The sequence below is a fragment of the Monodelphis domestica genome, chromosome 3, assembly GCF_027887165.1.
Source record: "Monodelphis domestica isolate mMonDom1 chromosome 3, mMonDom1.pri, whole genome shotgun sequence".
In the NCBI taxonomy this organism is placed as follows: Eukaryota; Metazoa; Chordata; class Mammalia; order Didelphimorphia; family Didelphidae; genus Monodelphis; species Monodelphis domestica.
This window is the reverse complement of record NC_077229.1, coordinates 146,891,780-147,013,675: the sequence shown is the minus strand read 5'-3', so window position 1 is coordinate 147,013,675 and position 121,896 is coordinate 146,891,780. Positions and strand designations below refer to the sequence as shown.

General features: G+C 40.0%; 2 protein-coding genes and 1 long non-coding RNA gene across 5 annotated transcripts; 2 read left to right on the top strand and 1 right to left on the bottom strand.

Moving 5' to 3' along the window:
• The first annotated feature begins 2,328 nt into the window (after nucleotides 1-2,328).
• Nucleotides 2,329-11,200, top strand: UTP23 (UTP23 small subunit processome component). The gene is made up of 3 exons (XM_001380891.4): nucleotides 2,329-2,736; nucleotides 7,337-7,511; nucleotides 9,025-11,200. Exons 1-3 carry the CDS (start codon nucleotides 2,549-2,551, stop codon nucleotides 9,433-9,435), a joined length of 774 nt encoding a protein of 257 aa, XP_001380928.1. The 5' UTR covers nucleotides 2,329-2,548; the 3' UTR covers nucleotides 9,436-11,200.
• Nucleotides 11,201-26,236: 15,036 nt separating this feature from the next.
• LOC103104384 (uncharacterized) lies at nucleotides 26,237-92,524 on the top strand. 2 transcript variants are annotated; one of them, XR_008917522.1, is made up of 4 exons: nucleotides 26,237-26,352; nucleotides 35,411-35,531; nucleotides 57,598-57,761; nucleotides 85,731-92,524. It is a non-coding gene; the product is annotated as an uncharacterized LOC103104384 (long non-coding RNA). The 2 variants fall into 2 exon arrangements; XR_008917523.1 differs by lacking the exon at nucleotides 26,237-26,352 and adding an exon at nucleotides 26,359-26,560.
• A 72-nt stretch (nucleotides 92,525-92,596) lies between these two features.
• Nucleotides 92,597-120,062, bottom strand: RAD21 (RAD21 cohesin complex component). 2 transcript variants are annotated; one of them, XM_007488242.3, is made up of 14 exons: nucleotides 119,588-120,062; nucleotides 114,707-114,871; nucleotides 107,454-107,583; nucleotides 106,328-106,427; nucleotides 103,948-104,054; nucleotides 102,915-103,121; nucleotides 102,342-102,467; nucleotides 101,871-101,993; nucleotides 100,724-100,947; nucleotides 99,528-99,693; nucleotides 98,955-99,106; nucleotides 96,988-97,137; nucleotides 95,366-95,449; nucleotides 92,597-94,349 (listed from the first exon to the last, which is right to left on the bottom strand). In XM_007488242.3, exons 2-14 carry the CDS (start codon nucleotides 114,848-114,850, stop codon nucleotides 94,158-94,160), a joined length of 1,905 nt encoding a protein of 634 aa, XP_007488304.1. In that variant the 5' UTR covers nucleotides 114,851-114,871; nucleotides 119,588-120,062; the 3' UTR covers nucleotides 92,597-94,157. The 2 variants fall into 2 exon arrangements, with proteins under 2 accessions (XP_007488304.1, XP_001370002.1); XM_001369965.5 differs by having other exon boundaries at nucleotides 118,888-119,917.
• Between the last annotated feature and the right edge of the window lie 1,834 nt (nucleotides 120,063-121,896).

The following is a 121,896-nucleotide window of genomic DNA, read 5'->3' as shown; positions in this document are numbered from 1 at the left end:
AGTGTTTTTTAGATCCCTGCAAATTGTTCAGGGACCCTGTCACCTTTCTTAATACTCTTGTTCATGCATTTCATGCCTGAAACCCAAGCAAGGTTTCTGCTAACTATGTATAAGAAACAGGAAGAAATGGTTACTGTAATAATTCAGTGGGAGCTAGATCATGAGCAGGAGGTAGAAGAGAAGCGGAAGGTAAAACAGGAGTATAGTGATGTGGACCATGGAATTTAGTTGGCAAGTTTGAAAAACTCAGTTGCTTACAAGCCATTTATCATCAATATGTTGCTGATGGATTTTCAGTAGTTCTCAGGGATCCACGCAATGTTTTATATAGAGGCCATTTTTAAAGGAACCAACTTTAAGGACAGTAGCTTTGTCTCAGAGATCCTATAGGTCATTGATGGTGACCTATAGGATCTCTGAGACACTCTTTAGAGACCACATGCCATGCCATGCTCAATCTAGACTGCATGCCATCCCCTGACTCCCCTCAGAGACCAAGTGCTGTGTGTGCTGTCCCCTCTCCCCTAGCCACCTTACCCCAGACAGGGGAGGGAGATAGGGTGAGGAATGGCCTGGATGCTCTGCCTAGGGGAGTGAGAGGTGCTTCCATTGGGCTACTGGGCAAAGGGGCAGGGAGGTGTGGTAGAAAGAGGGAAGCAGGAGTTCTGCTGGAGTCTCTTTGTCTTTCTAGTAAATAACTCTAGTGGGTGATGGTGCGCATGCCCTAGCTGCATGGACAGAACTGGCTGGAAACTAGTCTGTTGCTGTGAGAAGTTATTATGGCTCTCAATTCCATGATGCTTGCTGTCAACTTTAAAATTAATACTCATAATCTTAACAACTCGTACATCTTTGCCTCTTCACATACTTGAACCTAGAGTCTATAGGAGTCAATTCTGGATTGCTGTGGTCAAGGTGTTTAACACGGGATTCTTCTCATAAGTTTTGTTTATTTTCCCCTTAGATCCCATTCCTAACTTCTTATCACCATCATAATTGTCCCTATGACCTAGGCTTACAGCTTAAGTGTCATCCTTGATTCCACATTCTCATTCACTCCATAGAGCCAATCATTTGCCAAATCCTGTTGTCTATATCTTCAGAGCTTTCCTATACATACCCTTCTCAGGTAACTACTGCCTTGGAACAGACTTTACTCACCTCATGTCTGGATTATTACAATAGATTTCTATATTTATTCCCTGTCTCAAGACTCCCTCACTTCAGGCTATTCTCCATTTATCTATCAAATTGATCTTTGAAAGAGATCTGAGCATGTCACCTTCCTACTATATTTACTCCACTGGCACCCTCAGGATCAAATATTAAATATTCTATTTGGCATTTAAAACTTCCCTACACTTTCAATCTTCTTTCACTTCACTCTCTTCCATCAGTGAAACTATCCCTTCTTTCTGTTCTTCAAACAGAGCATTTCTGATTCTGTGCATTCTCACTGCATGGCTTCCATGCCTATAATTCCCTTCTCATCTCATTTCTGTCTGCTAGCTTTCCTGGCTTCCTGTAAGTCCCAGCTAAAAATCCAATGTCTGCAAGAATTGTTCCCTGGTCTTCCTTTATGTTAAATTTGAAATTATCTCCAATTTATCTAGATATAAGTAGATAGATGGATAGATAGATTGTACAGTGGCTAAAATGTCTGTTTTTTTCAGTTCTTTAAAACTGCCTGGCAGAGCCAGGCCTAGAGACGGGAGGTCTTTGGTTCAAATCTGGCCTCAGACACTTCCCAGCTGTGTGACCCTGGGCAAATCACTTGACCCCCATTGCCTAGCCCTTATCACTCTTCTGCCTTGGAGCCAATACACAGTATTGACTCCAAGAAGGAAGGTAAGGGTTTAAAAAAAAAAAACTGCCTGGCAGAGAGGGGTCAAATTCTGGTCTTTCTGACTTCAAATCTAACCCTTTATGCACTGCTCCATCTACCTGCCTTTAAATGGCTTATTTTTCTTAGAATCACCTTGCTTAGGTGCAAAGAGACATATTCACCCCAAGTTTGACCATCAGTCAGTTGATCAACAGTATTTAAGTCTTTACCAACAAGCAACAATTACTTGACCTGACTCTTAATTTTCTTTCCAGGTCTAGACCTAAGATCTTATGATCGCTGCCTAATCGTAATGTTCGTTTGCACATGTGTGGACGTAGTTTGATGGTGGAAGCAGAGACATCGCACAGAATAGCTACTGATACTCCCTAATTCCCCAGGACCGGAGCCAAGGCCAGGACCAAAGACGCTCCGCCCCCTCAGGAAGTAAGACAGAATGTAAAAAGACTGCGCTTGCGCAATCAGCACGCGGGCCTCAAGACTCAAGAAGCTCGGCCCTTCTATCTGCCCGCCCTCCTATCCACCCCTCAGCCACCCCCACTTTGAGGTGACGCGCAATCTCTCCCGGGGCTTCCGGCGGGCGGAAAAGCGAGTTAAGAGCTTCACTTCCGGCCGAAGCTAGTGCCGGTAGTTTTGAGGCTCGCCGCTCCATAGCTGAGGGGAAACTGGTTCTCTTATTTGCATGCGCGTGGCCGACCGGCCATGAAGATCACGCGGCAGAAGCACGCGAAGAAGCACCTCAGTTTCTTCCGCTACAACTTCGGCGTCCGGGAGCCGTACCAACTGTTGCTGGATGGCACCTTCTGTCAGGCGGCGTTGCGGGGCCGCATCCAGCTCCGCGAGCAGCTGCCCCGCTACCTCATGGGGGAAACTCAGCTCTGCACTACTAGGTCGGCCGCGGTGGCGGGCGCAGGTGGAGGCGGGCGGGGCCGGGATTGGACCGAGAGGGAAGGCTGCCCCCGCCTAGCAGGACGTACCTGGGGTCAGGTCCCTGGGGTTTCGACCTGGCTGTGTGCGCGAGTCGCCCAACCTCTCCGAGCCTCAATTTCCCCATTTCTAGGATTGTGATAACTGTTATGGGGAGGTGTGAAAAAGGGGTTTTGTCAACCATAAAAACATACAAATGGAAAACATTTAGTGTTATCTACTCTACCGAGGAAAGAGCTTGACCCTCTAAATGGTCTAAAGTGGTGGTGGTGTATTTTTAATTTACCAACATCCTTCTCCTGTACAAAGATCAATCTCTCTGGTATGGTCCGGGCATCCACTAAAGTTCTCTGGTATCTCATTTTTCCTCAAAGTTCACATGGAATTCTGTAAGACTGCCAGAGAAACCCAAGCTCTACTCGGTCCTGCCTAGCAGTGTTTTTATTTTTGCGAAGTGGGATGTTAAATCTTTTGTCCCTCACTACCACCTAGTGAGATATCTTATTTGCATTTTACAAATTAGTAAACGGAAGCTGAAGCATTTAAATTCCTCAGCAACCCCCGTAATGATATTGTTTGCACTTTACTGATGAGAACGCTTGAGGCCAAAAGAAGTTAAAGGATTTGCCTGGTGTAACATATCTTCTACTTGAGGAAGGATTTGAACTCAGATCTTTCGGACTTCAAATCTAGAACTCCTTGCACTGCGACATGTAGCTGCCTTTAAAAGGCTTCTTTTTTTCCCCCCTTAGGATCAGCTTTTATTGTTTAGTTTCATGGGACTCTTCATGATCTTATTTGGGGTTTTGTTGGCATAAATACTGTAGTGGCTTGCCATTTCCTTCTCCAGCTCATTTTATAGATGAGGAAACTGAATCATAGGGTTAAGTGACTTGCTCAGGCTCTACCAGCCAGTGTCTGAGGCCAAATTTGAACTCACAAAAATGAATCTTCCCTGATTCTAGGACCTGCACTTTGCCACCTACCTGCCCAAGATCCTATTATTTTAATGCAAAGAGTCACATCCCAGAAGTTTTGCATTGTTTGTTGATCAACAAGCATTTGTTAAGAGTTCACCAAGTATCTTGCACTGTGATAGGTGTTAAGGATAAAATATGAAAATGAGATAGTCTCTTAAGAGTATTTTTGTCACAGAAATAGCTTACTAAGGCATATAGATGGCAGTTTTGAGAAAAGTGGTCCAGCTGAAGTCACAGGTCTTTTGGACTATTCTGTAATATTTATAGCATGGGAGATTAAATTGTTTGTGAATAAGGATAAAACCCTTTCTTACTTCATGCCCAGTTGTTAGGCACTTTCTGAGAACTATGCTAGCCTATTGGAGATAAATAGTTTAGATAAGAGGTTTCTGCCCTTCCTGGGCCTTATTCCTGGAATGTCTATCCTCCAGTTAGCTTTTCTACCTATTCTTAAAAGCTCAACTCAAATGGCCTTTCTTCATGAAGCCTTTACATAAATTTCTTGGTAATGATGATGTTTTTTTCCTTCTTGTTTCTCACAAAGCACTTTATTTTCCATCTCTCAAATGCTCTTACCATGTTATTTAAGTTTTATTATTAGTTATCTGTATAGGAGGGCAGACTGTCTTATCTGAGCTTTTTATCTCCTTCATTTCTTAGCACAGTGCTCTGCATGTAGTTAGCCTTTAGTTGTTTGCATTGAATTGAAAATTCAATTTTTCTGCAATATCTTTGACTAACAGATTTCATATAGAAGCTTTTTACAGTTGGAATGGAACTAATTCCATTCCAGAGAGTGTTATCTAACCACTTCTTTTTAAAGAGGAAAATTAACCCAGTGAGATTAAGTGATTTAAAGTTATTTTTCAGTATAAGTTATCCATCACTTGCCTCTGCCTCTCCATTGCCTTCTATATGATAATCATTTATAATTCTTTAGAATGTAATGTTACTTCCCAGCTGTGTGACCCTGGGCAAGTCACTTGACCCCCATTGCCTAGCCCTTACCACTCTTCTGCCTTGGAGCCAATACATAGTATTGACTCCAAGAGGGAAGGTAAGGGTTTAAAAAAAAAAAGAATGTAATGTTACTCATTGGATTGTTTTTTTGGTAGAATATCTTTATTTTAAAAGAGGAAATTAAAAGATCATTAAGAAGCTTTGTAATTTCCCAAAGGCTGTTCAGGCTGTTTTTCTCCTGTTTAGTTCTGGACCCAATTCATTTTCCTTTTGAACTTTTTAACCTATACATCTATACATACATTCATATTAGAGCAAAGACAAAAACAATACCAAATTTGAAAGAGAAAATATGTTCAAGGAGGATGACATTATACAATGTCTCCCCAAAACAAAAATATGTGGAGAACCAAAAGAATCTTTTCTTCAGTTGAACTCTGCACACAGACTCTTCTCCACACAATATTTTTAGCAAGCAAAAAAGTCCCTGTTGTATGTCTTGCCTTAGTTGAGTCGTTGAATAAAGGTTATATTTTCTAAGGAATAGTCAATGATCATCATCCCTTGATGGGTAAGACCTTGTATAAAAACCTCTAAAGGCAGTGGTTGTTAATCAATTCAGATACAAATAATGGGTTTTATATTCCCTACATCTTTGACTTAATTGTGAAGTAGTAAAGACTTGTGATCCATTCATTGTTGAATATGGCTTTTGAAAACTGCTTGTTCCTCTTGTCCTCATGCTCATATATATCTTTATATGTATTTATAACATATGCATAATATGTAGGCATTTTATTTTAACCAATTTGTAACTGATTTTCAACTTTCTTTTTGGTTTATGCCTTTTCTCCCATGCATTCTGGTTTCCAACCCTATCACTCATTTAAAACTATGCCCAAATTACCAGTTACCTAGAAGCGAAATCCAAGAGCATTTTCTCATTTCTCATCTTTTCTGATACCTCTTCAGCATTTGAAACTATTCACTTTTACCTCCTAGACAATCTCTCTTCTCTGTGTTTTTCATAACACTCTTTGCTCTCTTATCTATTTGACACTCTTATCTCAGTAACTAACCAGTTCATTATCCTCTTAATCCACTAACTGTAGATGTGCCACAAGGTACTATCTTGGACCCCCTTTTTTTGTATTTCTTTACTCTTTCTTAGTGACTAATCAATTCACATGGTTTCAAGGATAATGTATTTGCCAGTGAGTCTCAGTCCTGACTCTAGGCCCTCTGCCTAATGGATATCTCATAGACATCTCAAATTCAATTTATTCAGAACAACACACAAATATTTCTTCTCATATTCACTGCTCTTATAAACTAATTTCCTTATTTTTGGCTAAAGATATTGCTGTCCTGTCATCCACATTCACAAACTTGTCATCCTTGACTCCATATTGTCATATATTATACATATCTAATCATTTGTCAGATCTTAACATTTCTAATTCAGTAACATCTTTTACCATCACCTACTTCTCTTCCTGTCTGCCCCCCTCTCTTTCCTATCTACCTACCTTACTTTTTATACCATCTCCACTTTTATTTTATTTTTTATTTGTTTTTAGGCCCTTACCTTCCTTCTGTCTTGGAACCAATACAAGGCAGAAGAATATTCGGTAAGGGCTAGGCAATGTGGGTCAAGTGACTTGCTCAGGGCCACACAGCTAGGGAGTGTCTGAGGTCAAATTTGAACCCAGGACCTCTGGACTCTAGGCCACACAGCTGCCTCCACCATCTCCACTTTAATTCAAGCTCCAGTCATCTCTCCTGGACTATTACAGTAGCCTACTAGTTAATAAACTCTGGACAGCTTTTGGCAGCTAGCACAATGCCTTGCATAAAGTAGGTGCTTAACAAATGCTTAAGGCTAAGCTCCTTTAATTCATCCTATCATAAATCCACCAAAGTAATTTTTATGGAATGTTGATTTGGCCATGTCATTCCCCCACTCCACAAACTCCAGGACTTTCCTCTTATCTCTGGGATCAACCATAAACTCTTTTATTTGACATAGAAACTTTACAGCCTACCTCCTTTTTCCCTTCTGTCTCTATACATTGTTCCCCTCCCTGCCCTCTGGGTATAGTCATTATCAGCCTGCATATTGTTCCTTACATATAGTGCCTTGTCCTCTTGTTTCTTGTGATCCTAGGCTTCTCATTTCAAGCCCCATGCTCCAAGAGAGGCGTCTTCTGGATCCCCTTAGCTGCTAATGCATTCCTATCCAAGGTTATCTTGTGACTGCATTAATGTTCTTGTCATTTCCCTTGATAAGAATGGATTTTGAGATGGCTTTCATTTTTGTCTTTGTGTATCCTCCTTGCCTAGCTTAGTGCCTGGCACATCGTAAGTTTTTAATAAATCCTTGTTGATTTTTTTTTTTAAATCAGGGTTTTCTCTTGAATGAAGGTGGTGGAAATTAACATTCTAAGTCCATTATTAGTTTTGGTTTGCCATGTGGTATTTATGACTAATTGTATAATTTTAACACCATATTTGGAAGCCAAAAAAATGCATTCTAAATATGACTTGTTTTTACTGTCATGTCAAAAAGAGCTATTTCTCTTATAAATGCTTACCAGTTTTTAAAGTTTCAATTTTTTTTCAGATGTGTGTTAAAGGAATTAGAATCATTGGGGAAGGAGTTATATGGTGCAAAACTAATTGCACAAAGATGTCAAGTTCGAAGTTGTTCCCACTTCAAGGATGCAGTCAGTGGTGCTGAATGTCTATTATCCATGATTGAAGATGGAAATCCTCACCATTTTTTTGTTGCAACACAGGTAATATTACCTATGAAAATTAATGATGCTTTGGTTTTTAATAGTACAGTAACTTCCCAATACGTACCTTCCCACTGAACCTTCCCTTAAAACAGTTAAGTAAGACTAACTGTAGTGCAGAAGACTTTGGATAAAGAGCAGCAAAAGTACAAAGGACTTTGTTGTTGTTGACTCGTTTTTTTCAGTCATCTGACTCTTCCAGACGGAATTTCCTTGGCAAAGATAGAGTGGTTTACCATTGCCTTTTTCAGCTCATGTTATAGACAAGGAAACTGAGGCAAACAAACTTAAATGATTTCTCCTGGATCACAAAGCTAGTGTCTAAGGCCAAATTTGAAATCAGGAAAATGAGTCTGCCTGACTCCAAACTCCTGATTCTAACTCCCTCAACATGGGGTGGTCTCAGTGTGTAGTGCCCTCTGCCCTCAACTGAGGGCAGCACACAGCAGGATGGCTTTTGGGTTTAGTCTTTTGTACTCTTGTCAAAGGCCCAGAGCCCTTAGGGCTCCAACTAGGTGGAGTTTTAGACCAATAGTCAGCATGTCACAAATAGGAGACTTCCCTATCATCCTTAGGGCAAAAGAATCAGATACTCTGTACTGATGAAGGGATTGCCTAAATTGGTTGATAAGGTGTAAGGAATGAAATGAACTTGTACTATCCAATAAGAAATGAGGGGTGGTGGATGTGGAAGGAAGAATGGTAATAATGCCTAGGCTCTGGGTTGATTAGCCTTAGTGTATGTGTATCCTAGGGAGGAAGCAGAAACAGATCCACTCAGACCGGTTTTAACACTATCCTTACCAGCAGGCAATATCTGACCCATCTGACAGCAAGTGCAATAATCCATTCTTAAACATCCAAGTATATAGTTCCTAGGGCTGGAGTTGCATCAGTGTGACCCTGCATAGTGCCCCTCCACCCCTATCCACCTTCAGCTAGAGCCACTGCCAGTGCTTTGCCTGCCAGGAGACCCTGACCTGGAACCCTAGCTATTTAAGATCTTGGTGCCTCTTCAGGAGTAGAATTTGCATACAAAAAATGTAAATTTTTGTAAAGCAAGAACTTTCTTCCACCTATGTCCTGAGAGGAAGGAAATTTATTCTTTGGAACCAGGATTGATCCTTGAAATCAGCCATCTGAATCCTTCAATAATATTTCATTTAAGATATTCTTTAACATTGTTTCATACTGCTTTTGTTGCAGTTTTGCTTTTAAATAGCTTCAGCAATTCATCTGACTGAATTGAAGTATTTATCCACTGTCCATCATTTAGTTCCATCAATTTTTCCCAAACTTAGAGCATCTAATAATCTCAATGTTCTCATCTTTGTTTTAGATGTTTGTAATGTCTCATACTCTGGCACATAAGAATTTAAGAAATGAAACAAAAACTCTCAGTTACTAAAGATTTTAAGTTTTTAGAAAGAGTTCTCTTTGAGAGCACTTTCCTGTCATTGGCAGGCTGTGATGTGCTCCTGAATAATACCAGATTAATGTTTGTTTTTCATAGGACCAGAATTTGTCTCTACAAGTAAAGAAAAAACCTGGCATTCCTCTCTTATTTATCATTCAGAACACTGTAGTTTTGGATAAACCTTCTCCCAAAACAATTGCCTTTGTCAAAGCAACAGAGTCAGGGCATCTTGTCTCTGTTCACCAAAAACAGAGCATCAAGAAACTCAAAGAAGAACAAGGTCTAGTGAAAAACCCTGAACAGAAAAAGAAGAGGAAACGAAAAGGCGTGAGTGGTCCCAATCCCCTTAGTTGTCTGAAGAAAAAGAAGAAGGTGCAAGATTTAAACCAGTCTTCTGAACCTGAAAAGAAAAAAAGGAAAAGAATTCGCATCAGAAATAGAACAAAAGCACTTTCAGTGCTGTCAGTGAAACAGAATACAGAAATACAGTGCAGCTCTATTGTTTAATTGAACTGGAAAGTTTTTGATTTGTTAGTATTTGTGATGAAAGTTTAAAGATATCTTTGTAAATTTGCATAAGTCTGTTGGTCATCACTTGAAAAAGAAAATAAAAATGTGGACAAGAATTGAATATAATTCAAAATATGACAATTCTTTACCCTTTCTGTCCCCTCCCATCTTTTACCTCTGTGACTCCTGGACATTCTTGTTAATTTATTCATGTTTCCTTTTTCATTGTTGATGTGGAATTAGCAACCCTAAACCAATCTATTGAAAGTTTATTATGAGCTAAAAGTTTAAAACACTAATATGACTTAAAAATTAGTAAGTTTTAAAGGTTTTCCATTCTTGGTACACCAGATTGGTGCCAATATTATCTGTTAATTCATTGTTCACCTTCCTTCCCCCTTGGTTTTGGAACTTCGAAAAAACTTTGGAAAAAATGAACTGTCAAATTTAATATATGCATATATAGAGAATTATTTTGTATTGTTTCAATTGCTTTATTCTAGAAATAGTATTTTTTAAAATTTCCTTACCCTCCTGTCTTAGAATTGATACAAAATATTGGTTCCAAGGCAGAAGAGTGACAAAAGCTAGGCAGTTGGGGTGGGTAGTATGAGCCCAGATTTGTGCCCAGGACCTCCCATCTCCAGGCCTGGCTCAATCCACTAAGCCATTCAGCTGCCCCTCGACATAATCTTAACATTTAATAATATGAAAATCTTTCACAATGGCTTTATACATAATAGCACTAAATTTCAATGATGGTTTTGTTTTTCTTTAAAAAGAAGTTTTAATGATATCTTTTCATTTTACATCACTGTCTCTGAATTTTCCCCTAACATCAACCTATCTACCCCAAATTAAATATTTCTTGATGGCAAAAAAGAAAAAGTTTAAGTGGTTGTATCAGATGCAGCATTCTGCCCTTGTGGGCTTCCTTCTCTCTGTTAAGTGGAGGGGCGTATTTCATTATATGTTCGTGGTCCTATTAACTTGTTTCTGAATTACTTAGATCTTTGACTTCCTTTTAGTAATCTATTCATTTACATTGTTATAGTCTTCTGTGTGGTACTGGCTCTGCTTTTCTCTTATCAGTTTATATATATCCATATTTCACTGAATTCATTTGTCACTTCTTCATTATGATCATTTTTAATATATATTTTTATGCCACAGTTTTTTAACCATTTCCTAATTAACAAATGTCCCATTTTGTTGCTATGGATTTTTTGATATGCATGTTGCTCTTTTTTTTTTTTAATCTCTTATGGGTGGAATTGCAAGGCCAAAGCATATATGAGCCCCTTAATCACATTTTTCTACATTTCCATTTTTTTTTCCAGAATAGCTGGACTAATTCAAAGCTGCATCAATAATGTATTAGCATGCCTCTTCTCACACTCTCAAGAACATTAACCATTATCATTTGTCTCATTTATAAGTTTCCAGGATGTGAATTGAAACCTCTGTTATTTTGATTTGTATTTTTTCAGTTATTGCATACTAATGTTTAGGAAGATTGGTAATCATTTTCAGTTTGAAAATTTTTCATATTCTCTGATCACTTACATAATAGGGAATGGCTTTTGTTTTTATATATTTGCATCAGTTTCCTATATATTCTGAATTCCTATATATTCTGGATTTTGATTATCAGAGGTATCCAATGCAAAGGTCTTACCCCCTTGACAATTTGACTTTGTTTACTCTGCATTAATTTTGTGCAATTTCTTTTTATTTTATGTGAATAAACAAGTTTATTTTGTTTTGTTTTGTTTTGTTTTTTATGATCACTATTCCTTATTTGACTGGTAAAAAAACCCAGCTCACATCTATTTAGAACTATAATTCTAATTTCTGCCAAAATGCTTTCCAATTTTCTGAACTATTCTTTTCAGATGAAGAATCCTTCCCCCAATTTGTTCTCTATGTGTTTAATAGTCCGATCATAATTTTATTTACTTCCATTTTTTTTGCCACTCTTTACTTACTTTTTCAAAGCTGAAAAATGCCTCCCTCCTTTTAAATTTTTTGATAATATAAACAATTAGGGAGTGGAGAGGAGATGGTATAATGATTCTCTTCATCAAGAACTATTTAAGTGCCTTAATCTGCCATAAATGTTGGAAAATTTGTGTTAATGTTTGTTTCATAACATCTCAATCACAATTTGTCAACCTTAAATTAAAATGCAACTGTGGAAAAGCTATATTATGTTGGCTATATCCCCCATTTTTATCACAGATACTTAATACATGTTTATTGAATGAATAAATCAATTTTAAAGGAATGCTCATGGATAGTCAGGTCTGTAGGTACTTGGTTCAAATTTGATCTTGGACACTTCCCAGCTGTGTGACCTTGAACAAATCACTTAATTTCCAATTCCTAGCCCTTACCACTCTTCTGCCTTGGAACCAATTATTCTAAGACAGAAGATAAGTTTTTTTTGTTTTTTTTTGTTTTTTTTAATAAAGATTTGTTCAATGTGATAGGTTTGACTCATGGGGACTTTTAATAGTAAATTGGTCTGTTTTGTCTCCACTAGTGAGAAAAGACTGGAATCTTCTATTTGCTCAGTTGTTCATTGTAAAAACAGACCCAAAGACTAGCACCAAAAAAATGAAATATTTAGGAAAGTAAAACAGTATGGCCATAAATGCAGTTTCAGCACACATTCCCAAATGAGTAGAGTACCCTTCCTCAGAAGATATTTTGAGACAGGCTCCTTCAAATTCATGATTACTGTAGTGAAAGGATGATGGGCTTAGTAGATCAAATAGCCATCTTTTTCTGTGTCTGTATTCAAAACTAGCATGTAACCAGCTTTTTCTCTCCATGGATCTAGGTTGTATCACCTCCCTATCACATGCAACTTGCCTTGCCTTAGGCACTCTTGCCCTTGCCCAGTATCTGCCTCCTGATGCTGGGGGGGGTGGGGAGGCGACTTGAAGGCAGAACAACTTCCCACTTTCTGTATGAACTGAGCACAGGAAAAAAAGGAATAGTTATCAGTTACATGAATAAATGCTTTTAAAACTTTGAAGGGCTATATTAATGAGTCGTCATGGTTCTTATGTAAAAACCCAGAAGATAAATCCTGTCATAATCACTTCTTGTGTCATCATTGGCAAGTCATTTAACTCGGTTTCCTCATCTGTAAAATGAGTATCATAATGGCATCTGTTTTCTAGAGGCATGAGGATTAAATGAAATGTTTAAAGTGCTTTGTAAACTTTAAAAGTGCTAGGTAAAAATTAGCTATTAATATCTCCCTTCAGATTCTTGAAAAGCAAATAGGAAAGGGAAGGGAATAAGCATTTATAAGCACCTGCTATGTGCCAGGCAGCATCTTGGATGTTAAAGGAAGACTAGTACCACTGGTATGGGGACTTGCTGAGCCCTTTTCAGAGCTGCTTGTCTCCTTTCGGGTCCACCTGCCACTTAACTCTCACCTATGGCTCCAAGAAGCTGTGGCATGTGCAGCAGCCACACTGGTAAAACCTACAACTTAGTAAACAGGCTAACCTAGGTTGAGGGTAACCAACAAGAGTCAAACCTAACTGTAAATTGGGGGATGCCTACCTACATGTGAAAACTTCCCTAGGTGGAATGAGCAGATGACAACAATTTGTTCCAAAGGCCATGAAGTGGGCACTGTGGAGTACTTAGAGTTTGGTTAGACATGGAAGAAACCAAGGTCATCCGTTGCAACCTAAGTCATCACCTTGACTTATTATCTTGACTTATCATCATCTTGACTTGTCTTGCCATTGGACTTTAGTGACTGGAAGAGACAATGAGGCTGATAACTGCAATTCTGCCTCAAATACAATTTATAATGGAGGCAAAAGACTACCATTCAAATCTGGCCTCAGACACTTCCTAGCTGTATGACCCTGGGCAAGTCCTTTAACCCCCATTGCCTAGCTCTTTTGCCTTGGAACCATTCCAAGATGGAAGATAAAGGTTTTTTAAAAAATCACTAGTAATGTCATTTTTGTACAACAAACCATATTCCAGATTAAGCACTTAACGAATATCTCATTTGAGTCTCCCAACAACCCTGTGAGGTAGGTACCATTATCATCCCTACTTTACAGTTGAGGACATTGTTAGAGACAAGGAAAATGAATTGCTGAGCATCACACAACTTAGTGTCTGAAGCTAAATTCAAAAGCAAGTCTTCCTCTTCTATGTCCAATGCTCTATCATCCATTGTCACCTAGTTGTTTCAATAAGGATTATTTATGTTGCTTCAAAAGAGGAAAGAGAAATGGGATTAATGGTTAGAAGTGACAAGGAGGCAAATTACAGCTCAATGTATGGAGGAACTTCCCAACAATTAGTTCTATCCAAAATTATTATAGGTGGACTCATAAGATACTGAATTCTCCATCATTGGATGAATTAGCTGGTTAACCAATCCCTTTTGGAGTTTCTGTAGAGATCCATGTATTGGGCAGGAGGGTAAACTAGTTAATCTAACTTTTAAGATTCCATGATTGCAATAGCTTATTCAGTTCATCCAAAGTTCATTAGTTTACTCTAGAGAGAAAGCCCTGAATGAAGCTTATCTCAGCTCCCTGAGTTTCATAATCATCCTAGCCAAAGCAACCTACATAGGGAATGGATACAAGCATAATATATGAGATCATGCTTTGCTTTTAATTTCTAGTTGTCTATACTTTGAGGTTCATAAGCCTTCAATAATCCCTAGCAAGTGTATGTGCCAGCTGACACATATAATACTTTAAATACTGCTCATTTCCAGTGACTACCAGAATTCCTTTGACCTTTTCCTCTGGCCTTTTTTGAAGGTGATGATTCTCTTTTCCCTTCCCGTTGGCAACATAACAATATTCAGCAGAATTCTCTTATCGCTTCTCTTATGGTGTTATATACTTAGTGTCCTCTGCCAACTGACATCCCATCTCTGTTTTCTTCTACCTTTATAAGGCAGTTGAGAAATAAATTTGATCCAACTACTTAGGATGTAGTTGTGGTTAACGCTTTACCCACAGGGGCAATAGTACATTTCAATGTATAGAAATGTCATAAAACCAAAAGTATAATTTCCCTAGGCAGCTACATACCAAATTTTTAAAAGTTTTGGAATGCTGGCTTTGACTGATTGGACAAATTACTTCTTAGGTATAAGGAACCATGGTTATAATTATTATTGTTTTACCCTTTGTTGGATTTCTGATTCCTGAGCTATTTTTCTACTTTTGTTGTTGTTCTTATGCTGGGGAGTGCTCAGATCTTTTGGCAATTGATTTGGACCAGGCATATGTAGTGTCACAACTGTGAACAATCTGTGTCTCAGACACATTTTTTTTAATAGACAATTGTGCTAGATTCTAGAGGTCATATTTATTTTCTTCTGTATGTTTCTTACCTACTCAAATGCCTTCAATTCACCAAATCAACTGACAAGTTATTCTGCATTTATAAACATCACTTGAGCCTAGTTCAGAAAGCCACACAATTGCAACACATAATAAAAGGTTGAGTCTTCTAATCTTTCAACATAAGCACTAGCAGAATGAAAAAGTTTTGAAAGACTAGTAAGGGAAACTTGTGGAAAGAATTTAAAAGATATACTTACTTTTTTTCTCAAAATGTTTTGAGTGAATCATAATCAAATTATAGTGGTCCCTGATTAGCTCATCTACTTAATGCAGATATTCAGGGAATGATTTATATTATAAACAAAACCTACCAATATTATCTCTTGTCTGAACTATTGCGATAGCCTCCTAGTTGGTACCCTTTATTCCTGTCTCTTCATTTTCTAATAGTACATCCTTGGCGCAGCTGCCAAATTGATCATTCTAAAACAAATCTGACTTTGTCAGCCAGGTCATTCAAAAATTTTCACTGACTTCCTATTGCCTTTTGAATAAAATGCAAAATGTTCAGCTTGTTATTTAAAGCCGTTCATCATATCCACCTATATTTAGAACCTTGTTTTAAATTGTCTTTGCCGTTGTCATTTTTTTCAGTTGTGTCCAACTCTTCATGACCCTATTTGGGGTTTTCTTGGCAAAGGCACTGGTTTGCCATTTCCTTTTCCAGTTCATTTTACAGATGAAAAAATTCTCCCAACACATTTTACAGATGAGAAAACTGAGGCAAACAGGGTTAAATGACTTGTCCAAAGGCTGTTCACCTTAGAAATCTGCTGTGGATATGGGTATGGTCTGGGAGACTTATACAATTTACACTTTAAATTTCCCTTCCTTTTCTGACATTCTATTACTCTTTGACAGCAACAAGTACTGACTAGTTTTAAGGTGGGAAGGCAAGGTTTCCTTAATTGCTGTCAACCATCTTCACATCCCAGGAGCTATTCCTTTGTGGCACCAAACAAAGGTTTGTACTCAAAAGATACAGGAAGGAGAATTCAGGAACTGACCTCCCAGTCCCAATGGAAAAGTCCAACTGAAAAGTGATTCATTACCATTTTTATTTATACATGCCTACAGCAACTGGAACATCATGGGACTAGAAGCTGAACTACTCTGTGCTGGCTGAGGGCTAGCACACTAGTGACTCTTCTAACTCATCTGGCCACTCTGTGGAGAACAGGTGGATTTCCCCTGTTGCTTCCTCAGAATTGGGATCAGCAAGATCACTGCTTTGAGGATCTCTGAGGTGCCTGAATCAGGAGGCAATGAGGTTTTCACTGAGTAATTAAATTGAACACTCCAGGATACAGGTATAGAGGGAAGGGGAGGAGAAAACAAATTTCCTTGCCCCTACATTTATTCCCAGTGGTATCCATTTGACACTTCCTTGGAAACCAGAAGAACAAAAGCTGATGACAGCTTTCCAGTTCTGAACTCATTATACTTGCAGGAATCCAAGTAGCAAGGTCCTTTGCCTGTCTTTCACACTCTACTGAGTCATAAAATCACAGAATTTCAAAATTAGAAGAGAACTCAGTGTCCAAGTAGACAAACCCATACCTGAAAATAATTCCCTCTTACAACATAACCTTAAAAAGTGGTCATGCAGCATTTGCTTGATGACCTCCAATGAGGGAGAACCAACTATCTCCTGAAGCAGCCCATTTCACTTCAGAATAGTTCTCATTGTTTTTCATTAAGTCTAAATTTGCCTCTTAGAAACGTAGCAACTTAGCAACTTCTACCCATTTCTCCTGATTCTGTTCTTTGAGACCAAGAAGGATAGGTTTTATCCATCTTCCAGCTAAGTCAATAAAGTCAACAAACACTTATTAAGCACCTACTATGTGCCAGGCACTGTGCTAAATTCCGGTGTTAGAAAGGAAAGAAAAGATCCCTGTCCTCAAGGACTTGACAGTCTAATGAGAGAGTTCACAATATAATGTCTCATTTAAAATCTATTGTCCGGATCACATCCATTTCCTTCAACCAGTCCCCAAATGCCAGGACCTCAAAACCACTCACTGGTTGGTGAACCCAGCTCCTCTGGATCACTCTTAAGCTTTTCCATGGCCTTCCAAGGATATGTTACCCAATACAATATTTAATCTAGTTGTTTCTGAACAAAGCAAAATATAGGAAAGTTAACATCTTTTTATTTCTGGAAACTATATTGATTAGTACAGTGGTTTGATCAGAACACTAATTAGCTAGTTAGAGGTAGTTTAATGCCTGAAATTAATGCTTGAAGAAAAAAGCTTTATATTTTGAATGAAACTTTAGGAAATAAGACTAATATTTTACTGATAAGCAGTTTGGGTACCAATATCTTGTTTTATTTTTCCCCATGAAGTAAATGCCAGTATATCTCAGCTAGTTTGCTAATGCTAACTGTCCACTCCTTGATATTGTTAGAAAGATGCCATCTGTCATCGCCTACCTACCAATCTATTACACTATGAGTCTTTCTACTATGTGGCACCCATTTAGAATATTAACTTGCTTTACTTAATAACTATTTTTAAAGCAACATTTTGTAGCCATTGCTATCTCTGTTTGCTATTGCAGTCATCATTGTTATAAAACACCTCAGTCTCTAAAGAATGGACTACAGAATTGTCATCCTCGGTTACCAAGAGAGACTACTACTACTACTACTACAGGGGCAGCTAGGTGACTCAGTAGATTGAAAGCCATATAGATGGGAGGTCCTGGGTTCAAATTTGACCTCAAGCACTTCCTAATGTGTGGCCCTGGACAAGTCATTTAACCCCCATTGCCTGGCCCTTATAGCTCTTCTGCCTTGGAACCAATACACAGTATTGATTCTAAGATGGAAAGTAAGTTAAAAAAAAAAAAGGAATGCACTAGGATGTCTCTAAGATGCCTTCTAGCTTTAAATCTATGATCCTTATATATTTGTTGTTGTTGAATCATTTTAGTTGCATCTGACTCTAAATGACCCTGTTTCAGATTTTCTTGGCAAAGATATTAGAGTGGTTTGATATTTGTTTCTCCAATGTATTTTTACAGATGAGGAAACTGAGGAAAACAGGATTAAGTGACTTGCTTAGGGTCACATCACACTGTTAGTAAGTATCTGAGGCCAGATTTGAACTCTGGGAGATGAACTTCCAGACTCCAGGCTCAGGACTCTATTTACTATGCCGCCTGGCTGCCCTTCTATATTAGGTAAATTCAGATATTGGAAATTGGATAAATGCTGGGTTCATTAGAAAATGCATGAACTCAAGCTGCTCTGGCACTGTGTATTTTGCTGAAGTAGTAATATTCAAAATAATACTTTAATTCTCATCTTTTATAAATTAAATTAATGTATCTGTAATTATTAGCAGAGAAGTAAATAAAACTTAGAAACAGATTACACAGTTCACAGATTTAGAACAAGTATCTTAGAGGTCAGACAATCTAACCTACTAATAGAGATGAGGAAAATGAATCTTCTTTAATGCTAGTGTCTTCTCTCTGTTTATTTCTAATTCATTCTGTATGTAGCTTATTTATAACTAGTTCCTTATATATTGTTTCCCTCATTGTGAGCTCTTCCAGAACAGAAACTTTTAGTCTTTCTTTGTGTCTCTGGCACTTAGCATAGTACTGGGCACATAATGGGCCTTTAATAAATGTTTATTGACTGACTGAAAGTACTGAAATCAAAGACATTTGAGCTTGGATTTTCTCACTCTAAAGCCAATGCTCTTTCCACTCTACTATGGTGTCCCAATTGTGACTTCTTCGAATCTCAGGTTCTAGAATGTGTATATTTTAGTGTAAGGGAATTAGTCCTTGAATGCTCAGTACCCAATCCCGGAAAAGGGACCTTATGATGAGGTGTTCAACTAGCCAGGAAAGTTTGATCCACTTATGAGGTGTGAACAAATCCCCTGAGTGATTTAGAAAGGACAAAAAGCCATAGGAGGAACAATGATTGGCCACTGACATTTAAAAATCAATTTGGTAAGTTCAGAAGCAGTCAAAGTATAAAAGGAACCCACCTTCTGATGATACATGCAAAATATATAGGGAGCTAGAGAAGGGAAGGTCATGAAAAATCATAGGAAAAATAATTTCTATTCCAGGAATGAAGCTGTTTGGTGGCAGTCAGGCAGAAGGGGTGTCAGTCATAGGGTCCAGACCCCTTTCTTTGGGGTACCTGTCTCCTTACCTGTGTTTCTGATCTCCCCAGAGGCCATGCTCTGGGCATTCCTTTCCATGAAACTTCTGAAGATTTGGGTGGGAACTGGGAATTTCTTTAAGGGTAGCTGACACTTGAAATTGCTGACTTGACTTTGCTTCCATTTAAATTCACTCAAGATTTGTTTACTCCACATAAGTGGCTCATTTGACCAACTTCTTGCAGCTAGCTTATCTCCTTGTTTTAGGCCCCTTTTCTGTGATTAAGTCCTAGACTTTCAAGGACCAACTCTTTCACAATTATATGGTATTTTGGTTAGTATTTATTCTTAGTGTGGCAGATAAAGCTTTTCGTGCTATTTTTGTGAAAGAGATAAATATACGTGAGCAGGACAATAGAACAATTAGATAAATTTGGAACTGGTTAAAGGGATTGACGCAAAGGATAGTCATCATTAATGGTCCCGTGGCAACTTGGAAAGTCTCCTTTGGAGTGCTCCAGAGATATATCTTGACCTTGAACTTGTTAAGTTTTCATGGTGACCTGAATAATAACACAAACAGCATACTTATCAAACCTGCAGGTTCTACAAAGCTGAGAGGGGAAGTAAATTCACTGGAGAACAACCTCAGGATCCAAGACTATCAAGTCCTTCTCACAGAGCCTTCTGGAAGAAATCTGTAACTACTTAAAAGAGTCTGGTTTAAAAGAAGAGAAAGTCAATGTATGTATCAGTGATTAGGACCTAGACCAGTTGAGGACAGGAGGGACTGAGGTAGGGGATCACTTTCATTTCAAATGACTAGTATTGATCACATTAATGTTTTTTTCCTTTCCTTTCTTTTTTTAAAAAGAGATTTAAGAGCAAGGAGAAGAAGCAAAATATAAGAGGATATAATGAAGGGAAAAAAATACAATCCATAATCAGATGAGGAGAATAGGAATGGGAAGAATTTAACTAAAGAAGAAAAGAGGATAGGAAAATGGATAAGAAATGAGAATCAAACACACATTGTTGATAAGAAACACTTTTGAAATATAAAAGATTCAGTCAGATTTCTAGGTTTTGGGGACATAGCTCTTTCCTGGCTCTCCTCCTACTTATCCTACTTATCTCCTCTTCTTCTCAGTTTCTTTGCTGGAAGCTCTAACCATAAGGGTTCTGGCCTGGTTCCCTCTTCTCTTCTCCCTCTATACTACTTCATTTGATGATCTCATCAACTTGCTTGGATTTAATTACCATCTCTATGCTAATGATTCTCAAATCTACCTATCTGGCCCCAAACCCTTATCTTCCATCTCCAACTGCTTTTCAGATACCCCAAATTGTATGTGTAGTAAACATCTTAAGCTCAGAAGATACAAAATAGAACTCACTATCTTTTTCTCCGAAATTCTCTCTACCACCACCCCCAATCCCTGTTCCCTCATCCTCGCAAAGGGCACCATGTTCTCACTCAGCTTCACAACCTAGAAGTAAATTGCTATAACACTGCTCTGCCTCACCACCCAGATCCAAGATCTATTGCTTTCACCTGTGTAATATCTCTTGCATATGCCCCCTTCTTTCCTCTGATCCTGCCACCCCTCTGCTGCCGGCTTTCATCACCTCCTGCCTGGATCACTGCAATAGTCTGCCCAAGGCTCTCCTCCATATAGTCTGTCCTGCAGGCAACCATTAGAGTGATTTTCCTAAGGTGCCAGTCTGGCATGCCACCCCTCTCCTCAACCAACTCCAGTGGCCCCCAGGCTCCTACAGGACCAAATAGGAAATGCTTTCAGGGGCATTCAAAGGCCTTCATAACCTAGTCCTACCTTTCCATTCTTTTTTATGCCCCACCACATACTCTTGGATCCAGGGACATTGGCCTCCTGACTGTTCCTTGAATGAGACACTGCCCTTTCTCCACTCTGGGCATTTGCTATCTCCCTTACCTGGAACGGCTCCCATCTCTGTTCCAAGTACTGACCGCCAGGCTTCTATAAAGTGTCACTTAAAATCCCGCCTTCTATATGAAGCCTTCCCCAACCTCTCTTAATTCTAGAGCAGTTATGGGTAACCTTTTGGCCTTGGTGTGTCAAAATTTGCCAAAAAATTGAACATAATGCCGGTAGTGTGTCACTTCAATAAAAAACCATAATTTCACCATATTTATAGTTTAAATAACAAAAATGGCGATAGAGCAAAGCACTGTGGAGTGCTTAGGGCGTGTTGGAGCACAAAGGACGGTCACCCAATGCAGCTGAGGAAGTCTCCAGACATAACAATTTTTTCATGCCACTGGATCCAGGCTTCCAATGCCCAGAGAGTGGGACTGTCTCTGTGCATCGACTTTTCCACTTAAATCTCTTTCACACACAAGCATCTTTGTTCACACTCATCTATTCCAACCCCGCCCACCCTTTTCAAGACCTGCAGCAAGGGGGGAGTGGCGATGCAACAGGTGGAGGTGACCACTGGCAGTTGTAGTCACAATCCTGCACGTAGGCGGCCCACGGACCAGTGGTCGCTCGGCCTTGTGGGCAGCAGGGATGTTCGGCAGCATCCTGGGCGACTGAGCAGCCCTCTCTAGGACAGCACTGCTCACTCTAATCAAGGGAGGAGACTAGAAAAGGTGTCCCAGACATGGCCTGCCCTACAAACACCCAGTCAGCACACCGCGGCTGGTGGGTCATCCCTTTAAGCGGTCGAAACCAAAGAAAACAAAACACAAAGAAACTCCTACTAGGAGCATAGAACATCAGGACATTACTTGATAGAGAGAATACCCCAAGACCTGAGAGAAGAACAGCTCTAATTGGTAAAGAACTGGTGCGATATAACATCGACATTGCAGCCTTAAGTGAAACACGCTTACCAGAAGAGGGATCACTCAGCGAACCCACCACTGGATACACCTTCTTCTGGAAAGGTAGAGCCACAAATGAAGACAGGATCCAAGGTGTTGGCCTGGCTGTCAAGACCAGCTTGCTTAAACAGCTGCCAGACTTGCCTGTGGGCATCAGCGAGAGGCTCATGAAGATCCATTTGCCTCTCAGCAAAGACCGGTATGCCACAATCATCAGCGCATATGCCCATACACTGACCAGCACAGAGGAGACCATTGAGCAGTTCTACTCTGACCTGAGTGCCGTCCTGCACTCAGTGCCCACAAATGACAAGCTGATACTACTGGGAGACTTCAACCCCCACGTTGGCCAGGACCATGAAAGATGGAAAGGAGAGTGCTTGGCAAACACAGCATGGGCAAAATGAACAACAACGGCCTACTGCTACTCAGCAAATGCTCAGAGTTTGAACTCACCATCACGAACACTGTGTTCAGAATGGCAAACAAATATAAAACAACGTGGATGCACCCACGATCAAAACAGTGGCATCTCATTGACTATATCATTGTACGCCGGTGAGACATCCAGGATGTACAGATCACCATAGCCATGAGAGGAGCTGAATGCTGGACAGACCACCGATTGGTTAGAGCGACTCTTCAAATGCGCATTGCGCCTCGCCATCCAAAACGCGCCCAGACAGTTCGCGCATCTTGCAACGTGAGTTGTCTCAGAGATCCATTTTATCTGCAAACATTCCAGTCCTGTCTGGATGACAAACTGTCTGCCAAGGGACCACTCACTGGAAGCCCAACCAAGAAATGGAACCAGTTCAAAGACGTGGTGACGGAAACATCAAAGGCAGTCCTAGCCCCCAAACAACGCAACCACCAGGACTGGTTCGAGGAGAACAACACTGCTATTGACAACCTGTTGAACAAAAAGAACAAAGCCTTTATGGAGTGGCAAAATAACCCAAACTCTGATCCTAAAAAGGACAGATTCAAGTCCTTCCAAGCCACGGCACAGTGAGAGATCAGGAAAATGCAAGACCAATGGTGGGGAAAAAAGGCAAAAGAAATCCAGCACTTTGCTGACACGAAAAACTATAAACAATTTTTCAGTGCCCTCAAGACTGTCTATGGGCCATTAAAATCCGCCCCCACCCCCTTACTATCCTCTGACAGTGACAATCTCATAAAAGATAAAAAAGGCATCAGCAACAGGTGGAAAGAACATTTCAGCCAGCTCTTCAACCTACCCTCCTCAGTCGACCAAAGGGCCCTTGACCAGATCCCCCAAAATTTCATCATCGAGCAACTTGACATCCCTCCTTCATTAGAAGAAGTCCAAAAAGCCATTAAACAAATGAGTGCAGGCAAGGCACCTGGTAAAGACGGGATCCCAACCGAGGTGTATAAGGCCTTAAAGGGAAAGGCGCTTCAGGCATTCCACATAGTGCTGACCAGCATATGGGAAGAGGAAGACATGCCCTCAGAACTCAGAGATGCCTCTATCATAGTCCTATACAAGAACAAAGGCACACAAGCAGCCTGTGACAACTACAGAGGCATCTCACTACTCTCCACTGCTGGAAAGATCCTTGCCCGTGTTATACTCAACAGACTCTTGTCATCTGTTTCAGAGCAGAACCTGCCTGAATCACAATGTGGCTTCCGACCAGATCGCAGCACCATTGAAATGGTCTTCACGGTGAAGCAAATGCAGGAAAAATGTCTTGAGCAGAACCTGAGTCTCTACATTGTCTTCATAGACATGACAAAGGCGTTCGACACAGTGAACAGGGATGCACTGTGGGTGATCCTTATCAAGCTCTGTTGCCCAGCAAAATTCGTCAAACTGATCCAGCTCTTTCATGTTGATATGACAGGGGAAGTCCTATCTGGTGGAGAGACTTCGGATCGCTTCAACATCTCCAATGGCGTGAAACAAGGCTGTGTCCTTGCTCCGGTACTATTCAACCTATACTTCACTCAAGTATTATGACATGCTGTGATGGATCTAGACCTGGGCATCTACATCAAATACCGACTGGATGGCTCACTATTTGACCTTCGCCACCTGATTGCAAAAACAAAGACAACAGAGAGACTCATCCTGGAAGCTCTCTTCGCAGATGACTGTGCTCTCATGGCCCACCAAGAAAATCATCTTCAAACCATTGTGGACAGGTTCTCCACCTCAACAAAACTGTTTGGCCTGACTATCAGCCTCAGCAAAACAGAGATGCTGTTCCAACCCGCACCAGGGAGGCCAACGAACCAGCTATGCATTACAATCGATGGCACGCAGCTTTCTAACGTCAACACTTTCAAGTACCTGGGCAGCACCATTGCCAACGATGGGTCCCCAGACCACGAGATTAATGCCAGGATCCAAAAGGCCAGCCAGGCACTTGGGCGGCTGCGCTCCAAAGTCCTCCAACACAGCGGTGTAAGCACTGCGATGAAGCTCAAAGTGTACAACGCAGTGGTCCTCAGCTCGCTCCTGTACGGTTGCAAGACATGGCACTGTACCAGAAGCACATGAAACAGCTGGAGCAATTCCACCAACGCTCCCTCCGGTCAATCATGAGGATCCGATGGCAGGACCGAATCACCAATCAGGAAGTCCTCGACAGAGCCAACTCCACCAGCATCGAAGTCATGGTCCTCAAAGCCCAGCTACGATGGTCTGGACACGTCATCCACATGGACCCACAGCGAATACCAAGACAGGTATTCTATGGTGAACTGTCAGCTGGACTCAGGAAACAAGGCCGACCAAAGAAAAGATTCATGGATCAGCTAAAGTCAAACTTGAAGTGGGCTGGCATTACACCAAAGCAACTAGAACTTGCTGCCTCTGTCAGAAGCAGCTGGCGAACCCACATTCACCATGCCGCCGCCTTTGAAGATGAGCGACGTCGATGTCTTGCCGCTGCGCGTGAACGCCGACACCAGGCCACAACCGCACCTCCCGTAACAACTGGCGTCCCAGGCCCCATGTGCCACAAACTCTGCGCCTCAGCCTTTGGACTCCAGAGCCACATGAGGGTACATCAATAGATGATAATGCACAAAGACAATCGTCATTCTCGGCTCCCGAGAGACTACTACTACTATATATTTGCATGTTGTTTCCTCCATTAGATTTTTTTAAAACCCTTACTTTGTCTTCATAATGTGGAGTAGAAGTTGAGGAGACCTTGGAAATCTCAAAGTTCATCCTCTTTCACCACTTATTAAAAAATATGACTGTGGAAATCAATCATTTAAAATATAATGCTCTATTGAGAGAGAGAGAGAGATGGGGAAAGGGGTACTGTCTCAAGTCATGGACCCAAGACAGATGCCCCTAAGGAATTACAGAGAAAATATGAGGCATTGCCTCAAGTTGTGACCCAAGACAAAATGCCCAAAAAATTCACAGAAAAATCCCCAATTTATAGGAGAATCCTAATGTAACCAAGTCTTCAGAAGGGATTATAATGTTTTATAGCAGTTGGAGACAGTGTTGAATAGTTGGCTTTACAATGAAGGCATTCAAATCAATTAACATCTTTAAGAAATTGGAGAATAGCTTCACAATGAATACATCAAAGCAAATCAATATTTTAAAGAAATGACCAGGAAGTTGGAGACAAATACAAGGAGGGGAGTAATTCAGGACTGGATTATCTAGGAGGGGCTGATAAGAGGATCAGTCAATACAAAGATATAATAGGAATCTTCTAAGACAAAAGGGTACTCAAGATTGATACTTAAGGAATTAAGAGCCAGGTCTATAGATGGGAGGTCCTAGTTTCAAATGTGACCTCAGACACTACCCAGCTGTGTGACCCTGGACAAGTCACTGCCTTGGAACCAATGTTGGTAAGGGTTTAAAAAAGAAAATTGATATTTAAGATTTGGTCATGAGTACCTAAGGCCATCAGCCTGGAACTCTTGCTTAAGGTAATTCTCAGACTGACTTATGACTCACTTAAAGCTGTAAAGCTTTCGTAAGGATTTGTGGCAGGAGACACCAACTTTTAGATATTAATAAATATTAATAACATGAGAATAACACACCAATTTCTCACTCCACATAATAATAATAATAACTCTTAAGACAGAAGGGCAAGGGCTAGGCAAACAGGGTAAGTGACTTGCCAAGGGTCACTCAGTCTGGAAGTGTGTTTTGAACCCCAAATCCACTGTGCCACTTGGCTGCCACTTTAAACTCTGAGTAAAGTATTATCTTTTGTCTCTCTTTGTATCCCCAACTTGGTTAAAACCATGCCTGGAACACAGTAGAACCTAAATATTGATTGATTAAGTTATAGCACCTCCTTCTAAAGCTTGGTCTGTAAAAGCAAAAGTAACCGTTACTACTTCTTTAAGATTGTAGAAACCAGGAATTACCAAAGTAACTGTCATTCTATGGAATGACTCCCTATGGAGATAGGGATATATGGGGGAATGTGGGCTTAAATTTGATCTTTACGGATCTACAAGAAAACAACAAAAGAAGGTGAGGAGAAACTCATCTATTTTTAGAGTTTTCCTAATGGTTGTTTTCTAAAGAAATACTATAGAAACAATTTTATAGAGAGGGAGGAGACCACTGAGAGCTAGGGATTGAGAGAAGCCATTTTCCATCATGTCTGCCAAGACAGCAGAGAAAGAAGTTGACTGTCTTCTTCCTTTATAAAAACTACTGTCATTTCAATCTCTGGAAGGTAATAAAGGGGAATAGAATGAAGATAGTATATTGGTTATCCTGGGTAAAATGAAATGATATTTACTAAATGTGTTTTCACAAGTAAAAAGAAATCTACTATATTGATAATGAAGGTTTGAAGTGATTTGGGCTGTGGTTATTTTCACAGGTAAAATACTGTAAGTAATATATATTTTATTGTTTTAACCATTAATAAATTATATATACAGTAATTTTGATAATTATTTTAAATCCTAATATGTATTCAATCCTTAAAAATTAAAGGATTTAGTATCTAAAAGATGTGAATATATATCTCTAGCAATATAATTATATATAAAGTTTTTTTATATTTATATATTATGTTCTCATAATTATTCTAGATTATGTAAGTATTTTATAAACATATACTATATTTCCACATATCTGGAATGGATACAGAGACTAGGACAGTTAGAGACAGAAGATTGAGGCAAAAAGACTATAGCAAAACAGAGATGAAGATAGAGCTGGAGTGATGAAAAGATGAGTTGAAAACAGACAGATTGAAAGGACAGAGAGAAGAGAGAAACAGACAAAAGTTAGACAATTAAGAAAGAGATAGAGAAAAAAGAGAAAGAGGACAGACAGAAAAAGACCAAGACAGAGGAGTCAGAGAAAGAGGATGGTCGGAGTCAAAGAGAAAATAGAAATTTTGAATTAAATGTAATAATCTCCATAATCATAGCTTTCTGATTCCTATATAAAAATACAGATTTCATGAAACCTAGTTATAGCATTGACAAAACAGTTTCTACTTATTTTTTAAATTGTAGTCTGATAGTGAGGAGGTTAGACTAGAAGACTTCTAAGATCCTTTTTAGATGTAAATCTCTGATTAGTTTTTTTATTTTAAAAAATGCTCTCTTGATGATTTTTCAGGATCACTGCAGTTTCTTAGTAATCCTCTCCCCCATAGAATCTTCTCCTTCAATGAAGGGATACAGTTAAACTTTTACCCTGAGGAACTTCTCCTAGGTCTACTTCCTATTCAACATTTCCTATTCTAGGAGCATGACATCCGGACTGAGGTCATTTGAGGGGAACCTGACTCTATCTAATAAGAGGGTCTTCATCCTCCCTGCAGCCTTTGACACTGTTGATCATGCTCCCTTCTTGGTTCCTCTTTTCTCTAGGTTTTCATGACACTGCTCTGTCCTGGTTCTCCTCCTACCTTTCTGACTGCTACTTCTCAGCCTCCTTGGCTGGATCTTCAAGTCATGCAGTGAGGTCTGGAGTCAGGAATACCTACCTGAGTTCAAATCTGGCCCCAGACACTTACCAGTTGTGTGACTCTGAATGAGTAATTTAACCTCTCTCTCAGTTCGTCATCTGTAAAATAGGGATAATAACGGCATCTACCTCAAAAAAGATTATTGTGAGAATGAAATGAAGAAAGCTCTTAACACAGTGCCTAGAACATAGTCGACCCTATATATGCTTGTACCCTTCCCTTCTTCCCCCCCAAACTTATTCCAACATTCTCTGAATTTATTAACATAAACTTTTGTAAGTCTGAGTTACTATCTAAGTTCGGGAGAGCTAGGATTTCTCCAGAGTAGATTGCTGGCTTAACTTCTATTATTCTTTGTGTTTTCTGTCATATTAAAGAAAATCTGTTCTGTATTTTATGTTTTGTTTTCTATTTGAATACTTGCATGGGAGCTAAGGGCCCTCTCTTGGAAGTATATGCCCCAGCAGCTAATGTTCCCAAGGGAAACTTTGGGGACATGAGCCTAAGAAATCTGTAAGAGATACCCCCAAGGGGAAACCTGGTCTCTACTGACAAGGTCTGGGGTCTGACAGACCCAATAATTATAATATGGAGTTTGTATAAAAAAAATTTTAAATAGAGTTTGTTAGCTATCATAAGAAAATTTTCTAAAAGTTAATATTTAATAAGCATGTGTGAGCAGAATAGTAGATTAGAGGATAGTAACACCTTACCACTGAAACATTAGGAGAGAAAATGACAATGGGATTTAGCCAAATTAGTTGGAAATGAGTTTAAAATAGTAAATACTGTTTTCATAATCCAGTTGGAAATAAATCGTGTGTTTCCTGGCTATGCCTTGACTATTTTACCTTTAATTTTTTCAAAGATCCTTTGTTATTATTTAAGTGTCCACAGTTTTTATGTCCCTAGGGGTCCAGGAATAGTCCTCTAGTACTTTTAGTATCCCCCAGCGCACTTGGCATTCTGCCTTATGTACAGGAGGAACTCAGCAAATATTTACCGATTTGATTGAAAAGAATAGAAAAAAGCTCATTAATTCAAATTGTCACATTACTGACAAACTCTTTATTCCTGCACCTGGAGGTCCAGAACTGAGTCAGTGCTTCTGAACTGAATCAAAGAGTTAAATGTAATCAAAATTCTGTTTAGATGGGGTTGTATGGGGAGAAGAGATTATGTTTTAAATGAGTACTTACAAAGTTTAGCCAAGAAAAAGAGAAGTCAATTATTTTGGTCACCAAAGACTCACTTATAAAGCAAGATCAAGTCTAGACCTGAAGAATTAATTGCATTTATATTCTATATTTTAGTGCAATTCATACAATCATGCAATATGGAAGAGATAAATCTATTTTGGGGAAATGTCTATCTCTCAACATTATGAGACTAGCTCAGACAGGTTACAGTCCATTGAGAACTGAAATGCTAAATGAAACAGCATTTATAATGCAGAATGACTAATCCTGCAGTCAGAGTGATAATCTAAGAAAATTCTCTCTAGAGTATTTGCTCTATCTTGGGGGGAAATAGATTCATAAGCCTTCCAGTGACTTTAAGACATGGTCCATTTATTAATTACCATCCAGGCTACAGATACCAAGGCTATTACTGAGTTCCCAGCAGATATAATGAGGTGAAGAAGCAGAAGAGAGCTTGTAAGTGCTGGGAAGCTTCCTAACTCTTGGCGACAATGTTAGGCTAAAAGAGCCTACCAGAACCCTACACGTGGATGCCTGGATGGAGACTGAGAAGGCAGGTCTTAAATGAAGAAGAGGGCAAAGTAGGAGAGGCTGCCAAGCCGGGAAGGTGCTTGGAAGAAACTTGAATGCCTGCAGAGTTGGCCAACTTTGGGGGTAACATCTGTATATATAAGCTCCCTCTACCAAAGCAAGCAACTCGTCTAGAATTCCACCTTAGTTGCGTAGTTGTACTTGTCCCTGGTCACACAGCCAGCGTGTGCCAGAGGCAAGATTAGAACCTAGGGCTTTCTGATTCCAAGGCTGGTCTTCTACCTTCCCTGCCTCTCATATTTTAGTGATGTTAAACAACTATATATTCATATAGTCCTCTGTCATTAGCAGAAGCTCTCAACGGAGACTATTAGGGACCATCTTATCTACTAATTAATGTGAAACGGGACAGTAGAGCACCTTTACAGTACCAGAGGGGACAACTCTTAAGAAAGCTTAAACTTCTGGAGTCATTAAAAACTTCAGAGAGAATTTGGGGAGCTCAATATTGCTATTTTGAGTGAAACGTGGGTAAGCTACCTGATTCTGAGAGGGAAGGCTCTTTGCTTTCATGTCTGTGAACCCCTCCAATAGAGATTTTCACTCTGCAATTTTATCCCCTGGAATCCTTTCCAGCTTCTGAAAAATGCTGAGGAGGATTCTGCGTGCCAAAGCCATGTCGCCTAGGAGTTTGGCTGAGGGCTAGAGTCTCCTAAACAGATTTGATCCTGCTTACTTTATCGACTAAGGATTTATTTGCTCATGTGTTATATATATTTATTATATATATATTACATATATACATAAATATGACACAAATGCAATAAACAAATGATAAATAAAGCAAGAATTTATATATCATATATTCATATATGTATAAATTAGATATATATATATAAATATATAAAAATAAACATATGTATACACATGGGTAAACAAATCCTTAGTTGATAAAGTAAGCAGGATCAAATCTGTTTATATATATAAAACACATGAGTAAATAAATCCACATATATGTGTGGGTGGGTATATATATTTCACAAACATATATTTATATATATATGTAAAACACATGAGTATATATAGTCCAGGGTCACACAGCTTAGGACATGTTTAAGGTCAGATTTGAACCTAGAGTCTCTGACTTCATATCTGGTATTCTATCTATTGTGCTACCTAGCTGCCCACCATGTTATATCTTTATACATCTTCATGAGTTTATCTCCCTAGTTGCTCTAGCTCTGCATTTAAGTGAATACCTCTGGATCTGTGACAGTGCTTAAATACAGAGAGACCTCTGAGAAGAATCAGAGGAGAGAAAATGGGCAAGAGAGGCATGTATCCAAACTTTAAAATAGATAACAGGATTTCCCAGTACCACAGACAAGTGGGGAAAGCCAGCACCTTCACATGCCCCTTTATTCTCAGCATTTGCACCCCTCCAGATGGCTAGGAGCAGACTTCTTTGGTGAGATTGTTTTCTCCTTGATTCTCTCTTTGATGAGATTTTAACTGAGTCCTGAGCTGAAGATTCCTTTGTCTGTTATTCAATTAATCTGTATACCCTCCCTTGTTTCTGTTTTACTATTTCCTTGGATAAATGTTTGCTCACTCTTCGTGATTTTCTTTTGTGTAACAAGTGTTCTGAGAGATCCAAACTGGCTGAGGGTAAGCTAACTATTATCCTCCCAGTGTGAAATGGGGCCACTTCCCATCTAAAGTGAACAACAGGGGGTGCAGCTGGATAACTCAGTGGATTGAGAGCCAGGCCTAGAGATGGGAGGTCCTAAGTTCAAATCTAGCCTCAGACACTTCCCAGCTGTGTGATCCTGGGCAAGTCACTTGACTCCCATTGCCTAGCCCTTACTACTCTTCTGCCTTGGAACCAATACATAGTATTGACTCCAAGAGGGAAGGTAAAGGTTTAAATAAACAAAATAAATAAATAAATAAATGAAATGAAGTGAACAGCAGGGATGGCTTTTATCCTCAACCTCTTAAAGAGTGGCCAACACCTAAATTGCAAATATCTGATGGCCAGTACATAGATACAGTTCTCACCCAGAACTTCTCTTAGAGAGATAGAACGAAGGAATGAGAACCCAGTCAAAGCCCTCTTCAAAGATGGAAAGCAGATTTCCTTGGAAATATGGAGTAGAATGCTCAAGATCTTTTTCTACTTAAAACTATCTTGAGTTTCCCTGGATGTCTGTGCCTGGGGTAAAAAACCCTTCTACACAAAATACCAACGAGAACAAAAAGTTAAATAAAACATGAAATCAGATCCTATTATTATTTTTACACTCTCCTAGTAAGGCGAAGACAGCTTTGCAGGATTTCTTAATAATATTTCAAATTGACCTTGGATAGACTCTGTATCATCAACTCATGGATCAATCAAGCATGTTGTTTCGACTCAGGAACCTGCTGGAGGAGGTGCCTTTCTGAGATAATTCCTCCTGTTGGGTAACCATCTCAGACTTCTCAAATTCATGAGGTCACCCATGGGACTGGAAACATCTGTTTCTCAGGAACATTGTTTATGGACTTCAAGGAAAGAAATGTAGAACAATAAGTACCCAGGGCCTTGAGGTGTAGTCTCAGGCTCCCCTGATACTCATCATTATAACAGGTAGCATTGATATTGCATGCTATTACTATAATTATAGCACAGTGGCATAAGGAGCCAGGAGGTGCCACAGAAGACTTCAAAGCTGGCCTCAGAAACTATCTCTGGGACTCTGGGCAACTCTGTTTTCCTGAGTTTTGTCACCCATAAAATGGAGATAATAATAACACCTACCTTCCAAGGCTCAAATGAGAAAACATTTGTAAAGCGCTTGGCCTAGGAGAGGTGCTCCATAAATGCTAGCTATTATGTTGGTGATGATGTTCAGGCTTTCACAGTACTTTACACATGCTTTCTCAAGCAGGTGTCCTTGCTTTCTTGTGCATGACAATGTCACCAGTTGGGGTTCATATCCCAAAAAGCTTATGGGCACGCTTTGGTGGGGGGGGGTAAGTTCAAAATTTTAAAACAAACAAACAACAGTACAAAGTCCTTTGGAAATATAGAGAAGGGTGAGATCACATCCCTTCCTCTCACAGTGGTAGGCTTGGCAATTTCATGAAGTCATTTTGGAGGTGATATTTATTGAGGCACCATAAATCAGTACATGATGCCATACTGTAGTAGAGGACAGCACTTAGAAAAAGGACCAGGAATAAGCTTGAAAGGCCCAAATCCCTTCTTAACTATTTACTTTTGTGACTCTGGGAGAGTGTAAGTTTGAATCATAGAAGACCAGTTCAGCAAGAACTATGATATGTATAGGTCAGGGCTGACACATGAAATGAGGTACTTGTAGTCAGAGGTGTGCTGGTCAACGCTTAACAACTAAATAGCCAAAAGAAAAAGTGCACATGATATTTTTTTGCCTTTTTTTTTTAATTTTGAAAATTTTGGAAAATTTTATTTAATTAATTAATTTTAAATAATTTTCCATGGTTACAAGATTCTTGTTCTTTCCCTCCCCCTACCTCCACCTCCCTCCCATTGCTGACGCACAATTCCACTGGGTTTTACGTGTGCCATTGATCAAGAACTATTTCCATATTATTGATATTACATGACATTTTTCAGTTAAATCTTTACTACTAGCATTTTCTCTATCGCTATCAGTCTAGACAATCAAACAACAATCTAGTGCTAATTTGTAATATTGATTTCTGAGGCTTATGTCTCTGAATATTTAACAATCAGCTCTCTTGAACTATTTTCAAGCTGGCTTCAGCACACTTCTGCTTTTAGCCCTTCTGTCAGTTAATAAAAGATTTACTTAGAGAGAAGCTCAAGTTTCCAACAGTAAGGGGAAAACCTAGAAAAGACCCTACAAAATGGCTATGGAAACCTTCCAGCCTCCCTGCTCATGTGCATGGCTGCTTCAAGGAGGTAAATTTGGGTGATGCCTTTTATTCAGACCACCCATCTAGATGAAATTCATCAAGTTCTCTAGGCAGTTACAGATGAAGGAGGTCATCTGGCCAGATTCAAACCATCATCTGGTTAAAGAAGTGTAACATAATTCCACTGGCCAAGGTCAGACATTAGTCACTCCTGTAGTTGGATCCCTGAGAGACCCTTTAGGCCTTCTTTCTTTTGTATAAAATCTTGTGCTAATTCCTTGTCTCCAACAACTTTCTATGAGATTATTACACTTTCCTGTCTCAGGTGTTCCTTTTCTGTTTAAATTTCTCTTTTTCCAAGAATAAGCTTTTCTCAGATCTTGGTTTCCCAGTCAAGCTAGAGAAGGCCATATAGCTTACTTCTGGGCTCCTGGCCCTCCCTAACTTTCACTTTGTATGTGGCCAGCTAGGAAGGGCTTCATCTGAAGCCTCAAGTCATAGGTTTGGCAGTACTCCCCTCACCCTTTGGGAACAAGTCTTATTAGAAAACAAGAAAACCCATCAAACTCTTTTCTTCCTCACACTTTTCTATGTAGACTCTGGGTAGCATAAAAACCCTGCCCATAATGTTGGAGTCACTCCATGTTTGTCCTGCTTGCAATCCCAGTTGTTCATTGACCAGATCCATCATGTTTCTAGAAGTTGGGCATCTGGGATCCAGGATCTTGGGTGATACATGGACTGCCATTTCAAGGTTTTCATGGAACTGCACTCACTTCATTGTAAAGTAATGATTAACAATTGTTGCTATTTAATACCTGCAATAAATCACCTGTCACTCCACAATTATAAGTCTTTCATGTAGGGTCACTCCAAGCATTGCTTGATTTGAACTGAAGTTCTGATTGGCTTGTCTGTCAGACAATCATGGCCTCAAGACAAGAGTTTCTGGTCTTAAGAAAATCTACATCCTAAGGCTACATGAAGGACACACAGAAACATTTGTTTTCTTGATCTATTCTGTTTTTTTTTTTTAACTAATATTGCATGTAGACATGAGTTGATTATAAGTTGTTTGGAGGAAGTTGGGTCTACGGTGAAGCCATAAGAAATGGAAGGAGGCTACTTGACATATACAAAAATAGTTTATTTCTTCACTTAAGAATAAGATGGAAGGACTAGAGTAGAAATTCTTAACCTGGGGTTGGTGAGTTTTAAAAAAATATATTTTGATAGCTGTATTTTAACACAATTTGTTTCCTCTGTAATAATGTATTTTATTTTGTATATGTAAAAATATTTCTGAGAGGCACTCTGTAGTCTTTGCTAAATTGACAAAAGGATCCATGACACAAAGAAGGTTAAGAACTCTTGGCTAGTGTTCAGTATGGGGGAGGAAATCTGACAAAAGGCTCCTCTATCAGAGACATTCTAAGTAATAATATTCAATAGGTATTTGAAATCTTATCAGGAAACTGAGTTTATGGAATGAGGATAACATACAGGGTATTGAATTGTACTGAACATAGACTTATGTATAGTTCCTTCTCAGTGATAGAATCATCTTAAATAAGTGGCATACCCTAGAGAGCCTGGAACTTCTATCCATCTAAGATAAATTTTACAACATAAAAGTCCAGCCATTCAAGAACCTCATTTATATTTGGTTTTGAAAAAGCTGCAAGAGATGAGAAAAAATAAACTATTTGGGGTATTTGTGTTACTCTGACACTTTTGATGATTTGTGTTATTTAACTCACTGATAAAGACAAACTGAAGGATGAATCGAGTAGAGAACCTATCTAAAACCATTTGTTGCCTCAAAATGGATTCAGCTGCAGCCTGAGATGCATTGTTTGACCATAACAGTATTTAATCCCTAGCTGTCATCTGCAACCATATTGATGGATAGGTGCTGTCACACTAACCTTGACAAGCTTGCTGTATTTATTTTCAGGGGTGTGTAGCTTCCAAGGAGCAATGGATCCAAAATGAGCTCAGCTTAGCTCCATCAATCAACTTCACAACTCAAACCCTGGACACATCAGACATTCCTGTAGCAACTGCTCCAATAGCAGGTCAGTGACAAGTTGGCCCAAGTTTGCAGCTGATGTAAACCTTGACTATTCCAAGTCACTCCCATCTGTTTTTTTTTAAGTTAACAAGCCTTCATTAAGCACCTGCTATGTGACAGGCACCATGCTAAGTGCTAAGAACATAAATACAAGCAGAAAGAAAGATGATCTGTCCTCTCAAGGACCTTACGTCCTAATGGGTGAAGACAGCACCCAGAAGGAAGCTGATTGGGGTAGGGAGTGGAGGATGCCAAAGAAGATACCTCTTCTGGGGCACAGTAGAGAAAGCCTAGACAGTCAGGAGAGGAGCCCAGAGATGAAAGAGGATATGAGCATCAGTCAGCAGAGGGGTCTTCAGGGGTGGCGTGTACTTCCAGTGTGACAAGTCCAGGGGGAGAGTGAACTTCCAAAGGGAGAAAGCTGCTGCGTTTGCCAGCGAGGGGAAGGCAAGGCAAGGGTCTTGGCAACTTCCAGCACCAGGGCAGGCCGTCCTGACATTTCAGAACTTGAAAGGCTATGAGTGATCAACTAGTCCAACCCCCTCCTTTGACAGTGAGGCAGTTGAAGCCCAGAGTACGGTTGCCACTCCACTCTACCATGGTTAGAACTTACCTGGAGTATTATGTTCAGTTTTGGTTACCACCATTTAAGGACTTTAATAAGCTGGAGTATTTGGAGAAAGGCAACCAGAACGAATAAGTGCTCTGAGTCCATATCAGAGGACTTGTTGAAGGACATGGGGAAAAGAACACTCAGTCGGATGTGGCCATCCTCTTCAAATAACTGAAGGGCTATTATGTAGGGAAGGGATTAGACTACATTCATTTGGCCCAAGAGAGCAGAACATGCAAAGGTCTCACTGGCCAGGCCCCTGGTACAAGAAAAACTGCAGGTATGAGATAACAGTTGATATTTTCTAGCACTTTGCAGCCTCAGAACACCTTATTTGATTTTTTTTTTTAATCTTGCCTTCTTTCTTAGAACTGACTCTGAGACAGAAGAGCAATAAAGGCTAGGCAATTGGGGTCAAGTGACATTCCCAGGGTCACATAGGAAGTCTCTGAAGCCACATTTGAATCCATGTCCTTCTGATTCTAGGCCTGGCACTCTATCTATCCACTGTGCTACCTACCTGCCCCTACCTTGTCTGATCTTATCAACCTTATCTTATCCCCATAGGGAGAAATAGTGCAAAAATCACTATTTCTAGTCAACATATAAAGAAAGGAAAATTCAAAAAAATTTTGGTAACAAGTCTGAGGGTTATAGGACCCTACATTTAGGGGATATTAGAGATCATTAGTCTAGTCCCCTCATTTTTCTGATAAAGATGCTGAGAGACCCAGAGAGAAGTGCTTTCACCAAGATGGCCAATAAGGAGTAGGAAAGCTGTTGTGTGAGACCAGACCTTGCCAACAGAAGAGTCACACTGTGACCTTGGCTCTTCTGCTCTGGGTATAGCCAATGCTCAGATGACCTATGTAAGTTTTTCAGTTTCTCCAGCAACCGCTCCATGCTTAGATTTTCTGTTAAAGCTTTGTGCACTTTCATAGATTGGATCTTCCAATAGTTTATCCAGAGGACACAGCTTTCAGCTGGCTCTTTGTTTTTCTTCTCTGTGGCTTATACGGCACTGTTGAACTTATCATTAAATATCATTATGATCAATACATCATTTCCTTTCTCTCATCTGGGGCAGAGGGCAGGGATAAGTTTATTTTGTTCCTTTATTTCTAATGCCTGGCACAGTGGAAGAAGTTTAAGCCCACTGCTCAGTCTCATGGACCCTTCTAGATTCCACTGTCGCTCATTATTTTCCTTCTTCCGATCTATGTTTCAGTCCCCAGGGAAGAATTATTGGGTAGCACAGCTGAATGGCACAGAAGTGCCTTGGCATATGTATTTCCCTTTATAACAGGATTAAAAGGGAGGGGAAAATCCGGGGTGTCTTAGAAAATAAATTGCTGAGGGGCAGCTAGGTGGGTCAGTGGATAGAGAATCAGACCTAGAAGCAGGAGGTCCTGGGCTCAAATCTGTCAAAATATTTGTTTTTTAAAACTCCTGGCCCCCAAGTTAAAAATCCCTGCCCTGGGCTAATAGAAGACATATTTCTATGAGCCAAATTCAAGAGGAAGTAAGGAGAGAGAAATGCTTGCCAACATAGATCATACAGGTGCTAGTGGATCCTTTATAGGAATATATCTGAGCCTTCCCTCTTACCTATTTAAACTTTGAGTAGTTTATTTTGAAAACTCATCATTCATAATTGATATTACATGTAAGAGTTGGAATCTTGGATTTTTCTGCTTTCTTTTCTCTAATGTGTAGTGATTTGGAACATTTTTTTTAAACCCTTACCTTCCTTCTTAGAATCAATACTATGTATTGGTTCCAAGGCAGAAGAGTGGTAAGGACTAGGCAATGGGGGTTAAGTGACTTACCCAGGGTCACACAGCTGGGAAGTGTCTGAAGCCAGATTTGAACCTAGGACCTCTCATCTCTAGGCCTGGCTCTCAATCCACTGAGCTACCCAGCTGACCCCTGGAGCATTTTTTTTATATGGCTATAGTCTAGTTTTCTTCCCTAAAGAAATTCTGTTCATATCTGTAGATCATTTATTAATTGGGGCATGGCTCTTTTTTCTCAGAATCAAATCAAATATTAGATATTTGATATCTATATCAAGATATCAAATATCAATATATCAAATATTAGAATCAATTTCTCATATCTTGGAAATGAGACCTTTATCAGAGAAACTTTGCTGCAAAAAAAAATTCCCCCTTGTTTCCCTTGTAATCTTAGCTTTATTTGATTTCTTTGTTCAAAACCTTTTAAAATTTTATGCAAACAAAATTGTTTCTTTTATCTTCTGGGACCCTCTGTATTCCTTGTTTGATCATGAACTTTTCTCCCATTCATAGATCTGATATGTTGAATATTTTTTAATGTTTCTCTAATTTGTTTATGATGTGATCTTTTGTCATGCCCATGTGGAGCTTATATTTGTATAAGATGTGAAGTTTTGGAGGCATCTAGATGGATCAGTTGATGGAGGTCCTGGCTCAAAATTTGGTCTCAGACACTTCTTAGCTGTGTGACCCTGGTCAAGTCACAATCCCAATTTCCTAGCCCTTACTGCTCTTTTGCCTTGGAACTGATACTTAGTAAGGTAAGGGTTTATTTAAACAAACAAACAAAAAAAAAACCCAAGATGTGAAGTATTGTCTCTATTTAATTTCTTCTATACTATTGGCTAATTTTCTGAGCAATTTTGTGAGTCCCTCTCTCAATAGTCTTGGTATTTATCAAATACTAAGGTACTAAATACTTTTGTCTACCATCTATCTAATCTGCTCCTTGTAAATCTTGAAATTTTTCAGACTTGTGAATGTTAAAAATTTCCACATTGGGGAATTCTCCATTGGAACAATTCCCAACTGGGAACATTCCCCATTTTGACAGTGAGAACTCTACTTGGATCAGAAATGGGAGGACCTCTGCTCCACCCATACTTGGGACTGCTTTGGGGGAGAGAACTCCTTGCTAAACAATGAAAGTACTTTAACCCATACTTATAATGAGGCAAAAAGTTCTTTAAGCCATGCCTATTTTTAGAATTAATACAAAGGGATGCTAAGTACCTATTAAAGGTCAGGCAACTTGTAAACTTGCCAGGAGCAAAGAGGTGAAAACTTATTCAGAAGTTTTTTCTGGTTCAAACTTACTAAAGGGATTAGTTGACCCAGCAGTGTTTTTTTTGATACAAATTTACTAAAGGGATCGGTAGACCCAGCAGTGTTTTTAGAATGGGTTGTCCTTTGGAAAACGTCTACTGTGATTGGTAGATGTAAAGACTTAGGGGAGGTGACATAGGAGAAAACCCCCTATATAAGAAAAAGCAGAATCCTTTTGAAGATATCTCTTGAGAGAGGTCTCTGGAGAAGGGAAGCTCTTGGAGGACAATCTCTAAGGAGGTCTCACTGGAGTTCCTCTGAGGGGACTCTGTCCCTCTGGAGGCTCTGGAGAGAGGCCCTTTGAAACAGTCTCTGGCTGGAAGGCTCTTTGAGGAGGACTCTGGCTGGAACTCTCCCTGAGGAGACTCTGTCACTAGAATCCTTGCTTAGACAGACCTTGTGGTGAGTGATAAAAGACTGACTGACTGATCTCTCTCTCTTAAGACTCAGGTCTAGGCCATGTTGGCTTAAGGCCCTTCATACTTATTTCCTTTTTCTCTCTTTTCTTTAATTCCTCATTGTATTATTAATTAAATTCTCTATAAAACCCAGTTGACTTGGGTATATTCATAATTGGGAATATTTCCCTGGCGACCACCTTATATTTGATTTAAAACCAAGACACTGTAGTGAAACATATTTTCTGCAGTCACAATTTACTCACCCACTCTTATATCTATCTTCACTAATTTTAATCACTACAGTTTAAGGTCTTCAACCATTTTAATTATTACAGTTTATGGCTCCCACTCTTTTAAATGCCACATCCTCTGCTAATTGACCTCTGCCAAATTTTTTAATAATTATTGTTTTGTAACATAGTTTAAAATCTGACACTGCTAGGCTCCCTTCTTCTCTAATTTTAAAATTATTTCCCTTGAGATATTTCAACCTTTCTCCCTTTATATTTATGCTATCTCTTATCCGGGCCTGCCAGATAGCAATGATGGGGTCCAGGAAGCAGCCACCTAAAAAGAGACCATAGGGGGAGAGAGGGGGAGACCAAGCACGTAATAGAGAGACAGAGTCAATCTGGTAGTGTCAAGGCTCCGTTTATTGCAGGTGCAAGGCAGAATATATATGCTTGAGGTAAAAGGGGGGTGGTGGTGGTGATTAAAGACTGCTTGTACCAGGAGGGAACATGAAGAATGGTTACTGTTATGTTTTGTGGCTGTTGGTCTTGGCGACGCCTGGGAGGTAACTTGTTTGTTCAGTTTCCCTAAGATCTTAAATCTTGTTTCAGGTCAAGTTGTCCCCGAATATGGTCTCTGACAGCTATCCATTACAGAAATAGGACAAATTGAGGGTACAAATAAGACATGTATAGATACACATACATATATGCATGTATATGTACCAGTATATATATCCATTGAGGAATTTGTTTTGCTTGACAATGTCTTTTAGCTATAAGAAAAAAAAATTTTACAGTGAGTTGAGCATGAGAGGGAAATAAAATTAATTTTTTTTTTTAAATAGAGAGGTGCTAACATGATAGCAAAGGAGGGTAATGAATGCTGGAGGGGATGTGGCAAAGTAAGGACATTGATTCATTGCTAGTGGAGTTGTGAACTGATCCAGCCATTCTGGAGGGCAATTTGGAACTATGCCCAAAGGGCGATAAAAGAATGTCTGCCCTTTGATCCAGCCATGGCACTGCTGGGTTTGTACCCCAAAGAGATAATGGACAAAAAGACTTGTACAGGAATATTCATAGCTGCACTCTTTGTGGTGGCCAGGGATTGGAAAACGAGGGGATGCCCTTCAGTTGGGGAATGGCTAAACAAGTTGTGGTATATGTTGGTGATGGAATACTATTGTGCAAAAGGGACTGATAAAGTGGAGGAATTCCATGGAGACTGGAACGACCTCCAGGAAGTGATGCAGAGCGAGAGGAGCAGAACCAGGAGAACATTGTACACAGAGACTAGTGCACTGTGGTATAATCGAACGTAATGGACTTTTCCATTAGTAGCGGTGTAATGTCCCTGAACAATCTGCAGGGATCTAGGAGAAAAAACACTATTCATAAGCAGAGGACAAACTGTGGGAGTAGAAACACCGAGGAAAAGCAACTGCCCAACTACAGTGGTTGAGGGGACATGACAGAGGAGAGACTCTAAACGAACACTCTAATGCAAATACTAACAACATAACAATGGGTTTGGATCGGGAACACATGTGATGCCCAGTGGAATTGTGCGTCAACTATGGTGGGTGGGGGCGGAGGAAAAGAAAATGATCTTTGTCTTTAATGAATAATGCTTGGAAATGATCAAATAAAATATTATTTAAAAAAAATAAAAAAATTTTTTAAAAAATAGAGAGGTGGTTGATGGGTACTATTGATATGGAATTTTCCACACTCTTTCAGTTAAGGGCATTGAATTATGATTTTTACTTAACTATTTTGCTTTGTTACAAGAGGCCTCTCAGGGAGTGGGAGCAGTCTGTAAATGTTTACAATGTAAAAACAAAACAAATCAATATTTTTTTTAATTAGAAAGAACATTAAATCTGAAAGTTGGGAGTTATTTTCCTGACTCTGCAATTATCTAACTCACTTTAATATATATCTACTAAATGCCTCCAATGTTCAAGGTTCTATGTTAGGTTGTAGAGATACAAATATGAAAAACAACTCAATTCTTTCCCCTAGTAAATTTATAATTTAATATGGGGGACCTGACCATTACATGGATAAATGTGATGCAAGAAAGAATGAATAAAAGTAAAGGAAAGCATCAAAGTACTCTACATTCTGTTTAAACATATGTCCTGATACTCCCTCAAAACCTTAAATTTGCCAATTTCCTATGGCCTGCTTTGACTTTGTCATCATCCACAAGTAATTCCATGTTCATGAACTCTAAAATTCCTTTATCTAATCATTGTCATTCTACCTCTCCCTCTGCTTTGCAGTCCTAACCTTATTATTCTTATTCATCCCAACCTGCAATTCCAGCACCCTTCAGTTCTTTTCCAGACCATCACCCCTGAACTGACTATATATTCACTTCTCTTCTCCATCTTTGGTTCCTTTGGTGACACTCAAATCTATTGCTTCCTTATCCTATTGTATGACTTGCCCTGACAAGCCTTAACCTTGAATTACTACTACTTTCTGCTTCTTTTACTCATGTCTGCTAGTGAATGAAAATCATGGAGAAAATCATGAAACCATGATTGCTGACTAGACCCATTACAAATTCATACCACATAATTTCAAACGGACTTTTACTGCAGAAGGGCAATCTTTTTACAACTCCTTAATCAATTCACTATCCCACTCACCACAATGGCGCATCTAAACCTTTTCATACCTCCTTAAGTCTCATATCTCCCTGTCCTCTGCTCAGAACCTTGTTCTGTATTTTACCAAAAACTTTGAGGCCATTCCCCTCTTCTCCCTTTCTCGTCATCTTCTATCCCTAAGGTGCTTTCCACCACTATCTCCTTCTTTACCTTCTCTTGCATGTAGAATTGATTCTTTGCCTCCCTAAATAAATTTCATTATATGTACAAGTGATCCTAGGTCACTGTTGGCAAAGATTTTCAAGTTCAGGTGTCCAAATTGCAACTTCAAGCTACCTGTGAGCCTCCCCATTACCCCAGAGAGGGGAGGGAGTGCTCACTTTGGGCAGCTGGACAGAGGGGTGAGGTATGAAAGAAATGTCCTTGGATGCTGGGAAGAGGAGAAACAGAGTAGCTCTTGTGCCAGCCCGGCACACGTGTCAATACTTCACCAATGCAGTCCTAGGTCATTCTTTCTGTTCTGACAGATTGCCCCCATATCATCCCTACTATCTGACTAGTATTGTCTCTGCTGTAACCTCATTGTTTCTTTTGCCTACAAACATGTTCATGTTTTCCATGTCTTCAAAATACTCTTACTTGATCTGTCCATCCTTAGGGAGATGCTTTCTTCCCTTTTGTGGCTAAATTTCTTGAGAAGGTCCCCATGATTGATGCTAGCTCTTCCTTTCCTCTCTAAGTATATATTTTTTTATTTTTTCAGTTACATGTAAAAGCCAGTTTTGACAACTGGTTTTTGAAATTTTAAAGTTCAGATTTTTTCCCTCCCTCCCTTCTCTGCCTCCCCAGGTAATAAATAAACTGATATCCATTACTTTCATGTAATGCATATTTCCATATTGCTTATTGCTCATGTCATGACAGAAGACATATCACACATACAATAGATATCTCATGAGGAAATATAGGCTTTCCTCTCTTTTTTAAAGCAGTCTAGCTCTGATCTTATTATTCAACTGAAATTGTTTTCTCCAAAGTTACCAGTGATCTCTTAATTGCTAAATCTAATGGCCTTTTCTCAATCCTCATCCTTTTTCATCTCTCTGCTGCCTTTGATACTATCAATCCCTTTATTTTCCTTGATATTCTCTTTTATTTGGTGCTGCTCTCCAGGTTCTCCTCCTACCTATTGCACCATTCCTTCTCAGACACCTTTGCTCAATCTTCATCTAGGTCATGGCCACTAATAATCATGGGCATTTCCCAAAACTCCGTCCTGGGCCCTCTGTTCTCTCTGTACTCTTTCACTCATCAACATTCATGGAATTGATTATTTCTCTATGTAGATGATTCTCAAATCTAATTATCTAGCCCTAAACTCTCTTCTAACCTCCAGTCTTGCATCTCCAACTACGTATTGGATGTCCCATAGGCATGTTAAACTCACTGTACCTCATTATCTTTCCCTAACTTCCCTACTACTGTTAGGAGTACCACCTCCCCCCGGTTCCCAGGATTACAACCTCAACTCTCTAGTCACCCTCCCCCAACCAATTTCTAATCTGTTGCCAAGTCCAGTAGACTATAGCTTTGTAACATCTCTTAAATGCATCCCCTTCTCTCCTCTGGCACCACCACCCTAGTGTAGACCCTGGCCACCTCACCTCGCTATCTCACTTGGACTATCCCAGTAGCCTTCCAGTTGATCTCTTGGCCTTAAGTCACCTTCTATTCCAGTCCATTCTCCACTCAGCTGTCAAATTGATATTCATAAAGTACAGTTATGACCACATCCTCCCTCTGTTCAATAGACTCTAATGGCCCCCATCATTGCCAGAATCAAATATAAGATCCTCTATTTGGAATCCAAGGCCTGTCTTAACTGGGCCCTTTCCTACCTTTCCAGCCTTTTTATACTTTACTTTTCCTTGACACTCTCTGCAATCCAGTGACACTGGCCTCTTGCCGTTCCTTATACACGATACTCCTGACCGAACACTTGCCCTGCCGGTCCCTTGTGCCTGGAATTCTCTTTCCCCTCATTCCTGTCGCCTTGCTTTTCTGGCTTCCTTCAAGTCCCACTTAAAATCCCTTCTCACATAAGAAATCTTTGCCAATCTTCTGTTAAATGTTAATGCTTTCCCTCTGTTGTATCCAGTTTATTTTGTATACAAATATACATATGTGTACCTGTTGTTTGTACATAGTTATTTGCATATTATATCCCCATTAGACTGGGAGTTCCTTGAGAGCAAGGGCATTTTTTTGTCTCTTTTTGTATCCCTAGAGCTTAACATAGTGCCTATAAGCTTTTTTTTTTTTCAAACCCTTACCTTCTGACTTAGAATCTATACTCAAGTATTGGCTCCAAGGCAGAAGAGTGGTAAGGGCTAGGCAATGAGGGGTTAAGTGACTTGCCCAGGGTCACACAGCTGGGAAGTGTCTGAGGCCAGATTTGAACCAGGACCTCCCAATTCCAGGTCTGGCTTTCTATCCACTGAGCCACCCAGCTGCCCTTCACATGGGGAGCTCCTAATAAATGTTGATAGATTTATTGATTGGTATGAAGTCCCATCACTTCTGTACTATTGACCTTGCAAAGCCTCGCAAAGGCCTAAAGGAAAGCTGATAGAAACAGAAGGAAATTCAGCCTAGATTGAGGCTCCATTAAAATGTGAATGCTTCTAAATGACTTAGCTACACATATGCTTTTGCTCAAATGGTCATTAACGTACTAAGGCTCTTTGTAGTAACAACCATAATGTATGTAAACATGAAGTAAGGATGTTCCTCTGGTCCAGAGTTTTCTTCTTCACTTCCATGGCTGCATCACAGCCTGTACTTATCTGCACAGTCCATCAGGGTCACAGCTGTGAGAGGGAACAGGTGAGGATGGCCAGATGAAGAGGAACAAAACATGTGGCTGCTTTTCAGAGATCTCAGAGATAATACCGGCAGGATTATTACCTCCCCATTTTAGCCTCTTTCCCCATGGGTTGGCTGAGCCAGAATAGCCAAGAGCTACAGCCATTTCATCTGAAACAGTTTAGAGAACTCCGGGAAGATGTGGCTTTGCCAAGTGACCCTGGGATCCCTCTGCATTAAGTCTGGGCCCTCCTCCACCGACCCCAGGAAGCTTCCAGCTTGTGTCTCCATGTGTTTGCAATTAAAACAGTACTGTGGTAGATGATCTCCTCGCCAAGGTAAAATGGCAGCCTTTTATTTCTTGCTCATGAGTTTTTTCCCATCATACAGAGAGGCAGCAACACGCCTTTATGGGCATCTAGATCGATTGGACTACCTTTCTTTGTTCAAACATTTAGTTTTAATCCTACCATTATAGAGAGAAAGAATTAACCTTCAAATTCATGTAGGAGGGAAAGCAAAGGAACTTGGAGAACCCTGAGTGGTAAAGAAATGACTGAGAGGTTAGCACACTTATTAGGACAAAAGTCTCCTTTTGTCTCAGCAGCAGCCAATAACAATTTTTTAAGACCAGGTGACTTATAGACTGGAAGTATTAGAGGCTCCAGTGATCTCCTTTGATAATAATTGGGTACCTGGTCCCTTCTAGATGCTCTGAGGCTTTGAATACCTCTTTATTTATTAAGATTGCCTGTCAAGGCCCTCAATGGTTATACATCTTTCATGGATTATTATAGGACTTGGCTGAATAGAAACACCAATCAATGAAGCATATTATAGTAGAAAGAGAGACTGAATTTGGAGTCAGGAGACTTGGGTTAAAGAGTTTGACTCTTTTGCCATTCATTATGTGACCAACTTAACTGCATTAAATTTTAATTTCCTTATTTTAAAAGGGGGAAATAATACTTCCTTCACCAACCTCACAGGATACTATAAGGAAATTGCTTTGGAAACCTTGAAGTCCTTTATGGATCAGTTATCAATAACATTCATTTTTTTTTATTTTATTTTTAAATTTTCAAGCATTTTCCCCCTCTCTCACTTCTGCCTCCACTGGAAAATAAAATAAATAAATAAATAAAAGCACAATCCTTGTAACATTCTTTTAGTATCAGTATCTCAGGAATAGCCTGGGCAAGGATATACGTCAATTTGTTCCTCCCTGAGTCAGGGTAGAGACCACCAGCGTTTCCTATGCCCCCAGAGTAGCTCTACCCTGAGCACAGGATGAGCCGGGAGTTTATGTTGCAAGGGCAGGAACAGACACATCGTTGAAGAGATAGAAACAAGCAGAATCCTAGAGAGAACTGCTCTGCAGGTGTGGAATTGTGTAGTGGGACAATTAGATATACAATCAGGGGTATTCAGGTAAATGTTTAACAACCTGGCCCTCTGAGTTAAAAACCAAACCAAACCCATGTACACATACTTTCTGTTTATTCTACATTATTAACACTTGTCTAAGATCATCCAAACAACATTAAATCAAACCTTGATTTGTAGTGGTTTTTGAGGTGTAAATGGCCACCCTGAAAATGTAATCCTCTGCTCCTCTCAGATGCAGGTCAGACTGGCCCTGCACACCCTCACATGTGATGCTTTGGCCAGCTGCAACGCAAGCATGGGGTTCCCCAGATCTGCCTCTGCTTCACAGGGCTCAGGTGAGGCTGAGATTCTTGGGGGAACACCCAGCTCCTAGGGTTCTCCTTCCACCTGGAGAGCTTGGGCAAGTGTCCCCAGAGAGGGAGAGTGTGGCCAGTTTGTCTATTTATGAGATCGCACAAGTCAAGGAAATCCATTGCCAGTTTCAGCTATCATGGCGGACATCACATCAAGCCACCACTGCTCTAAGTTGAAAGTGTGGATGGTGGAGGATTTGACCCTGGATCTGCTACTTTTACTACTCACAATATCTTGGGCCAAGTTATTTCACTTCTCTGTGCCTTACTTTGCTCATCTGTTTTTAGTCAGCATAGAATGAGGCAGCTAAGTGGCATAGTGGAGAGAGTGTCTGGCCTTGAGTGAGAGTGAACTCATTTCCCTGGGTTCAAATCTGGCCTCAGATGCTTTTTAGCTGTGTGACATTCAGTGGGCAAGTCACTTAGCCCTGTTGGCTTCAGTTTCTTCATCTGTAAAATGAGCTGAAGAAGGAAATGGTAAACTACTCCAGGATCTCTGCCAAGAAAACCCCAAATAGAGTCATGAAGAGTTGCACACAACTAGAAATGAGTGAACAACAAGAAAGGGTGAGCCACATGGCATGGCACCCATGTTCTCATTTTGGACTGGCTCAGTCATCCCAATCTGTAGTCTTTCTGGCAGGTCTGGAGGTTTTCTGTGGGTGTTAGGAAGAGGAACAGGTGGTTATGCTGTTACAATTCAACCTCAGGGCCCTAGAGGTAATTCTGATGTGAGATAAATCTATGCCTACATGAATGACTATAGCTAATGATCCCCTTGTGGTGAGCAACATTTTTTTTTGCAACTTTAAACTTTATTAAAACTTCAAATTCTTCTATATAACCAGGGAAAAAACAACCATTTATACAATATTTACACGAAAACCATCATTTACACAAATCAGTAACAATGATGTTATTAATTTTTAAGCATTAAACATTTACTAAAAGAGAAGACAAAAGGAAGAATGATTATAACATGGGGGGGTAGAGATTGGTGGCTCAGTGGGTTGAGAGCCAGGTTTAGAGATGGGAGGTCCTGAGTTCAAATTTGACGTAGACATATCCTAGCTCTGTGACCCTGTACAGGTTACTTAACCCCCATTGCCTAGGACTTGCCTTTCTTCTGCCTTGGAACCAAAACACAATATTGATTCTAAGATGGAAAATAAGGGTTTAAATAAATAATTTATTAGAGTTGTGGAAGAGAGAGATACTGAAGGAAATACAAGGACTGGATTTTGCAGTGTTTTCTCTCTTCCACAGAGGGCAGCTTGGTGGTTCAATAGATTGGGAGCCAGGCCTAGAGACAGGAGATCCTGGGTTCAAATTTGATCTTAGACACTTCCTAGTCATGTAACTCTGGGCAAGTCACTTAACCCCATTGCCTAGTCCTTATGGCTCTTTTGCCTTGGAACCATTATACAGGATTGATTCTAAAATGGAAAGTAAGGATTGTTTTTAAAAAAGAATAATCATAACAATATTTACCAAGTAGAATAATTAGAATATTAAATAGAAAGTCAAAGTGGTAATAATCAAAACAACAATCCACCCATATATCTGATCATACTCTTCCACTGACATATGGTGTTCTTGGGGGCATGTGTGAGTATAAGGAAGGGAAGGTGGAACTGGTCCAAACTTATAGAAACTTAGTGAGGATAAAGATGGCCAGAGGAACCCAAGCACTTGACCCAACTGGTGACTCCATATGTGTGGATGTCTGTAGTCTCCTTAGGGAATAGTCCCAATCATGTGTCACCCACTTAGTGAGAGCGCTTCTCTAGGGAATCTCTGCTCTTTTTTTAGCCAACAGCAGCCTTAAGCCTGGAGTTTGTAGAGCTTCCAGGTTTGCCCCGTTGGCCAGACACTGAGCCTGTATCAAACTTAATTAAAAGCAATTCTCTTTAGTTTTGAGATCTGCAAGACTAGTCAGATCTTACTCTCACTAGACTTTGAATAGTTTCTAGGGATCTGCCTTGGCTTGTGATGCCATTTGTCTTTTCAATGTGAGGATTTACACCTTGAAAATTGGCAGTTTGACTTGTTATTTATTGACTGTCTAGACCTGAGAAGATGATGGAGAAAATGTTAATAATGAAGAAGACATTTTGAAGTGTTTTGTGGGTATCTTTTACCTATCCTGAGAGCCAGCTGTTAACCACTGACCAAAACACCACTAGTGGTTTCCCCTTCTTAAGCCACTGGGGAGGAGGTGCTAGGGGCCATCAGACCACGGTGCCTTGACAGAGTCATGCGTGGTAGCTGGGGAGACCACAGAGTGGTCCTTGGTGAGATGTGACTGCCCACTCTATCCCCTTTACATGACCTTTCATCAATGCCCCTTACCTATGAATTGACATGATTATTATTCCCCCTAGTCTCAAAAGAAATAATGCAAGAGCAAAACACCTGTACCCTAATTCTCCAAAACATCACCAAAAGATCAGACCCTCAAACCCAGTCCCAAAAGACTATCTTGGGTTAACTTTTACTTAGGTACATAATTTCCAGCAAAACTGCAGCTACAGGCCAAGTCCAAAACTTTCTCATGAAGCCAGCACACAAATCAATCATAGAGGCCCATACAATATGTACAGGTATAGTACAGGTACACTAAACTTCAATGTACCTCAGTGACTCAATTACACAAATCAGTAACTCAAACTTCCTAGTAAACCACCTTTGATGAAATCATTTGTATTCTGTCTGTAATCACAATACAAAAATATAGAATGTTAATCAAGTGATTTGTTAAAAGTTAATGTATCACTTTTCCAATTATCTCTCTTTGAACATGTGTGTTAGGTAATGTAATCTGCCTGCCAAGAAAATGGGTATAAAAATAAATCCCAGGCCTGTCAGAATGTCAGAGCAGCTCTGAGATGCAAAGCAGTCTCATGGCCTTAATGATTAAACTGTCTTCTGTTTGTTATTTATTTTATTTTATTTATTTTGACTGATCGTTCACCACCTGTCAGGAACCCTGGAGTCGCAAGTAGGGCTGGACCCTGACCGTGGCATTCTGGCACCCGAACAGGGAGGATGCAGTAAAAGCAGTGTGGGCCAGGCCATTCAAAGGGTCTCCACTCTCTTGAGATAAAGATGGCACCTGAAAGCACAGAAGCCTTTCTCTAGGGAGCTCTTCCCCAACCAAAAAGGATTGTGCTTTGCTCCATCCTCCTCTTGTGAGCAGCAGAGCCTCTGATCAGATTAGCTCCTGCATCCATGGCAGAGCCTTTTGGTCTTGGGTTCAGCAACCTCTCCACTCACCAGCCTCTTGAGGTTGTTTCTGCCCTATCCATTACCTTCTTTGATATTTCTTCTGCATTGAGCTTCTTCAGTCCTTGATTCCTAATCTGACCCATCACCTAATACATAAAGTCAAGGTCATGCGTAGCCCAGAAAATTCTCAATTTCTTATTTAGGTTGAAAAATTAAAAATTCACATTTTTGTTCAATAGGATGCAAATAGTAAATGTGTAATTTTCCCACAGCCTCCCAACAATTCTTTTATCAGATGTGCCAGGAGTAAACTTCAAAGTTCTGAAAAGTCACACTAAAATTAGCTACTACACTGAGGCCATGCCTACAATCATTCAGTATTGGATTTGGAGTCAGGAAAAAACAGGTTCAAATCTGGCCTCGGACACCAGCTGTGGGGCCCTGGACAAATCAATTAACCCTGTTTGCCTCTGTTTTGTCATCTGAAAGATGAGCTGGAAAATGAAATGGCAAAGCCACTCCAGTATCTCTGCCAAGAATGGAGCAACACCTTAACACCACCTTAACAGATTGATGTGAAGATCAAAAGATAAAATTGGTAAAGCATTTTGCAAAAGTTGAAGCAATATCTAAATGACAGCTTCCTAAACCACAATAATTATTGTCATCACTGTTATCATTGTCATCAGCATTATTACTGTTCCCTTTGAAGAGCTGTTTGTTCCCTCAAGTCCTTGAGAGTCTTTATTTGAAGCATCACTTTTATCCATCTTCTCCCACCACAGTCTGTGTTTCTGTCTAAGCTGCTGACTTTCTCTGTGTTTCACATAAAATGTTCCTTTTCTGCCTTTCCTAGCAGATAAAATGCCTGTACACCGAAGGAGGTAGTTAAAAAGAGGCTGGTCCCATGGATCTCCCTTATTCTGTGAGCCCGTGGTCTGCTCCTTTCCTTGGATAAGAAGGCCACCTTTGGGCTGGAACAATCTGGGCAGGTGATGTCTTTATAGTCACATTCCTTTTGGGGATGTAAGGATTATTCCTGGATTTTCTACTCTAAGCACAACAAAGGCAGCTAGATGGGTCAGTGGGGACAGCAGTAGGCCTGAGGTCATGAGGACCTAGGTTCAAATCCTGTCTCAGTCATTTATTAGCTGTGTGACCCAGGGTAATTCACTTCACACCTCTGCCTCAGTTTCCTCAATTGTAAAATGAAGACAATAATGGCACCTACCTTTCAGGGTTGTTATAAAAATCATATGAGATATTTGCATTGGGCCTGGCATGGGGTAGGCATTATATAAATGCTAGTCAACATTTTTTGGGGGGCAAATCTTCCTTGCTTCCTTTTGAATTTAGTCCTCTTATCCTAGGAGCCCCTCTTTTTGGAATGGTTGCACTAGGAATGTAACTGAGAGGTCCAAAAGCGTGCCCCAGGATCTACAGGGAGAAGCCTAGAGTGTCTGTTTGGGAGTCTTCCCTGGGGCCAGTGTGGCAGAGAGGCAAGCTGTTGCCTTGGCTCCCCACATCCCCTTTGTCCCTTAAGGGCCTCGGGCTTCCCTAGCCTCGACTACTGACTCGTGAAGCCTTCACTTCTCCATGCACCCCAGAGCCTAGACCTTTCCGCTTCTGCCCTTGAGCTCTCCCAACCACCTTTCTGGAGCTTCTGTCTAGACAGCCAGAGAGAGCTTAGCAAATAGGGTCGAACCACTAGGAAGCATCTGAGACCAGATTTGAACTCCTATCCTCCGGCCTCTAGACCCTGCTCTCTACCCATTGAGCCACCTCGATGCTCCCAGACATCCCTTTTTGAGGCCACGCTGTTCAGTTTCTTCTCGGCTGCTACAGACCCCAAACTAAAAATGTCTAACTTCTCCCATGCCCGTCCCAGAGAATTTGCTCATTAAGAGAGTTCCATCTTTCCCTAACCTCTCACCCTCTCTGCACAGAGCTTCTCCTTCAAAGCTGCCTCCCCGAGCTTCACCCCCAAAACCAGGCTGTCCATTTCATCGTTAGCTGCAAGGTTGGGGAGGGTGGGGAGAGCAGGGGTAGCAGGGTCTCCCTGAGCCCCGAGGGCTGAGCCTACAGCACCCTCCTTCATCATCTTACAGCAGCCGGAGGATTTCAAGGGAAAGGCAGGAACCCTCATTAACCTCCTGGAGAGAATAAGGCCTGTGAGGCCCAAAGAAATGGAGACGTGGTTCAAGAAACAAAGCCCACAGAGAAATGATTGGAGGAGACTCCTTGGAGGGGCTTCCAGGCGTACAAAGCCTCTGCCACGTCTGCTTTACTCCCCCTGTTGCTTTTCATTTGTCTTGGAAGAGGAAAAATTTTGGGGATTCGCCAGTGCTGGGTTTGGAAGGAATTTCTTCATTTAGATGGTAATGGTTGTAGCTGGTAAAATGATCCTGAAAAGTAATATTGCCTTTGGAGCCGGGGGGCCCTCGCCCTGTTTGTCCAGGTGCAGACCCCTCCCCTCGCGCCCTTTCCCTGCCTGCACGGCCCAGAAGCCCCGGCGTGCCCATGGGCTGCAGCGCTCTGCCCATGTGCAGGGAGCTCTTAAGTGACCCAGCAGACCGAATACTGGGTTCTGAGCTGAAAGATCCCATCAGCTTTGCCCCCTAACCTTTGTTGGCTGTGTAATCCTGGGCTCACAGCGCATTCTGCTTCTCTGTGAAATGGGGATGATAAAATCATCAGCCCATAAGCTTGAAAGGCCTCATCCTGGGTGCTCTGGAGACACTGAATGGACGGCGGTTGACCTCCTAAAGCTTCCCTCCAGTATTCTTCTGACAAAAAGCTACGGGAGGAGACGTCAAGGTGGCCAACAGCCAGGGCCCCACAAGCTGAAATGATTTGCAAACGGACAGCCGAGTTAAACTAATGATGCACAATAATTATTGGGAAAATGTCAAACTGGCACCCAAAGTGGGCGAGCATTCATATTAGAGAGGTTTAGGAGCTCATGGGAAGGCAGAGCTTTGCTTTAGTGGTGGCGCAGTGGACAGAGCTCGGGGTCAGGAAGAGCCATCTTCCCAGTTCAGATCTGGCCTCCCTGGGCAAGTGGCCTAACCCTCAGTTTCCTCAGCTGTAAACTGAGCCTGAGAAGGAAATGGCAGACTACTCCAGGATCTTTGCCAAGAGAGCCCTGAATGGGGTGATGAACTGTTGAGCAGTGTGAAAAGAGGGCTAAACATCAAGTGAAGGCTTCAAGCTTTTGGTTCATAAAGCTAAATAAATGTTTTCTGCATTTCCTTTTAGCTGGATTAATGTTAATTCCAGAATCCAACAAGCATTTATAGTGTTTTCTATTTATGTAAAGAGCTATGCTAAGAAGCTTGGGCTTCAAAGAATATACAGTCCAACTTTCTGTGCTTTATCAGGCTAATAGGAAAAAGAGGTGGAAAGAGGTGAGGAAACTGAGGGCTAAGTGACTTGCCCACGGAGGCCAGATTGGAACTGGGGAAGATGGGTCTTCCTGACTCCAAGCAGCAGGTGGCAGCAGAGCCAAAGGGCTCTTCCCAGACAGGACGGAGGCCTCCAGGGCTACCAAATTTCAGCTCTGCTACAGGTCCAAATCAGGCAATCTTCAGTGAGAAGATTCACTTCTATCTCATGGCAATAAACCAAAATATTTATTGTTTGCCACCTCCCCCACAACTAATCCACATGCAATTGTTCTATAGTCACCCAACTGTTGCACTTTTTACCTTCAAAATCTTTGAAGGTGGGGAGGGGTGTAGCTGGGTAGCTCAGTGGATTGAGAGTCAGGCCTAGAGATGGGAGGTCCTGGGTTAAAATCTGGCCTCAGACATTTCCCAGCTGTGTGACCCTGGGCAAGTCACTTAATCCCCATTGCCTAGCCCTTACCATTGTTCTGTCTTGGAACCAATACTCAGTATTGATTCCAAGATAAGGTAAGGGCTTAAAAAAAAAAATCTTTCTGCTGGTCATATGCAAACCAGATGCTGAGAGACCCTGAGTGCCCTCTCTCTGGGGGGGCAAAGCTTTCCCTAATGTTTCACCCTTTCACTGGCAAAACTGTCTGCCCTTGAAAGGGAGCATCTGAGACACTAAAACATAAAGATAAAAGTAATTGTGGGGAGTGGGGAGGCCTCTGACAACTGGAGAAACCCAGAGGCAGCAGTGATGCTGAGCCTTGAAAGAAGGAATCTAAGGCACAAAGGAGAGGAAGGATACAGCATTTCAGCTACAAAGGACAGCTTGTTCAAAATTGTAAAGATAGGAGACTGAATTTTAGGTGTAGGAAATAGCACGCAGCCAAGTTTGGCTGAGACCCTGAATGTTGGAAGGCTAATGTAATGGTGGAAATTTAGGGGAGATGGGAGAGGTTATAATATTGTGATGGTTAAAGTGTGGCTACAGGATTTATATAATATTAAACAATGGCCGCCAAGGAATTTACTTATGAAATTCCTAAAATGAAACACTCAAGTCAGAATGGAGTTTATGGAGGTTTAATCACACTGGGAGTAGGGAAAAGGATAGGGAGAGAAGGAGAGAAGAGAAAAGGGAAAGGGGCTACTCAACCTCTGACCAAGGCAGAGGGAGTTTTAGGCCCAAAGGCCCAGGTGGAAAGAATCAGTCCTTAACTCACGTGACCGATCTGAAGGAAAGCTGTCTGCAGGCGTCCTCTCTGTCCAAGCTCCTAACACCAACTCCCCTCTAGCTCTCTCCACAGGAAGTGAGCGAATTTCCAGAGGCTGTTCCCTACCTCACTTCCTGTGTCTCACAAATCCAATGGTTGGCTCTAGCTTGGCTTAGGACAGCCCAGGTGGGCAGTTAGTTATTTCTGATTTGTCATTGACTAGCACATGCCCGTGTAGTGTGGGTGTGCACAATTTTGGGTGCTAGACCAAGATGGAGACTTTTTTAAATTCACACTAAGAAGATTATTATGAGCTTTAATCTCAGCCAGAAGGACTGGTGTTATATCTAGAAACAACAGGGACTCACTGAGGCCTTTGGTGCAGGAGAGGGAACTCTTCAGGAGCCATCTGGAGAATGTTGTTGTTCATCCTTCATTTCAAAGAGGACCAAGGACATTGCAGTGTGATGTCTTGACTCCCCCGTCAATTGGGTTGAAGTGAGGCAGAGCTGCCCAGAGTCATGAGCCTCACTCTCTCTTCCATAGTTGTCAGAGACTGGCCCGGGATGCAGGGGATGACCGTAGCATCTCAGATATCCAGCCTGCTTCTACCACCTTCATGGCTATCGAAACAGTGTTCTCATCTGTCCATTCCACCCAGAGGATGACTTCCCTTGCTAGGAGTCGGCCTCCCCCTGAACTCACCAACTTACTTAGCCTGGGTTGGCCCTTCTGCTGGGATGCTTTTACACATCCATGGCTGCAGTGCAAGTGACAGCTTCTTGGAGCCACAGGATCCTGACTGACTCCTCTGGAGGATAGATGGAAGAGGGAAGAGCCAAGGCAGAAAGGCCAACTGGGAGGCAAGAACCTGAGCTAGCGTGCAGACAGAGTGGAGAGAAGAGGATCAGTACTAGAGAGATGAAAGACTTAATAAGATTTGATAACTGCCTAGATTGGGGGTGGCAGGGGGTGGGGGTGGTGGGAAGAAGTGTGGGAGCAAATAATCAAGCATTGATTGATCAAGGTTGACCTGACAGACTGGAAGGATGATGAGGCCTTCAACAGAAAGAGGAAAATTCCAAAGAGGGAAGAGTATTGAAAAATAATGAGTTTTGTTTTGGACGTGATGAGTTTCAGAAGCCTATGGGACATCCAGGTGAAAATGTCCATAAGGTAGTTGGTGATAGAACCTGGAGCTCAAGAATAAGATCAAGATCAGTTTTATAGATTGGGGTGATGTCTGTTTAGAGACGATAGTTGAACTGATGAACACTAATGTTATCACCAAAAAAGGAGCATAGAGAGAAGATTTAAGAGATTTGATAACTTAGACTGATTTGAGCTCCCTATTCAGCCTGAAGTAATTGGTTTTATTCTGTATCACACTTTCTAATACATTGCTGACAAATTGTCATCCAACCTCCAACTGAGCACCCCCAAAAGCAGGAGATGCAATATTCCTTGAAGAAGCTTGTTCCATTTTGGGACAGTTCTCCTTGTAAGGAAAAGCTTCACATTTCAGCATTAGGAGGGTCAGGATGTTGAATGAGGTTCTGTTAAGTACGTACCTCAGAATGGTTCATGGTGACAGAGAAGTCTAAGCATAAAAGGAGTATGGTCCTCAGACAACTGGAGAAAATATTGAGGGGGCGGAGGGCTTATTTATACTGGTCCTCACAGCTCATCTTTGAAAACTCAACTGTATTTTATTTATCCTGTATCCCCCATGCCTCCCTCAGAAGTGTGAGCAAAATGGGTGCTTAGTAAATGTTCATTTGCTAGAGGAATAAAAGAGTTTTCGGATGAAAATTCATCAATGGTATCCTGAGAATCTGGTTTCATTGCAGTCCCTAAGACCTCTTCCAGTTCTATTATGCTATGGCCCTACATCCTCACACTATCTATCCCATACCTACCTTGTAGCCCCCCTGCTCAGGAAAGATAATTTTGTTGCCTTTTCCCCCCATGACATCCAAGTGCAAGATAAGTTCAGCAATGTGCTGGATCTTTTCCAAGGCAAAGTGGTCCAGAAAATTTGGGAACTGTGACGGAGAAGATTGTTGACACTTACTGGGTTAGAGGATTGTGATGTTTAGAGCTTGAAGGAACCTTAGACATCATCCATTCCAACCCTCTCATTTTGTAGATGTAGAAACCGATCTCCAGAGATGTTAAGCAAGAGCCTAATTTTTATGCTTCACCATTATCAGGTCCTGGATGAGCATAAAGGTCAGCAATATACTTGCAGATGAGAAAACTGCTGCCCAGAAAGGTTAATCACTTTCCCAAGGTCACACAGTTCTTCAAAACAAGATCTGGCTTTAAATCATTTCCTTGCACTGATCTGCACCAGGAACAGCTTGAAAGCTAGGGAGAGAATCCAGAAGGTGTCTTTTGAGCTGTAGTCAATATTTGCTGGTTGCCTTCAGAGTGCATGATACCAGTGAACTCTTAACCGAGAAGAGGAGAAAACTGAAACATTTTCCCTCCACCTAAGTGTAGACTTTTGATTTTCCTAGTGGAACAATAACATTAGTTTTCTATGTTTAGCTCACCATCATCCTCACCTCCCCATGAACCTGGGTTGTTGGAAGACAGCATTTGAGTTCATTTTTTCCCCACTGATTTGGCAGGCTCTGAACCAGATACCTAGGCATAATCCCAGGAGAACAGGGTAACTTGGTTGCTGTGACGTACCAAGAGTATTACCCAAACTGCAGATGGAAAAAAAAAAAGATCTGATTAATTTTAGAAGAATATTTCAAATGAAGACAGAAAGGCCAAGGGATGTCTTTTGGTGAGTAGATGGGATGTTTCCTACTATGCTTTTATTGAAATGTGGTTGATTTAGAACACTGGGTATGGATCAATGCAACAATTTTTCACTTTTTCAATGGAAGAGGGAAAGGGGGCAGAGTCATTTGAGGTAGCAGAAATGGTTAAGTAGTCTAAGATGCGGCTTCTTAGTCCAGTACCTTATGGACCTCTACACTGAGGTTGCATTAGTAAAGAGATGGTTTAACCTAGGGTCAAGAAGAGTCCACCTCAAATCCCACCAGTGATGCTTCCTAGCTTGGTGACCATAGATGAATCATTAGACCTTTCTGGTTCTCAGTTTTCTTGTCTGCAAAATGATATGCTATATACCTCCCTTCCACTTCCTTAGCGACAGTGTCAGAGGAAAAGAGGAAGGAGGCAAAGGACATAAAGAATTTCACAGTTATCAGAGCATCTCCAAACATTAATCTGTTGCTCTAAGAATAAATAAATAAATAAAATGTCATGGTGCATCATCATTTCCAAATCTAGCCACTAAGGGAATGTAGTTGGGGAGAAAGAAATGACAGCCTTGTGATGAGCATCAATGTCTAAAGACAAAAGGGAAGTCCTGAGCTGTGCTCAAGGAGAGAAAGTGGGGAGCAGAAGCTGGCACTGTTTCCAGTTAGCTCCAGTTCTAAAAGTGGGGAAATAAAGGACTAAGGAAGACAGGGATCAGTTGAGAGAATTTGTAGACATTTACTGGTAAAAAGAGACTGTGATGAGCTGCAAGAACTTAACTAAATGTCCATCGGTGTGAAATGGCAGAAGTACTCAAGATAAGATTGGACAATTCTATAGGAGGGAAGCATCCTAGCTAAGAGGGTGTGCAGTGGCCATAAATCTATGGTTGATATGAGATGAGAATGATAAAGATCTCAGCAGTCCAAATAGGAATATGGTTACCTCAAGATTTACTTCCCTTTCTATGTACCAGAGGCAGAATTTTTCCCTTGAATCCTTCTTTGTTTACTGAAGAAGTCGGCCCAGATTGGGGTGGCTACATTTTCAGCATAAGCATTTATTTACGCCTTGGCAATGGGCAAACCCTACAAATCATGGCTTCATTTATTGTTCTGTTGATTGTCTAGACTTAAGAAAGTGATGGAGAAAATGTTAATACTGCAGATCAAAATTAAAAGTATGTCTTTTTTATATCCCTCCCTGAGAGCTGATTGTTTAAACCTTTACCAGATTACCACTGGGGCGGTGAGACTTGGAGTCTTTTTTGACCCAAGGTGAAATCTGTGGTAGCTCTTAGAGTGAAGAAACCTGGGAGAATCCAGGGAATCTGCCTCATTTCCTTGCCTAAATCCACACTAAGTTGGCCACAAAGGATTTAGAGCTGGAAATGACCTTAGAAATCATCTAGTTCAATCCTCTCATTTTATAGGAGAGATACCTGCAGCAAAGTAGCAAAGGCTTCTCTTCTATGAAAAAAAAAGGTTTCTTTCTTTTCTTTTTTCTTTTTTTTGGGGGGGGAGACTAGACCTAGGATTTTATTGTTATAGAGAATTCCTAGAGAGGAATCTTCTCCTGCAGGAGCAGATTTCCTATCTGCCCTGGAAGTTGCAGCCCTAGAATGTTGTGATGAGTCCCCGAGAGGGTTAGTGATCTGTCCAATTCACACAAGAAGAAAAGGGACAAGATTAAAAAACATTCGTGTCCAGAGTAGATACCAGGCACTAGGAAAGGACAATGTAAAGGGGGGCAAGAGGCATTTAAATGATCCTTTCAGCCATTTTACAGGTACATCTGCCTCATGAAAGACCAAAGGACCTAAGCTTCCTCAGAAACCTGGAAGATGGGTTTTGGCTCAATATGAAGAGCCTTCCAGAATGAGAACTCCATCCACCCCAACAGTTCCTCTGTAACTTAATGGCCTCAGGTCTCTCATACAGACATTACTTGCCAGAGCTGGCACTGACTGCCTGTGGAACTGGGCAAGTTATTACATCTTTCCTCATCTGTAAAAATGGTGCTTGCTAATAAAACACTAATATCATCAGTAGGAGAGAAGCAATGTGATGGATAGAAAGTTAGATTTAGTGTCAAGAAGAGCTGGGCTCAGGTCCTGCTCCTGATGCATCCTGGGTGTATCGCCCAAGGCAGATCACCTCATTTCCCATGCCTAGCCCTTGCCCTTCTGTCCTAGAGTCATTACTAGAACAGAAAGCAAGGGCTTAAACCCCGAATGGATGTGGAATGAGAGAAGAGAAGACTGGCCCAGGGAGGAGTAGGGCAAAGGAAGCCAGAAGGGGAAGGGGAGAGCAGGAGGCCAGAAGGGGGTCCTGGAGATCATGAGACCCTGACCCCAGGAATGAAAGATGCTCTACTGAGTAGGGAGACAAACCCCAGAGCTGATGTGAATGCCAGTTTGAAGGGCAGCTGGGTGATACGGTGGATAGAGTGCCAGGCCAGAAATCAGGGAAGACTTACCTCCCTGAGTTCAAATATGGCCTTGGACACTTATTAGCTGTGTGACCCTGGGCAAGTCACTTAACACTGTTTGCCTCAGTTTCCTCATCTGTAAAATGACCTGAAGAAGGAAATGGCAAATCACCCCAGTATTTTTGCCAAGAAAACCCCAAATGGAGTCACGAAGCATTAGATACAACTGAAACAACAATGTAGTTTAAAACTCATTTCCTGATCTACCTCCTTCGTGCCTGCCCATAGAATTCAGTGGAAAGAAAACATCCTGACCTGCTCAGAAGAAAGAGAAGCTGGCTGCCCTTCTCTCCTGGGCCCAGGAGTCCATACTTTAACCAAGGAACCAGGGAGAGAGAAGTGGTTCTCAGCTGCTGGGTTGTGTGTACATCAGTTTTGCAAATGCAGCAGCCAGAGGACCTCTCCTCTTACATATGCTGCCCCCACCAAATAAATTAAATCCAGCCACTCAGGGCTCAAAATCAGGCTCTCCAGCTGCTTGGTTGTGCTTTCTTTTACCAATTAGTCAGAAGACACAATGAGCTTGCAACAAAGGTTTTAATGAAAAATAAGAAAAGTGGAAAGAGAATATTCCTCTTGTGGAGTTGGGGCTCACTCCCACCAATAGCCCTGCCATCTGTAGAGTCACTGGACTCTACAGTCACTGGACATGTATTTAATGCACATATATGGACAGTCAATTCAGTCCTTTGGTTCTGCCACTCCAGATCTCTCTGCCTCTGGCTTTAGCTGGACTTTTCAGCTCAAGTACTACATCCTCTGTCTAAGTGATGAGTAAGACCTGAGGAGTATACATGTGCCCCACCATGCCCAAGAGCAGAGCATCCTCAGCTTTCTGTATACAACAACCACAAATGGCAGAAGCCATGCCATGGAAACCCAATGAATGACGATGAATCATGACCTGATTGGTGTCCTTCAGTCTGTAAGAAAGGATCTGTGCCTTTATCTCTTTTCCCTGGTACCCTTCCCACTACAATAGACCTCCCCCCACCACCACCACCATTGGGGATTTAGATCTACTTATTGAAGCCTTGAGACAGAAGATCCAATTTAGCAGGTTGAAAACACTGTAGCAATTATGATCCCAAAGAGATTATTTTAAATAATAATTTCCTTGTCTGTATTTAACTGAACCATAAAACCACTTAGGAGAGAATATGATTTGAGTACACATAGCCTGTGTACTCAGCCTATGAATTTCTGCATCACATTCATGTCTTGCTGAAACTTGGTAAACTTGTGGCTTCATCATTTCTTTTTTGCCTTTCAGTTAGGTTCTTGCAAATGCAGCTTTTTTTCAGTTATTCATTTTTTCTGTGCTGAACACAGACGGCCCTATTTCATTAAACTTTTGCTGTTGCACAGAGATTCTGGGATAGAAGAAGGCTAGATTAAAGGATGAAATATTATGAATCCTAGAGCCCCTTTCAATGGCAAGCTAAGCTGGTTAGGATTTAGAGGTGCCTTATTTATGTGGGTTATTTTGCAGGCCTAGGAAATTGGAGACCCTCGCCATCTCTCATGTCATTGTTTGTAATCTCCGGGCAATTGGTTTATATTTCTTAGGACCTGGTTCAACAACAACAAAAATCTACCATTGACAATTTTCTCAAGACTGCCAAAGTTTAATTTTTTAATTTGCCTGTTTCTGAAAGCAAGTGTCTCTCCTCCTCAACCGCAGCTCCCTCACTACCTTTAGTAGAGCGGTTTTCTCAGCCTGGATAGATTCAGTAAAATCATGTGGGTCTTCCTTCACTCTTCTGTTTTCTCCCTCACCTTCCTTACCCAGCCCCTATGAAAAAGAAAAAAGGAAAAACAAAACCCTTGTAACATATATGCATAATTAAGTAAAATAAACCTATCCTCCCATCCTCCAATTGGCCACATCCAAAAATATATGCCTCATTCTGCATCTTGAGTCTATCACCTATCTTGGGAGATGGGTAGCACAAGTACCATGATCAGCTTTTTGGAATCATAGTTTCTCATTTTATTGACCAGAGTTCTTAAAGTTTTCAAAGCTGTTTGTCTTCACACTATTGTTAAAGTATGTTTTACTCCTGGCTCTGCTTACTTCACTCTGTGTTAGTTTACACTAGTTTTCCTAAGTTTCTCTGAAATCATCCCTTTCATAATTTCAATAATATTTATTACATCATGTAACATAATTTATTTGGTTATTTCAAATTGATTAAACTTTCTTTACCTTCACAAAAAAAGATTTATTATAAATATTTTTGTATATATGGGCCCTTAGGGTATAGACCTAGTAGTAGTATCAAAAGGATATAGGCAATTTAGAAATTTGGGGGGCATAGTTCATAATAGTTTTTCAGAATAGTTCACAGCTCAACCAAGAGAACATGTATATATTCAATTTTCCTTGAATTCCTTCTCAAATTTTCCTTTTCCTTTTTATTCCCATCATCTTTGCTGATCTGATGGGTATGAAGAGCCTCAAAATTGTTTTAATTTGTATTTTTCTAATTATTAGTAATTTGGAGCATTTAAAATGCATGGCTGTTGATAGCTTAAATTTCTTTCTTTGAAAATTACTTATTAATATTCTTTGATTCCTTATCCAATTAGAGAATGGCTCTTATTCTTATAAATTTTCATCAGTTTTTTTATATACCTTAAAAATTATCTCTTTATCAGAGAAACAGACTATAGATATCTCTCCCCACTTAACTTTTCTAATTTTAGCTGTATTGATTTAGTTTTTGCAAAATCTTTTAAATATTATCTCATCAAAAATGTCCATTTTATCTTCTATATTATTCCATGTCCTTTAGTTAGGTTGATAATTCTCAAATCTACTCATCCAGCCCTATCCTCTCTGTCGACCTTCAGTTTCACATCTCCATTTGCTTATAGAAAATCCTAAACTGGGTATCTCATGTACATCTCAAACTCAACATGCCCAACATAGAACTAATTATCTTTTCCTTAAAGCCTTCCTCTCTTCCTAATTCTCCTTTAACCATTGGTAAGTGCACGCATCAGAAAGGGCGACCTTGACCCTACTGACCTCATGTTAGAGCAAGGCGTGGGACATCTCAGGAAACCCACCACTGGTAGAGCCTTTGATTGATCAGATATCAAGACATCAATCACAACAAGTGATCTTGTCACTCCTCTTCTTGCTCTCCCCCCATCACTTTTCCCTGTTGATGTTTATTTATTTACTGCCTCAGAGTGGGCATTTCTGCACTCTCCCATGTTGTGTGATGACCCTGAACTATAGTTCCTCTGCCACTTTGCTCTTCCTCTTTATTTTCAGGTTGACCCCTTTGAAGACATGATCACACTCTAAGTTACTAAGGCCCATGTGTTAATGGCATCCTTGACACTTCGCATGTACTCACCCCATTTCATCCAGTCTGGCCAGATCTTGATAGTTCTGCCTTGACAACATTTTTGGTATAAGCCCCTTTTGCTCCATGTGGATCATACCAGGTGAAACCTTTATTACTTCTCACCTGGTCTGTTAAAGCAGCTTTTTAATTGTTTCCTCTATCCCAGTATCTCCCCATTCCATTCTGTCCTCTGCTCAGCGGAGTGGATTGCTCTTCTGCCTTAGAACCAATATTGGTTTTAAGATAGAAAGTAAAGGTTTAAAAAAAATGCCACTCAGATATAAGTCCCCTGGCATTCAAAGCCTTTAATACCCTGGCATGTTCCTACCTTTTCAATTTTCTTAAGCTTTACTCTAGCCCATGTGCTCAGTGATCCAGATACCTCAGTTTTCTTATTGCTCCTCCCAGATAACACTCCATCTCTGAAATCCCTGCCTTTCATTGGTTGTTCCCATATCTAGGCTGCTCTCCCTCTCACCTCTAGTTCTTATCCCTGGCATCATTCTAGATTCAGAAAATTAAAATTAAAAAAAAGACCAAAAAAGCAACAGTTCCTTCCCTTTAAGGAGCTCAGATTTTAATGGGGGAGATAACATGCAAACAACTCTACTTACAACTGTCTAAATGAGAAGTAGTCCGGAGGGAAGATTCTATGTGTAAGGGATTAGGGTGAACCTATTGGGAAAGGCCACTTGCAGACATGTAATAGGTTTTGAACTGAATAATGGGGAGCCACTAGAGTTTATTTAGTAGGAGTGTGTGTGTGTGAGAGAGTGAGAGAGAGAAAGGGGGGGGGGAGGGAAGGACGGAGGGAGGGAGGAAGAGATAGGCAGATTTGTATTTTAGTCTTTTTAGTGGGGAGGAACCAAGGCAATGTATCAAATATGAGTCTTTTTACCTTAATTTCTTCACCTATAAAAGTGATTTGGTTTAACTAGATTATTCCCAAGATCTCTTTGAGCTCTAGGGCCTAGAACTTTACACCACACATCCTTTTCTTCCATGGTATTAGAAAAGAAAATTTCCCGGCCCCCTGAGTGGTTGAAGTAGTAAGTGACCCAAGCAGCAATGGAACCTTGTCAGGGAACACTTCTCAGTGGCTGTCCTGGGTCATCATTTCCTCCCGCCAACCTTTCAGTTTATATGTGATTATTGAAATGAGAACAATAATAGGGTATAGTGAAAGAGAAACTGATTATTGCTAAATTCTTGCCAACAAGAGCTCCTGCAGATAATTCTGCTGTCCACAAATACTGTCACAGACTGGGAAATGGCAGTTTGCTGCTGTCATACAGCTCTTTGCTTTCTCCCAAGTTTGCCCTTTTTTTTGCAGGCAATCAGTAAAAGTGACAGGAGGGCCAAGTTGGACCCTAATTAGTGTGTAATTGCTATCTTCGAGACCATGAATAAAAACAAGACTGTGGGTAGAAAAGGAACACTGACAGGGACCATTTTTAGGGAGCATGATTTGAGCAGAGATATAGAGAGATTAGTTAAAGCCTTAGTATTTTTCAAATTATTTTCCAAAGATTCAGTTGGCAGAAACTTTTTTTCCTCAAAGCAAGGGCATAGCGGTACCCATTTTCCACAAAGGCATAGAAATAGACCTTCAAGGCCTTCTAACCCAATTTAGTCTCTTCAGAGATGAAGGAAATGGGACTCATATTTGAAGGGATTTGCCAAGTTGAGATAGGATGATGTGACCTCATGACTCCTCTCCTGGTTGAGATAAGGAAAGAGCCTTATAAGTGAAGTGAGGTAAACAGTTAGGTATGTATTAATAATAAATAATATTGGTTCCATTAATTGAACTTCTGGGTGTCTGGACTCACTTTATGAAGTGCCCCACTTCATAGATACAGAGGAGGAGGAGGAGGACATAATTTGATGTCAGAATATTGCCTGTCTCGTCATCAGAGCCCTCCAGATCATGCCTCTCAGTGGGACAGAGAACAAGCTCCCTTTGGGTACTAGGAGAAGAGCCAAAGAAGGTAAAGACAACATCAAGACCAGCATTCCCTGGTTGTTGACTGCTTTGCACGAGCTGGAATGCTGGCAGGATAATACAAAGAAAACTGGACAGGCCCATTTGACAGTTAGAAATAGAGCTATCAGCTTTCAGGGACCAGAGAGGCATCCAGTGGAGCTGGTGACTGTGTAGGTAAAGTGTAATCTCTTGATAAAGGTGGAGACTGCAGGATCCCATCTTGAACCCACCTTTTAAGGTAATGCAAATTTGCCCCTGGACTTAAAAAGGGAGAGAGGCAGCTCCTGTGTCAGGGACACAGAAGGGAGAATAGGAGAAGAACACCGTGGCAGGGCCAGTCACATGAGGGGCTGGCAGAAGCCAGAGAAGGAAGAATGGGGAGGGGAGTGTTGGCAGACACTTGGGGGTCAAATGGACCAAGTTAGGAGAGGATACCAGGTGGCATTCATATGGGGGGTGGCAGACACAGAGAGAGAAAGAGAAGGAGGGGGGGGTGGAGAGAGGGGAGGGAGAAATCTATACAGCTATCTATAAGTTCGCATAGAGGTTTTATTGGAAATGGAAATTTCTTTCAGAATTCTTTACTAGAGTAGAATTTGCATAAAGCAAGAACTGTCTCTGAACATAAATGTCTCTTGCATAAAGCAAGTCTCTGAACTAGAGATTTAAATTCAAAATGAGATGGGAGCTAAGAGATAAGAGAAGATTGGGGAACTCCTCATCAGGGGAAGAAAGCTTCAAATTTACCCTCACACTATTCTCTAGTGGACAAGAAGGGAGATTCTTTACCCTGAAGGAGCAGGGAGGGGGAGGGCAAGTTGGTTCTTTCCCCCTAGAAGCTGGGTGGTTGCAAAAGTTCAAACAAAAGAGACCCTGAAGGAATGGTTCTTCAGGCGTGATCTAATGGAGCTCTCAGTCCCCGAATTCTCTGAATAAAAGTATGTTCTACTTTTACAGTCAACCAAAATTTTTCAGTCTGTTCAATTTATTAGATCCTCCTCCAGAGGGGGAATGTTCTTTGTCCCTCTTTAGGTGATTGAGATGGGGAATTATTCTCCCCTGGCTTTGTAAAAATTAATTTCTCTTTGTAGGCAGCTTTCTAGCTCTCATATAGGGATGAAGTTCTTAAAAGAAATGAATTTGATAAATTGGATTTCTGCAGCTCCTCCCTTCTCGGCCCCTTGAGGGATGGGCCAGAGAACATTATCCATTTTAGTCCCTGGATAGTGGCCATGAGTCTGGCCAATTGGACAAAGGCCTGAAGAACACAGGGTTAGAAAATCAAAGACTCTCCCCTTTGGGGTCAGGACCAGTGGAAGAATTTTGTGGACACTTCCCACAGCATACAGTTGGTTGTGGAGCCATGCCAGCACCCATCAGAGACATTGTATGCTGAATGACCAGGTTGGAGCAATTAAAGTAATGACGAATGTTGGGAAATGATTCCAGCGTTAATTTGGACATTCAGGTGATGATGCTATGCTGTACAGGATTGCATGATCCTTTTCATGAAGGACAAGGCAGATAGCGCTATTCCCAGTGGCTCTCAAACTACTCCCGATTGGAAAAATGTCACTCTTCCATCTCTGGGCAAGGAATTTGCCACTACCAATCAACAGCTGTCATTTAGCATCTGACTCTCCGGGTCAGGCGTCTAACCTCCCAGAAGTGCCGTCTGCAACAAATCAGTGTTAACGTGAAAAACAGACGGGCTCTTTGGTTCAGTGGCTTCCTAGATCCAGTCTCTAAGAAGACTGATCTGATAAGAATGGACTGTTTTTTAAGGTGGTTCTAGCTGATTCTCTCCAGCCTTTCTTTTCCCTTCTCAGTGAGGCCTCTAAGTCCTCATTTCCTCAGGAGGTCCTATGCAGCCTGGAGAAGTAGATCATGTCCCTTTCAAATGTCAGGCTCACTAACCTCTAGGAGAATTAGGGCTAACGAAGGACTCTCATCCATGTGCAGTGCCACTATGTCATTTGGGATCTCCCTGGATCATTACAAACCCATGCCAGTTAATATAGCGAGGCTTGGGTCGGGAGGGGACCAAAAGATAGTGTTGTGGGGTGGCACCTCATTTTCTAACTCTGATGGGTTTGTATTGACCCAAGGAGACCCCTTAGTTGGCTTAGTGGTAATTCTGAGGCCTTGCACTCAGGTGGTCGAGGACAGGGGCCTCTAAGGAGGTAAAGCTTGTATATCCTTGCCCTGATGTGGATTTTGGGAAGGGGGAGGCTTTGCCAGGCAGTCTGGGGATACTGACAGGTTGTGGGCAAGAGGCCAATGACCTCATGTTCATTTTCCTATGGATGATCCTGATGCCTGAAATTAACTAGGAGAGTCCCAGCCGTGGCACTGGTACCGCCAGAGCTGCTGCTGCTCGGGCTACAACTTCATCAGAGCAAGAAGGAGCCGTGACTCTCCTGGAGGGCTAGTTATCTGTGCGGGGCTCCGCAGTTCTTGGTGCCCTTCTGCTTTACCACCTTACATGGGAGGCCCACTGGGAGCTGCAAGATTTAACCTCCCTCCCTGCCATATTCATCTTTCCTAGAAAAGGAATTACGGTAGATTTCTCCTTTTCAGCCTACAGCATGGCACCTAGGTGACGCAGTGGATGGAGCGTTGGGCCTGCAATCAGGAGGACTCATCTTCCCGAGGTCAAATGTGACAATCACTAGCTGTGTGACACTTAACCCTGTTTGCCTCAGTTTCCTCATCTGTAACATGAGCCGGAGAAGGAAATGACAAACCACTTTGATATTTTTGCCTAGAAATTCCCAAATGGGGTCATGAAGAATGTGACACGACTGAAAACAGCTCAACAATAACAATAATCCCACAGCATAGAGAAATGTAGAGACAGTGCTATAACTAGGCTAGAGGGGCCAGCGCTTTGTCCTATAGACCCGATCATAAAAGGGTTCTGACTGTACTTGTGACCTTGTTTCAGACACTTAACAGTAAAAATAATAATAAAATAATAATAGCACTTACTATGTGCCAGGTACTGGCTAAGTGTTTGATAATGATTATCTCAGCTGATCCTCACAACAACCCTAGGAGGAGGGTGCTATGATGGTCCCCATTTTACTGGTGAGGAAACTCAGGCAAACAGAAGGGAAGCGATTGCCCAGAGACACACAGTGTCTGAGGCTCTACTTGAACTCAGCTCCTCTGGACTCTGGGCTTGGCGCCCAGACCATTGCACTACCTAGATAACCCTGGGGAAGTCACTTAATCCATCTGGACCTCAGTCTTTCCATATGTCAAGTGGGGATTCAAATAGCACCTCCCTCTCGGTGCAGAAGGGAGAATCAGATGGGGCATGCTTCCTTCTCATCTTTCAGGACCTCCTCCTGCCTGGCCAGGCCCTTCCCTGTTATGGGCTGCTTCTTGAGGACTTGTGCCGGGGCACTGATGGTGGGACAAGCATGTAGTTGACTGCACATCCACACTTTGTGCCTTCATAGGCTCTTCTGGTTGTACAATCACTGGCATGCGGGGCCAAGGGAAGGGGAGTCAGACAATAGTTTCTTCGCACCCGTCCCATCCCGTGAAAGTCTCTGTCATGATCACAGGGAGGCGAGAAGCTTCAGATCCTTTGGAGAAGAGAGCAAATGCCTCTGCTCAACAGGACTGGATCACCAGAGACATCGGACCTTCATTTTGGGCTGTCAAAAACTCTGCAGTTTCTTTCTGATTCGATAGCTCTCACCAGGGACAAATGTGACTGCACCATGGGGACAAAACTTGTCTTTTCCAGGCTTGGCTGAGGATAGATTCATTATCCACCCTCTCTGAGAAGCTGCCTCTAAGATGACTCTGCACCTCCATTAAATAGCTTTAAGTCTGACCACCTTGCTTGTTGGAGTGACTTTGCATTTTGGCAGTGTTGGCCTGACCCCCTGCCTCTGCATCTGTCTTCTAGGCTTCAGAAATAGAATTTGTATTGTTTTAGCCCTCCCTCGTAGTCTTTCTGGCTTTTTCTAGCCACAGCAGGTGGAAGTGTTGCATGATTAGAGAATTTTAGCATCCAATTCTTATCATTTCTCCTGTTGTGGCCCTCTATCAACATTTACCATTTTATAAAAAAGAAAAGTTGTAAGCACAAAGATCATGTTGGGCTAAGAGTTATCTTGCCCGCAAGTCTCCTTTCCTCAAACTCTTTTTTGTTTCGCCACCAATTACAGGTAGGAAACTCTTTCTTTCAAGATGATCCAAGAATAAAACGAAAATAGGAAGGGGTTTGGTGAGTGATGGGCTTCCTTTCCCCCACAGAGCACACAAATGTATTCTTTGACTGTTTCTTGTTGGCTTAAGAGTAGGACGGTGATCATCAACCTTTTCATCTATTGTGGAGCCAGAACTTAGTGTGCACGCAAGATCGAACGGATCAATTATCCTTCTTCTCCCTGGCAACTTTTGAGTAAAAAAGGAAGAAATTGGGGGCAGCTGGGTAGCTCAGTGAATTAAGAGCCAGTCCTAGAGACGGAAGGTCCTAGGTTCAAATCTGGCCTCAGCCACTTCCTAGCTGTGTGACCCTGGGCAAGTCACTTGACCCCCATTGCCTAGCCCTTACCACTCTTCTGCCTTGGAGCCAATACACAGTATTGACTCCAAGACGGAAGGTAAGGGTTATTTAAAAAAAAAAGGAAGAAATTCTGGGGCCCTTTGAGTAGATATAGAGGGAGTGAGAGAAGGAAGGGCAACAGTCCCCCAAGTCTCCTGGCTACCATGTGGCAGAGCTTTCTCCGCAACTCTATTTTGTTCTTTCTTTAGCTTGGATGCATAAGTGTTGGAGATAAGTAGAAACTACGTTAAAGTCCTTACTAAAGCTACTAACGAAATTTTGAAAAAAGACATTCCTACTTATATCCTAATACCCACACAAGTGGCCAGGCTGTGGGAGAAAAGGAGAAAAGCCCTAAGAGCATGGAGTGGAGCTGGAATTGAGATGGACCAGGTTGTCCTATGAACTTTGCCAAAGGTGTCCTCAGAAACCAGAGCCAGTAGCCATGGTAGTCTGATCAGGAACCACTGACTTTACCTGAGATACCTTAGGCAAAGGATCAACTTGTGGCTGTACCATATCCAGAAGTGGACTTGGCAGGGACACCTTGAAGAGAGAAAAAGGCTCCCAATGCTAGGAAACATCTCCTTTTCTAGAGTAGTGGAGGGGTGGGGGAGCAAGAGGAGAGATGTTTTAGAGTAAACATTTAAGTTTAAGTCTTACTCTTTCCAAGGACTGAATGGATTTATCGAGGGGAGAATTTACCTCCTTTTAAAGAGGGATGTTTTTATATATTTTGGTCCTTTCTATACTTTCTCAGTAAATGATCTTTTGTAAAGACTAATTGATGTCAATTTGTTCATTGATAATGGAGAGCTACTGACTGGCTAAGTGATATTTGAGAGGCTCATGAATGACAGTATTAGGGAAAAGAACATGCACAAACCTTCCAACAGTTACCCTAAAACCCTAAAGGCAGAGGTAGCCAGTCTCACTCAGCACCTAGTCTGTCAATAACAGTAGGAGTTGGGAGAATGAGTCCCAGAGTCTGAGCTACATTTATGAATCTTTTGCTCTGTTTGGATCCCAATTTGATCAGTTCAAAAATGCAAAGAAATAGATTGTAAATAAATTTCTTGGCAATGGAAACTTAAGTTTTAGATGGCCTACATATATCTCATGGGTATCTGAAGAATGTTCTATATGGAAAATGTTTAATACAGTTTATATGTAGTATGGAAATTAAGTAGAGTTGAATCTGTAGAATCTGAATGTTGGAATAGTTGGAAGCCTTATCTGGAACTTCAGACAAAGTAAACAAAGTGTTCTCCTCCAACAGTCCTTTTTAGACTTCTACCAAGGAACACAAGGCAAGCTGTTAAGGATAATTTTAGCGTTGTGACTTTAAAAAGTCAGCTGGAAATGATGGTGATTTTAATTAATATAGAGAAAAGGAATTAAGGAGAAGAGAGAGAGAGAGGAAAGAGTCAATTTAAACTGCTACGGCTCAGGCCGAGCCAGGCAGTAGTTAAAGGCTTTGGCCAAAGTGGCCTCCCTGAGCGTAAGGGGAAAGGAAGTCAGTCTTACCCAAATCACCAAGACTGTTTCAAGGAAGCTGTCGGAGGGAGCTCTTCTAGGCTGAGTGCCTGGATCGAACTGCCCGTATGTCCGAATCTCAAATGTCCCCTTCTGGTCTTTACATCCTCTTTTTAAAGATCTTTTCTCTTGTGTCACCTCCCCTAAATTTTCACATCTACCAATCACAGCAGATGCTTTTCTCCAGGACTGCCCATTCTTTAGTTCTCATCTTCTTTGGTTAGATTTTCTCCAAGACTGTCCACTCCTTTAGTTCTCACCTTCTCTGGTTAGATTATATCTTTTGAGTTACTTAATACTTCTTTGTTAAGTTCACCTTTGGGGTGTATGGGGTGCTCAGGGAGGGGTAGTATCTCTGGTATGGAGGGCTTGTCCTGCCCTCCTAGGGCAGCTCTCCAGCCTCTGATCCCCACCTGACACCCAGCTCTCACTTGTGGCTCCCAGTAGCTGCTAGCATGTGGCAGCGGCCACAGCATGTGGCAGTGGCCACACCCTGGGCAACGGCTTCGACAGGACGGCCAAACCTTGTGAGGGTAGCCATTGGGTCGTCGACCCATGGTGAACCAGGGCTTTGATCACCCAGCATGTGAAGACTGCTTCGGCTGAACAGACGAAAGAAACCAATAAGAAGGTTCAAAGGCTGAGAGGGCGACGCAGCAAAGCACGGTGGAGTGCGTAAGGCATGTTGGAGCACAAAGGACAACACGGCCATCCAATGCAGCTGTGGAAGTCTCCAGGTGTAACGACTTTTCATACCACTGGACCCAGGCTTCCAACGCCAGAGAGTGGGACGGTCTCTATGCACCGGCTTTTCCACTTAAATCTCTTTCACGCACAAGTATCTTTGTGCACACTCATCTATCCTAACCCCGTCCATCGTCTTCAAGACCTGCGGCGATGGGGGAGTGATGACGCAACAGGTGGAGGTGACCACAGGCAATTGTAGTCATGATCCTGCACGTAGGTGGCCCATGGACCAGTGGTCGCTTGGCCCTGTGGGCAGCAGGGACATTCGGTAGCATCCTGGGCGACTGAGCAGCCCTCTCTAGGACAGCACTGCTCACCCTAATCAAGGGAGGGGACTAGAAAAGGTGTCCCAAACATTGCCTGCCCTACAAGCACCAGGTCAGCATACCGCGGCTGGTGGGTCATCCCCTTTAAGCGGTCGAAATCAAAGAAAAAATACAAAGAAACTCCTACTAGGATCATGGAACATTGGGCATTACTTGATAGAGAAAATACCCCAAGACCTGAGAGAAGAACAGCTCTAATCAGTAAAGAACTGGCGCGATATAACATCGACATCGCAGCCTTAAGCAAAACACGCTTACCAGGAGAGGGATCACTCAGCGAACCCACCACTGGATACACCTTCTTCTGGAAAGGTAGAGCCACAAATGAAGACAGGATCCAAGGTGTTGGCCTGGCTGTCAAGACCAGCTTGCTCAAACGGCTGCCAGACTTACCTGTGGGCATCAGCGAGAGGCTCATGAAGATCCATTTGCCTCTCAGCAAAGACCGGTATGCCACAATCATCAGTGCATATGCCCATACACTGACCAGCACAGAGGAGACCATTGAGCAGTTCTACTCTGACCTGAGTGCCGTCCTGCACTCAGTGCCCACAAATGACAAGCTGATACTACTGGGAGACTTCAACCCCCACGTTGGCCAGGACCATGAAAGATGGAAAGGAGTACTCGGCAAACACTGCGTGGGCAAAATGAACAACGGCCTACTGCTACTCAGAAAATGCTCAGAGTTCGAACTCACCATCATGGACACTGTGTTCAGAATGGCAAACAAATACAAAACAACATGGATGCACCCATGATCAAAACAGTGGCATCTCATTGACTACATCATTGTACACCGGCGAGACATCCAGGATGTACAGATCACCAGAGCCATGAGAGGAGCTGAATGCTGGACAGACCACCGATTGGTTAGAGCGACTCTTCAAATATGCATTGCGCCTCGCCATCCAAAACGCGCCCAGACAGTTCGCGCATCTTGCAACGTGAGTCGTCTCAGAGATCCATTTTATCTGCAAACATTCCAGTCCTGTCTGGATGACAAACTGTCTGCCAAGGGACCACTCACTGGAAGCCCAACCGAGAAATGGAACCAGTTCAGAGACGCGGTGACGGAAACATCAAAGGCAGTCCTAGGCCCCAAACAACACAACCACCAGAACTGGTTCGATGAGAACAACACTGCTATTGAAGACCTATTGAGCAAAAAGAACAAAGCCTTTATGGAGTGGCAAAATAACCCAAACTCTGATCCTAAAAAGGACAGATTCAAGTCCCTCCAAGCGACGGCGCAGTGTGAGATCAGGAAAATGCAAGACCAATGGTGGGGAAAAAAGGCAGAAGAAATCCAGCACTTTGCTGACACGAAAAACTATAAACAATTTTTCAGTGCCCTCAAGACTGTCTATGGGCCATTAAAATCTGCCCCAGCCCCCTTACTATCCTCTGACGGTGACAATCTCATAAAAGATAAAAAAGGCATCAGCAACAGGTGAAAAGAACATTTCAGCTAGCTCTTCAACCTACCCTCCTCAGTAGACCAAAGGGCACTTGACCAGATTCCCCAAAACCGCATTATCGAGCAACTTGACACCCCTCCTTCATTAGAAGAAGTCCAAAAACCCATTAAACAAATGAATGCAGGCAAGGCACCCGGTAAAGACAGGATCCCAACTGAGGTGTACAAGGCCTTAAAGAGAAAGGTGCTTCAGACATTCCATATAGTGCTGACCAGCATATGGGAAGAGGAAGACATGCCCTCAGAACTCAGAGATGCCTCTATCATAGTCCTATACAAGAACAAAGGCACACAAGCAGCCTGTGACAACTACAGAGGCATCTCACTACTCTCCACTGCTGGAAAGATCCTTGCCCGTGTTATACTCAACAGACTCTTGTCATCTGTTTCAGAGCAGAACCTGCCTGAATCACAATGTGGCTTCCGACCAGATCGCAGCACCATTGAAATGGTCTTCACGGTGAGGCAAATGCAGGAAAAATGTCTTGAGCAGAACCTGAGTCTCTACATTGTCTTCATAGACCAGACCTGACAAAGGCGTTCGACACAGTGAACAGGGATGCATTGTGGGTGATCCTTATCAAGCTCTGTTGCCCAGCAAAATTCATCAAACTGATCCAGCTCTTTCATGTTGATATGACAGGGGAAGTCCTATCTGGTGGAGAGACTTCAGATTGCTTCAACATCTCCAATGGCATGAAACAAGACTGTGTCCTCACTCTGGTACTATTCAACCTATACTTCACCCAAGTATTACGACATGCTGTGATGGATCTAGACCTGGGCGTCTACATCAAATACTGACTGGATGGCTCACTATTTGACCTTCACCGCCTGACTGCAAAAACAAAGACAACAGACTCATCCTGGAAGCTCTCTTCGCAGATGACTGTGCTCTCATGGCTCACCAAGAAAATCATCTTCAAACCATTGTGGACAGGTTCTCTACCGCAACAAAACTGTTTGGCCTGACTATCAGCCTCAGCAAAACAGAGGTGCTGTTCCAACCTGCACCAGGGTGGCCAACGAACCAGCCATGCATTACAATCGACGACACGCAGCTTTCTAACGTCAACACTTTCAAGTACCTGGGCAGCACCATCGCCAACGATGGATCCCTAGACCACGAGATCAATGCCAGGATCCAAAAGGCCAGCCAGGCACTTGGGCGGCTGCACTCCAAAGTCCTCCAACACAGAGGTGTAAGCACTGCGACGAAGCTCAAAGTGTACAATGCAGTGGTCCTCAGCTCGCTCCTGCGCAGTTGCGAGACATGGACACTGTACCGGAAGTACATGAAACAGCTGGAGCAATTCCATCAACGCTCCCTCCGGTCAATCATGAGGATCCAATGGCAGGACCTAATCACCAATCAGGAAGTCCTCAACAGAGCCAACTCCACCAGCATCGAAGTCATGGTCCTCAAAACCCAGCTACGATGGTCTGGACACGTCATCCGCATGGACCCACAGCGAATACCAAGACAGGTATTCTATGGTGAACTGTCAGCTGGACTCGGGAAACAAGGCCGACCAAAGAAAAGATTCAAGGATCAGCTAAAGTCAAACTTGAAGTGGGCTGGCATTACACCAAAGCAACTAGAACTCGCTGCCTCTGACAGAAGCAGCTGGCGAACCTCCATTAACCATGCTGCTACCACCTTTGAAGATGAGCGACGTCGACGTCTTGCCGCTGCGCGTGAACGCCAACACCAGGCCACAACCGCACCTCCCGTAACAACTGGCGTCCCAGGCCCCATGTGCCACAAACTGTGTGCCTCAGCCTTTGGACTCCAAAGCCACATGAGGGTACACCGTAGATGAAACTGCACAAAGACAATTGTCATTCTCGATCACGAGAGACTACCACTACTAAGTTCACCTTTTGTTAGTTACTTGACCTTTTTGTGATTAATTTAACCTTTATAATTACTTAACACTTTTTTGTATTAGATCTAAACATAGACTTAGCTTAAAGTTCTAGCTTCACTATAAGGTGAGAACTAAGTACCTTCATTTTTCAATCAGGAGATTACAACTTTATCTTCCCCCTAAAGTACTGTCTGAGTAGGGTGGAATGATTTTCAAGTTCACAAAGCCAGGCCCCATATTATCCATGTGGTGACTGAGACAGAAATAGATGAGTTTTCAGGATGTGATGATTCTCAAACTTTTTCTTTGTCACTCATGGCAAAGTTTTATTCTTGCTGTTGGGAATAGTAGCATGCCATGGAAGAGCTGTGAAACCTTACACATACGCAGTCATTTGAAAGTATAAGTTTCACACAATTCACAGGAGACTCATGAATGGACTTGTGATTGAAAGTATAAATTCCAGACAATTTTTTTAAAATGACAAGGGAAACTTACAGAATGGCCTTTGAGAACAAGTGAAATAATGAATGAATAAATGTCATTTGACTAATTGCATTGGGCCAATTCTGGTCACTGTTTAGTTAACCATGTGGAAATTCAATCATTGGTACTGTTGTAACTCTACCAAGATATATTTAAACTAAATCAATTGGGGCAGTTAGGTAGCACAGCTAGGAGTTAGGAGGACCCGAGTTCAAATCTAACTTTAGACCATCCTAGCTATGTGACTCTGGGCAAGACAATTAATCACAATTGTCTAACTCTTGTTGCTCTTCTGTCCTGGAATTGGTACAAACAGAAGGCAAGTAAATTGATCATTTTCACTTTCCCTCCTAGACTAGTTCACCGAATCATAGAATGTTAGAGCTGGAAGACACAATCTAGTCACTTAATTTTATAGGGAAGGAAACCAAGAAAGAGCCAGAATTTGAATTTCCTGAATTCTAGCTCTACATACAATAGATGCTAACTAAATATTTGTTGTATTGACATGAATTCACAAAGGATCACCGATATCAACATTCCCCTTCATATATGTTTGATGATTTGTGTAGAAAGATGACTGATTATTGTAGGAAATGATTGTTCTTTTTTTTTATCAGTAGAGATTTTACTGTTGTTGTACAATCCTGTCTGACTCTTCATGACCCCATTTGGGGTTTTCTTGGCAAAGACAATGAAATGGTTTATCATTTCCTTCACCAGTTCATTTTTATAGATGAGGAAACTGAGGCAAACAGTTTTAAGTGACTTGCCCAGGGTCACATAGCTAGTAAGTATCTGAAGCCAGATAGTCAGATCTTCTTGACTCAAAGCCTGGCACTCTATCCACTGTGCCACCTAGCTGTTACATCAATGGGGATGGATTTATACAAATTCCTTCTCTTTTCTATAAGTTCCACTTGTGATCAATGGGAGACATCTGCTCACTGAGAGCTGCCTCATTTCTGATTGCTATATTTAGAGAGAATCACATAGTTTTAAGACTGTCTCCAAACATTAACTTAGCAGTTGGTACTCTAAATTTGAGATCTTTGTGAGTGAGTTGGCAAACTGCTGGAAGAGTTGAATTGTTTCAATCTTAACATTTTCACTATAAACAAGAGCAAGAGACCAAGTTGCAGCTAAATGAAAGGATGGCTTACAAGTTCTCTTTGAAGAGGCAAATAAAGGAGTTGACAGACTTGGTATTATTGTTTCCAAATACTTGTAGACCATGCAGAAACCTCACAACTATATATTCTTCTTAAAGAAAAGATTTGGAAGGCACTGGACATGTAAACCTTAAAATTTCTTAGACTTATGAATGTTGGAAATTTCACCATTGGGAAAATTCATACTTGAAAAATTTCCTACTGATAGTAAGAACTCTATTGGAATGTGAACCCCCTTGGCATGGGAGGATCCTTCTCCTCCCTACTTAAAACTACTTTAGGACAGAAACCTTTTGCTAAACAATGGAAAGGGCTTTGACCTATGCTTAAGCATAGAACAGGAAGTTCTTTGAGTCATGATTGATTTTAGAATTGATACAATAGAGATACTTGGAATGACAGAACCAGGTCTTGGAACTTACAAGCTCCACTCTACTCAGAGTAACAGGATTTAGGAAGGGCTGCAGCAAAGATCAAGATTTAATTATTTGAGAATATGACCTTCAACAGACATGTGCAAAGGAAACAGACCTCTGGGCGGTCCTGGGTTAAGCTAGAGCCACCATTGGCACAGGGGAGACATCGACAGTGATTGGTAGATGTGAGAACTGAGGGGAGGGGACTTAGATGGTTTCCTTAAAGATAGCGGGGTCTGAGGACAGGAGGAGGAGGTTTTGCTCAGAGAGGTTTTGCTCTGAGAGGTTTTGCTCTGAAGGAGTCTGAGAGGAGAGAGGACCTGGAGGGAGAGCTGCTGGAGAGGTCTGAGAGGAGGGCTTGCTCTGAAGGAGGCTGGAGGTGGAGGCTCCTGAGACTGTTTCTCCATTTTGGTCACATGAGTGATAGGGACTGATCTCTTTTCTTTGCCTCAGCTATCTAAGGGCTTGGGCCTTTGGCCCAGCCTAAGCAGAGGGGGTATTTAAGCCCTATTCCCTTCTCTCCCCTTTCTCTCTCTCTCTCTCTCTCTCTCTCTCTCTCTCTCTCTCTCTCTCTCTCTCTCTCTCTCTCTCTCATACCTTTCTTCCTCCTGTTTGTAATTAAAAACTCCATGAAAGGTTGACTGCTGACTTGAGTTTTCATTTAGGAATTACATAGCTGAATTCCTTTGCGACCTTAAATTAATATATATCAGTCTTTTAAAGTGATTTCCATATCACAGACATGAAGAGTCCTAAACAATAGCACAAAATGGAAGGTGATTATATTTTAACAGTCAGGAAATGACTCACTATTACTCTGAGAGTCATTCTTGGATCAGCTGTGTGTACAGTCAGACAATCAACTTGTTAGAGCAAAGCTACTAATTATTACAAAACTAAAAGAAAATTAAAAAGCAATTATTTGATGTGCAATTTTTTAAAACTTTTTTTTTAGTAAATGATAGTGATGCTAAATATAGGAAATAGATGATGAACTGGATATCAACATTGATTATGATAATTTCTTAGAGAAATTTAATCAGTATAAATTAATTATCATAATAAAGACACCAAAATAGCCGAATACCTGCCTTGATAAACAACTGACCTGTTTACCAGGTTGAAAGATACTGCAGCCAAGGGTAACTCTGGAATAAGCTTATCTATAAAATTTTGTGGAGAAGACTTGAAGGAAATTATGAGCTGTATCACCTCAGATGGCAATGAGAAGCAGAGGAGTTCTTTAACTTCACTTTAAGATTGTAGATTGTAGGAAAAAGTACCCATCTGCATCATTAAAGGAAATTTCTTCATCTAAGCATTCCCTTTAATAATTAGATCACAGGTGGACAACCAGGTGATTCAGTGGATTCAGAGCCAGACCTAGAAATCCTGGGTTCAAATTTGACCTCAGACCTCCTGGCTGTGTGACCCTAGGCAAGTCACTTAACCCCCATTGCCTAGCCCTTATCATTCTTCTTCACTGAAACTAAAGGGCAGAATGGATTCTAGGATGGAAGGTAAGGGTTTAGAAAAGAATTAAATGACAGATCTAATACATATCCCCATATAAAATTTACTGAGAAATCCTACCAAACAGTTATTCTGAGGGCATTGAGGTATGAGATTGGAAGGACTACAGACAAATGAAAGACAAAAAAGATGGGCAGATATTTTAAAACAAGGAATGATGTGCTAATTAAAATGTCCACTGGTGCCCAGGAGGAAATCCAGCACAAAATCCTGGCTGAAGAAGGAAACTTCAATTGAGATCCTGAACATTTAAATAATATTTTGATAGCAGTGTTTCAATATAGTTGGTTTCCTTTGTGATCTCATGTATGTCATTTTATGCACTGAAAAACAATACTTTGAGACAGGCTTCACTGATCTATCAAAGTGGTTCATGACAAAAGAGTTAAGAACCCATGTTCTAGGTAGTGAGGGTCTCTGTACCTTTTTGTGGATGACATTGAGAGAAGTGCATGAAGTTTCACCCAGAGTGTGGCCTATTTATCCACTCAGGAAAAAACAAATAGATGAAGTCCACTTGTCCAGACTATGATTTGCAATATCTAAATAACTTCTAGATTATAAAAATGAATAATATGCAAATAGGATTTGAATGATAATGTATGTATAATCCAGTGAAATTGTTTGCCAACTGGGGGCAGGGAGGGAAGAGGGGAAGGAGAAAATAAGAATCATGTAACCATGGAAAAAATATTTTTAAATAAAAACAAGTCTTATTTTTATTTTTTTAAACCCTTACCTTCCGTCTTGGAGTCAATACTTGTATTGTATTGATCTTGGATAGGCATTATAAACAGATGAGTTGGATACAGAATTAAATATGAGGAGGAGATGGGGATGGATTATCCTTTGGGAAACTACAAAGTTCTTCTAGTGACCCTATTCCTGAAGTAAAGACCCATATTTTTAATATCAGAATGCTTCTTACAGTAGACAGAGGGCTAGGCCTAAAATCCTCAGAAGAACTGAATTCAAATACAGCCTCAGACACTTCCTGGCTGTGTGACCCTACACAAGTCACTTAACTTCTGGTTGCCTCAGTTTCCTTATCTACAAAATGGGAATAATAACACCTCCCTCCTAGGATTGTTGTGAGGATTAAATGAGATAATGATTGTAAAATAGAGCACAGTGCCTAGCACATAGTAAAAAATGCCCTAAAACTGTTGGTTATTATGATCATTATGGTGATGTATGACGTATGACTATGAGTCATGGAACACCACAGGGTCTGAAGAAATAAAGTTGAAGTGCATTCAAAGGACAATGGAGAGACATAGTGAGCTTAAGTAAGTCCTAAAACATTTCAAGAGAGGAGTCATGAAGGAGGAGCTGAGTGAAGGATGTTTGGTATGGAAAGAAATGTGTATAATTAAAAGAGAAGAAGTGAGGAGAGTGAGGGAAAAGTGCCTGGATCTCTCCTGGTGGGTTTTTGGAAGGATTTTTATGAGAGCCACTGAAGAAGGCATGGAGACGAGAGGATGTAGCTGTTTAGTAAGTCCTTGCTTCTAGATCACCCGCTAGATTAATGGAAACAGAATTGCTTGGCTTAGCTTTATATTAGGATGACTGTCTCTACAGTCTATAAAAGGTTATCCTAGATTTCAGTTTCTGGCACTGTTTTTCAGCATGCCAGAATGTGTAAATGATTCTGTAGGGCCAGATGCTGATGGCACCTCACATTCTTCTCTTACCCTCCCCGTCTACTCCGAATTTAAGGCTGTGTTCGCCAAAGTGGAATCCAACAACTTTAATGAACATAGATGGCTCTACAAACAATCCAGACAAACCCAAGTGTAGATAATAGCCTTGATAGAGGGAAGAGTAGAGTTAGGAAATAGATGGGTACAGGGGGACACAGCAGGTATAGCAAGCAGCCCCATTTCCCATATAGGGTGCAGAAAGGCTACGAAGGTTAAACCACTCTATGGGTCCACGTCTACTCGAAGCAGAGCTCACAAGTCCACACAAGTGGGCAGACTTTCAGTGCTCAGGACACAATGAGTTCAAATCAAAAGTACGAATTGGCTTAGTTAGAAAAACGCATTAATGGAGCACTCCAACTCCTCTTCTCCAAAAACAGACAGAGCCGGGATATTCTCTTTCAGAAACACACATTCAGGAAGAAGAATGGGAATTATACATAGGACACACACATAGGGATCATGGGTTTCCATGGAAGGACACACACACTAAATGTAAACGTCCAGGGCACATCCTCTGAGGGATTGTTCCTATCTCCGATGTCTTGTGGTGATGTCTGTATTGCTCTAATTAATCAATTGACAATTTTGGGATATGAAGATAATAGCAAAAACGACCCTCAATAGGTTTATAGAATAGTATGGGAGAGGGCATGTATTTTCATATGTATGTAAACGTGAATTTTTAGAGATGGCAGTCATCATCATGGGATATGGGTTAGGGTTAGATAGATGTTGTTGATAAGTCATTTTTCAGTCATGTCCCACTATTTGTAACCCCACTTGGGTTTTTCTTGGCAGAGATGCTTGGTTTGCCATTTCCTTCTCCCGATCATTTGACAGATGAGGAAACTGAGGTAAATGGAGTTAAGTGACTGGCCCAGTTACATAGCTAATAAATATCTGAGGCCAAGTTTAAACCCAGGAAAATGAGTCTTTCTGACTCCAGGCTCAGAGCTCTATTCACTGTGCCACCTAGATTCATATGTATATAAAAATAGATGAAAGGTGATTTTTTTTTTAGAGTTGGAATTAAGGTTAGGGTTAGGGGGATCAATAAAGGCCTTATTTAGCAATTGGTAGAAAGTGAGCCTTGAATAAAACTAGAGATTCTCAAGAACAGAGGTAAGGAGAAATTGTGTTGGTACTCTGAACTCTACTCCCCTGACAATGTTTGAGAATGTGTCCCATTCTGCACCTCTAGTCTGCTCCCTCTCTGCCTCTTGTGGAATCAGTACTCATTGCTGTCCTCCATAAGTTGGTTTAGAATCTGTGACATATTTCTATAATTTAGAAAGTTGAAAGCATATTCTTAAATTCAGACAGCAGTGGCAAGGAGGGTAGAGTACACATGGTTGTCCAGAAGACTGGCCAAAAAATGAGGCTAAGGGAGCAGAGTTGTTGATTCTTGGTCCTCGTTCTTAATATTTTCCTTGACCTTTTCAATCACGGCCCCAAGCCCAGGTGACAGGTGACAAAACTGGAGGGGATGGAAGAACCAACACCAAAATGTTGCTGGGATCAGAGCAACAAATGTATTTATTAGGCTTACAAGTTTTGGGGTCCTGTGACTCTTGGTGCTCATATTATCCCACGGGCAAGCAAAAAAGGCAAATGGGTACATGGCAGGGCTTACATCTGAAAGGAGAGTGCAGGGTGTCAGGTGTCAAAATAAGTCAGAACTTATTTTGAGTTTCAGTTCCTGGGGAGAATATGAGGGTTCAATGGCAAGCCCACCAATTGGGTAGAAGGAGGAACAATGTGGTTTTGGAAAGAGTGTGTTTGGGCAAGAGCACATTTAGGAAGAGGCATGGCACGAAGTTTTGTGCTGTCTCACATATAGAGCATAATATGTCAGCTCAGGGCATCCAGAGATCATTGACTTGACCATATGGGGTCAGTCTTACTCAGATGTGATGGTCCAGACTACCTAGTGCACTGTGACTGACTAAAAGTGGGAATGGAGCACAGCCTGGTCTGTGCTTTAGAACTTATAATTTGTAAATGCTCAGAGTCTCAGAAGATTCCATGTCGTATCTAGATCTCCTAGTCTGCTTTGGTCATCTTATAACTTGTTTCTAGCCCTAAACTCTACTCTGATGTCTTTCTTGTCAATGTTCTACCAGACCTCAACTTTAATATACCCCAAATGGGTTTAGTACCTTTCCCTCCTTCATATGAGATTGATTTTTCTTATCCACAGATCTCATCATATTACTCCTCTTCAACAATCTTTAGGAGCTCTCTATTGCTGCTTGAGTTGTGGAAGGCTACCATTCAAGGCCCTCCATCACCTGGTACCTCTCCAGATGGCTTAGACTACTTCTGTCTGCTCTCTCCCTGCTCCAGTCAAACTGAGTGATCATCTGGTCCCCCAGACACACACTGTATTCTCCTATCTCTGTCTTGGCCCTGACTGTTCCACATTACTAGAATGCCCAATTATTCCATAAAATAGAATAGAATGATATCTCGGACCTGCTGCATTTCCAACCTAGGCTATTTCACTCTTCCTCAGGCAACCTTGTTCCCTCCCTTCCTCACTTCCTCCACTATATTTGTGCCAGAATCTACATTGGCCTATTCTACCAAAGCTCAGTACGCTCAAATTCAATAGCTCTACCAGGCTGTCTCAAGAGCAGGTATGGCCGGTGCGGGTCACTATACCCAGCTAGTCTCCCTTTAAGAGCCAACTAAGAGGCCTCCTCCTTTAGGAGAACTTCCACAGTCCTCCAATGCACTTGTCATATTATATGATGTATTGAAACGATCTAATTGGGCCTCACATCCCCGTTTGATGTGCTCTTTGAAGGCAAGGTTCGGTGTTCGACTTACACACTACGCCCTCCACTTTCCAGCATAGGTCCCTGTACATAGAAGACACTACATGAACCAGCATTGATAATAGAGAGTTGGATCTAAATAAGCCTGGGACCAAAGGAAGAGCTTGCCAAAGAGTGACCAAAGACCAAATGCGTTCAGTAACTCCTTTCCTAATTTTTACTTCACATAGGAAGCTGTCAGCAGCCAGAATAACTGCAGAGGATTATGATCCCCTTTTGGACCAGATGCCTTCTGGAAATAACTCTGTGTGTGTCTCTCTGCTATAGCAGGTCTGCCCAGTTGGAAAAGCTCAAAGAAATTGTAGGATTCTTGAACTGCAAAACGGTGTACCTAGTGAACAGCTGTTGGCCAATTGAGAGCTAATTAATCCTTGATTATAAATCATGACTGATCACTGAGGGCTCTCCATCAGCACAGCTGGGGTTCCAGAGTATAGCCAAGAATTCAAAATGGCAACTTTGGAATGGCTCTGAATGAGACATTTTGCTTATCATGTGTTTTTTGGTCCTATCTTCTACAAGAGCTACGCCTTTGATCATACATCTCTAGGGAATAGAATTGCCACATTCAGAGCACCAGATGGGTAAGTGAAGTGGGGCAAAGACTCCACGGGAGTCCTTCAGTACCCTGGGTAGACCCCTATGGTTAACTGTCAGAAAGACATAGACAAGAGTCATGTAGGAAGGGTTGTGACGTGTATTATTTGAGGGAATGCCTTAATAGATGAGATTACTGATTCATCTAAGGCTTTGTTTGTCACCACCAAAAACTAAGTAGCCTATAGTTAGTTCCTATCAATTCCCCTAATTGTATAAACAAAGCAAAAGACTTATGCAGAATAATTAACATAGCTTTCCAGGCTAGAGCACTTTGAGGTTTCCAAAGTGCTCATTCACCTTCTTGGGACCCTGCAAAAGAGGGGACAGAAGCATAAAAACAGCTTCAGTTTCCTACCAGGATTCCCAGTTTCATTGATATGGACATTCCAATTGGCTCTTATGGAAACCTATGTAGTAGCAGCAGTAGTAGTAGCAGTAGTAGTAGTGGTAGCAGTAGTAGTAGTAGTAGTAGTAATGACAATGATAGCTAGCATTTGTATAAAACCTTAAGGTTTGCAAAGTGCTTTTTGTTGCCTCATTTTATCCTCCCCACAACCTTGTTAGGTAGGTGCTATTATTATCTCCATTTTACAGAGGAGGAAATACGGGATTGAGAAAGGCTCTGTGATGGGCCCAGGATCACACAGCTGGTAACTAAGGCAGGATTCAAACTCAGGTCATCCCAACTCCAGTTACAGCCCTTTATTCCGACATAGTATTTAGCATAGATGAATTTTGCATATTTCAGTAGATGAATTTTGTGAGTTAAAAAAATTTTCTTCACAGCATAACTGGTACCTTAGAGTTCAGGTCATGATCATCTCTCAAATGGATTAACAACAGTTTACTAACTGATCTTTCTGTTGCAGTTTCCCCCCTCCAATCTATTCTCCTACAAAGGATGCTTCTCTAGCACAGATGATACCCTATCATTGCCCTCCTTAAGGATCTCCAGCGGTCTCCCTATTTCATCAAGAAGGAAATACATGCATGGAAACTCTGGACTTGATTTCCCAACCCACCACACATGGAGGCTGGGTCTTCAGTGTGAGAAAGGTTGCATCTCCTGCTCTGGATTCTAGGGATAATAACCCTGCCGAGTTGACAGTTAACAGTTATTTTTCTCTAATGCTTTGGCTAGAGTTTTCATTCTGCTGTTTTCTCCCCAATGTCAACCATTGGCGATTGGGACTCCAGATTAATTTAGCCCATTAATATCAATGAATGTGAAGTAATTTTTATGAAGGGATATTGCTGAGAAGATATAGCAAGAACAGATGGACAAACATTCCTTCCACCATCTGGAGGTATGATGACTCCTGTACCACTTTGTTACCTGGAAAGAATGAACTCAAAGGTAAAATAGTTTCTACATGGTTTCTGCCTCACCAATTTCATTTCCAAATTATATCCATAATCTTTGTCAAGAAAACCCCAAATGGGGTCATGAAGAGTTGGGCCCAAATGACCAATAAGATAATTCTAGAGGTAACCTTGTACCAGGTGGCAATGTTTTCTTCTGTGAGGGATCAGGAGGTCTTTCTCACAGAAAGAAGGGGTGGGTAGGTAGATATATTGAAGGGGAGCAGAATTGGCTCAGGTAGAGGGAAAGCCTTTGTAGAACTGATGAAGGCCAAAGGTCTGGATTTAGGATTATCTCAGGGCACTGAAGAGTAGAGAGACAAGTGGACTGGCCTCCTGGGGGATGAGACAGGGTTTTCTGGGATGGCCCAAAAGTGAAGATGCCTGAACAATGGAGAGCATGATAGGGATGGCATAAATACTTGTTGAGTTAAATTGAATTAAACTGGTAGATAAAATTCTACTGATGAACTTTTCTGAATTTAGCTGGGTAGGTTCTTAGGACAGATGTATAATCTGTTGCTTGGTGGGTACTTGAAACCTCTTTATCTTCTTTCTTTTTTTTTTTTTGTTAGATTTATCCAGTTCTAAGAGGTTTAAATCCATCACTATTACAGTTTTGTCATCTATTTCCACCTGTAATTCCTTTAGCTTTTCTTTAAAACTTTGACTGCTATAAATTTTAGTGCATATATGTTTAATATTGATATCTATGTTACTTTTTAACATAATATAATGTCCTTGTTTATCTCTTTTAATTAGATCTATTTCTGCTTTTACCTTATCTGAGATCATTATTGTTAGCCCTGCTTTTTTTTTGTCAGCTGAAATATAATATATTCTATTCTATCCCTCTGTTTTTACCCTATGTGTGTCTCTCATTTTAAAATGTGTTTCTTGTAAACAAAATATTGTTGAGTTTTGGTTTTTAATCCATTCTACTCTTCATTTCCATTTTATAGGTGAATTCATCCCATTCATATTCAAATTTCTCTCCATTCTATTTTTCTTCACTGTTTCATTCTTTGCCTCTTTTTTTATTATTCCTTCTCAGAAATATAATTTTATGATAACTACTACCTCCCTAATCTGATTTTATTCTTGACTGAAGTAGTCTTTAATAATCCTAGGTAATGTTCACCTAACATTAAGACATCAAGGTAGGTCTTCAGTCTGCCATGATGTGGTACTGGAGTTGGATTTTAATAGAAGAAGGCAAGTGTTATTTTTAAAACTCTGGAGATTGAAATCAAATGACTCATCTAAGGTTAATCTACTAAAAAAGTGACTTAAACCCATGACCTCTGACTAAGGTTAGTACTTGTCTCACCTCACCATTCTGCCACTCTAATGCTTACATTATTTTGTTCAGTTGTTTTTTAGTCATGTCCAATTGTTCATGACCCCATTTGGGGTTTTCTTGGCAGATATTGGATAGTTTGCCATTTCCTTCTCAGCTCATTTTATAGATTAAAAATGGAGGCAAAAAGGGTTAAGTGATTTGCCCAGAATTATACAGCTAGTGGCTAATGCCAGATTTGAACTCATGAATGAGTCCTCCTGTCTCCAAGTCCAGTGTTCTACTTACTTCACCATCTGGCTGCCCATTTACATTATACTTTATATTATAAAGTTATCTTACAAGGCCAAAGTTTTATTCTTGGATTATGTTTCTGAATTAGAAGTTATATATAGGAGACAAAGATAAAGCAGTTTCTCTATCACCAATGAAACTGTTGGTGTGAAAAAAACCCTAGATATCCTTATCTTCTCAAGAATTCTTGAGTTCCTTTAGTTTATAGCTATCACTTTGTTTATACTTTTCACTATCTGGAAAAGGAAACCCCAAAATTCATTCAAGTGTAAATCTGTGAAATGAATAGAAAATAGGGATGGATATGCAAAGTTTTAATACCCATTCATTTTAACTTTGTGGTGTTATGATTTACTGCAAACTTAACAAAAAGGCCTGAATGAACTCATATAGTTATTTAAAATAACTATTCAGGGTGCCAGACTTTGGGGGGATACTGAAATTATATTTATTCATAAGATTGTATTGATATTATCTTTTGCTTTTACTTCAGCTTCATTTCCAAATATGTCAATTCCCTTTCTCCAGGTGAGCTATCTTTTGCAATAAAGAATAAAAAAGAGAGAGAGAGAAAAAAAAAGAGCAGCATATTTGAAGTTCCATACCCAGAGTCCTCATCTCCACATTATAGGGAGGGAAGTGTATTTTTTCCCCTTTTGTTTTTTATGGCTATCTTGGTCCTTAAAATCACACAGCCTTTAGTGGCTTTCTTTTTTTAAACTTTTTGGTTCTATTTCCATTGCTGGAGTCATTAAGCATATTGTTTTCCTTGGTTCTGCATACTTTACTCCGCATCAGTTTACATCTTCACATAATTTTCTAACGCTTCATATGCAGTTTCTTTTACATATTTAAAATTTAATTTTAAATCACCTACATTTCCCAATGTTTACCTTACCCCATTCCCTGCCAAAGAGTCACCCTCCAAAACAAAGAATAAAAATATTCTTTAAAAGTTCAGCAAAAACCCAAAAAAGCCAACGTATTGAAGAAAGTCTATGTGATGCAGTGTTCCACACCTCTACTACTCTGCCTCTAAAAACAAGGTAGGTAAAGTCTATGTGATGCAGTGTCCCACTCCTCTGCCTCTAAAAACAAGGTAGGTAGGTGCCTTTTCATATATTTTCTTTAGAGTCAAAATTATATTTCATAAATTCACAATATTTGCTTTAGATTGCTTTGTGGTGGTTGTTCTTTGCAATTCCATTGCTCTAGCCATTATGCATAGTGTTTTCCTAGTTTTACTTAATTCATTTTATATCAGTTTATATAAATTTTCCTGTGCTTCTTTGCACCATAGTTATAGTTTCTTAAAATGTAGTATTATTCCATTGCAACTCAGGTATTATAACTGGTTTAGCCATTCTCTGACTGGACATTTGCTTCATTTCCAGCTTTGTAATGAGTATTCTTATGTATATTGTGACATGTGGGGCCGCTATAAATACTTAGGACCTGTATTTTAGGAGAGATTTCTTAAATAGATGCTACTTTAGAAATCTGAGGCATCATCTTTCTGGTCATTTTAGAGGGCAAGAGGTAGGAACTGGGTGATCTCTGGATTTATGGTTTAGCTCTGTCTTCACAGAGATAGAGAAGTATAAGGGAAAGTGCAGTAACTTTGAAGTCAGGACAACTGTCAAGTTGCTTCTTAGCATGAGCGAAATACCTTCCTTCAGCTATAACTTGGAGATAAAACATTTATAATGAACTAAATCCAAAGATTGTGGTGGGGAAAGTATTCGTGTAAAACCTATGTAAACCGTGAGTTTTATTATCTGTTGTCCTGAGAACTGAGATCCCCTTCTAAGATCACAGGACAGACGTGGCTTCTGAGCAGCACCCGAGCCCTTGTCAGACATTTCTCGGTCCCAGTTTCACTGATTGTAGAGCGAACAAGTCCCGCTTTCTGTCTCCTCTTCCTAAGGATCTGGACTTGGCTTCCTCTCGGTGCCGGTTTTCCTTGGGCAGTTTCGTTCCTCCCGCAGCTTAGTCTATCACTGGTTGCCATACCTGGTTCTCAAAGAGGACCAACAGGACATCCTAGAGATGTCTTTTGACTTGCGCACAAATTAGATGGGAGGCAGAGTTGCACAGAGCGGTCAGCCTCCCTCTCCCTTCCGGAGCCCTCTAACTCTAGTGCCAACTAGAATGATTTAGTGGAAATTCTAGAAAGATCTACCCACATCAAAACAAAGGAACAAAAGTCGGGATGCCTCGTGACAGCTCAGTATGCAGTGCAGTGATGACTGGCCCTTCGACGTCTCACCAAGCTCTAAAAAGTCCACAGTGCCCGCTTCGGCCGCCCACCTGGCTATTGGAGCAGATCCTAGTCCTCAGCCCGCTCGCCGGAGGGAAGACGCTCTCCTCCCTCACTGGGCGTGACGGCTACCCGGACTTGCCACTTGCCCAGAGGGTTTCCCAGGTGAGAGCCGGGTGTCGGGGGGCACACCGAAGGAGAGCGGTCCTGAGAGGGGCACAGCGAGGCGTCACGCTGGAACATCCCCGACATACCCCTCAGCCTCAACCTGAGCTCCATCTCGTCCTACGTGACTCCTCACGCTCTGTGCGCGTCCTACTGGCTGTTTTCCCGCGGCTTGCACACTTTCCCCCTTCTCCCCAAAGCCTTTCCTGATCCTCCTTCTCAGTGCCCTTCCTCTCTCCCGTTCTGATGGAACCTGGGCACATTTTCTCCCCAACAGAATTTTAAGCACCTTCCGTGGTTTTTCATTCTTTGTATTACACCCCCACTCCCACGCCCCAGTGCTTAATAAAAGCTTGTTGAGTGATCGAATTGGCCCGGACACAAGCCAAGCCTGACTCACAATGGGTCATTGTTATTCAGCAGCTTCAAGCGCAGCTGCTAGTTATCAGGAAGAAGAACTATAGCTAAGGAAGAGAAATTGGATTCCACGATTTCCTTAAAGAAGGTTCTATATATGGTCAGTGACATTGGGAAGTAACGATGGGAGCCTGCTGATCTCGAATAAGTAATACATGTCCTAAGAATGACCTGGAGAGAAGAGAATGCGATCTCAGTCAGGGAGGGTCAGAGCATTTTGCGGAAGTTAGAAGAAAAAGCAAGAAAAAATGATGAACCATGTTTAGAGGCAATACAAATGTTTCTTCTCAGGAAAAGAGTATGCTTTTATTTTGCAGTTTAGTGGCCAATAAGCAGAAGTGACAATCATCATCACAGTAATACCAGCCTGATCCATCACTTAGCCTCATGTCTGTAAGTAGAAATCCAGACATTAGGAGCATCTTGAACCATGAGTCATAGGTGAAAATAAGGAATTGGCAAATGAAGAATGGGCGCTGGAGGCATTTGTGAACTTCATACTCCTAGTGGGCCTACAGCTCCACTGCTTTTCCCAGAATCGGACTGGTTTCCATTCCTAGAATGCATTCACCTCTCATTCTTCAGATCCCTGACTCCCACGAAGGCTCAGTTCAGGAGCTATTCTATGTAAAATCCTCACCAGATCCACTGGAGGCCTTGGCACCCAAAGGGAGATGTAGTCATTTGAAGTAACCACTAAGCTCCCTAAACAGACACCTACTGTACTCTCCATTCCTTTGCAAGCCCAGCCAAACTTCAACCTTTGGATACACTAAAGCTAAGTATGTCATATTCCTGTCTCATACAACTACATTAATTAAATGATACTTCAGTTACTTCCCTCCAAAGACATAAGGATGCTTTAGCAGCCATCAATTTCATATTATCCCATCTCCTAGTCACTTATGTCAAAACTTGAGTTAGAATTAGGAAACCTTAGGGTCTAATCTTAATTTATACCTTACCAGGATTCCCCTCAAAAATCTCAAATCATCCTGTTAGAAGACCCCCCTTTATCTTTATAAGGAAGTTACTGTGCCGAGTTTAATAAAACTTGTTTTTTTTAAACCCTTTTCATTCCATCTTGGAGTCAATACTGTGTTGGCTCCAAGGCAGAAGAGTGGTAAGGACTAGGCAATGATGGTTAAGTGACTTGTCCAGGGTCACACAGCTGGGAAGTGTCTTGAGGTCAGATTTGAACCTAGGACCTCGTCTCTAGGCCTGGTTCTCAATCCACTGAGCTACCCAACTGCCCCAACACTGTTTTTCAAAGCAGCCCAATCCACTTTGGAGTAGCTTTAAGTATCAGATAGAAGTTGCCTCCTAGAACTTCTCTAGTTTTGTCCTGTGGGATCAAAGCAAAACAAATTTGTTGCTTCAGTCTTCTCCAGGTTAAATGGTTCCCGTTTCTCCAACATTGATGACAGATTAAAAAAAAAAAAAGCTAGTTCCAAAACAGGTTGCATTTTAAGAGGGCATAAAAAACATATGTGGCCCTACATTATTAAAATTGAACTGATACTTCACGGATTAGAATCTCAAGTAATACCAAAGAAATAAATGGAAGCTCTGAGTCTCATTTTAAGGGCTTGATATAAGATAATTTGGCCATCAAAAAACCAGCCTAATTTCAGAGGTTCATCACAAGCTGGCTTAAGCACATAATATGAGGATGAAATACCTAAGTTGGGGAAGGGCTGTTTTCATTAACTAGTCAAGATTAATGAAAGGCAAGATTTTGAGCTATTTTTTCTCATGAGAAAGCAACATGGTATAGTGGTATAAGCATTGGTTTGGGGGGTTAGAGGATTTGATTTCAGATTCTGGCCTTGTTATTCACAACCTATAAATTTGAGCAAGTAAAAATGAGGGGACCAATCTCAAAGTTCCTTTTTGCTATAGTTATTTCACCTCAAATTAGACAAAAATAAGAAAAATACAGCTTATAACACAACTTTTATTAGAAAAGTTATACATAACACAGCATCAACTATTTTCAAGAACAATATTAAACCTGATAAGCAACAAAAACCAGACTAACAAAATGTGTAACAAGAAACTAATGACCTTTCTATAATTAAACATTCAAATTATCTACAATGTCTTTTTACAAAGGGGGAATTCCATGGTTTACAGGCACGTCATGTTGAAAATAAAGCTGCAGTAGCAATTTTATACAATTACCTTTCTCAAGAAATTGAATTATTAAAACAGTAATTATGCAGTCTCACAAATTTTTAAAACATTTCACATAATTTTACATTATTGGGTATATATGGAAATCTGAGTCAAAAGTTAAATCTTTTCACCAAAGTGCCAACATTTATGCCAGAACTTTTAGTGTAATTTTGCCCTAAAAAAAATTAAGACATGTTTTGATAATCAACATATTCACATAATTTCTGGTTCTATCTGGTCTGTTAAACAATAAAGCCTTTTATTTATTTTTTTTTGCCTTTTCATTTTAGTTTAAATTATAGGAAACCAGGTGCAGGATTTTCTCTTGCAAAGCTATTAAAATAAAGGTCCAAACACAGGAGTGTGCAGTATTGGAAAAATAGATCAATACTAAGACTTATAATAAATATCAGAAAAGCCATTACAGTTAACATAGCATCTTCTGCTTAATAAGCATAATCAGGTAAGTGGCTTCCCATCAGTCTTGCCCCTTTGATATACAAGACACTTTGCATTTTATTCTTTGCCCCCCCCCCATGATTTGAATGTGCCAAAATGAGTCATTCTTTCACTGAAAAACTTTATTTAAAGAGCTTGATTTATATATAGCTTGTGTGTAGCTAGAATTCCTCTGTTAAAAGCATGGCACCTCTACAATGAGCTAGAATGATATGGATTTGAACTAGATGATTTCATCTGAGGTTTGGTTTCAGCAAGTGCTTTGCAGAAATGTTTGCCCTCTGCTAAATCATAAGATTTTTAGTGTGCTATAGATGCAATTCCTATTGCTGGAGGAATTTCCAAACACTTGATAAAATGTGGAGAAATCTTTGTCCATGGTTTTCATGTAGCCAGAGACCAGAGCAAAAAATTTAGAGAAAATCCAATTCTGTTCTATGAAAACCAGACATTTGAATAAGTTCCCTACACATAATAGGTACTTAAATGTTTTTGAGGTTGGCAGGTTTTTCCCAGAGGTTAATTTTTTAAATGCATTAATGGAGAATTAAGATACAAATCATGGCTTTTCATTGCAACTCAACATCATTACATGCACCAATATTGCACACATCTGCTCTGAACTGTTAAAATTATCTGGGTCCTGGAGAGTCTTTATATCTCCATAAGAAAATAAACACAACCCACCCGAGCAGTTTCCCTTAAAAATGAAGATGGTAAATTAAAAATATAAAAAGGGGCAAGAGATACTTTGTACAGACAAAAATCTAAATTTTCTGTAATGGTCTTTTGTGCCCTACAACATGGGGGCAATTCATTTATACTAGTGAAATAAACACTAGCTATAATCCATTTAGACATTCAAATTATATGGAATCTTGGTCCAGGTGTTGCAACGATGTCGCTGTAAGGCTCCTCTTGTTTCAGCTCAATAGCCTGCTGCTTTTTAAGTACCAAGAAGCTGTAGAATTTTGCTGCCGCTTGTTTTCTGTTCGTATTTCGGCACAAGTCAAGCAAACTAATAGATTCTGCTCCAGTTTTAGCAAGAGCTCTCTGAAAAGCAAATAAAAGGTAGATTGAACAAGCATAATATTAAAATCAATACCTACAAATCAACTTTTGGCCAAACCTACTAATAAATGAACTAGCTAGTATTACAGAAATATCACAGCGCTGAATTGTGTATCCATTCAAAATCGTGTATTCTTTTGGGTACAATTTGATAGTGAGGTGTCAGTGAATATGTTCTCCTTGAGTAAGATCAGGAAAAAGAAAAACTAAGACCGAAGAGCACCCAAACAAAAATCAAGATACATATACTATATTTTGGAATGAAGAAACTAGAATTATGCACATGTGATCATTAAGATCATTAAACAAAAGTTAGTTCCTTTAATATATCCACGTAATACAAATACCTGAATATAAAATTAACCAAATATAGTCCCACAGCTTATTTTTAAAAATACCACATTTTAATTTACCACATTAGTTAAAACATTTAGCATAGCATCTTTCAAAATAACACATGGGAAGATTATACAAAGTTTCTTGGAGGCCAAGGGTTTCAAATCTGACCTCAGATAAACCTCCTCCTGGAAGCTACGCAACGGATCTCCAATGACTGCCCCATACCACTCGTCTGATAAAAAAAAATGTTCCTAATTCCGTTCCAAATTCTAGATATGGTCTTTTGTTGCCTTTTTTTAAATGTAGTTTTAAAAATATTTTTAAGACCATAAAAAAAAGGCAACAAAAGAGGGAGTGTTTAGTTAAGATCCAAATGAAAGGCACAAAAGGAGGAAAAAAGCCTGCTGCTAGAAAGGCTTAAGAGTAAAACCATCTGGTTGCATTTACCAGGCAAAAATTTAACAAACTTATGGAATTGAAAACCTTCAACAAATGGCTTGACTTCTCCCCCCCCCCCAATCTGTTTCTCAACTTTGCCTTATTTTGAAAGATGGTTTTTCATAAATACTAAAAAATTTAAGGTAAATTTGGGGAAGGGGATCATTACTTAATCAAATATTCGCTTTTAGCATTCTTCTCTAAAAGCATAATGGTATTACCTGAAGACCATGAAGCATCTGCTGAGTTCTTTTATTCCATCGTCTTTCTTCTTGATCCTGATCACCTCCTGTAGCATCCTCTTCCTGAATGAGAAAGACAGACATAGCACAAAATAGAACATAGTTTAATGTGTGTGCTTTAAGATGGCACAGCCCTTTAAAGCACTTCTGGAAACAAATATATAGAATACCAAGACATCTTTTACCCTTTATTTTTCTGAAGGCACACATTCCCAAACTTAGATGACCAATGAGATATACTATCTTTTCTGTGAGGTAAATAAATTGTAGTCCATTTATTGAGAAACCATGTAGAATTAGAGTTAAGTGGAAAAGGTCTCTGGATAAGGCAAGAAAAGTCTAAGTCTAAGACAGTGGTATCAAATTCAAATAAGAAATGGATCCTTTTTTTGTGGTTGCATTTTGATTTTGGAAGATCACAAAATAACATCAGCTATAGTAGTATATTAAATAACTGTATTCAGTTCTTGCAGTCAATTTGACACCTCTGCCTTAGACCCAATCAAGGTTCAACTGCTTTTATTTTTCATTCAATTTTAATAAAGTCAGAACCTGACAACTGGACACATTGAAGGTTGGGGTGTTTTCTCCCCCACTTAATACAGTACACCAAAGGATAGTATAATAATAATTGACACTCATAATCAACAACTCCTAACATTAGTTAGAGGGGACTTTATCAAGTTCAATTCTTTCATTTTATAAATGTTCAAAAGAATACATGACTTCCTGAACGAAGGCCCCACAGATAATGAAGCATCAAAGCCAGAAAGAACCAGGTTTAGTTCCAGATTCAATGCCAATTCCACATTATGTTTGGTTTCTATGACCATGGATTTTTAAGAAAAACTTAAATTGTGCCTGTAACAAATTTAGGAAGGCAGAGCATCACATTTTAGAAACATCTCCAAAAAATTCACATAACCAGTTTTTGTGTTTTCCCCCATTATTAAAAAAAAAAAAACACCAAGCATGGGCTGATGCAATTTTATTTGGGCTTTTAAAGAAAATATTGAGAGTGGCAGCTAGGTAGCACAGATAGCATGCCAGGTCTGAACTAACTGTGTGGTCCTGGGCAAGTTACCTCTAGTTTTGAATCCAGGATCTCGTCTCAAGGGCCTGGCTCTCAATTCACTGAGCCACCTTAGCTGCCCACATGTACTTCTTAGTAACATTGAGAATCAGATAATCACAAGTTGAAGGTGCTTTATTTAGAGATGACTTAACCTTCTCTCCAGTTATCTTTGATAAATGGTGATTTAACATCTGGCTTGAAAGCATAAACAAGACTGGCTATTATGAAGCCCATTCCCCTTTGAGCTAATTCTAATGATGAAAAGTATAGAAATGAGCTGTATAACATTTCTTGCCTTTGAATCAATCACATGCAAAAAAAGTCCAGTCCCTTTTCCAAATGACAACCTTTCAAATACTTCAAAGAAAGCAATTCATGCCTCTCTTTTCTGGGATAAATATATTCCTCGAAAGAATACTTCTGTAGCAGTAAGAGTCCTTCTTGATGTTCAGTATCAGTTAACTGGAAAAGTCATATGGAAATAGAACAAGAGTGAATTTGCCAGGTTTTGTTAAAATTACATTACCTCTTCCTCTTCTTCCTCTTCCTTATCTTTCTCTTTTTCCTTTTCTTTCTCTGGTAAGAGTTCCAGCTCAGGTATTAACTGACAGATATTTGGAGGCTCTTCTGGAGGAAGTTCTACAGGTGGAATTTCCAACTGCTGTAACTGTTCAGGCTGGTGTTAAATGAAATGACGAGAAGCAATGTAAATGTAAAATGCCAATTCAATATGGACAAGTATTGGGTCAAAGGATGAACAGTTCTCAAAAGGATTTTAAACTATTAATCATATGAAAGATTGTTCTAAATAACTAATAAGAAACCTCAGAAGTTTTACTTCGTAACTGCAAAAATGCATAGATAAAAATAGGAATTAAGTTTGGAGATGAGTAGAGTTGGTGGAACTGAGCTATATTAATTACACTAATAAATGATATATAAAATTCTATTTTTCACAGAAAGTTTCTATAATAAAAATTTAATGTTTAATAGAATAGACCAAGTCATGACCAAGACACTACCGTACACAACTAATTGGCACATACCTTTTAGCTAGTAGAATGGAAAACTAGACAATTTTCCTTAAATTAGAAGACATGTTCTTTAAAACAAATGAGACTTATCCTATTGGTAGTAGTTGTAGCAGTGGCATTAAAAACTTTTAAAGAATGGAGTGATCCCACCCTTTAGGGTCCTTTCTTAATATTTCCTCTTAAGAGCATTAAAATATATATGATAGAGGGCTTAGTGGATTGAACCAGACCTAGAGGTGAGAGGTCCTAGGTTCAAATTTGGCTTCAGAGACTTCATAATTTTGTGACCCTGGGCAAGTCACTTAACCCCCATTGCCTAGCCCTTACTGCTCTTCTGCCTTGGAACCAATACACTGTATTGATTCTAAGGTGGAAGAGAAGGATATTTATTTACGTGTGTGTGTGTGTGTGTGTGTGTGTGTGTGTGTGTGAGAGAGAGATATATGATACAGTAATCTGATAAAAAGTTCAGGAAGCTCTGGTCCCTATCCCAAGTCTGAACTAGGACAAAGCATTACAACTCCTTGCCACCAGAGGGCACAGAAAAGCAAAAAGATTCCAAAAGGCCCTACCTTACTTCTCTACAGAATGGGCAAAAAGGGCTTCTTGCTTACTTGAGTCTTCTGCTACTCAAATCCACTCTCCTGAGCTTCCAAAAAAATGGAAAAACAGCACCTAGGCTTCTAGCTTAGCTGATTTCCAGGTCCTTCCCACAGGGCTTTCTAATCTGGGTAAACATCATTTTTGCCTTTCCCTCCTTACCCAGTATATTCTGGATTCAGTAATACAAATATGCACAATACAAAATATGGGGGTAGTTTATAGAATAAGGATATATACCCAACATGACTGTCTAATGAACCCATGTCTCAACTTTATCTCTGTGTGGTTTTCCACAAGTGGAAGACTATGAACTGGATAACCCAGAGCTCCTGTTCTACAAAATAAAAGACCAATAAGGATTAGGGACTTCAGATGTGAGGAATCAAGAATAGCAGGATGAGGAAAGAGGAAAAAAAAAGGAATCCATAATACTTGCGCTTGATCATAAAATCCTCCAAGAAACAGATTGTGTCAAATTTTCATCTAAATGAAGTATTTTTTGATTCCATCAGGAAAGAGAACTCAGCGTGAGGACACTTTCTCTCTCAAACTGTTTTCCAACTTATACTCTTAAGAAGGCCACTGAAATATCAAATGACTTCCCAAATTCATATTATGCCATGTTCCCTCTTAAATTAGGACCTAAAAATTATGAGATCTTTAAATCAAGTGACAATCTTTGCTCTTTTCCCCCCCTGGATCAACAAATCAAGTGCTTGGTTTACTTTATTGCCTAATGTCCAACATGTCCCTCCTAACAAAGACTAACCATACTCAGAGACCAAAGAGGTAACATAGAAAGGCAGACAGATAAACCAAAATCCTTTTGTTATATGTAGGATATTTTCTTACTTACAGGTAACACAGGTTCTGGCTCAACTTGCTGTGCCTTGCGTTTTACCCCTGTTTGAGGTGGCGGCGGCGGCATGACAGATTCATCCAAATTGGTTCTGCTGCCTTCCATCATTGATTCCTGTAGGTGGCTTGGCTCTTCTATAATAGGTTCATCTGTAAATCATCATAAAAATTAGATTTGACAAAATCGAGGTCTATTTCAATATTTCATTATCAACATGAAATTATTTTCCCAAGACTGAAAAGGCTATATACTTTACTCATATACTATTTTTCTTAAAACAAATCACTATACTGTTTAAATTAAAGGTTGTCTCTTCCCCTGACCCCTATGGAAACCTGACTTTGATGAAACCTAAAAGTGGCCTACAACACTAATGCTTCTCTTGTATTCTTATTTATGACAGTAAAGTAAAAACACAGTGAAGTGATACATTCTTATTTATTATTACATCCTTTCAAAGAAATCTTAATTCTATAGTGAAGCCTATCTTCAGACCAATGTGGTAATTATACATGAGTTTCAACCCAAATAGCAGTTTAAGCTCAGAAAAAGAACCACCACATTACAAACCAATAACATCGTGTTGTTGCTGCTGTTGCTGTTGTGGCTGTTCCTCTCTGGGTACCTCAGGATTTTCAAAATCTTTGAGGAATTCATCCAAATTGTCTGCTTCTCCACCTTTCCTCCTTTTCCTAAGATCTTCTGGCACAAGAGGTGTGAGACAGCGTGTAAAGAGCTATAAGAGATGTGTGCAAAAAGCATTAATGACTAGGCTCTATACCAAACCTCAGATGTATTTAATGCCTCATGTATCCTGAAATCAGTCTTCTAGGAATCTCAATTACACAAAACGGAAATAACTTGATAGAATAATGCCTGCCTCTCAAGTAACCCTCAACCAGACAACTGTGTAAATAAAACAAGACAACAAAAGGTACCAACAATAATTTAAAATAACAGTTAAATACCTTACCCTTTGTGGACAAAAATTAGAGAATGACAATTATTGCACAAAAATAGAATAGTAAGTCACACAATAAAAGGACAACCATGAACATAAATATATTGGAAAAAAAAGGCATAAACAAAGTCAAAAGAATATGAACAATTATGCATTGATTCAATAAAATCATACTTTTATTCTCATTCTGTTGAAATATATTGTCTATATAATCAAAATTTAAATATCTGAAGGTTTAAGGTTTTTATTTGGAGATTCACTCTAGATTTTTTAACCTATTTGTTGAGCATTATTGTAGATGATAAAAAAATAGTATTTGCAAGAATCTAAAAAAAGTAAAACCAAGAAAATTAAACCAAAGAACTAGTAAAGTGATATGTTTATAATAATTCTGAACCAGAGCAAGTAAAATAAATGTAAGCATACTTAAAAAAAAAAACTGCTTAAGTCTAATGTGCATTTTTTGGATAATGCCGAATGTTATTTTTAGCAAAAATGTATATAACTAGTGGAATGGAAAAAAGTATTTAGTATGTACCTACCATGTTCCAGGTACCAAACTAAGCATTTAACAAATATTATATCTCACTTGATCCTCATAATAACCTTTGTGAGGTAGGGGGTATTATGGTTCCCATTACATTGAGGAAACGAAGGCAAAGAGGTTAAGTGACTTGCCCAGGGTCACACAGCTATGATTTGAATTCAGGTCTTGCCTGACCCCAGGTCTAGTACACTGAGTCACCTAGCTGCCTCTGGTCACCAAAAGATAATCAAAACCATGTGAGATAAACTGTAACATTACCTTCAGTAGTCTATTGTTCCATAAAGGTTGAGCAGGCAAAGAGAAAAGTTTTTCTACGCCTCCTGTCTCTTTCCACATCATCAATTTTTTGGTAGGTGGTGCCAGGTCCAAGGTAGTGACAATATCAGAATAATCACTTAGCTGGGCTCTAATTGTCTTGCTGTCCAGCTCTTTTACACTGTCAACAATTAGCTTCCTCTTCCTTTTGGCTTTTGTCTCCTTGACTGGGATGACAGATAAAAAGTAGATTGTTGTATTATAAATTTAGAGGCAAAAGCTGAATTTTCCATTATGAGAAAGCATCTAGGCAAGAAAAAGCTACACATACTTGGGTTAAGTCCTTACCCACCATTTTTTTTCTTGTACTGACTTACCCCATAGACCCAAATCAGTGTAGAAACAAACACAGAATGAAATTGTTCTAATTTTTTCTGTATATCTAGATTTAAGCAATTAACACTCAAATATTGGAAAGTTCCTAGAAGAAACTAGGTATAGATAAAAGTGAATGCCTTTGTAAATGAAATTTTACAGGACTTATGAACAGAAGTGACTTTAGAAACCAATGAATTCAAATCCTTCATTTTTTTTTTACTTTTGAAGTAACTAAATCCAGAAAACTTGACATGCTCAAGCCTATATAGCTAACTAAAGCAAAGAGTTCTAAACTTAGCTACTACTTCTACTACACCCTTGCAAAATAAAATTTGTTTTGTGGTTCTATAAAGCAATTTGTTCAAAATTATGATTCTGAGGTATTAAATGTCTTCAGAAACCTTGTGAATAAAATAGTAAATTACATTCAGGGAAGGCTTTACTGTATTTTTTAAGTGTTCTATGTGTTTTAGACTTATTTTTAAAATATACCTTACATTTGTGTACACCACTTAGCTATAAAGGATAGGTTAACTTGCAATTTCTTTAATCTTCTTACTTTGTGTACACCACATAGAAGTAGCAAAAAGTAGACATTCAAACCACATATAAGGGAAGGACTTACCTAAGGTCATACAGTGACAAGTCAGAATTAGTACTCAGATCTCTTGACTTATGTTCCAGGCAACTAAGACTCCTATATTCAATTTAAATTACCAAGATATCTAAATTTTTCATTATCACAAGTATTCAAAACATATTTTGTTCTCACCGGTGATGTCAATAGGTTCCAAAGCAAAAGCTTCCTCTTCATTTGGAACAAGTGTTGTTTGATCAGTCATAGTTGGTAATGGTTCAACAGGGTCTACTGAATCTGGACTATCTGGTCCACCCACTGTTAAAAATAAACAGAAACACACACATATACACATTATTCCCGTTAAGAATTCCAAAGCCAATAATACCCAGAATTCCAATCATACAATCCTTTCCTCTTAATTCTTTCATTTGAAAAATTAGACCTACTGTGAAAAAGAAAAATAAGTAAAAATTATAGTAGAAATGGACTTTCTAATCTAGTTAGTGATATCCTGATGTGATGAAGGTACAAATGCTGGTATATAAACCAAATTTACTAAATATGAATTGTAGCTCTTCAATCTTTCATAAATTTATTTTGGATTCCATACAATCCTAACAAAATAATAATACTAGAAACACATTTATAAAATGGCATACTCACTTGATACATTGTCATCATCATCCATATCATCATGTGCAGGCTGCTCTGGCATCATGACCCCTCCTTCTGAGAGGGCAGGTGGATCGTCAAATATACCTCCATCATTGTTACTTATAAGTTTGTCATCTGAAACAGTGAAAAATAAAATGAACTAATGAGACAGCAGTTATTAGAAACCAATTAATGAAAATACTAAAATGTCCACCCAACTCTTAGAGAAAAAATTTTCAAATTAGTTTATATTTTCAAAGTTTACTCCTAACTTGGTATATTAACTAAAAATGTTCATTGTAATCTGAAATTAACTTAAAAACCTAAAGAATATCTTTAAAATTAGAAAATGTGTTACTTCCTAGACTGCCTAAACAATGAGACTGCTAACATAACTTACAGAAACCTCCAAATGAAATATTTGGTTGAACATGCCACCACCAATCTGCTGATAACATATAACATATCATATAACATATGATAACATATACTGCTGATCACATATTACTAAGTATTTTGATGATTGTTGATATACTAAAATTTAATTAATGAATTAACTTCAGTCATTTTGTTTGAACATACCCAGTATGCCACCATCATTTCCCTCTCCAAAATTGTCATCCTTGTATTGGTCTTCATATTCTAGGTGGTTGATTTTCTCATTTAGGTGACTGGTACTTTGTTCAGGTTCCAATAGGAGGTTAGAAGCACTAGTGCTTACTAGCATGTCATCATCCTCAAATGCACTTCCTTCACGCATCATTTCACGATCATCCATTCCAAAATCACCTATTGAAAATTTAAATCTGCATTCACTAAAAAGAATACTGACAAAAGTACATGTCCATTTCCACAAATTTAATACAACTATTTTGTACATACCCATCCTTTATAAATATTTAAAGTATTATAATTTTAGGATTGACATTTTCTTACTACAATTTTATTTGCATTAAAGTTTATACATTTCATATGTGAAAAGGAAATCACTTTAAAAGACTGATATATATTAATTTAATGTCATCGAGTCTATTTTTTACACATATAACTGTCACTACCAGGACTATCCAATTCTTTAATAAAGTAGTTTGAAAGAATTTTTATTACTAAAACCTATATATTTATTTGGTATCAATCATTTCTTGAATAACAACATAACTTATTAAAATACGTCATTAGATATATCAGAATTTAAGTCTAACCTAAATATTAATCTACTAGAAATCTGCAGATAGAATTAAATGAGCAAAAATAAAAGTAGAATTTGTGTAATTAACTTTGAAAGACTTAGGAACTCTGATTAACATAATGGTCAATCATAATTCTAGAAGCCTAAAGAAATATCCAACTACTCATTTCATGAGAGATGATGGAATCAATAGGAAAGATTGAGACCCTTTGAGGGGAGCATGGCCAATATTGCCTGACTATACAAATTTTAAGTTTGGTTTGTTTTTCTTGCTTTCTCAATGTTGGGGAGAGAAAAAAAAAATTTTTTTTGGTATATAATTAGTCATGCTCCCTAGCACCATCATACTCATCTCATTTCCTTCCCTTAACACTCCAAATTAATTAGAGGTTATGGTTCTTTTGCTCCCCCTCCCCCTCCTTTTACCAAAGTCATTTTCCTGGAGGATACTGATGTTTCCAACTTCTTCTCTCATTGTAATCTCTTCAACTCTACTCTGGTTAAGACTGAACTGCTGAGCCACATCAATGTCACTTAAAAAACAAAACAAAAAAAGAACTGTTACGTTACGTTACCTGGACAGGCTAAAATGATAAAAAGGACAAATGTAAATATCTGAGTTTAAGATTTCTTAAAAAGATCTGGGCTTTTAGTGGGCTCACTTAGCAATATGGTAGTCAAAACACTGAATGAAATCTTTTAAGTTGTAAAAAAAATCAGTAAAATCTCTTAAAAAGTGAGATAATCTACTATTGTCAGAAAACACCTGGAATATCATATTCAATTCTAAGTATAACTCTTTAGGCACAACATAAACTGCTCAAGTGTTCTCATGCTAAGGGCCATAGTGAATAGATGATAAAATAAATAGAAGCTGAAATTGACATTTTTGGCTTGGAGAAGACTTAGTGGGGACATAATAGTTGCTTTCAAGTATCTGAAGGATTTTTTTTATGGAAGAGTAATTGGACTTGTTCTGCTGTCCCCAAGAGAACAAAATCAAGGAGCAATAAAAAGGAATCACAAAGGCACAGACAACCTCAGTATTTTTAAATTTTTCCTTTACTTATGGTGGTAGTGTACAATGAGGGACTCTCCTCACTGAAGGTCTTTAGGACAAGACTGAATAAATGATTACTTGTTTCAGAGAGAAGAATGGATATGTAGTTATGAAGTCCTTTCTAATGTCGAGATTCCATGCTTTTGACCAAGGGCAGTTAACATATACAAGAGCAGCATGCCATTCTAAGAGTACCTAAAACACTCAAGCCCAGAGTAAGATGAATCTTGCAATGAAAACTAGAACCAAATAAAAAAGCGTAAAAAATGCCACGCTAGAGCTAAAAAGCAGATTTAGAACTAATAATCTGACCTAGAAGGATTAGCAAAAGGACATATTCATTTATTGAGGTGATGCCTCTGGTAGAGGACCATAAGAATCTATGTGTCCTCTGCACACCTGTAATAAATGATTCTATATATAGGGAGCATATTTTTTAAAACCCTTCCATCCTGGAATCAATACTGTGTATTGGTTCCAAGGCAAAAGAGTGGTAAGGACTAGGCAATAGGGGTTAAGTGACTTGCCCAGGGTCACACAGCTAGGAAGTGTCTGAGGCCAGATTTGAACCCAGGATCTACTCTGTCTACCACCTGGTTCTCAGTCCACTCAGCTGCCCCACCCATTAAAAAAACCCTTACTGTCCGTCTGAGAATCAATACTGTGCTCCCTATATATATATATATCTGTAGGTGACAAGAATCTGGGAAGGACAGTCAATAATTTGGATGGCAAGACTCCTTATCTTCCAACAAGTTCTTGAGTTGCACAGTATCTAGAATAAAGCTATAATCCTATTTCACTTGGACATCTGAAATTCTGCACCTTTTGGGATACAGGCTGACAAGCCCAAGTATAACCAGAGGAGGGTAACCAGTATGGTTAAGGGAATGGAAACCATCACATATAAGTACCAGGGATTTTTAGGCAGAAAAAGGCAAGACACAAGGGGTGGAAAATGGATGGGAGAAAAGAGGGACAGGTGATATACCTTTAAATATTTGAAGACAGCTACCATTTAGAAAGAGAATATAATTTGTTTAGTTCTCTCCCAGAGGGCAGAATTAAGATGAGTAGATTTTAAAGATAAAGAGATTTTGATAAAGTAAAAGAGAACCTTTCTATTAGGTATATTTAAAAGTGGAATGACTAGCAGTCTTCAAAAGTAGAGGTTGGTTTAAAGATGTCATAGATTTCTGTTAAAAAATGGGCTAGGCTCAGTGACCTTTAAGGTTCTAACTCAGATTTTATAATCTAATCCAGAGCTATAGTTCTCTATAATCCAACTATGCTATAGAAAAAAACTAGAATCAAGCTTAATTCTATTTCCTAAACTAGCCTGGCAATTCTCAAACTGGGCAAATTAATTTGTTAACTCAATTTTCCCTTTTTGGTTTATTCATATCCAACTACCTCAGGAAATGAACTGAAACACAAAAAGATACGCAAATTTTAGCTTCTGGTTAGACTGCCCCCACAAAACAATGTCTAGGTCTGTATGGAAAATCTTTATTGATGAAAAGGATCCAACCCCTAACCACATATATATACCACAACTAGGAGAGCCCTTGTGATTGGTCCTAAAAAAACGAACTGATTTAACAATAAAAATCAAGGTATATGCATTTCTAATATGATGACCGTGTAAAAACAATTCCAAGACATTTATATGTAAAGTAGTACTGGAAATGTACTAGCAAGTTATATCTTTTTGACAAAGCCAATAATGATTTAAAAAAACCATACTCTAAATCAGGCAGTGGCTGATCAAAGTCATGGAATTCCTCAGGTAAGGTAATTGCATTATAAGCAGCTTCCCGATTTTCTTCAGGCAAATCAACGACACCTGAAAAAGACAAAGTTGAATTAAGTGAATACACACTGCAATTTCTATAAATCAAAGTAGATGGAAGCAGTGAAATTTCCTAAAGGATAAAATATAAAACTTTAATATCTTGATATGATATGTGGCACTTATACGTTCTTTAATAAAATCATAGTAAAATGTACAGTCTTAGAAATCTACCTAAGGCACTAAAAAGTTGAAAATATCTTGTCCAAGTTCACTAAGTCAGAATGTATCAAAGGTAAGACATGAACCCAGCTCTTCCAGACTTGAGTGGGAACTTACCTATCTATTTATGCCACCCTGAATTAGAGAAGTGAATTTAGAGCAAGCACTTTAATAATTACATTTCTGGGTAAAAATAAGTTCTTGTATAAAATTTAAGAGCTCCTAATAAAACTCTACAAAATATATAACCAAAAAGTTCAAACCACCCATCTACTTATAGTAAGGGTTTTGCCAAGAAATCTCCATGGGACAAATGTACAAAAAGGTCAACAAAGATATGCAAAGTATGATTATGCAAAAGGTAATAGGAAACATTTTTCTTTGCTCTAAATTCTCAGAAAGCACAAAAACTAAAAAGCTGGTTGCTGATAAAGACAACCTAGCCTCTAGAAAAGGAATTCTTAGTCCAAAGTAGTCCAAGGTATGTGAATTTATTTTTAAAACACTGATAAGAAAATCTCCATATAACTGGTTTCCCTTGTGTGCATTTTATGTATTTAAAAATGGGTCTACTGATTTCAGACTTCCAAAGGGCTCCATGTGATAAAAAAAAAATGCAACAAACCGATAAAATGGCAACATTAATTAATTAAAGCATTAATTTAAAAAAATCATTTTCCTTTGCAATCAGAAAGTATGATGGGGTCAACCAATAGGTCTATAATTCAAAGATAATCTTTTAAAGAAAATTACCAAAATCATTTTTCAAAGTGTTGTACCATTAAGAATAGTTTAGAATAGCACTTGAAATAGCATCTAGGGAAATAGTGAGCTAAATAGGAAAGAAAGCTTTAGTACCTGGCCGAAATGCCATCTTTATCTTAATGAAAGCTTCATTACAGTCTGCAAGGAGGTATTTTGCTTTCCTGTGATAGATTCGAACTACTCCCAATAAGAGATGTCCTGAGGTTCGAAGTGCCATCTTTACCTATAAATAAAATATTAATTTTTATAAAATCAATTACATAGGGTAAAAGACCTCACAGAAAACAAAAATGAACAGGAAGACTCGACTCAAAAAATGTTTCTATTCAAAATTCAAATGAAATTCTTAGTGAGATTTATATCTAGACATTTCAATGACTATTAAAAAAAAAGAATGATAGAAGCAGAATTATTTTGAATGATCTGTTTGCCCTAAGGACATTATTGAGAAAAAGCAATCAGTTCAAACTTCCCTGAATAGCTCGTTAAAAGATCAAGTTATCCAAACAATTCCTCAAAAGCCTTCTAAAAAGCTAAATTTGAGAAAATTTTTACTGTTTATCTTAGAATATTAGTCTTACAATTTACATCCAGTTATTTTTATGTCCTTCATGTATACTTTATAACAAAATGTCCATCCAGAACCCAGAGCTTAACTTTTAATTCATAAAGATTTATAGCCACATCTTTGTTTTTAGGCTACAATGATTTATTTAATGGTAAAATTACATAATTTTTTAATTTATAATTTTATTCCATAGTGAGAATTGGCAACCTGTGAAAAGCAGCATACTAGTTTTCAATTTAACTTTCCATCTGAGATAATATTGCAGCAGGTGAGATGATATGGTGCTGCTAAGTATACCTCAACTCCCAAACATGGGAAATTGACAGACAATATAAATAATGCCATGATAGGGATGTCTACAATGACAAATATTCTAAACAAATTAATGAAGAGTTCACAAGAAGAATCTACATAAGCCATGAAGAGTCTTAAGTCATCCAAACAATCTTTAGTAACACTATTCATTCTCTTGTAACCTGCACTTTAAAATCCATCCAAAATTGCATATAACTTAAGTGTCTGTACATTAAGTATCTCCTTAAAAAAAAAAAAATCACTTCTCTTCAGGTGAAAGTAATAATAAACCATTTGGGTAGATTATATGCACATTTCTTGGTAAGAAGATAAAATCAATATTTTGCAGTGAAACAAGATGGGTATTTTTAGTTATAATTGCTTAAAATGCTTAATGCCCTCAAATTTTTCCAAATAAAAGCTAAACTTTACAGATGTGAACTTAACATCTCCTGACCCATCACAGAGTCAAAGTAAATACAAACTCTCTCAATGAGGCTTTTCTAATTATTTCCATTAACTTTACCTACTATAATCAACATCACATTTTCTTTAATAATTCCTAGTTACTTTAATGTCATTAATGTCCTTTAATTACAGGCATAATTCCAGACTAATATTGCTTCATCAATGCAAATTTACAAACATACAATTATCACTGACACCAAACTGTATTGGAATATCATTTAATTGTTCTCAGATAAAAAGTTAAATATAAAATTTCTCAAGAAAAATGGTTGGGGACAGCTATGTGGCTCAATAGATAAAAGAACTAGTCCTAGAGACGGGAGGTTTGGGGTTCAAGTTTAACCATAGACACTTGTGTCTGTAACCCTGGGCAAGTCACTTAACCCCCATTGTCTAGATCCCTACTGCTCTTCTGCCTTGGCACCAATATATAGTATTGATTCTAAGGTGCAAGGAAACGGTTTAAATTAAAACAAAAACAAAACAAAACAAAAAACCAAAAAACACCAATTGTTCAGATACAACTGTTAAGTAACTGCAATTAAAACATAGAAAGTTTTCAAAGAGCTTAAAAGTCTAATGCAAGACAAAATATATAAAAAACATACAAGATATACAATGCAGGATAAATTGGAAGTAATCTCAGGGAATGCAGCAGTGTGCTGGGTAATGTTTAAGAACTCTAGGGGAAAAAAGGACACAATGACAAGTAGTATAATCTATTGTTTTTCTGCATTATTTTCTTAAAGAATACAATAAATTAAGGCATGCTTATGCAGAGAATTCCAAAATGCTGAATTGAAAATTTAACAATTAGTTCTCAAGAGTCAGAAAAGCCTCGCTCTAGCACATCAATGGAAAGAAGGAACTTGTTGAAGGAAGTCAGGGAAAGGCAAGAGAAAGAAATGAGGAAGGAGGTTCAAGGTAGTAGGGAAAGCCAGCTAAATGTCAAGAGCTAGGAGATAGATTGTGCAAGAAGACTGGAGGAGTTAAAGATGATACCCAGGTTGCAAGCATTTGGGAAGAGGGCTTTAGAGGAAAGATAAGTTTTAGACATGTTGGGTTTAAGACATCTATGGGACACTCAGTAGATAAGAAAGCCAGGACTGGAATTGGGAGGTCTTGAGTTCAAATTCAGCCTCTCTATACCAACTAGTTATGTGACCCCGGGCAAATTACTTGAACCTCCACTGCACTGCCTAGCCCTTACTGCTCTTCTGCCTTGGAACTAATACTCAGTGCTGATTCTAAGACAGAAGATAAAGGTTAAAAAAAAAAGTCCAATAGATAGCTGGAGATCTGATGATCTGCAGATAACGGAATCCAGGAGAGATGATGAAACCACCAAGTGAAACAATACAAAGGCAGAGGCACAAAGCCTTATTTAGAAGTTTAAATATTGTAGCACTATATATAAAGAAGGCATACAGTAGAAAATCATGAATTTGAAGGGAGAAACTGTGGCACAACTGGGTAAGGATTGAAGGATGAAGAATGGAAGCAAAATTGGGGTGGAAATAAATGCAGTGTACCCAGGCAGACAAAAGAAAAAGTTGAAAAGTTTTGATGGTTCCATAAGATAAAGCAGGAATGAAGGTAAGATATAGCTATGATGGGACACTTTTATCAATCTGAACCATCTTCCATAGCTTTCAACTAATAGGTAAATCTGATCTATTTTTGACTTGATAATTTCACCTTTCAGAAAGTGGAAGCAGCAACTATTGATTGCGTCCCTGATTCTGATTAACCATTTGTTGAAGGCATCTTTTTGAAGGAAGAGACCATGCTATCTTAGAAATGAAAATGAGAAAGGGCATGTAAAGTAATAAATTAGGTTTTTGGGGAAGATAATTTAAATACTCCATAGAAAATATGGGTGTTATTAACCAAAGAGTGTTATCAAACACTATGTGAGGTATTAGGGATACAGGACCCCCCCCCAAAAAAAGGACCTGCCAAGTAGATATTACTCTATTGGAGAAGACAACAGAACAGAGATGGTGAATACAAAACCTAGATGAAGAGGAGGGTGAGAGAGTGGAATGTGGAACTGGCAGCAGACAGGGATGGAATTAGGGAAGGACTTCCATACAAGGTGGTACTTTAAGCAAAGTCATGAAGATTGGGATCATAAGGTAGAAGTGAGGGAAAGCATAGTAGGAATGGGGGTGAGAGGGGGTGGAGGGTGGATGAGGCAATTGGACCAATCAGGAAGCTATCAAAATAGTCCAGTAGAAAAGGTGGCTATGAGGGTAAATGAGGAGCTAAATTGACTATGGGGGTCTGAACCTGGCTAAATAAAAGGACAGTAGGATCCTCAAAGGAAACAGGGAAGTTAGGAAGAGTGGTGGGTTTTATAGAAAGAATTGCTTTTAGAAATGTTGAATTTGAGATAACTACAGAACATTCAGGTAAGAAATATCCAACAAATAGTTGGTAATATTGGATTAGGATAGAAGCCAGGACTGGATTTCAGAGTTTATGAAATTCATAGTACTTTTCAATACAGTTAACACTGGCCTTTTAACTGTTCCAAGAACAAGACACTTCATCTCTGGAAATGTTCTTTTGACTACTGACCTCCCTGGCTTCCTTTAAGTCCCAACTAAAATCCTCACTGAATTGAAAGACTGGAAAGACACTATAGCTGGTTGTTGACCATACTTGAAGATCAAAATTACATCAATGATCTTTGAGCATAACTTCTTCTAGTCATCTAATTCCAGTAGCAAAACAAAGGTGGAGATAAGTAGTGATGTCTAGGATGTAGTAGACAATCTTAGCTTCTTTGATATCTAAGAGAGCTCCGAGTTCTCCAAAGCTCCTACACCTCTATAGTCTTCATGACTGTTGGAACAAATTGTTCTCAATTGCTCCATCTACCAGGGGAAGTCTTCACATGTCTGCAGTTTAACAACCCCCTACCCCACAGACAAGTTTGAGGTCCACCAGATACCCTCAGTCTGCTTTTGTCCAACTACTGATACGGTTTACTAGGGCACTATTGTTACAGCTTCTTGGAGCCACAGGTGACAGCTGGGTGGTAAGTGGACAGCAGAGAAGGAAAGCAGCCCTAAAGGGCTTGGCAAACCCTCACAGAGGTACTAGAATTCCCTAAACACCTTGAAACTAAATAACTCAGGAGTGTTGGGCCTGGAGTCATGATGACCTGAATTCAAATTCAACCTCAGACACTTAACTAAGCTGTATGACCCTGGGTGAAGAAAATCACTCAGCACCAGAATAGAAGATGGATCAGAACACGAAAGAGACTTAATGGAGGCAGATCCACCAGCAGGGTATTACAATAATGACATGAGGTGATGAAGCCTTGCACTAGAGTGGTGGCAACGTCAAGGGAGAGAAAGCAGGAGTATTCAAAAGATGCTGCAAAGGTGAAATCAAGGGCACAAGTCAGGTTGCAAAAGGCTAAGGAGAGAAGTGGAAGCATGCATGTAGACAGCTTTTTTTTTTTAGCAGTTTGGCTACATAAGGAACAGGGCTACCGTATGGCAAATAAGAAGACAATATGGACAAGTGGATGGAGAATGAGGGATATCCGAGAATGCTTATCAGACATCAAGAAAGAAGTCACCTGCTATTAGGAAAAGACTGATGATTAGAATTGTGATAATTAAAAAGGCAATCAATTAAAGATGGAAGATCAGGGTTGGCCTCAAAAGTGAGAAAGGTCATCTACTCAAAACTGAGAGTAATAAAGGAAATAGATGACATTAAGGGATTTTGTTAGGAGAAAAGAGCTCAAATTGTCTTTTCTGGAGTGTGTGGCTGAAAGAGTGGAAGAACAGAGTATAGGAAGTTTGAGGGGGAAGAGGTGGTTTGGAATTGACTCCTATGGGGAATGTAGAGTTAATTAAGGATTCTCTTATGGCTCAGTTGAGATTAGAAAACAGATTTGTAACCAATTCAGCCAGCATGTTTACAAGATTTCTTTTAGCACTGTTTAGTAACATGTGAGTTAAAAGGAATTAATTTCTTTTGAGAGTCTAGGGATATTTAAAATCTTATTTTTATCTCTACCAGAGCCTAGAAGAGTGTCTACCACATAGATGTCCTTTAACTTGACACTTGACTTACTGACAAGAGGATAAATAGGGTCACAAGAGCTGAGGACAATGGAATTGATTAGCAAAAGGATGAAGATTGTAAAAGGGGGAAAAAGAATAGGAACACTAGAATGAAGGGTAAAGATCAATATGAGGATGAAGAACAGATATGGGAGTGTGGCTGAGGGATGAGAAAGAATCATAGGAAATTATGGGAGGATAGGAGTTTCTATTTTTCTGATCACATAAATATGAGATCAAGAATATGATTGCTCCTATGTGAAATCAGATGGAGTAGAAATTAACAAACTAGAAGGCTAGAGTGTTTGAATATTAAAGTCTCCTAATATAAGGGCAGATTAAGATGTACTTTGGTGTCAGGTACACCAAGGATACAGTGTCAAATACATATATGACTAGAACTCAGGAAACAGTAGGGCTAGATACAGAAATGTAGCTGTCAGTTGATAGAAATGACCACAAGCCAGGAACTAAATTCTTTGATAAAGGGGGAAAGTTTGAGGGACATAGAAAACTGCTATAAGGTAAATATGCCCATTCCTCCTGGACCAATATATATTGAGGGGCATGAAAATGTATATCCAGTGTGAAAAGATAGTCAGGAAGGTTTCTGTGAGGGTAGCCTAGCCAGATCTCTGACTGCAGAAGAAGAAAACCTTTAAAAGATGATAATAGCTTGTCAATTACTCTATGTATGTTCTCATTTCATACTCAATGTTCAGAAGATAATTAACTTGTACATGGGTCAGAGGCATACTGCCTCTAAAAAAGGAAGTTTGCTCAATAGAAGCAGCCGCAATTTTAAAAGGACAACAAAGGACTGGGCTTTTTCAGGGGTACCTCAAGGATAATCTATCTTATGAAAGTCCTGGGGTTATTTGGCTTGGTGTAAAAAATATTGAAGTGTTTAGATTTTAGAATCAGTGGACATAAGTAATAGGGGAGAAAATTCTGGCTCAAGACAAATGCAAGTTCCTAATCATCAGAACTTTTTTTTTTAAAAAAAGGTATGGAGGGCAGGTGGGTGGTTCAGTGGATTGAGAACGAGGCCTAGAGATGGGAGGTCCTAGGTTCAAATCTGGTCTCAAGACACTTCCTAGCTGTGTGACCCTGGGCAAGTCATTTAACCTCCATTGCCTAGCCCTTACCACTCTTCTGGCCTTGGAACCAATACCCATTCAAAGATGAAAGGTAAGGGCTTAAAATAAACAAACAAGGTATAATTAGCTTTAAGATAATGAGTTCAACATCAATAGTAATCTTCAAACAGGATAGAAAATGTATTAAAAACCGGGGGGAAAAAAAACCAAAAACCTAGAACTTGGTATAGTAGTGAGAAGCTGAAAAAAGCTTTTAAAGTCTATGTACTTTTAAAGAACTTTCTCAGTTCCCAGGAAGTTGAGACATTGCTAGGGTAAAAAAAAGAGAATACAGTTTTTAGGCTGGTGCTTAAAATGGTAGAGGTTGAACAGGAAAGCAGAATAAGGAAGCTTTCCTGATACTCTGAGTCAAGAGGCAAATAAATCTAATGATTAGTTACTCAAAGAACAAGAGTTTGCTTTCCAATACACTTCACCTAGTGAGTGTGGATTCTTGGATCAAGGACACCCAAACATAAAACCTACCTTTGAAATTAAATAGATGTATATTATCATTTAGAGTGGTGAGGATGTTATCAAAAGCAACAGAGTTAACTATATTTAGGGAGATATATGTCAAGAAGGTTATTTAGCAATTATTAACTAGAGACACTGTCTTAAATAATGAGCAAATCTTAGCTTATCTACTATAAACAAAACATGATTTGGAATTCTCAATTTCACTTATCCTTAATAAGCAAACTAGTTAAGTCTTAAAGGTTTTTAATAATTGGCAATTTCATGCTAATACATAAAAATATCTACCAATATTGACATCAGACATACCTTGGGTGAAATGATACTCTCCACACTGCTCTCTAAATTACACTCAAACACATGGGCTTTGGTTAGCTTCTTATCCCAATGGGCCGCTAGCCAAATTTTGGCCAGCGGCCCTCTCTTACTCAGGACAAAATGAGCGTAGAACATTGTTCCAGATGACTAGAAAATCTGTCAGAAAAAACAATTTTTAAAAATCATACATGCAATAAATGCAGAAACATACATTTCCCCAATCTGATCTTGATGTAAAAACTAGATATACTTTTTGAGATATATGCAAATCCGCCAGCTCCTATCTTTATAGATTTATATTATTTTCTTTTGTGAACTCTATGTTCCAGACAAACTGGTCTACTTGATGTTCTTCAAATTTAGCATTCTCTACCTACCTCCAAGCCTTTATACAGGTTGCCTTCCATTTTAAAAATTCTCTTCTCAAAATTTACCTCTTAGAATTCCTAGTTTTCTTAAAAGCTCAGGTCAAAATATCCTCAACATGTAACCTTTCCTGATCCCTCAACAGCTACCTTAGATTTGAGCATACAGTCCTCTCCAATAGAATGTAAGATCCTAAAGGGCAGGAACTGTTCGATATTATTTTGCTTTGTGCTTTGTAGCCTTTCTGCCTGGTACTGTCTGCTCATGTTTTTGTGTTATAGGGCAAAAGGTTCTTGGTATACTTCAAATAGGAAGCTTTAAGTTTTCAATACAGAACTATCCTCCTGCCCTTTCTTCACCATGAAGAAAACACACCAGAATTCAGAGAACTTTGCCTAAATTCTTTCAAAGAAGCTTATCTTTTTAAGTTCATACAAACTGTACTGCCTTTTCATCTTGATAGGCAGCTAAATTGGTTCAGTGGATAATCCTGGGTTCAAATTTGATCTCAGCCTCTTCTTAGCTGTGTGACCCTGAGCAAGCCATTTTAACACCACTCAGCCTCAAAACAGATATCAATTCTAATTCAGAAGGGCAAGGGCTTTAAAAAAGGGGGGGGGGGGGAGAGAAATGCTACATATGACAAGTAAATAATACTCAAGAATGAAAGCATCTTACTTTTCAATTAGGAATTACAAACAGGGAGTAAATAGTCATACTTTCCCTCAGAATTCAAGCCAGAAACTGTTAAGAGCTCAATTACAAGCTTTCTACAGCCTACTATTCTCCAACTTTTGCAAATTTTGAAACCATGACTTACTGTTTATACCTAATCCACTAAACATATCAGATGACAGAACCAGTCTTAGCAGCAAGACAAAAAGCAAATAGGAAAACTAGATGACAAAACCTATCAACATACCATAAAAGAGTCAGGCAGGAGATGCTTAATCTTTTTTCCTTTGGTACATTTAATATACCATTAAAAGAGAAGAGACTAAAAAATCTGGTGGTGAAAATGAATGTTACAAAACACCAAGACAATTCTCAAATCAAAACTACAGTACATTACAATTACTTTTAGTAGTCTAGAATATTAAAAGTCCTTTGAGAAAAGAAAATATTTGTGATTCCAGTGATACACTAGTTGACATAAAGATTTAAAATATGAATAGATCAAGATGCATTCAGATCACTGCCACCTTCGATCATTTAACAAGAAAATGTGAAAGTTTCCATTCATTTAAATTGAAAACTGGTGAAAATCATTTATGCTAAGACATACCTCTTTGAAGAAAGTAAAAAGGTATTTCTATTCTCAAAGCTGCTTACTTAAAACAGAATATTCATTTCCCTCCTTCCTAATCAGTAATTCAAGACAAACTAGAGGACACTGAAAACAAGGATTTAAGTAACATGTTTCAGGATAGAAACAGTACTTGATGGTTTCTCACAATTCCTTTTCCTTCTTGAAGTATTCTTCATAAGGTTATACCTTAACAACTGAAACTCACTTGTTGACATCTATTACTATTGTTTTAATTGTTAAAAAAGACTTGCTGCAAAGAATGTTTACTTATGTAAAATGACATTCTAATTCCTATTAGGCATCTTGATAATAAAGATTTTTTAAAAATAAGTCACTGTCAGGACACTTCAACTCACCCACAACTGGATACTTGTACAATGGCTACAAGGCCTAAAATTATCTTCTAAACATTTGGAAAAGTCAAGATCTCTCTACCAGGAGTCAATTAGTTGACCAGTTGATATTCTGAAACATAATTTTGAAAGATCTGGAAATCAAGTTGTTGGCACCTCCTACCAGGTTGGCCCAAGGTAGCTCTTCAGCTGTTGGTTGAGACTGTGCCTCAAAATAGTCAATACTTACTCTACCATAGGAACCTAAGTTTCTGAACAGATGCAACTTCTGGACAAAGAGTAAGTAAAGTTGTAGTGTGGAAGATTTCCTGGAGAGTGATCTGGCAGGTAAAGGTAAAGCTAGCCTTAGGAAAGCACTATTCTTCAATATAGCCAATTGTTACTTCTCTTAGTAATTGAGATTAGAGTACTCTGATAACATTATCTTTAGGTTTTAAATAATAACAAACTTCTGTCTGTGCTCTTTCAAATAAAAAATGTTATTTCAAACCTCCAAAAAAGTTTAACATACTTAATTTAGGACTACATTTTGCCAACTCCAAAAACCAAGCCCCAATTTTGTTATCAAAGGGCTGTTCTATGGCTAAAAATGGGAGTTATGTTAGTTAACATGGTGGAAAAGTTGTTTTAGATTTCACGAAAATAACAGAATATGGCAAAGGTACTTATCCCATATGGCTTAAATTTTTGGATTTCTGCATTGAAGTTAAACACCAATAATGCTTCATCCCTATTATCAACATTATTACACATGGGATTTAGAACTGTATCTAGTAATTCAAACAGCAGAATGTGTAAACAATATCTGAAAACCAGCAAATGTTAATTTTAATTAAGTGGACTTATACAGATATTGAACTTAAATTCAATTAGATGCTCATTTATCAAGCTATTTACAGGCTTAAAGAGAAAAAATTGTCTCTTCCACTTGCATGTTTATAATCTAAAGAAATCAGAAAGTTGAAGTAATTTCAGAGAATGAAAAACTTTAAAGAAAAAAGTAAAGACAATGAATTTCCATTTTAAATCATATTCTAAAGAAAAGCATTAACAGGATCTGAAGCTGTAAGCAACCATAGCCAAATATTCATTTTGCAAAGGCCAACCAGGGGTTTTTGCTTAAGTGACTTGACTCTTAAGCTTCCTCCCACATTCTACTTCTATAGGAATACATGTAAAGAAAATGTCTATTTTCCAGATGGAACACTGGTATTTCTGGTAGGGAAATTAATGTATGTGGAAAAACTCAAAATACAGTTTACTAAAACTATTCACATCTTCCCCTTTTAAAATAAACCAGTTCCTTCAATTTGCACACTATAGATTCTAGGTTTTAAAGCTAAAAGGGGCTAGAAATACTTAAGGGTGGGGAGGGAGAAGGAATAAGCATTTCTATGGTGCCTACTAAGTACCAGACACTTAAAATACTTTAGAAACCCCAACAAAATCAGATTTTTATCTACAAATTTGCCATTTTATATGATTAATAGAATTCTGAATAGCATACTTTACTGATATTTCCTAATTAAAGTGTACAGCGTTAATTATTCTGTACAGTTCGAATTCACTCAGGTTTTCAAGTAATGTATCCACAACATATATTCCCATCTACTTTAGAACTTCTTTAAACATGTTCTTCCCTGTGGTTTCTGATATTAAAACATAACATTTCAATTTCCTAACTCTCATTAAGTTCTACTACAGCACAGCTCACAGGCAATTTACGTATTGAGGTGTTTTCAAGTTATACTATTTAGAATATTTTTGTGACAAAAGAAATACTTCTGCCTACAGTGAGATAAGCCAACAAACTTGAAATTTTCACCAGAAAATTAAGATGAATATTTTTGTAAAGTTTTTGTAAAGTTCAAAGCGGCATAAAATGGTCATGACTGATGAAACAAGGCGCGTCTTTCAGTTTTACTCCATTCAAACTCGAAATATATTTACTTAGCATAAACTTCGGTACATAAAACTTTAGTCCGATTATACACGGTCATCTCTTCACTCCTCTAAAAAGGACTTAAGATATTTTCTCTCTCCTCCCCCCAGACCTCAGGCCTTTTTTTGGTCGAGAAACTTCAAAGACAAACATTAGATACATTTCCCCCCAAAGTCTTAGCCAAATAACTAAACGCATTAACCTGTAGAGAACAACCAGTAATCGGTAAAGTTGAGGAGGATGGAAATAAAACTATTGCAGTCTTCTTATAAGGGCCCAAAGCATGTTCCCTTCGAGTTTTTTCCCCCCTTCTTCTATTTGGTCTTTCCCAATTGTGATGTCGCCTTAAAGGGATGAGTCCCTTAAAGGGAGGCGGGGGGGGGGGGGGGTTGCAGAGTCCTCGGCCCAGAGCTGCCCCCGCCCCGGGCACTGCGGGTCCACTTCCTTGATGCCTGCTTCCCAAGCTTTACAAACTGTTGCTCCTCCTCCGAAGTTGGCACTGGGATTGGGGGCGGACCATCTCCCCAGAGATCCCGCTTCTTCCGAGGGTCCCCCCACCCACCCCCGCCTCGGCCCGGCCAGGCCCCACAGGCCGGTGGAAGGGGGGGTATTCAACCCTGCCCCGAAGACCGGCGTTTCCGGCTCCCTGGAGCCCGGAGCGGCGGGCTGGCGGGCCGCCGGGCACTAAGAGTCTAGGACGAGGGGCGGGGTGTTTTTAATTAAATCTGCTCCCTCACCCCCCGCGCGTGCCGAGGCTAGTCCTGGGGTGCCCGGCGAGAAGGCCGGGCCTGATCCCGCGGGCGACGGGCCTGGACGCTGCTAGCCTCCCGCTCCCTCCGGCAGTGGGCCCGGTCGCTGGGCGTCCCGAAGGCTGGGAAGGGGGGGTCGGCAAGGTCTCTCACCTCGAGCTCCTCCGAGAGCAGGGGCGGGCTGGGTGGCCGAGGGAGGGGAGAGGGTTAGGGGGAGGGGGTCGGGGAGAAGGGGGGACACCCCTCCCGCGGTGTAGGGGGAAGCCTCTCCCGCCGCCTCTGCTTCTTCCGCTCCTCCGCCGGCGCCGCTGCCTCCTCCTCCGCCGCCGCGGCAGCCGCTTGCCCGCCGCCTCCGCCTCCTCTCCGATTCACTCAAACAAACAAGATGGCGGCAGCTATGGCCGCGGCTCTTCCTGCCGCCCAAACCCTCCGTTCAAATCGGCAGGATGTTTACGGTCAAAATGTTCCCCGAGCGCCTGCGCCGCCAGCCGAATCCTACGAAGGCAACTACGCAGGCGCGGGCTCTCTTTCCTTTTAGCCCGGATTCTATCCCTCCCCCTCTCGATTGACGGAACAGATGGGCCGAGCATGCGCTAAGAAGTCCGCGCAGTTAAGCGAACGCTTGGGTGAACTGGCGCATGCGCTGCGGTTGCAGACGTGGAGTGAATGTATTTCTGTATTATTTAATTTATCGGTGTTTTTTTTGTTTTAAAGAGAACAGATTCGTTTCGAGGTGAAAGTCAACATGTGTTTTTCAAACTTTTAAGTTATGATTTCAAACTTTTAAGTTATGATTTATAAGGCAGTAGATAGCCCCCAAAATTTAATTAAGTTCAATTAAGTTAGACTAGTCAAATAAAGTTGAGCTTAGGCAAACTAAAAGAAATAGTATCTCAATTTTTCATAGGTTTTGTTAGTATGGATAATAACTGATAGTTGGTCAGCAAGTGTAATATAGTGAAGAGTACAGGCTTTAGAGCTAGAGAACCAATAGAGAATTAGATATGCCTAGGCCTATCCTGGTGAGATGGTCAGCTAAGTGGCACCGTAGTGATGACTGAAATGATCTGGAGACTATTTTTAATTTGAAAATATCAATTTATTAAAACATGCTTTTCACCAAAACCTAACTAGCCGTGGGCTCTCTCCAGTATGAACAGAGGCCTGGCAGCAGGGTGAAAAGTCCGAGTAGGCAGCAGAGAGCTGGGCCAAGCTTGAACAAAATCGCTAGCTTGGCAGGAAAGTTGGATGGGAGAGCTGGGCTAACCAAAAAAGCCTGACTTCCTGTCATCCAAGCCAATATATGGTTCTCATGGTGTAATCATCCAGGCCCTCCCTAGCACATCCTAAAATGTTTCTCATTGGCAAGAGTTTTGAATGGAGCATTCCAGAAAGAACATTCTAGAAACAAATCAATCTAGTAGTGGTCCAGTAGTTGTGGAATATCACAGATTTTGCTTTTCTGTGGGAGGGAGAAGAATGTACATATAACTGCTTTTTCTCAACCCTGATTATAGTCTCTAGAAGTTTGCTACTTTGGTAGTGCTATTTATTTTCAGATTGGTCCCCTTGCCTGATTTTACTATTTCTTGTGCATAGAATAGACTCTTTTCCAATTTCTTTGTTGAATTCTCTCTTCTTTCAAATTCTAATTCAAACACTATCTCCTACCTGAAATTTTCCAGATTTCCTTCTCTAGGGCAATGACCTCTCCCTCCTCAAAACATTCATGGCATAATCCTGGGACTTTCCTTTTGGATTATCTCTTGATTTACCTCTTCTGCTTGCTTCTTCTCTTCCTCCTATCCTTTCCCAGCCAGCAGTAATCTCTATCCTCATGTCATTTTCCTTAAAAAAAAAAGAGAGAGAGACTACAATTATGCTCTTTTTGTTTTAAAGTGGAATTGGTTGGCTGAAAATATGGATTATTTGTCTACTAATTAGTTGAATCAAGATTCATAAGGAGGTGGCAGATTAAAAGACCTTCAAATTAAGTTTCTGAATCACCCCAGTAGAAAGAACTAAATGATTTACAAAAATGCCAACAGCATATGGAATACTTAACAAATGGGTGGAAGTATCATTAAATCTATGAAGTACAATCAGGTTACATACACACACACACACACACACACACACACACACTTTTTTTTTTTTTATTTAAAACCCTTACCTTCCGTCTTGGAGTCAATGGCAGAAGAGTGGTAAGGGCTAGGCAATGGGGGTCAAGTGACTTGCCCAGGGTCACACAGCTAGGAAGTGGCTGAGGCCAGATTTGAACCTAAGACCTCCTGTCTCTAGGCCTGGTTCTCAATCCACTGAGCTACCCAGCTGCCCCCTCACACACACACTTTTAAGACATAATTCTGAAGTCTAAAGACCATGCCATCCAAGAATATTTGGCTTGGAGAAGAGAAATTTAAGATGATATCTTTACTGGTTTCATGTGCTTTTAGGATTGT

What these genes read in the sequence shown, in the direction of transcription:
- UTP23 (XM_001380891.4), top strand. Translation starts at nt 2,549, where the DNA reads ATGAAGATCACGCGGCAGAAGCACGCGAAGAAGCACCTCAGTTTCTTC. An exon ending in ACTCAGCTCTGCACTACTAG is followed by an intron (nt 2,737 to 7,336) that starts GTCGGCCGCGGT and finishes ATTTTTTTTCAG; the next exon opens with ATGTGTGTTAAAGGAATTAG. An exon ending in ATTTTTTTGTTGCAACACAG is followed by an intron (nt 7,512 to 9,024) that starts GTAATATTACCT and finishes TGTTTTTCATAG; the next exon opens with GACCAGAATTTGTCTCTACA.
- RAD21 (XM_007488242.3), bottom strand. Translation starts at nt 114,850, where the DNA reads ATGTTCTACGCTCATTTTGTCCTGAGTAAGAGAGGGCCGCTGGCCAAA. An exon ending in AAAGATGGCATTTCGGCCAG is followed by an intron (nt 106,428 to 107,453) that starts GTACTAAAGCTT and finishes TGTCTTTTTCAG; the next exon opens with GTGTCGTTGATTTGCCTGAA. An exon ending in CCTCCAGGAAAATGACTTTG is followed by an intron (nt 103,122 to 103,947) that starts GTAAAAGGAGGG and finishes AATTTTCAATAG; the next exon opens with GTGATTTTGGAATGGATGAT.